Source organism: Bubalus bubalis, chromosome 22, assembly GCF_019923935.1.
Source record: "Bubalus bubalis isolate 160015118507 breed Murrah chromosome 22, NDDB_SH_1, whole genome shotgun sequence".
Taxonomy (NCBI): domain Eukaryota; kingdom Metazoa; phylum Chordata; class Mammalia; order Artiodactyla; family Bovidae; genus Bubalus; species Bubalus bubalis.
In genome coordinates, this window is record NC_059178.1 from 51,731,201 (window position 1) to 51,875,379 (window position 144,179).

The window sequence follows — 144,179 nt, forward strand, 5'->3', positions numbered from 1 at the left end:
AATTGAGCTATTTCAGATCCTAAAAGATGATGCTGTAAAAGTGGTGCACTTAATATGCCAGGAAATTTGGAAAACTCAGCAGTGGCCACAGGACTGGAAAACATGTTTTCATTCTAATCCCAAAGAAAGGCAATGCCAAAGAATGTTCAAACTACCATCTCAAATGCTAGCAAAGTAGTGCTCAAAATTCTCCAAAACATGCTTCAACAGTACATGAGCTGTGAACATCCAGATGTTCAAGCTGGTTTTAGAAAAGGCAGAGAAACCAGAGATCAAATTGCCAATATTTGCTGGATCATCAAAAAAGCAAGAATTCCAGAAAAAAATATGTACTTCTGCTTTATTGATTACACCAAAGCTTTTGTCTTTGTGGATCAGAACAAACTGTGGAAAATTCTTAAAGAGATGGGAATAGTAGACCCCCTGACCTTCCTCCTGAGAAATCTGTATGCAGGTCAAGAAGCAACAGTTAGAAATGGACATGGAACAACAGACTGTTTGCAGATCAGGAAAGGAGTACATCATCTGTATATTGTTATCTGCTTATTTAACTTAAATGCAGAGTACATCATGTGAAATGCCAGGCTGGATAAAACACAAGAGCTGGAAACAAGATTACTGCGAGAAATATCAATAACCTCAGATACGTAGATGACACCACCCTTTTGGCAGAAAGCAAAGAACTAAAGAGCCTCTTGATGAAAGTGAAAGAGGAGAGTGAAAAAGTTGGCTTAAAACTCAACATTCAGAAAACTAAGATCATGGCATCCGGCCCCATCACTTCATGGCAAATAGATGGGGAAATAATAGAAACAGTGACAGACTTAATTATTATTTTTTTTTTGGCGGGGAGTGGGCTCCAAAATCACTGCAGATGGTGACTACAACCCTGAAATTAAAAGATGCTTGGTCCTTGGAAGAAAAGCTATGACCAACCTAGACAGCATGTTAAAAAGCAGAAGCATTACATTACCAACAATGTTCCATTTAGTCAAGCTATGGTTTTTCCAATTGTTGTGTATGGATGTGAGAGTTGGACTATAAAGAAAGCTGATCACTGAAGAATTGATGCTTTTGAACTGTGGTGTTGGAGAAGACTCTTGAGAGTCCCTTAGACAGCAAGGAGATTCAACCAGTCCATCCTAAAGGAAATCAGTCTTGAATATTCATTGGAAGGACTGATGCTGAAACTGAAACTCCAATACTTTGACCACCTGATGCAAAGAACTGACTCATTAGAAAAGATCCTGATACTGGTAAAGATTGAAGGCAGAAGGAGAAGGGGATGACAGAGGATGAGATGGTTAGATGGCATCACTGACTCAATGGAGAAGGGTTTGGGTAAACTCTGGGAGTTGGTGATGGACAGAGAGGCCTGGTGGGCTGAATTCCATGGGGTCACAAAGAATCAGACACGGCTTATTGACTGAATTGAAGAGGCCAGTTAATTTTCATTGTGATAGTCCAGGTGAGAAAGAACAATGGCAAGTAATAGGATAGTGACTTCCAAGGTAGCTCAGTAGTAAAAAAAAAAAAAAATCTGCCAGTGTGGCAAATGCAGGAATGTAGGAACTATACATGTAGGAAACACATGTAGGTAACACAAGAGACATGCATTCTGTCCCTAGGTTAGGAAGATCCACTGGAGGAGGAATTGGCAACCTACTCCAGTATTCTTGTCTAGGAAATCCCATGGACAGAGATGTTGGCATGCTACACAGTCCATAGGGTCATAAAGTCTCAGACACAAGTGAGTTGACTGAGCACACACACAACAGGAGGATAAGGACAAAGGTGGAGATAAGTGAATACATTCGAGATCTGTATAACAAGTAAAATCCACATAACTTGATGAGAGTTTGGATATGAGTGAGTAAGAACTGGGGAAAACTACCTATTTCAACTACTAATCATCACCATCTTCTGGCCCTTGCTGAATTATGGACAGGAAATACTGAGAGCAAATTTGTGGTTGAGGTTTCACCAATGCGAAACTTTGAAAAGGAGGAAAGCAAAGCCAGTTTGGAAGGCAGAACAGAAGCAGAAACCATTTGTGTCTCCTGCAGAGTTTTCAGGTGTAAGCTTGGGCTTTGGAAGACAAGAAGTTACGTAGCTCTCCTAGTGTTTCCTTGAAAATTTTCCTGTCTGCTCTTACAGGCAGGTCCTTTTATTGTCTGAACTTTCCTTGTATTTCTGAAAAAATGATTTTCTAAATTCTAAGAATGAAATTGAAGAGTTAGTAATAATTTTCCAGGCCTTGAGTCCTCCAGCACTTTAACACAATTTTAAGGGTATCATTTCTTGTATTAAACACCTACCTGTACAAAAGGCAGGTTTCTATTTTTCTGTATGATTCTGGCCCAACTGTGCCTGATATGAGAAATGTGCTGAACCTCCCCCCAGTCTGCATTATTTCGGGTTTAAATCTACTGATAAGAAGTAGTTGTGTGAGACCTGAAAATGAAAGAGAAAAATAAAGGCAATTATTCCATTCAGGGTGGGCAGGACCCACAGGTTTCTGAGGAAGTAATATATTGCCAACTCTTCAGGCTTTAATAAATTTTTTCTGCGAATTTCCTGTCCTCTGCTATAGGCATCTATGATCATGGGCATTTTCCTGCTAGTTTGATGACTTTTTCATTTCCTAAAACCTCTCCTAGAAAATGTTCTACTAGACTATTGTAAATCAAATCTTCCAATAATTTTTATATATTTAATTCCTTCAATTACTTTAAACCTTTTGACTTATGTAGAGTGATAAAAATCAAACTTCAGTAGGCACATACTCAGACCTATAAACGATGCTTTGCAAATGCAAGATTAGGACATAAATTCAGGGGAAAAAAAAACACATTTGGATCTTAACAACAAACTTGAAATTCTGTCTTATTATTATTTTACTGATACCTCTGAGTAATGCAGATTTTGTGATAGTTCTTTTCAGAATGTATATATATATATATATGTTAGTGAGGGTATCTCACCAGAATTGGTACCTTAAAGTACAATACTAATAATCTTTTGTAGGTTAACAGTGAAATTTAAGCTCTCAAAACATTGGTTTGAGCCTTCAATTAAAAAACAGGAGACATTGTATCATTTTATCAGATTCAATAAAGCTGAGAGATTCAAAGAACAAATTGGATACTGTTGAAAATTCTCTTTGGCTTGTGATTTTAGTCAGTCTGCTGCTTAAGTTTATTTAGACATTTGTCCAATCCAAATCTTTAACTTATAAGAAGTCACAGGAGCTCTTTCACCTGCTTGGCATTTGTTCCCATGTTTGACATGAGACCATATAAAAATAACATTTATGCAAAGTCATGCAATATAAATGCACAGTGGCATGCAGGGTGCAGCAGTTCATTTAGTTCTTATTAACTTGAAATAGGAAGCTGTTATGACCCCAAAAGAGCAATCATTTCTCTCAGCCCAACTCTAACTATTTCTCTTTTTGGATAAATAAATTTTGTAAAGATAATTTATACCTATCTTAAGAGTCTAATTTATGATTTCATTGATGACCTATTAAGCAGGCAACTCTGTACTATGCTCTGTGATTATTAAAGAGATAACTTTCTGGCATGATAAATTAGGATCAATTCAGAGAGGAGTAACAGATAAGAATTTTAGATTCTAAGCTAACTAGAGATAAAAAGATAAGTGACCACTCCATCTTCCTATGTTCTTTAAAGTGTCGCTATGGGACTTTACAAATGAAGTGACTTACATTTAGTTCGTTTTCTAAACGTGCTTCTCTCTGCACTTACAAGTTTCTCAAAAAGTGACGGTGGATGGAGAGGGTAGTGCTTTAAAACTATTTCAGAATATACTCTGCTGGTATTAATTTTGAAATCAAGAAGGCTGATCCACACTAGACTATGTTTCAAAATAAAATTGCCCATAAAGATATTGTAGTTCCACCCTGACAAATTCATGTTTTAGAGAATTTTCCATAATTCTTAAGCAAAGCATTAAACCTACTTCACTGTTAAATTATATAAGAAAAAATGATCTACAGGCTTCTGTTTTAAAGAAATGACAGGGATGGCCACTACTTAAATAAGATCTGTATCTTATGAGAAGTACTGTATATGATAATCACTTTAGGAAAAGTGTCCATTCAAAGGAATGGCTGCATTGGGAGAGATTATGGATGAATTGTAGAGTTAAATGCTGAAAATCTAGGTTATTTCAAAGTCATACAATCTTCTCTGAAGCATGCAGGTTAAAACAGAGCTGAACGACAAAAGCTATGCTATAAGTATCTCGTTTAACCTAAGCTAAAGCGCCTCCTTTAACAGCAGAGGACAAGGGATAAAAAAGTAATCACTGATCAATTGCTTAATTGATTGGATAGTGTTTCAGTCCACAGGAATATGTCCAGTTGGAAGCTTAAATAATATTTTGTTCAATTACTAGTTCATGTCTGACTCTCTGCGACTCCATGCCCTGTAGCCCTCCAGGCTCTTTGGTGCATGGGCTTCTCCAGGCAAGAATCCTAGAGTAGATTGCCATTTCCTTCTCCAGGGAATCTTCTCAAACCAGGGTTGGAACCCACTTGTCCTGCATCAGGAGGAGGATTCTTTATCACGGAGCCACCAGGGAAGCCCTATAAAATATGTACCTGGCTATAAACAACAAAATATGTTTACTATTTGTGTTTATGCTGCTGCTGCTGTTAAGTCGCTTCAGTCGTGTCTGACTTTGTGCGACCCCATAGACAGCAGCCCACCAGGCTTCCCCGTCCCTGGGATTCTCCAGGCAAGAACACTGGAGTGGGTTGCCATTTCCTTCTCCAATGCATGAAAGTGAAAAGTGAAAGTGAAGTCGCTCAGTCGTGTCCGACTCTTAGCGACCCCATGGACTGCAGCCTACCAGGCTCCTCCATCCACAGGATTTTCCAGGCAAGAGTACTGGAGTGGGGTGCCATTGCCTTTTCTGATTTGTGTTTATAATAACCCTTAAATATCGAGTATCACATCCTGTACTATGTATTTTCAGATACATTTTCTAATTTGATCTTCAAAAATTGACCAAGTGTATAAAGCAGGTGTATTTAATACTCCTACAAAGTATCAAAATAGGCATAGGGAAGGTAGGACAATTTCATTTGTTTTCCTCAACTCTGTCCTCCTTTGTCATAGACATTGCTATATTTGACTTTTTCACATGAATAAGCTGAAGTAGGAAACTATAATTACTTGCCAATATATGATAGAATCTACATAAAAGCTGTTCTTTATGCATAATCCAGGCAAATTCCACACCAGATTGCTTAATTCATAGGACACTGGGAGAAAAATCATTACTTAAAGCACTAAAGTACTAACATAAAGCTGGAATTGGATTGGATTTGCAAATATCTTAAAACAAGGGTTAGAAAACTAGGGCTTGTGGGCTTGCTGCCTGATTTTACAAATAATATTTTTATTGGAACATAGTTGTACCACTAATTTATGTATCATCTGTGACCCTTTTACTCTATAAAAGCAAACATTGAGAAGTTACAATAAACACTATATGTAGAGCAAGGCTAAAATATTTACCCTCTGAGCCTTTAAGAAAGATTTGCTGCCCACTTACTGGAATTCAGAAGGGCCACGAACAATTTCAAATGACAACACAACAGTAGGGAGAACTCAACCCACAATCAAGGGGAAACTCAAAACGGTAGCTTCTCCCAGAGAAGCAAATGGTTCTAACCCCCTACAGGGAGCATCCGACTTACTCAGTGGGTTGAGCACCCATTGAGACACCCGAGAGATGAGCCCCCAAAACACTCAGCTTGAAAAACTAAGACAGCTAGGGACTCGTGATGGCAATACCCAAGAGCGAATTGAGAAACTGCACTTAAAAGGCTCGCCCTTGGACCTGTCTGGTGATCCAGTGGTAAAGAATCCGCTTGCCAATGCAGGGGACAGGGGTTTGGTCCCTGGTCTGGGTAGATCCCTGGAGAAGGCGATAGCACCCCACTCCACTACTCTTGCCTGGAAAATCCCATGGATGGAGGAGCCTGGTAGGCTGCAGTCCATGGGGTCGAGAAGAGTCGGACACGACTGAGTGACTTCACTTTCACTTTTCACTTCCCTACGTTGGTGAAGGAAATGGCAACCCACTCCAGTGTTCTTGCCTGGAGAACCCCAGGAATGGGGGAGCCTGGTGGGCTGCCGTCTATGGGGTCACACAGAGTCGGACACGACGGAAGCGACTTACCAGCAGCAGCAGCGACTAGACAGTAGCCCCCATTCTCAGCAACGAGAGAAAGTCAATGCAGCAACGAAGACCCAGCACAGCCAAAGAAAAAACCTCACCCTGGGGTCCAGCACAAAAGCAGCTCTGTGAAAAGCACCCAAACTTGATATGAAGGAAGTCAAGTTGTTAACCTTAAGGCATTGCTCTGAGGGTCAGAGGTCACTGGGATAAACTCCACAGAGAGACCCTGGCTGTGTCTTTTATTTTTCTTCTTGTCTCCAGACAGTGCCACCTTTGTACTCCTTTCTGCCTTGTCCAGCTCATGGGCTTATCTTCATGCTTTCCCTCTTCCTTGCAAATCTGGGGGAGAGGTTTCTGTTATGAGCAACAGTGGATAAAGAGCTTGGAAGATGTCACCCCCAGTTTGTGCTATGAGTTCACAGCACAAACTGAAACACACTGAAATTCAAACTGAAACTGACTTTCTTAAACCTATCAGAGAATCAATAGTGCAGTTCATTATTGCAGGGCAAAACTGCTACACTGAACTTTGGAAAGACAGGTGAATCCAGTCGGTCTCAGACCCTGGAGTCATTAATTGGTCATTTGAACCAGTTGCTGGGGACGGAGTGTGGACTAGCACGAGAGCAAGAAACTCCTAAAAGCGTCAGTGTTTGGTGGACTCCCCCTCTGGAATTCCAGGAGCTTTTAAGAAAAAGAGCCTCTGCCTATCCCTACAAAAGGAAAGAAAATAGAGAAGAGAGAAAGGAGGGAAGAAGATAAAGAAGAAAGGAAAGAGAAGGTCATCGAGAAGATTCCTTATATTTATAGCAGTAGGAAAAGAAAAATAACCATTGTGAAAATATGTCCAGGATATTCTTGTTGGGCCTATGGAATGCTATCGCTGTGGCCTACCCTCCAAGGAAAAAGACCTCAGAGACACACCTACCTAGAGACAAGGCCATTTTTTATCTGAGTGTAGCTCCCACTCCTCCCTGCCTCACTTCAGGGCTGGAGAGAGCTAAAAAAACTTGTGAAGGTCAAAGCACAGGAACAGAGGGTCAGTAAATGAAATTAACCATAAACTGAGATTTAACCATAATGTTATAGAATGCTTTCCCTCCCTCACAGTATTACCATATCATCAGAGCTCCAGTAAATAAGAGTGGCTTATAAATGAAATTGGAGAAGGAAATGGCAACTCACTCCAGTATTCTTGCCTTGGAAATCCCACCAACAGAGGAACCTGGCAGGCTACAGCCTTTGGGGTGGCAAAGAGTCAAATACAGTTTAGTGAATGAGCACTTAGTGAGTAAGCATTAATGAAATAATCACAAGGCAGGGGCTTCATGTCAGGAGACAAAGAAAAGAACACTAGGGGAATTTGAAGCTATATATATATATATATATATACACATATTTATTTATAAAGTAAGAAAGCATTAGTATTAGACATGTTCAGTTGTGTCTGAATCTTTGCAACCCCATGAACTGTAGCCCTTCAGGCTCCTCTGTCCCTGGAATTCTCCAGGCAAGAAGACTAGAGTGGGTTGCCATTCCCTGATCCAGGGCATCTCTTGGCCACCACCCAGGGATCCCCACCTAGGGATGGATCTCAGATCTCCTGCATTGTAGGCAGATTCATTACCAACTGAATAACCAGGGAATCCCATATATATATATGTAGATATATATATAGATATATATATCGATATCTATATATAGATAAATATATCTATCTATATATATATATAGATATATATATCTATATATATCTATATATATTATAACTTTAAATGTGAATGGTATAATCATTAAAAAAGAGAGACTGGATATAAAAATAACTCAGTATGTGTTGGATATATGGAATCCACTTTTAATGTAAAGATTCAAATAAGTTAAAAGTAAAGGGGTGGGGAAAATGTACTATGCTAATATTAAAAAAAAAAAAACCTTGAGTAAGTATATAAATTTCACAAATAATAGTCTTTAGGAAAGATAAAATGATCATTTATAATGAAGAATATTATGTAGATTATAGACAGAAATAGATAGCGATGTGGTGGTGCTGGTTTAGTTGCTGTCATGTCTGACTCTTTGAGATCCATAGACAGTAGTCTGCCAGGCTCCTCTGTCCATGAATTCTTCAGGCAAGAAAACTGGAGTGGGTTTCCATTTCCGTCTCGAGGGGATCTTCCCAACCCAGGAATGGAACCCTGGTCTCCTGCATTGCAGGTAGATTCTCTATCAACTGAGCTATGAGGGAACCCCAACAGATCGCAGTGGAGAGAGTCAATTCCCTCTGAAAATATAATTGGTGACAGTCCTTATTGTGTTATCTAACGAAAGAGCACCAACACATGAGGCAAAACTTAAAGAACTTAAAGGATAAACAAGTCTGTTCTTTAGTTTGAGACTTCAACACCCTCTCAGTAACTGACAGTTCAAGCAGGCAGAAGATTAGTAATGATATAAGTACCTGACCATCATTGTCATGCAATCAAATGGGCATTCCTAGAATACTCTGTTTAACCACAACAGAACCCATGCATACAAAGTTTCCTCCCGCAGGGGTACTTGTTAACATTTCGCTACTGCTCTAGATCTTTGTTAGAACTGAATACTTAAGTAAATGAATGGCAGTTACTAGAAACCAGGTTTCTCACTGTTGGGTCACAGTTTAGATATAAGCAAGTATAAAAGGCTAACATGATACACTAGCTAATGGATTAATATTGGAAACAAAGATATGAGCTCATATTTTGCTTAATATATGAGTTTGAGCATGCTCCAGAAGGTGATGGAGGACAGGGAAACCTGACGTGCTGCAATCCATGGGCTCGCAAAGAGTCAGACACAACTGAGTGACTGAAGAACAATTTTGCTTAATACAGATGGTTTTATATGGAAATTTTTATGGTATGAATAAGATACATGAATCCACACATGGCCACGCTGCTGCTGCTGCTAAGTCACTTCAGTCGTGTCCGACTCTGTGTGACCCCATAGACGGCAGCTCACCAGGCTCCCCCGTCCCTGGGATTCTCAGGCAAGAACACTGGAGTGGGTTGCCATTTCCTTCTCCAATGCATGAAAGTGTAAAGTGAAAGTGAAGTTGCTCAGTCATGTCTGACCCTTAGCTACCCCATGGACTGCAGCCTACCGGGCTCCTCCGTCCAGGGGATTTTCCAGGCAAGAGGACTGGAGTGGGGTGCCATTGCCTTCTCCGACACATGGCCATAAACACATGTATGTTTCCCTGCTCTTACAGATAAGAGCCTAAAAGGAAAAAAAAAAAAAAAAAAAGAAAAGAAAAATCATTATCTCAGTAGCAATAAACACTCTTACTGCCCAAATCTTCATTTCTAGTATCATTCACCAGAAGAGAGTCACAGAGCTCCCAACCCAGGGATTGAACCTAGGTCTCCCTCATTGTAGGCAAATACTTTACCATCTGAGCCACCAGGAAAGCCCTAAAACATAGGTAATTAATACTCAAAAAATAAAATGTAAATCTAAAAGCAATATAGCAAACATAAATCTAAAATTGTTTAAAAATTAGAGACATTCACAGTGTTCTTGGGAGAGAGACATTTGTGGCCAAAGTTGCCACATGAGCCAAATTCTATTGCAACATTGCTTGCAAATAAATAGCACCTGCAGAGTTATGCAACCATGTTCCTTCTCTACTGCATAGTTAGGCTCTCTACCTAGTGTTTGCATTTGCACCACACTTGGTATTCACTACTTATGTACTAGCTTTGAGGCAGTTCTTATGTACCTGCAAGCTAAAGGGTGTCACCGGAAGTTTCTAACGTCTGAAGAAATTCCACTGTGTTGTAGGTACGTGTGTTCACATGATCTGCAAACATCATATAAACAACCACCTCCTTATCAATCTTTTTCAAGCCCAGTTCAAATATTACCTGCTTAGAGAAAGTTTTCTTACCACATCTCCCTGCCCCATCCCCTCCTGGGGACTGCTTTGAGATTATGAGAACTGGAGCTGCATGGCTCTCTCTTGTTTAGAGTATATTCGGGGTCTTAAGAGACCTTGTGTCATTCTCTCTGATTTTAAAGACACTTAGGCATGTAATCAGTGCTCAATAAATACTTACTGATTAGGATTTAAAAGGGAAAATTGAATAAATATGTTGTCTATATGTAATTAGAAAGAACCAAGGATGAGAACAGCAAACTGGATTCTCACTATCTTATGATGTGACTTCTGCCCCTTACGATGTATGTTACTATGAGTTGCTATAGTTTGTATATGTGTGTGTGTGTGTGTGTACTTTTCATTGCTGGGCTTCCCTAATGGCTCAGTGGTATGCAATCTACCTGCCAATGTAGGAGATGCAGGTTTGATCCCTAGGCTAAGAAGATCCCCTAGAGAAGGAAATGGCAACCTACTCCAGTATTCTTGCCTAGCAAATCCCATGGACAGAGGAGCCTGGTGGGCTACAGAGGCATTGCAAAAGAGTTGGACATGACTTAGTGACTAAACAACAACAATAATTTTTCAGTGCATGACACCAGGTAAACTAGAACCAAATCATCCCCAAAAAAGTAACAATATAGGGATCATGTAACTATCACATTTAATAGTATTATTCAAATGGATCTTTTGAAGAAAATAATTACTAAGTAACAAAATCTTTTAACATATGCATTTTCACATTTTCCTCCTACTTTTAGTAGTGAATGACATTTTTGGGACTTAAGTGTCATTGTGTCTTAAAAGTAGTTTACTAGTGGTTTAACTGTATGAGATTTAACTTTTGAAAAGATTAACAATGTTAACTACATAGTACTTTTCCCTAAAGAATACCTACTAAATACTTGCATATTCCAAGCCAATATTTCTTGATTCTTTTATTACTAATGCAAAGCAGTACAGGTATGTCATTTTAAAATTCATTGTTATACTGATCCTCTTTCACTTGTTCTGATCCTCTCTCACCTGGGGCAATGTCTTAAGTCAAAAGCTAATTGTAAAAGCCACATCTCAGATCAGTTCTGCTTGAATAAAAGGACTGTCTGGAAGAAGAGAGGCACCTTGGGTTGCTTTATAAAGGTTTGATGTTGCTGAGATTCCCAGTCTCTCAGTGGGACTGATGCCATGTTTAACATATTTGATACATTTAAGTATCCTACCTTTCAGAAAAGCAATTAGAGGTCATGATGGAATACTCTGATTAACTTAATGTTGTAGACAGTATGAAAGTCAATGAAAGTGATTAGGGAAGGGAAACTATGAGCTGCAACCTGCCTCAGGGATTAGCATAAATGCCACAAAACGTAACATTTTGCTTTTAGAAGTGTAAGGCATGTGGCAAAAGAAAACTCAGCATGGAAATGAATTGCTCTTCCCCTGCAAGGCTTTTTGAGTTCAAATCCCAAGGTTCCACAAGCTTTGTGCAATCAATTTAATTAGAAAAAAGAATACATTATAAGGCAGCAAATGATTTATAAGGGCGGAAACCCTTCTGCCACCCGAATGTTAAATACACTAAGTTGGCTCACTCATCGAACCCTAAGAAATGACTTCTAGCTCTAGTTATCTATGTGTTTTAATAGCTCTGGTAGTTTTTATTAATGTTGCAAACCAAACATTTTAAAGCTGAAAATCACAAGAAAAATTTAAGATTTTAACGTAATATAAAATTCTGTGTGGGTTGGTGCTACTTACTCATACATATTCAATTATATTCTCTTTCTCTGAGCCAATAATGATAATCTATGCTTTGGCACAAAAATACAGAAGGGCCCATAGTCTTAATTTAATTCTACCCATTCAACCTAAAAAGTGGGTAGAATGCACCTCCTCCCGGGGCAGATTTTATGGATCTCATATCTACTTTGCCTTTGCCAGATCAGTCAAGCTTTATTTCATCAATAGAAACAGGCATTTTAACTATTTGGCAATGATTCAGTAATGATTCAATGTTAATAACTGCCCACCATGCTTTAATATTTACTCTAAAAATATTAAGAAGAAGGATTTTAAGTTACTTTCTTTCCATAAGTAGAGTAGAAAGAGAACATGGAGAACAGTCACTGTAGATAAAATAGAAACTTCTATTTTGTTTTATCCTGAGTGAAGTGGGTGTGTGCTGGAGAAATCAGTCGATGACCTGGTGCCCAGTAGCGACGGTGGCTATTATCTCGGTATTTCAGGTCATCCCTTGGTCAGTTGCTGTCTCCTTTAATCAAGGAGACCTACATTCTTTGATATAATACAGACCATGAACTCTGATATCAGAAGAGGAGAATTAAAAGAACATGTCAGGCTTATTATCTTTCTTTTGTTCCTAGGGCAGAGATCATTTTGCTGAAAAATGCATCAGGGAACCATGTGTGTTTATTTATGAAAGCTTTCTTTGTGCTACCCAAACACATCAGAATAATTCAACAATCCTGTGAGGCTTGGGTTCAGTTCTCTGTCTCTGTGAATCTCAAAAGTCATTGCTTAAAAATAGCTAATCCCTCTCTCTGGTTGAGGATTAAATTATGAAAAAAATCAAATGCATTCTATTATAAGTTTTAAAAGATACAGAAAATGCTCACATAGGGAAAAAAAAAAAAAAAGCAGCCAAGAAAGGAGCAGGGGGATGTAACAACAAGCAATGCAATTGAAAAGTAGTTTCTCTGAATTCCTCAATGTGAATTTAGTGCTTTTTCATATTCTTGCCTAATTTCCTTTCTTCTTTTGCTCATTACATACTTGCTATTCATGACAACATATACACAATTATTTATTTGTATGCCCTTTGTGGATGATCATTAATATGCAGAGGGAAAAATATATCATATTAAGTAAATTAATATACTGCATTTTTATGCCAGTTTAATATAACAATAATTTAAGAATGCATATCCTTAAATAATCAAGGTTCTTTCTGTTCTCACATATGTTTTGAATGTGTCATTTCTATGGTTGATTAGTAGCAATAAGGAATGATATGTAATAATAATAGGAAAAGAAGAGTGTTTGCCATTTAATTTTGATAGAAACTCAGTTTCAGTAATAACAACATAAAAATGGATAAGGATGTTTTGAAAAAAGAATACTAATCAGCTCTTTATTCTACCCATGTGTACTTATAAATATTACCATATCATCTAAAGTAACAAATCATCAGTAACCAAATGAAAAAGCCCCAGATTAATAACCTAAGGAGGTGACGCAGATTTAGGAGCTAATATGGTATGATGGATTAAACCTTGGAATCTAGAACTAACTTGATCTTGTGTATGACTTTAGGCAAATCAGTTTTTCTTTGTCCTGGTTTCCTTATTAGTATGCTAGGAATAATATCAGTACCTTACTTTGCTAATAGAGATTTAAATGAGATAACACTTAAAGCAACCCTTAGAATAACACCTGGAAATGCAACTGCAATTAAAATAAACAAAAAAAGAGTGAGTGAGATTTAAAGGAACAGCTTTGTTTGTCATATCCAGAAACATTTGAAATACAAATCTCATCATGAATACTTTCTTGGTTTTGGCCAGAAGCGTAACTGAATGAAGATCAGTGAGAGGCAGTGGCTCCTTTTTGAAGCACAGAGGGAACTGACTCAGCACCTTATCTCACCTGGGTGCCAGCCTGACACCCAAGTCACAGTCAGCTCAACCTCAACTCAACCTCAGTGCGTTGCTCATCATTATTTTTCAGGTGAGGACACATATATAGCATTTGTTAGGATTCCAATCAGGATTCACTGCTCAGCACTCAACGTGGTGGTGTTCAGTAGATGATACTAGTGGATAAAGTCTTTGATGTTTGCTATTTATTTACAGAAGGTGAATGAACACAAGAGTGAGAAATACATAGGATTTGCACAGTTAACACATTTTCCCAGCATGTTCTTCGGTACAGGTTTCAATTTCAAGTCCTTACTTAAAAAGATAAAGTAATGTGACTGTAGAATACAATGGGGGAGAAATATTTGTTCTTAAACACTGTACTATCTGGACAAATTATTTTAATGATATATGGTGATGGGTGAGTATGAATAAATATAAGATTTATGAACTTCTAATTTTATTTATATAGTCCCTGAAACTTGACATTTTCAAGTGATCAGATGAAATTCTATGTAAATTGAATTTGTCAAGTGCAGGTATGTGTTAAGTTTTAAAGAGAGTTAAACTTAGATAATTAGCTCTGCAAAGGAAGCTTCCAGAATAATGCAGAGGTCTTCTGGGATGAGAAAGAAGTTTCTGAAAACTGAGGTGTCAGTATGAGCCGGATAATTGCCTAGAACTTGTCTGAGCCCTAAGAATAGATAGAAGAGAAAAAGATGACAAAACGTTCTCATCAGAGAATATATGGCAACATGTCATTATTTTATTTTTTAATGAGAAAGGACAGTGGAATACAGAGAGAAGCCAAGGTGCAGCTTTTCATTTTGTATCTTCAGAGGTGATGAGAACAATCTGCTTTGTACTTTAAATTCTTAGTATAAAATTAGAACTCTGGGTATCAGACCTTAGATATTACAAAAGGTATGAAAGCTTTTTCTTGGAGCCCTTAGCCCATTTACTTTGTTTTCCATGTAGTTCCAATATTAACATAACATAGAAATAAGTTCACTTTCCACCAGTTACAAAAGTGAGCAAAATCAACCCTTTCTTTTTTCATAGTTTTTTTTCCTAAAACAAATAAACCTAGAAAAAGTCGCCACCAAGTGTGGTTACTACTTAATTTAGCAGAGCTTGTTCCAAGTAAATGTCACAGAGGAGGGATGTTCAATCAGAACATCTCATACATAATGTATAACTCGAGCAATTAATTTTTCCTTTGGTAGTAACAGCACATTACCATGGAAGGGTCAAAGTGGGCAGGCAGGAAGTAACAGCAAGCTAATTATTGTCCTAAATTAATTCATATTCTTCTCACCTTTTTTTGTATTATTAACTATAGTCAACATACTTTGCATTTCATTCTCAGGACTTATTTTATAAACGAAAGTTTGTAGATAGCTTTCAGCCATCTTCACTCATTTCCACTTCATTTTCTTTTGCCCATAATATTTCTAGAGTAAGATGAGTCCATGAGCATTCCTAAAGATTCACTTCATATAATTATAATAATTATTATTTTTAACAATCACAACAAGTTAAAATGTCATGTTTCCTATACATTAAGCTCAGTTAATTTTATATGTATTATTTCAGTTACTTCCTCTAATAATATTATGAGGTATATATCCTTAATGTTACCACTGTACAGATGGAGCTACCAAAAGACAATGTTTTAAGTAACTTCCAAAGTTTACACAAGAAAGAAACATTAGCAACTGGAAAACAATATGAAATGTACTTCATACACCACTTACTCTCTTTACCATGTAAATGAAGCAATATTACATAAACATGTGATTTCCCTGTATCATCTGTACCCCCTTTTTTAGGGCAAAACATTCTACAGATTTGTACCTCTGTGTCGTCGTGAATATATGGTCATTTCCACGTCCAGCCGTATGTTTGGCTGAGATAAACCACTTAGCACTGCAAAACCCAAAGAACAGATCACAATTTAAATATTAAAATGAATAAGCACAAAGAAATAGGATAAAATAAAGTTGTGCAAACTATTTTAATATGCTTTCAAGTGGCCTAAGAAAACTATCAATTGTATTTACTTTTTGTATTTTCCTAATGCTTCACACTAGCAAGGTGAATTTCAAATTATTCAAACTACATGAAATGCCAAATGGATTTGATACTTTAATGTATCCACTTTACTGATCAGTTTGCAACGTGAAAGAAACATCATGAACATGCTTTATTTTATTCAGTTTTTAAGAGACATTTCCATTGATCTCTGTTATGCCCACCTTGCCAAGATGGCTCCCTCTTCCTCTTCCGCGTATTCTGTGCGTCAGGACCTCTGGTTTCTGGGTGGGGATGGAAAGGTGAAAGACAAAGGACTGGCACTATCAGGTCTTCACAACTTCACAGCCAGGGTCCTGAGTAATGACCGGCGCCTGATGGCTGCCCCTCCGTCCTGGATCTCATGCAGGGGGGATTCGGAGACGTTTAAAGGACCAGAGGTCTCTGTTTTTCCTTAGTCTGTGTCACACAGTCTTTGAATGACTGATTTAAGCTCCCGAAGCTTCTCCCTTCTGTGCAAAATATCTACAGGTGCAATGACTTAATCTTTGGGAAATTACACAGTTTTGCCTTGTCAAAGGGTAGGAACTGCATTTTGCCCAGTTCTTGCCTTCTCTCCCTGCCATTTCATACCAGGCGGCTTCCCATCCTCAGAGCTCTCTAGGAAAAGAAGACAACAACGAGTGCTAACAGGTTCCAAGGATCTAACCTGTGATCGAGATGCTAACCTCAAGTGTAATTGTGAAATTACAATTTCCTGGAGGAGGAGATAGATAATAGTCAGGTGATAGATGATAGATAGATATGTGGTTGGATGGGTATGCAGATATGGAAGACAGACATAATTAGATATATAAAAAACCACATACAATACTGGCCTGGCAGTGCAATGTTTAGGACTCTGGGCTTCCACTGCAAGGGGCGTGGGTTCAATCCTGGTCAGGTTGCTAAAATCCCACATGCTGCTCATTGTGGCCAAAAAATAAAAAAATAAAAAGGGAAAAAAAAAGCCACATAATCCTTTCCTACATTTCTCTCGCTAATGTGTCTCCCAGCTTTTAGTGTCTTTGATATCTAATGCCTATTTATATCATAAAAAAGAATATGAAGCTACCTTGAAGGTTTTGTGTAGCCCTGCGAACTTAACAATACATTTGTTCTCAGATGTTTTCTAACATGTGAAGCAGAATTCCCATGCATCACAAATGTTTTCCTGCACATCACACTTCATGGGACCTTATTCATATGAGAATTTCTACAGCAATCATCAAAGGATGTGTTTCGACCAAACAGGGTAACTGCCATTATCCCTCCCCACAATAGGAAGTGATATAATTAAGTACAAACAAGTTAAAATAACAAACTCTTATAATTTACAAAAAGATTTTGAAAATCTGGGGTATTTTCAAAGTTCTGGGATATTATTTGTATCCCAGAACTACCCAGTGCTGACCTCGTTTGCCAAATACTTTAATTCCATATTAATATTCAACAAAGTTAAGGTTGCTTCTATAATACATGACCAAGAAAAATAGATTGGAATTCATTACTGCATTCATTCAAGAAATATTTATTGGTCACATACTGTTTGCCAGAAGCTATTTCAGACAAGAACAAGTGAAAAAGTCAGACAATTCCTTGCCCAATTAGGGTTTACATTGTAACAAAAGGATAAAGACAATAACAAGTACTGTATGTACAATGAAATACCAAGTAACAGTGATCTGATGGAAAGAAAGCAAAGCAAGCGACCCACATTTAGGGAAGAGTGGCCCAGTAGGTTTTTCTGAGGAAGTCAGCATTGATGATGGACTTGAATGAAGTGAAGGAATGAAAAATAGAAATGTTTGGAGAAAGGTTGTTTCAGGCCTTGAGCATGACATTGGAAGAGTGGAGAGCACACAGGATAAGCAGAACACAGGAGGATACAGGACCTTGTATGTCAGGTCAGAACGTTGACTTATATTTCAAATGTGCTGTGAAGCCCTTGGGATCGTTCAGTGTTTGAAAAGAAAGGGATCTGTGCGTTCCAGCAGAGCCGTGTCGGCTTTGTGATGATGGGCTGTCATTTATTGAGCTCTTGCGTTTTGTCTGGTACTGCACACTCTTCCTGTTTTGCTTATTCTTCACAACAATTGTGTGAAATAGGTAGATTGGACCTCATTTTAGCGATCACAACCTCAGACGTGGAAAGATTATTCCGTTCGACAAAGTTCACACAGTTACCTAAATGAAAGCGAAATAATGCAAACTCAGATCTAACAGGCTCAAGCCTTGGGCTTAGTGAATAAATATGGCTAATATTTTCTGATCCCTATAAAGGCTTTTAACGTCTTCCTGTGTCAGCCACCAGTAGTTTAAGACTTAGGCATCAACCTGTAAGTTAATGAAGAGTGACATTTAAGTCTGTATGTGTTAGTTGCTTAGTCGTGTCTGACTCTTTGCAACCCCATAGACTGTAGCCCATCAAGCCCCTCCATCCATGGGATTCTCCAGGCAAGAACACTGTAGTGCAGGTAATAATGTGAAGCTGTGCTGTTTCAAAAGTATCCACACTGATTTACCTTTATTAAAATTTACAAAAATGAGATCTTAATGTCATGTCTTTCGCTTGGGATACAGCTGTATTCTTGCAACACCTGTGTGACTAGAAAAAAACATTTTAATAGTTTTTGAAATATTACTGAATATAATTTCTAGAAAATTGCAACTTATCTACTAGAATCTGATAGTATTTTTTATATGTAATTTAAAAAGAACACTTTTTCGACTAACATATAGGTATCTATCCCTGAATCTCTTTTCCTATGTACGCTATGAATGACAATCCTATCATTAATTAAACCAGAATTTATGTTAACACATCTGCTTAATGCCACTGGACTCAAACATTAAACCTTATTGATGCAGATATTGCATCAATGTGCATTTTTATAAGGTGTTCGTCCAAGTTGATAAGCTGTTTATAAGGCTTCCATCCATGACAGAACTGACTGTGAGCCCCAAAGATTCTATTTTTTTTCTAGTCTATTTTCCATAGATTGCTTCACCTGCTATTTATCACACTTTCAATTTCTTTAACCAAGATTATAGACACTATTTTCTAAATACAGGGAGCAGTCCTTCATGGCATGATTCATGAAAATTTCCCTAACTATACTTTTTCAATTTTTATGTCAGTATGATAGGAATATAAACGTTCTCTCAACCCATACATTTCTTTTTTACTTCCAAGCTTTTGCTCTTCTGGAAGTTTCTTTTGTTTACTGTTCTTACTTTTCCCTAAGTAACTAATGATATGCATGTACAAGGATTTACTACAGTTTATGTCCTCTCCAACTACTTTTAATATCTTCCAAAATTGTTGTATTTCAAGTCTGATTTTCTCAGGCTTTTGTAAAATTATATCTGTGTTGCTGACACAAAATGATATCGATACCTGATTGATATTGATGAAAAATTATCTTCTATTACATGGTATGGATGTTTATGTCTCAAAATACAGAGAGAGAGATTGTAGGTATTCAACTATTCCAACTTCAGCTCAAAATTATTTGAAATATTTGATTTGAACATATATGATCAAGTTGGTTCAGTTCAGTTTCACACCCTGTTAATAAAAACTGAACGCATATAGCAATTTTGAGCACACAGTATTCACTAGTTTCTGTTCAAACTGTGAATTTCGAATTTCACTTTGATTTGGATAGAATAATAAGAATCATTTTTACAAGGCTGATTAAAATCAAAGTGTTTTATTATCTCACTATCTAATGTTACCTTCAAGCTTTATGTCCAGCAGCTTAGCATATTTCCTCCATAATGTTACAATAAAAGTAACTCTGGCACCTAATTTTATACTGAATAATAAAAAAATGACATGGAAGAATCAGTTACAGTCTAAGCATCGATAAAAAAGGAAATGCTGAGAATTTTATCATGTTTGATTTTATGCACAGTAAGAGCAGCGCAGTTGGTCATAATATTTAGGATGAATACTAATTCCAGTTTGAACCCAGTACTAATTTCACTTACTTCTATCATTTTGGTAGCAATAAAATTAAAAATTAAAATGAAAAAATTTCACACTTTCAATTATTTTTAAAAAGTTTTAATTTAATCTTGAGGAAATATTGATATGTACTTTGTGATTGCATTGTGACATGATAAAGAAGTATTTTGAATACATAAGAAAATAACTTATGAAAATCTCCTAAACATAGTCTATGCCCTTTTTTCTATAAAGCTGTAATATCCAAGAGAATATAAATTTACACTATATCTTTGATTCATAAACAAATACCAAGCATCTGTCTAAATTTGAAATCAGTTTTAAAATGTGGTGTTGAAGACAATTTTAAAATATCAAACTGGAATGAATCATAGACTCTCAGTCATAAGCTTGCATATTCACAGAAAAGAGTTTTGCAAAGTTGTATATAACCACCCACATTCTCCTATATGTTTTTCTCAGTAGAGTATCAGGAAGTTAACACACAGAAACACTTTACTCTTACTTTGCAAGATTTACAAAGTGAATAAATGAAGTAAAAGTAAGACGATCTAGTTCATTGCCCTTTTCACATTAAACAGTCAAAAATTTTGAGAATTTGTATTCGGCATTAAAAAACAAACAAACAAAAAAAAAAAACGTCTGAAAGAGTATTTCAGGGGCCTGCTAGAGGGAGTCTGCAGTTAGCTTCACTTCCCTTATCTGCTGTCACGGACGATATGGGATATTTACTCCAAGAAAATCAGAGAATAGTGTTAAGTTGCGTCTCTTTCTTTTCCCACAGAACTGAAGTAGACAACTTTTCACCAAGCGACTACCAGTTTGCCCAAACATACATTAGCATTTTTAAAAAAAATGTATTAATGAAAAAAAGCCCTAATTCTTTGACTGCATAGCGGAACCAAACATGAACGCTAATCTTTTAAAGCGAGGTCCCAGTTCGTTAAGATAATCATAATTTTCATCGTGATCAGAGACTGCGGAGTCTAAGGAGCTCAGGGATCCAGCTGAGGACCCTGTTCCCTCAAAAGCATATGTCTGGAGGGAGTCGAAAGGTGGGGCGCAGGGGTCAGTGTCAGCCTCTTCCAGCTTTTCTAGAATGAACTTCCGGAACACCGCGCTGTCCGGTCCGACCTGCAGAGACTGCCTGTACAGGCTGCGCATCTCCGCCCTGGCGGGTCTGCGGGGCTTGCGGCCCCGCATTACCGCGCTGCCCCGCAGCTGCGCGATGTCAAAGGCCTCAGTGTCCGCCTCTCCGCCACCTTCATCATCGTATCTGAATATATTCTCTCTGAATTCTTCACTTTTCTCAGGAAACAGAGTTTGTTTCCTCCGTTGTTTCAGACCGAGGTTCAGAAAAATAAACCCTGTTAAACAAAGCGTATCAGAACATTAACGCAAATACAATATTATAAATATTAAGGCTTCATATTACTCCTTAAATATAATGCATGTTTATATTTGTATTACTATATTATAAATAAACAATAATGCCTAATAATGTTATACTAATGTTATATCTATATAATGTTATATATTCATTCTATTTGTACTGAAACACTATCAAATATTGTTACATTTATAATATTAATGCATGCTATAATTAAATATATACTGTTATCTATTTACATTATAAAATATTGTTAAATAGTATGTTATTTATAATAAGGTATACATTCTTGTTTTTGTTACAAGCTCAAGACAAAAGCTTCAGTTTTCTGATTATAAAGCAAAGATATATTTGTCACTGAAAATTTACCAAAGGGACTTGCAGAAAGATAAGGCAGTATAGAAGTCTTAACTGGTTGATGATTTAGAGTGGAAAAACATCAGAGAAATATAGTGAACTTTATATGATGATCAATTTATGACAAAATTTTATTTTTTTTCTTTATTGAAAATAGAACAAAGATGAGAAATAAGATTTTCCAATCTACGTGCCTCTGTCAATCTCAGGAACCAGTGATCCGTGATAGAGGAAGTTAAGCACACTGAGATGGTTTGATTTTTACCACTGAGACACATTCTGTGGCATAATTTCTCTCTAAGTTAGTATTTATTGACCACAAAGTGTATACCAGTCATTTTTCTAAAAGCTCTACATATATTCATTGATTTGCTGTGATACCTATATTTTATTATAGTGCTCTAGTAAAGATGGTGAAAATGAAGTGCTGAGAGATTAAATCACATGCCCAGGAAACAAAAAGCTGGCATTCAAAACCAGAAAGTTGGTTCACAATCTGTGCTTTGCTATACCATATTAATTTCAGAAATTCAAAACTTATCAGGTTTTTGAGTCATAACACTGGTATGTTCACATCAATCAACTGTATTAATATGAAATAGTTTTAACATTGTGTAGAAATAGAACAATTTCAGAATGCTTTTTAAAAAAATTTTGGAGAAAATTGTGTGTGTTTCATGCATAGTCAACCCTTACACAATTTCAGATCTTATGTGTCTGTTCAGAATTTCATCTACAGAAACTGAAACAAACAGGAAGTAATGTTATTAATATTATCAAAAGAGAAATACATTAGGCAACATTTTAGGTAAATCTTACATTTAAATAAATTGAAATAGTGTTCCTGAAATAAGCTCACTGTGCCTGAATCCAGGTACAGTAATTTAATACAGCTGAGATATATGGTTGAAATAGAAAGGGATCTAATAAATAATTTTTCAATCTATGAATTGAAGCACATATTCATGAAACTTTCACAGGAAACTGCTGACTATTGTTGAACCTGACATTCCACGTTTTCAATATGACTCGTGCCCTTGACCGTGAGGTTGCCCTTGGTTCACTTGCAGGGTCTCGGGACTCGGTTTGGGTCTGTACCAGTGAGTAATTTTGTACTTGCAACCTGCAAACATTATACTGTTTCTACTGCTTCTTGCTTCTGATATCTAGTTATATAGCTCTAAATTCAGATTTATGATAAAAGATCATCAAAAATAATTTGAAAAACTGAAGCTAGGTAGAAAAGATGGGTAACTTTGGTAAAAGAGAAATGCCTGGTTTTTAAAGCTTTGAGAGCGATGAGAAGAGTGAAGGTAAAGCAAATCCTGAAACATTTTGTATGTCAGTTTGAGTAGTGAGTTTGGGATTTCATAACCCATGGCTCATACGGTTGCTGTCAACATTCAATACAGTTGTGTTGGCTTTGATGTGAAGTGATGAGGGAAGCAACAGAAGGGTTTAGACTATATGGACTGGTATGTTAAGAAAAGTTGTGCTTGATGCATAATGTGTAGTTTTGAAAGCTTAGCTAAAACATTTGGAACCTCATTTGCCTCATCTGTAAAATGACTGTAACTTATTTCCTTGTGAAAACAACAGCAACAACAATAAAACAGATGAAAACAAGTGGAGCTATTTTACTGAGATTTCTTTTGTGTTTAACACTTTAAGTAAGACTCTCTCTTTTACACGTTTAGAATGAAAACTATGTTTATTTTTAACTACAAAGCTAGCTTAAGCATAATTACCCATCACAAACAAGTGATTTTTTTTTTTTAAAGCAGGAAACTTTCTGTTAGTTCCTCATGATATATGCTGGAAAGTTGGAAACCCTGAGATGCATGTGACCGACAGAACTATGTGCGTCCTGATCAGTTGGAATTTCCTTTTTTTTTTGGAGTAGAGTTGATTTACAATGTTGTGTTAGTTTTAAGTGTACAGCAAAGTGAATCACTCATGCATGTGTACATATCTACTCTTTTTTAGACTTTTTCCCACATAGGCCAGTACAGAGTATTGACACGTTCCCTGAGCTCTACAGTAGATCCTTGTTACTTCTCGTTTACATTTTTTTTCATCCTAACATTTACTCCCCAATGCTCCTAGGCTTCAGTGTGCTGCAGGAAAGAGTTGGATGGAGGTTTGTTATGGTTATGGAACCTCAGCACTTCATTTACTAGCTACAGGACCCTTTGTAAATTAGGTAACTCTTTGACTTTCACTTCTTCATCCGTACAATACGGGCGATAACAGTTGCTACTTCTTGAGGTTATCTTGAGGAGTAAACTGCACAATTTCTGCAAATCACTTAAGACAGTCTCCTGGAGTATAATAAGCATGCAACAGCATTTCACCGTTATTATTACTAATTTTTATATTACTATATATGTTGCAGTGTGTGTGTCAAAACCACTCCTAAAAGGACGTGCATGTGTGTACTCACACACTCATAAAATTCAGGGGTCATCAATTTTCAACTTGAAGTGCATATTCACTGTATTTTTCATTGACCCCACTTGAGTTAAGAATTGTAACACATTCAGAAGGGCAATTAAACACACACAAACAGGCACACACACACACACAAGTCCACATTCTATCATCATAATGGGATTAACTCTTTTCTCTATGTATCACATTGTTGTCAATAAATGAATAAATGCTCAGTTCACATGCCTTACCAAATATTATCATAATGCATATCAGAATAGCAGTTACGACTTCTGCCCTGAATCCCATGGAAAGCAGGAAGTCCTTGTGACTGCAGGCCTGCGTGTTTTCTGCATCACCACAGTCACACACGTGTACGGTAAGGGTGTTTGTACTTGTGAGCGATGGGATTCCATTGTCAGCAATTAGGATGGATATGTAGAAAACAGGCTCTTCTTGAAGGCTAAAGCCAGTTCTATCGGTCAAAATTACAGCTGTGTTATCTAAAACAAAAATCCACAGGCATAATTTTTTTTAATAATGCAAAAGAAATTCATAGCCACTAAGTGTAGAAGAGGCAGAAATGTAGAGATTAAATAAGCTCAAATAAGAAAGAGTACATTTCTGATGAAAAAGAAAATTAAAAGATCAATTCAAAAAGTCATTACTGATTTCGACTTTGCCTAAATCCCAATTACAAAATTAGGTGAATTATATGAATCAGTTCTAAAATCTTTTTTTTTTTTTTTTTTTTTTTTTGGTAAAGATAGGAAACATACATATGGAACACAGAAAAGAAATTGCTTTTTAATTAGCCATTGACAGTATATGGGGGTACTAGAATTAAATGTGGAGAAGGCAATGGCACCCCACTCCAGTACTCTTGCCTGGAAAATCCCATGGACAGAGGAGCCTGGTAGGCTGCAGTCCATGGGGTCGCGAAGAACCAGACACGACTTAGCAACTTCACTTTCACTTTTCACTTTCATGCATTGGAGAAGGAAATGGCAACCCACCCCAGTGTTCTTGCCCGGAGAATCCCAGGGATGGGGGAGCCTGGTGGGCTGCTGTCTATGGGGTCGCACAGAGTTGGACACGACTGAAGTGACTTAGCAGCAGCAGCAGCAGAATTAAATGTATAAAGACACATCAGTTTCATTTGAATTAAGTACTCATGACTCATTTTTCTAATAGAAACTCATTACTTTCACAAATAGTATAAATAACCTGAGATTTTCAAAGTCATCTCTGTGTCACAGTAGTGATCTCAAATAATGTATTTATTAATAAGGCAAAAGAATTAACTTTACTTGAAGTTAAAGTTTCTTTTAGAACATTTTATTTCACCTTGACATCATTAACCTATTTTCTACTTCTATTTCAGAGAATCGTTAAACCTTAATAGTACTGATTAATTCACCTGGCTAGAACACTCAAATAGTTAACAAAAATAAATCATGTATACTTCAACATATTTAATTTTTTTGCTTGAATCCCCCAAAATGCTAAGTGGTCTTTTCCAGTGCACTTTACTGTGTATCAGTCTATGATACACAATATGTTTCCCCCAGACACTTTTTTTTTTTGTATTGGCATTCCTTGAAATATATTCTGTAGCAATCAAACAAATTTTAGAAGACACAAACAAATAAGAGGAGATAGATAAATGGAAGTCTTTGAAATAGATAAATAAAAAATATGGAAGTCTTTTGAAATGTATGCCTACTTATCACTTTACCCAAATCTCCTTTTAAAAACAAACTCTCCCATGCTTTTGAAGTCTATAAACCTTCTGTGATTTTATTCACTAGACAGATCAAACAGGTGAGAAAGTTTATACTTTTTGGTATGTATTTTCTTAAATTACTTATAATCACAAATATTAAACCAATATTAAATTGTTCCTTTTATGTTTCAATATATTTATTTTGTCCCACTAATTTATTTTATATTAATATAAAAAAATCTATAGCATATTTCTTATTTTGATGTGGCTTTTTTTTAAATCTTAAATCTATTTGAGTTTCTTTCACTAGGGAATTTGACAAAGGCAAAGGGGAAAGAATGTGTCTGCATTTATCCTTCCATAAAAGATCTCCCCTTGATGGGAGCTTAAACTCAGGTGTAAGGAAGAACAGCCGTGGGTGTTTGATTATAGATGCCTGAATAATGAATCCTATAGTGCTGCATATCTTTGTGATATGAAGCAAAATTAGAATAGAAACATATATGATGACAAAAAATATTTTACTGAAGGAAAAAAGAACACTGCAGCTATATACAAAGTTAATCTACTTCTGTATGGAAGGAAAAGGAACTCCATCTCTCCATACAAAATCCTTTAGAACATTTTGTTCTTAGGCTGATACAACTATTTTGTTTTGAAGGGAAAAGAACAGCCTTTTCATATATTTATAGCTTCTAATTAATGATTCCAAATATCTTTGAATCAATCAAGTGACTATGAAAAGTGAAAGTGTTAGTTGCTCAGTTGTGTCCAATTCTTTGGGACCCCAAGGACTGCAGTCCTACAGGCTCCTCTGTCCATGAAATTCTCCAGACAAGAGTACTGGAGTGAGTTGCCATTCCCTTTTTCAGGGGATCTTCCCAACCCAGGACTGAACTCGACTCACCCTCATTGCAGGCAGATTCTTTACTGTCTGAGCTACCAGGGAAGTATATATCATTTTCTTCTCCAGATATGAAGACATGAGAGAAACTGCAATTATATTTTCAAGGTCATTCAGAGTTTGCAAGGGCTTATAGCCAATAATTACTTGAAAAAGTGCTTCCAATGTAAAGAAATCCAGTGGGAAATGAAGCTAGTATTCCCAGAACACTACTTTGGATTTTGTTTCCCATTTCCATTGCCACTTCTTGAATAATTTCTCAACCGTATCATATTGCAGGAACAGTATAAAAAGTAATGCTATGAATTTTCTTAAAATTAAACAAGATCTCAAAGAATGAATAGAAAGCTATTATAAGTGAATGGCATTACCTTGATTATCTATGATTGCAAAACTCGAGTTATTTTCTTCCACAGATAGATTGAAATAAAAATGGTGATGTTCTATGGATTCATCTCTATCCACTGCACTGATGGTCTGAATCACCTAGGAAAAAAAATAGGGATAAGTTTTGATCATTCTCTTTATAATATTCTGATTATTATTAGCTTCTGTTAAAATTGTTTTACCAAAATCTTTATGGATATTCCAGAGGATATCTCAAAATTGGTGGAAAATATGAAAATATTTTCTGAGGTTAAAAACATGTTTACTTGCTCCTTTCATAAGAATGTTTTGATATTACATAGAAAGTAAATTCTTGTTAATGGACGAGATGATTTCCATAAGGTAAGTTTGTCAGAAAACATCCTCCGATCCTTCCTGCCTGGATTTCTCCTTTCTGTCCTTTTCTCCTTCTCTCTTTCTTATCTGAATACTAACCATTACGATTTGCTGAAATTAAATAGTTCCTGCATATATTGGAGACATAACTGTAATAAAGTTTATTGTCTTACTTGAGTATTTGTTAAAGTAATGAGGTTATAAATTGATTTTAAGAGTAGTGTATTTAAAGCTTAGGGGTGATGTACATGATTTCCTTTCACCCAGAAGATTAGAGCAAAAGGGCTCCATGTCAAGTAAATTCCTCTCTCTCAGATTATAAAAAAGTGAAATAATGCAACTAGGAACAAATCAGTTCACAGTTAGTCCTTTGCTTTCAAGACGTGAAAGTGTCAGTCGAGTAGTTAATTATTGTCAAAAAAGAGATGTGCTGTCAAGATCAAATAGTGAGACTGTGATTACTTCTGGAAATTAAAGTAAATTGACTATAGAAGTTATTGTTTTGGATTTTCTAGAATTAAATTGCTTTTAACCATGTGTCAAACAAAAATATCCTTAGTTGCAAGATGACAGATATGATTTATAATCTTATATTTCAAAGGATATCTCTACACATGCATGAAGAACCTTGTGAAACTAATACAGTTTGTACATTATTTCTCTACATTGATTTATCTTTTCCCTTACAACACGTTCCTAATTAAATCACAATCATGGAGTGTTAATTAAATAATCTAGTAAAAGAAAACATTTTTATTCAATCCATGCCTACAATAATAAATGTGCAATGTATCAGGATAATGCTTTCGAGTTATTACAAGATTTTGTATAGCCAGGATGAAGGATATGGGCTTGGAAGTCTAATATTCTGAATTCTGTCTTTCCCACTTAATGTTCTAAGTTTAAAATTTGGAGAAACATTTATTTATTGGCCACACTGCACGGCAAGTGGGGTCTTGGTTCCCGGGATGGTGGCACTAACGGTAAAGAACCCACCTGCCATTGCAGAAGACGTAAGAAACACGGGTTTGATCCCTGAGTTGGGATGATCCCCTGGAGGAGGGCATGGCAACCCACTCCAGTATTCTTGCCTGGAGAATCCCATGGACAGAGGAGCCTGGCGCGCTATAGTCCATAGGATCAAAAAGAGTCGGACGTGACTGAAGCGACTTAGCATGCATGCACGCCATGGATCAGATCCGTGCCCTCTGCAATGGAAGCCTAAATTCTTAACCACTGGAGTGCCAACTGGTTCACTTTGCTGTAAACCTAAGACTAACACAACACTGTAAATCAACTATACTCCAATAATTTTTTTAAAATATGGAGATATAAATTTTTAGGATTATTTTTATTTATTTTTAGGATATACGTTTAGTATTCAAAAAGGTTGTGAACATCTGTTCTAAAGGTCAAAGTGCTAATCAAATAATAGAGCTACAAGAAAATTGAGTCTATAGTCTGTTTTCTTTCTTTGTTTAGAATGTTTTTAAGGAAAAAATATTGAGAAGCTCATGATATCGTAACATTTTGATAGTAGACAGAGGCAGAACTACTGTTTAAAAAAAAAGTTTTCACAAAATTTTATTAGATGTATTTAAATTACATTAAATGTAATGTTTTGCAATTAACTTGTATAGATATACATTTATTCTGTTAAAAATGAAATAGTCTTAGATTTTATCTCAATATATATTTTCTCATTTTCCTTTGATAAATTACTTTTGTAATTCTTTATAAAATTCTTTATAAAAGTACAAAGAAAATCATCACATATAAATTTAAACTATGAATGTATATAATGAATATCCCAAGGGTATCCATTTAAGAAATGTTTCATTGGCATTTGGAACACGCCAAGTCATCTCAGGTCTGGGTGTCCCATGGTTGCTGGGGCCAAGAGTGTCTCTATCACCACTGTTTACATTCCAGCAGAATAGAGGTAGAAATTTTCTCTAATTATTTGGACTTACCGCATTAAATATAAGAGAAAGAACTGGCATAAAGATCTAGAAGTCATTTGCATATGACTGTAATTGAGACATTTTTGTGGATAACAGAGTGAGTCTGAAAAAAATAAAAAGTAAGGGACAGGAGGGAGAAAGGAAGATGAAGAGAAAACCAGGAAATTTAGGCAAGAGAAAATTTTTACATGGAGACAATGTAACTGTCTTTACATTAGACAGTGTATTGGTATGAAGGAATCTAAAAATTACTGCTATTCTACTTGACTTCTGGAAAAGATATTTGGTATCAGTCAAGATAATGGGAATCATTAATTTGAAAAATGATAACTATTTACACCAAACAAAAGGCAAATTGCCCTAATGTCAGCTCATTTATTATATTCATATTTTGCAAAACCCTGAAAAGTTTTACTCTTCCTCTCCGCCCCATCCTGGTTATTCGCACATAAAGAACAGAAATAAAACTTCTGCTTAGCCACATAGGTCATTAAGGGAAGGTCTGATTTCCTTCAGAATACAGTGCACTGTTCTGGCATTCTGGTTTCCTACAGGGATTGTATTATCTACCCAAAGCAGATAGATACAGGAGACCTTTTAACACACCATTTTGTCTAGCTGTCTGAGCCTGTGGGACATGAAACAAGAGTGATTTTCATAGTATGAGAAAAATACATAAAATATTTCCCTATATTTTTATTACATGTGAAAATCATCATATTCTGTCAAACAAACATTAAAATTAATTTTATCTCTTTCTCTTCTACATTTTAAAAACTTTGTGGCAAAAGCACTTAACATGAGATCCACCCTCTTAACACATTTTTAACCATAGTGACAATGTCACAGGCTTATTCACCCAGCTTAATGCAAACATTATGCCTGTTGAAGAGCAATCTCCTCTCTCTTTTTTTAATGCTTTCAGAAAAATTAAAATTCTATCTTATTTATTTGTCAGCACTTTACTCACTTGACTAGATAATTTTATGTTCTCAAATATATTTTCTTCTTTTTGGTAACTTTGCTTTGTATGAATTATATGTATTATTGCATGGACCTACGCTTAGGAACACTATGAATTAATAGTATGGAAAGCAGAGATTTTATTCTCATTATTATTTTAAAATATACTACCAAATGTGTTTCAGTATTAAGGGAGATTTTGACTACTAGACTGAGTACCAGTTATATCATTTCATGCTTACTTTCAAATATTTTCTGCCACTCTGTAGATTGTCTTTTTTATTCTTTTAACAGGGACTTTCACTGGCTTAATTTTGATTACATCAAATTAATACATGTTTTCTCTTATGGACTGGTATTTTGGTGTTATATTTAAGAAATCTTTGCCTAGCCATAAAATAATATTTTCTCCTCTGCTTATCTCTAGCTTTAGGTTTATGTTTAAATCTATGATACATTATAAAATAATCTTTGTATAAAGTATGAGGTTTAGATGGAATTTCCATTTCCTCCCTGTTTCCTTCTTATCCATTTGTTACAGCAAAATTTGTTGAAAAGACTGGAGAATTTTAATATATTTATGTATCATCTTCCCAACACTGTTTACATCATTCAGATTTTCAAATTATTAGAACACACAAATATCATATTACAAAATAGGGATTTAATTTTTATAATGTACCCAATTTTTCTTTCTTTTTCTTGATATGCATACTCAAAGGTATCATTTCATTGTCTTTCAAATAATAATTTCAAAATAAAATAATCTGATAAATTAAAAAGTATTAACTTACTTTAAGAAAGAAAAATGAAATTTATTGAGTTATTTTCTTTAAGAAAGAAAAATGAAATTTATTGACTTAAAAAACAACATAATATATTTCAGACCAACCAGAATAAATCAAGAATCTAAGTAAAAAAACCTCCAATAAAAACAAAACCAATACCAGTAATACATTTATATTGGTTTTTGTAACCTTCAATTTTTGTTTTATAGTTTTGTAAGTACTTGATTCTTTTTTTTTTTTTTGATGCTTTCGAATTGTGTTGTTAGAGAAGACTCCTGAGAGTTCTTTGGACAGTCAGGAGATCAAACTAGTCAATCCTAAAGGAAATCAACCCTGAATATTCATTGGAAGAACTGATGCTGAAACTGAAGCTCCAATATTTTGGCCACCTGATATGAAGAGCTGATTCATTGGAAAAGAACTGGATGCTAGGAAAGATTGAGGGCAAGAGGAGAAGTAGAAAACAGGATGAAATGGTTGGATAGCATCACTGACACAGTGGACAGGAGTTTGAGCAAACTCAGGGAGATAGTGAAAGACAGGGAAGCCTGGCGTGCTGCAGTTCATGGAGTTGCAGAGAGGCCGACATGACTTAAAGACTAAACAACAGCAATACTTATTCAGTATTTTAAAAAGTAGGTTTTTTTTGAATGTTTTATAACATTTAATAGGATAACTAAGAATGTATAGTTATTGTGATTGGAACTGAGATACTCAAAGGAGAATCTAATTTAAATTCTACATTTTACAAATGTAAAAAGGTAAGCCCCATATAAGAAAATGTGTGAAAAAACTGTGAAGTAATGATAATGTATTTCAAAAAGAGTATGCTTTCTTAAGTCTTTATATATTTAATAATTCATTTCAAATTGAATTTCATCTGTTGATGTCTGATGTATTTTATATATCATTTTATCCTTATTTGCATGATGGATGGAATAATAAAAATTAATTAAAATTATTTACAGAATCACAAAAAATAATTTCTTTAGAGACAAAGTACAAATGATTTACTATTAAATTCTAGGGGTTAGCAGATTTTTCAAATGTGAGGAATTTGGAAATAGAAAATTTGAAGTTTACATATTTTTTGAAAGAAAGAAATTTAAATTATATGTAACTTACAACATTAAAGCCTATAATTAATATAGCTAAATAAAGGTTATTTTTATTAATATCATTTCAAAGATGGAGGAATACATAGAAAATGCTATTCTGTATAATACAAAGTACTGTTTAGATATTGACAATTTATGATGGATTCTTACCTGACCAGAGACTGCATTTTCACAAACGTAAGTCTCATAGTATTCGGAAAACTCAGGAGCATGATCATTGATATTGAGAACTTGTACATAGACGGGGACTGAAGAAATCTGTGCTATATTGTCTGCAAATTGAGTAAACAGAATGAAAATAAAGAATAGTGCTGTTTTTAGGGGTAACATAGTCATGAAAATTGCATTAGAGGCTATGTGGTATATTTTTATTTCACATGAATAAAAGCCAAGGACAGGATCATTATATATTTCATATACAACAATATAGCCTACAAAAAATGTTCTCAGAACATTCAGCTCAATCAGTATTTATCGAGTGCCTTGTACCTGCCATGGACTGTAGGAAGCTGATGAGGAAAAGCCGTAAAAGTAAAGAAGATAGTCAGGTATATGAACATTTTTTTTTTTTTTAATCCAGGAACTGTCAAACATATTTGTATTATCCCTGGCCTCTACTAACTAAAGGCCAGTAGCATTGTCCACTCTACTTGTGATGATCTAAATTGTCTTCAGATGTGGTCTGAAGGTACTAGGAGGCATAAATGTCCACACTTGTGACCTGTTGAAAGAAAGTGCTAGTCACTCAGTCGTGTCTGACTTTTTGTGACCCCATGGACTGTAGCCTGCCAGGGTCCTCTGTCCACGGGATTCTCCAGGCAAGAATACTGAAGTGGGTTGCCATTCCCTTCTCCAGGGGATTTTCCTGACCTAGGGATGGATCCCGGGTCTCCTGCACTGCTGCTGCTGCTGCTGCTGCTAAGTCGCATCAGTCGTGTCCAACTCTGTGTGACCCCATAGACAGCAGCCCACCAGGCTCCTCTGTTCCTGGGATTCTCCAGGCAAGAACACTGGAGTGGGTTGCCATTTCCTCCTCCAGTGCATGAAAGTGAAAAGTAAAAGTGAAGTTTCTCAAAGTGTCCAACTCTTCACGACCCCATGGACTGTAGCCTACCAGGCTCCTCCGTCCATGGGATTTCCCAGGCAAGAGTACCAGAGTGGGGTGCCATTGCCTTCTCCGCTCCTGCATTGCAGGCAGATTTTTTACCAACTGAGCCATCAGGCAATGGTATTGCATATTTGCATATCATTATTTTAAATATTTCTTTCTTCATTTAAAAAGCCACTGGAAGGTACATACATTCAAGAGTGGGGAGGAGTTTCCTTTGTCTCAGTGTCTTTATAATCTTGCATGCTTTTTTTTTTTTTAATCAAAAAGCATTATATTTGAAATTGTAATGTGTAAAGGCAAAGCACAATTTTTAAAAAAGAGAAAGAATTAGTTCTGTTGAAAATTAGGGAAAAGTCTTTCCTTTCTTCCCCTTCTTAGAGTATTTACTTTAGAAAAGCTTGTAAATTATTTTTCTATCTATCTCTTTGAAATGTATATTAACCTTTTAAAACTGAGACAAATCTCTTGCCAACTTTACAACCCAAGCTTGTCTTTTTTCAATGCTGGGAGCCAATTCTTTGGAATGTAATTAATCATCAAGGAAGATATTAATAGCATATTTTCTCCCATTTTCTGTGGGAGGGTAGGCACCTAACTTCAGCAAAAACCTTGACCAAGATACAGAACTATTTCTTGTCATAAACATATACAAAGTTTAGTTTTCATATGAATAAAGCCAGCTAGCAAACACAAATGGTCACTCCAACTACTTAGTGGACTTAGGATAAATTGTATAACACGTGGTGGTGATAAGTGCTCCTACTTTAATACCAGTAGTTGTTTATCTGGGATTCCTGGTGGCTCAGTGGTAAAGAATCTGCCTGCAAGGCAGGACAACTGAGCTCAATCCCTAGGTCTGGAAGGTCACCTGGAGAAGGGAATGGCTACCCACTCCATTATTTTGAGACATGCCTGCAGCAGATCCTGTTTGGTTGACTATGTAAAAGGCCTGAGGTTTCTTTCTGACTTGGCAGTTTCTTTCCAACTATGATGAACATTAAATTCTGGTTTAATGCTTTTTAATTATAAAACTGTTCATATCTGTTTCACCTTGTGAAGAGATTTTCCAGGTTGGGATGAGATATTGCATGTAATTATTTTAACCAATACATAATCAATCAGTTAAAATTAAAACTTGCAGTTTTTATTGCATATAAAAGAAACCCATGGCCTTTAGGAAATACATAAACCACTAAGAATTATTATTTGGTGACTCAATTGTACTATTTTCAAGATCAAATAGATTGAAAACATTAAAATATGAAAAGATATTTCTAGAAATTTCAAGATGAAATTATTCAAAACTTAAGATTCATATTTTATGGTTTAACTATGCATCACTGTAGAACAACTTTCTGCCTAAGTAAAATGGAAAAAGTATATGTTACAAATAAATTTAAGAAAATTAGTTTTAAAAAATCATTTAAAATCTTTATCATTTTTTTTTCCTGAAAAAGCTATTTAAAATAAAGTCCAGTAATCAGAGAGGATGGATGAAGAGTAAGATGGGGACATCGCCAGCCTTCCCCCAAAATACATAAAAAACTCATCAAGATATGGAACGACTCCTACAAAGCAACCTTTAGGTGACAGAAGAAGACCCCAGGCCTCCCGGAGACAGGCTAAGCTCTCTGAAATGAGGTAGGAGAGAAGAGAGAGACATAGAAAGGGAAAAGACAGGGAATTTCTGGGCAGGAGCTTGTGCCCCAAGGGAAGGAGGGAGCCCTTAAACAGGAGTTCCCGTGCCCTGGGAATCTCCCTCACAGGCGGGCCCAAGGGGGAGCTGTGGAGTATTGCAAAATCAGGCAAAGCAGGGACTTGGAGGGCCGTAAACAGAGAAAGCTGAACTTCTCAGTCCATTAACAGGCCATGGACTGTGACCCCAAACAGACGGGCGCGCTCAGGGGAACCGAGAGTGGTGCAGCAGACAAACCCAGCCAGTGCACACAACCCTTGTAGTACAGAGGACGCAAACACAACCCGCGCAAAGCGCAGGACCGAGGTGCCGACAGAGGGGAGGCATACAAACTTGGGCAGTGCACACAACCCTCCCGGCACAGCCTTAAGAAGAACAAATAACCCCCGGCGACAAAGAGTGCAGGCAGTGAGAGGAAACAAGTGCACATAAACCCCGCGACGTAGAGGGTGGGCACAGTGAGCCGAAACAAGGCCACACTAGCCCAGTGACGCAGAGTGGACGCCCAGGGAGCTGAGACAAGTCTACACAAGCCTCGTGATGCAGAGTGCACGCCCAGGGAGCTGAGACAAGTGCACACAATGCCCGCGATGCATAAAGTGGACCACTGAAACTGAGAGTCAAATGCACACAGCCCTGCGACACAGAGGGTGAGCTCAGGAAGGTGAGGGAAGCCCACACAAATCGCCAGGAAGTAGAAGGATCCGCACAAACACCTACCTAACAGCTTCGGCCAAAAGCACAGGGCGGGACAGGGCAACAGAAGCACCGGCAATGATCCCAGGGACAAGTAGGGGACTGGTGGCACTGCAGTTATGCTGAGAGCCACTTTGAAGCAGCTGTGGAAATAGACGCGCCAGAAGGCAGTGGCCACCCACTCCAGTACTCTTGCCTGGAAAATCCCATGGATGGAGGAGCCTGGTGGGCTGCTGTCTATGGGGTCGCTAAGAGTCGACACGACTGAAGTGACTTAGCAGCAGCAACACCTTGAAAGCTACAACTGCCCAAAGGCATACTGAACCCATACTACTACTACTAAGTCGCTTCAGTCGTGTCTGACTCTGTGCGACCCCGTAGACGGCAACCTACCAGGCGCCGCCCTCCCTGGGATTCTGCAGGCAAGAACACTTGAGTGGGTTGCCATTTCCTTCTCCAATGCATGAAAGTGAAAAGTGAAAGTGAAGTCGCTCAGTCGTGTCCGACTCTTTGCGACCCCATAAAGTGCAGCCTACCAGGCTCCTCTGTCCATTGGATTTTCCAGGCAAGAGTACTGGAGTGGGTTGCCATTGCCTTCTCCGTACTGAACCCATAGACACTCCAAAACCTACTCCTGGACACTGCACTGCCCTTCAGAGAGGTGAGATCCAGTTCCATCCACCAGAACACAGGCACAAGCTCCGCCAACCAGGAAAAACATCACAGGACACTAACCCAACCCCATCCACAGGGGCAGACTCCACAACCAAGAGCTATGATCTTGAAAATCCTTTTTTTTTCTGTTTCATTTTCTTTTTCTTTTTCTTTCTTTCTTTCTTCCTCTTATAAATCACAGTTTATTCCACCAACATATCTCCATCTGACACTAGCATTTATTGGTGCTGTGGAGTTTTCCTCTTTGTTTTTCTTGTTATTAAAAAAAAATCATTTTAAGATTCTTTCTTCTTATAAACCACACTGCTTATTGCCCAACATATTTCCATCATAACATTAGCTTTCTGTGGTGCTGTGGAGTTTTCTTTGTTTTTCTTGTTAAAAAAAATCAATTTAAGAATTTTTTCTCTTTTTTTTTATAAATCACACGGTTTATTCCCCCTACATATTTCCATCTCAATATTAGCCTTTTGCAGTGCTTTGTGTTTCCTGTCAAAAAATGCAAGAAAATCATTCATTTTAGGTTGTTTCTTTTTTCTCCTTCTCACTTTTTTTTCCCCCTTGATGAATTTTTTTTGGATTTTGTTTTGGATGTATTCAACCGCTTTTCCTACTGTGCTTTACCAGGTGTAGCTATTCATGAATATATATAAATCTTTCCCACACACATCTATTTATTTTTGTTTTTCTATTTTTCTCCTTCTTTTTAAATTTTTAAATCCTCTTCTCCACCCCTTCCTTTTCTCTTTTCCCTCCCTTCTCCTCTTTCTTTTATCTCTCTTTTTTTTTATTCTGTCATTTTTCCATCACTCTTTCTTCTTTAACCAAGTAAGTTAAGTTGTTTGAGTTCTGTATGCTATATTCCCCAGTTGGCCTTCTGCTCATACTCAGATTTCCAGATTGAGCATTAGCTAACTCTTCTTTCAGTTGGTGGATATCACCTCTGGTTTCCCTTGCTCACCAAGTCAACCTCCCTCTTTTCTTTAGAATACTTTGATTATAACTGTATGTGTGGAAGTGTGTGTGTATATGTCCCAGTGTTTCTGTAATTACCTGCTTGACCTTCTCCCACTAGAACACAGACACAAGTCACCCCCAACAAGAAATCAACACAAACCACGCAGCCAACATTTCCCTCCAAGGGCAAAACATCAAAAGGAAGAAGTAATACAACCCTAAAGCCTGGGAATGGAGTAATTTAAAAAACAAACAAACAAAAAAAAGATGAAAAGGCAGAGAAATACAACACAAATGAAAGTGTAAGGTTGAAACTCACAAGACCAAGTAAACAAAGAGGAAATAAGTAATCTCCCTGAAAGAGAATTCATAATAATGATAGTAAAGATGCTCCTAAGACTTGAAAATAGAATGGAGAAAATGCAAGAAGCATTTAATACAGTTAATACAATCACCAAGGACATAGAAGAAATAATAAGAAAACAGAGATAAATCACACAATTGTTGAAATTAAAAATATTCTAGAAGGAGCCAACAGCAGAATAACTGAGGCAGTGGAATGGATAAGTGCACTGGAGGATAGAATGGTAGAAATAATTGCTGAAGAGCAGAATAAAGGGAAAGGAATGAAAAGAATTGAGAAAAGCCTCAGAGACCTTTGGGACAATATAAAATGTGCCAATATTTGAATTATAGGGGTCCCAGAGGAAGAAGAAAAAAAGAAAGGCACTGAGAAAAGTTTTGAAGAAAATATAGTTGATAACTTCCCCAACATAGGAAAGGAAATAGTCAATCAAATCCAAAAAGTACAGAGAGTCTCCTACAGGTTAAGCCCAAGGAGAAACTCATCAAGACACATATTCATCAAGCTAACAGAGATTAAACAGACAGAATATTAAAAGCAGCAAGGGAAAAGCAACAAGTAGCATGCAAGGGAAAACCCATATGATTAACAGCAGATCTTTCAGCAGAAACCCAACAGGCCAGATGAGTATGGCAGGATATATTTAAAATACTGAAAGAGAAAAACCTACAACCACAATTACTACACCCAGAAAAGATCTCATTCAAAATTTATGGAGAAATCAAAAGCTTTATGGACAAGCAGAAATTAAGAGAATTCAGCACCATCAAATCAGCCTTACAACAAATACTAAAGGGACTTACATAGCCAGTAAACACAAGAGAAAGGAAAAACCTATAAAAACAAACCCAAAACAATAAAAAAGTACCAATAGGGATATATGTATCAATAATTACATTAAATGTAAATGGATTAAATGCACCAACGAAAAGATACAGACTGACTGAATGGATACAAAAACAAGACCCATATATATGCTGCCTACAGGAGACCCACTTCAGACCTAGAGACACATACAGATTGAAAGTCAAAGAATGAAAAAAGATATTCCATGAAACTGGAAACCAAAAGAAAGCTGGAGTGGCAATCCATAGTAGACTTTATATCATAAGACACAAAGAAGGACACGACATAATGATCAAGGGATCACTCCAAGAAGACGACATAACAATTGTAAATGTCTATGCACCCAACTTAGGAGCACCTCAATACATAAGGCAAACAGTAACAGGCATAAGAAGAGAAATTGACAGCAACACAATAATAGTGGGGGACTTTAACACCCCACTGTCATCAATGGACAGATCATCAAAACATAGAATCAATAAGGAAACACAAGCCTTAAATGAAACATTAGACCAAATGGACCTAATTGATATCTTCACGACTTTCCATCCAAATACAGAAAAATACACTTTCTTCTCAAGTGCACATGAAACATTCTCCAGGATAGGCCATATCTTGGGCCACAAATCAAGCCTCAGTAAATTTAAGAAAATTGAAATTGTGTCAAGTATCTTTTCTCCACAACACTATGAGACTAGATATCAACTACAGGAATGAAACAGCAAAAAACACAAACTCATGGAGATTAAATAATACATTACTAAATAACAAAGAGGTTACTGAAGAAATAAAAAAAGCAATCAAAAGATTCCTAGAAACAAATGACAAAGAAAATACAATGACCCAAAACCTATGGGACTCAGCAAAGCAGTTCTAAGAGCAAGGTTTATAGCGATACAATCATATCTCAAGAAGCAGAAAAAGCATTGAATAGATAGCCCACTCTACATCTAAAGAATCTGGAAAAAGAAGAACACAAAACCCCCAAAGTCAGTAGAAGGAAGGAGATCATAAAAATCAGAGCAGAAATAAATGAAAGAGAAATGAAGGAAACAATGTCAAAGGTTAATAAAACTAAAAGCTGGTTCTTTGAGAAGATTAATAAAATTGACAAACCACTATCTGGATTCATCAAGAAAAAAAGGGAGAAAAATCAAGTCAATAAAATGAAAAAGGAGAGGTTACAACAGACAACACAGAAATATAAAGGATCATAAGAGAATATTATGAATAACTACATGCTAACAAAATGGACAACCTAGAGGAAATATACAGATACTTAGAAAAAAATCAGCCTCCCAAGACTGAACCAGGAAGAAATAGAAATTATGAACAGCCTAATTACAAACATTGAACTTGAAACAGTGATAAAAAAAATCTCCCCTAAAACAAAAGCCCAGAGCCAGTTTGCTTCACAGGGGAATTCTGTCAAACATTCAGAGAAGAGCTAGTGCCTATTTTTCTGAAACTCTTCCAAAAAAATTGCAGAGGAAGGAACACTTCCAAACTCATTCTATGAGGCCACAATCCCTGAAACCAAAACCAGGAAAAGACAACATGAAAAAAGAAAATTACAGGCCACTATCTCTCATGAACATAGATGCAAAATCCTCAGCAAAATTCTAGCAAACAGAATCCAACAACACATTATGTTGATATGTGGCAGAACCAATACAATATTGTAAAGTAATTAGCCTCCAATTAAAATAAATAAATTTAAATTAAAAAAAATTAAAAAATAAATGACCCCCAAGTGTTAAAAATAAAATAAAATAAAATTGAAGCACCAAAAAAAAAAAAAAAAGTTCATGCACCATTTTCAAGTCAGGTTTATTCCAGGGATGCAAGGATTCTTCAATATACACAAATCAATCAACGTGATATACCATAACATCAAATTGAAAGATAAAAACCATATGATCATCTCGATAGCTGCAGAAAAGGCCTTTGATAAAATCCAGCATCAATTTATGATAAAACACTTCAAAAATGGGCACAGAAGGAATCTACTTCAACATAGTAAAGGCCATAATGCAAAGCCCACAGCAAACATTCTCAATGGTGAAGACTAAAAGCTTTCCCTCTAAGATCAGGAACAAGACAAAGGTGTCCACTCTCACCAGTATCATTCAACATAGTTTTGGAAGTCCTAGCTACAGCAATTAGAGAAGAAAAAGAAATGAAAGGAATCCAGATCAGAAAAGAAGAAGTAAAACTCTCACTATTTGCAGATGACAAGATACTAAACATAGAAAACCCAAAAGAAAGTATCAGAAAATTACTAATCAGCGAATTCAGCAAAGTTGCAGGTTACAAGGTCAATACACAGAAATCACTTGCACTCTTATATACTAACAATGAAAAATTATAAAGAGAAATTAAGGAATCAATACTATTCACCATTGCAACAAATAGAATAAAATATCTAGGAATAAACCTATCTAAGGAAACAAAAGACCTGTATACGGAAAACTGTAAGAGACTGATGAAAGAAATAAAAGACAACATAAACAGATGAAGAGATATTCCATGTTTCTAGGTGGGAAGAATCAATACTGTGAAAATGACTGTACTACCAAATGCAATCTACAGATTCAATGCAATCTCTATCAAATTACCAATGGCTTTTTTCACAGAACTAGAACAAAAAATTTCACAATTCATATGGAAACACAAAAGATCCTGGATAAACAAAGCAGTCTTGAGAAAGACGAATGAAGCTGGAGAAATCAAACTTTCTGACTTCAGACTACTACAAAGTTGCAGTCATCAAGACAGTATGGTACTGGCACAAAAGCAGAAATATATAGACCAATGGAACAAGATAGAGAACCCAGAGATAAACCCACTCACTATGGGTACCTTATTTTTGACAAGGAGAAAAGAATATGCAATGGGGCAAAGACAGCCTCTTCAATAAGTGGTGCTGGGAAAACTGGACAACTACATGCAAAAGAATGAAATTAGTTCACTACCAAATGCCATACACAAAGATAAACTCAAAATGGATTAAAGACCTAAATGTAAGACCTGAAACTATGAAACTCTTAGAGGAGAACACTCAATGACATAAATCAAAGCAAGATCTTCCATGATCCACCTCCTAGAGTAATGTAAACAAAAATAAACAAGTGGGACCTAATTAAATTTAAAAGCTTTTGCATAACAAAGGAATCTACAAAATGAAAAGACAACCCTCAGAATGGGAGATAATAATAGCAAAAGAAAACAACCAATAAAGAATTAATTTCCAAAGTATACAAGCAGCTTATACAACTCAGTCCCAGAAAAAACAAACAACCCAATCAAAAAGTGGGAAAAAGACCTAAACAGACATTTCCGCAAAGACATGCAGATAGCTAACAAGCTCATGAAAAGATGATAAATATCACTCATTATCAGAGAAATGCAAATCAAAACTACAATGAAAATACCCCCTCACACCAGTCAGAATGGCCATCATCAAAAAGTCTACAAGCAATAAATGCTGAAGAGGGTGTGGAGAAAAGGGAACACTCCTGCATTGCTGGTGGGAATGTAAACTGATAAAGTCACTATGGAAGACTGTATGGAGACTCCTTAAAAAGCTAGAAATAAAACCACCATATGACCCAGCAATCCCACTCCTAGGCACATACCCTGAGGAAATCAAAACTGAAAAAAACACATGTACCCCAATGTTTACTGCAGCTCTATTTACAATAGGTAGAACATAGAAACAACCTAGATGTCCATCGACAGATGAATGGATAAAGAAGTTGTGGTGTATATATATATATATATATATATATATATATGATTGAATACTACTCAGCCATAAAAAGATCACATTTGGATCTATTTTAATGAGGTGGACAAAACTAGAATCCATTATACAGAGTGATGTAAGTCAGAAAGAGAAATATAAATATCGTATACCAACACATACATATGGAATCTGAAGAGATGGCACTGATTAATTTATTTTCAGGGCGGCAATGGAGAAACAGACATAGAGAACAGACCTATTGTCAAGGTGGGAGGAGAGGAGGGAGAGGGGAGATGTATGGAGAGAGTAACATAGAAATTTATAATACCATGTGTAAAACAGATAGCCAATGGGAAATTGCTGTAAGACTCAGGGAACTCAAACAGGGGCTCTGCAACAGGCTGAAGGGTGGGGTGGAAAGAGAGATGGGAGGGAGGTCTTGGATGGAGGGAACATGGGTATACCTATGGCTGATTCTCGTTGATGTATGACAGAAAACCACATTTTTCTGTAAAGCAATTATTCTTCAATTAGAAAATAAAAAATTAAAATAAAATAAAAATAAAATAAAAAAATTAAGTTCAAATTAAACCTTTGACATGACTATACAAAGCATACCCATATCTTTGCAGCTTGTTTAAAGTAGTTAGTTATATAGTTAGAATAGGAAAAGGAGTCCAGAATGGTAGTGGCTAAAAGGAAAAAGCCCGTGAAAATAAAACAAAGGAAGGTCCAAGGACCAGAGTGAGAACCTCAGGTAAAACAAACAGCCCCCCTGCCTAGCCCAATTTACATAAGGTAGGTTCATTAGGTGGAGAAACTAACATACAAAAAGAGGAGCCAAAATTGAGCCCGGGCGGGGTGGGGGGCCTCTCTTCTCTTCCTGTATTTTACGTGGCACACCCTTACTCCTGGAGGATGTGCTTTCCTTTGCTTGCCAAAATATACTGAGCTGTAACAATAGTCTGTTCATTGCTTCAAATTTCTGCTGCGGTGAGACAGAACTGAGGAAATTACAAACTCCCCCGACAATTCACTTAGCTGTCATGTTGATAAATAGCTTGATGCTTAATTTGGGAAACTTTCCAGGAAAAAGACTAAGCACACAGTGAACTTCATTTGCTGGGAATACACATGTTAATTTGGAGCATGTCTTTCCCATAATCAACATAACTGATATGTCACAACCTTCCAGATACTTAACACATGCAGCAAGTGCTTTATGTAACAATTTTATATGAAGCCCTGCTTTCCACTATCCGAGTGTTTTTGTTTATATTAATATGTCTTAAGTGATTGAAATGGGTCAAAAAGTATGTTTGATATCAATATTACCATAATAAAAAATTGGCACTTGCAATTATTTTCTCCAAAGTTGTTCTAAAGTGAAATTAATAATGTGGATTAAAAATGAATCAAGAGATAGAAGGAAAAATGCTTGCAAATTGGATGCTTGGTGTAATATAAGTTCTTCCTAAGCAATTTCCCTTAAAATCTTAAAATGAAACAGATATTTTACAAAATATATCTTCAAAGATGAGTTTAAATGAGGTTTTTTTTTTTACTCTAAGAAAATGAATTTTATAGCACAAGAAGCAGATCAGCAAGAAATGTGTAATTTCTAAACTTTATAACATTTCTAATCACTTATTTCTGGAACAGTGATTACATTCTCAGTAATAAATTTCACGTAATATAAATATATTGTTTATTTTCAATTTGCCTTTCACAGGCATTATTTCCTCGACCATATTTTTAATCTTTTATTTATAAATTGTTTTATAATTTTTTACAGTATTTGTGTCTTAGAATACACATAATCAATTTTAAAGACACTGGTTTTTAATAACTTAAATTGTTGTGCTTCTAATTTAGCAGAAGTTAATGAAATATTCTTACTTAAGTTCTCCTTATATATAAAATAAAATTATAGTGGATAATTATTTACATAAATTTCATTAAAACATGCTCTTTTAAAAGTTGAAAACTACTTCATGGAGAAACACATTTTTCAAAGATGTTCACTCATCCTTTGAATTGATTTAAATTCTTTCTTCAATTCTTTGGAAACAGCAATAAATTTTTTTCTTGAAAATATCCAGTGAATAAAAGCTTCTTGCTTTTAGGTTAAACATCCTTGTATTTTCTGACAACAAAAGCTTTGGAATTTCTTCTGTGCAGCAGACATTTATTCCCTTGAAACATTTGCTCCCCATCCATTTAGTGTTTAAATAGAAAATTCAAGACTCAGCCCCAATCTTCCTGGGTGCCCAAGAGCCACTCAGTGTATAACAAAAAATATGTAAATGATGCTTCTACTCCAGCATCTCATCAGCAAACTGCTCAATAAGGTGAGGAGTAAGACATGTGTTTAAAGACTTTCAAAGAACAAGCCAAGTAGGTAAACACGATTATTAAAATTCTATGCAAAATCAGTTTGGAAAGGATGCATTCTGATAAATTTCAAATTCACAAACTGAATCTTTTACTGTATTATATGAAATCCATTGACTAAAATAGTGATGATTTTGATAGTCTTTTCCATTCTGTTCTCTCTATTCTTTTGAGCTTGATTGATTTAATAACTGATTAATTGAAATTTTAAAGACACAAACTAACTGGTAAACTGGATAATTTTATCTATGTTTTGAAACCTGCAAATGGAAAAATACCTGGTTACTACTGATTATTGAAGATGTGACCATTAGCACAACTGACATGAGTTTTATTTGAGCAAATTTCACTGGGCAATACTTACATGTCCAATTTGAAAAAAAAAAACTTGCAAAATTTATTTTCAATGTTTAAAAATTGATTTAAAAATGTATTCATGAACAATATTGTAAGAGCATATAATAAATAAAGATTTTAAAATTTCAAGTAATTTGGGTTTATTTCTTATGTTTTTCTGAATTTTTTGATTCATTTCTTATATTAAACATTATATATTGCCATAATAAAATAGAGATATTTTGTGGTAAGTATATAAATAAGCTGTAGTAAGAATGAACAGATGGTTAACTTTTAAATAATAAATGATATACACTTGTATATATAAACACGATATATAAATGATTTACATGATAAATAAATGATATACACTTGATATATAAAATGCCATTTAATTATAATTTCAGCAACACTTTAAGCTACCCTTTGTCCCTATGTTTAGAGATTGTTGAATGGCTAAAAAACATGGTGAACCAATATATGGTTCTCAAATGAATACTTACATTTTTCCGTGGCTGTAACACTTAGGTTGTACCAAGCACTAGTCTCTCGATCAAGTGGGTTAGTTGTGAAGATTGTGCCATTGTCATCAACACTGAACACTTCACTTCTGGTAATAGAATATCTGCACACACAGACACAAATAATTCCTTTAAAGTATTATTTTCTCTGTACAACTTTAAAGTGTATACATTATTCTTGTTAAGCAAAAAGATATCAAATCCACATTCTACAGAGCTAGTATAATGCTGAAAATTTTCAAAAAGATAATTTCTACATTTGCAATTCAACTTGATGGAAATAGAGGATAAAAACCTGAAACAAACTCTAGTTTTCAAATAATGTGTGCTAAATCTGGACATGCCACTCATTCTCATTCGCAAGAGAGACTTTTAACAAAATTCTAAAAAATATCACACTAATTTGTAGGTTGGTGTTGGGGAAAATTAAAATAGAAACTACAGAGAATTAAGCTTTAAGGAAATTCCATTTTAGCACTGCTGCTGTTGCTAAGTCACTTCAGTCATGTCCTGACTCTGTGTGACCCCATAGACGGCAGCCTACCAGGCTCCCTGGTCCCTGGGATTCTCCAGGCAAAAACACTGGAGTGGGTTGCCATCTCCTTCTCCAATGCATGAAAGTGAAAAGTGAAAGTGAAAGTGAAGTCGCTCAGTCCTGTCCGACTCTTAGTGACCTCATGGACCACAGCCTACCAGGCTCCTCCATCCATTGGATTTTCCAGGCAAGAGTAGTGGAGTGGGGTGCCATTGCCTTCTCCGAGTTTAAGCTCTGCTCATTGTTAAATCTTAATAAGCAATTTGCTTACATATCAACAAGTGGTCACATTTCCTACTTAAATATTTTTGACAAAATGAAACAGTTGTTGTTCAGTTGCTTAGTTGTGTTTGACTCTTTGTAACCCCATGGATTTCAGCATGCCAAGCTTCCCTGTCCTTCCCCATTTCCCAGAGCTTGCTCAAACTCATGTTCACTAAATTGGTGATGCCACCCAACCATCTTATCCTCTGTCATGCCCTTTTCCTCCTGCCTTCAATCTTTCCCAGCATCAGGATCTTTCCTAATGAGTCAGCTCTTTGAATCAGGTGGCCAAATTATTGGAGCCTCAGTTTCAGCATCAGTCCTTCCAATGAATACTCAGGGTTGATTTCCTTTAGGATTGACTGGTTGGATCTCCTTGCAGAAGGGACTTTCAACAGTCTTCTCCAACACCACAAAGAATCGGACACAACTGAGCAACTTTCACTTCACTTCACCATTTAAGAAATAAATGTGTAATATATTTTATAAAGAGCATGGACTAAAAAGCCTAAAATGTAAAGTTTAGATGTTCAGATTAATCTCTGGTTTGCTTTGCAATTCCTTTTTAAAGATTCTTCATTCCACTAAAAATGCTGAGTGAATAGAATGTGGTTGTGCGGCGTTTTCTCACTGCTAAGGGTTCCTGACAGAATGATATAAACAAATGATTTCTCCATGCATATATGGATGCCTTTATAGTCTGTTCTTAATCTTCATACACTTCTACAAAAGTACTATTCCTGTCTCCCAGAAGAAGAACCGAGACACATAAAAGCCAAGCCCATAACAAAGGCTAAATCTTCCCAAGTAGGTGCAACTCCACTAGATCTTTCAAGGATGCTTTTAAGTATGCTTTTATGCACAAGTAATAGATGATTTGATTTTTTTTTTAAGTTTCTATTGGGGTATAGCCAATTAACAAAGAATGTTGTGATCATTTCAGGTGAAGAGGGAAACAACTCAGCCATATATATATACATGTACCCTTGCTCCCCCAAACTCCCCTCCCATACAGGCTGTCACATAACATTGAGCAGTGTTCCCTGTGCTATGGGGCTTCCCTGGTGGCTCTAGCAGTAAAGAATCTGCCTCCAATGCAAGAGACCTGGATTCAATCCCTGGGTTGGGAAGATTCCCTGGGAAAAGAAATGGCAACCCACTCCAGAATTCTTGCCTGGAGAATCCCATGGAGAGTGGTGCTATACAGTGGCTCCCTGTTGGTTATCCACTTTAAATATAGCAGTGTGTACATGTCCATCCCAAACTCCCTAACTATCCCTTTCCTCCAACTTTCCCCCTGGGAACTACAAGTCTATTCTCTAAGTCTGTGATTAGGTGAAAGGTGTTTAAAGGCAGCTTCTTCCACTGGTGAAAGAAATCCTTGTCTTGAACGAAACACAAACCTGCTTCCAGCTAGTGGCTAGACTCTTTCCCACAAGTCTGATTACTCAGATTATTTATCTTTTGCTGTGAATGCAGGCAGTTTTTCTCTTTCAAGGAATTGATCTGAATTCATAGACATAGAGTTATTCTTAGTATCTCCTTATAATACTATTTAATGTCTACAGGTTCAATTAAATAATTGCATTTCCTCCTTCATTTCTGATAATGGTAATTTTTGCCTCTTCTTTTTTCCCCTTGGTAGTCTGGTTAGATGGATAACTTCTACTGGTGTTTTGGAAGAACCAGCTATCATTCCATTGTATATCTCTATTTTCAATTTCACAGCTTCTATTCTAAAGTTTTTCATTTTCTTTCTTTTTTTAATAACAGAAAAGATTTTAGTGCCATTCCCATATTTATAAAAATTATAAAATTTGACTCTAGCTTTAGTTAGAAAGGAAATTTTAAAAATGTCCAAGGAATAAATCATCCACAGTAGTGGCAAAAGAATTTATTCCCTCTATCTGTCATCTAAACAATGCAGTAATATAGAGAATGGGGATAAGATGAAAAACTTTGGGAAGATTTCTTGTGCAGTTTCTTATAACTTTATGATGGGGTTTTTATTACAGATAATTTTGAGGTTCTAATTCCTAGCACACTAGACTCCTTAAAACAACTATTAATACATGTTTATGCCACCACCTTCCCTTATTCATCTATTTTCCATATTTATAGTCCAGAGAATTACACAGGCTTCCATATACTAAGATGCTGGGTATTGCTTTGCTCTTTGGAAGGGCTACTGATATAGAAGAAGCATCTTTAAATTTTTAAGACAGACAATGCTCCAGTTTCCCACTGTAATTCCTAATCACAAACTGCTGTCTTCTAACATGTAGATATAGTTCCTATTTATTAGCAGTAAACTTAGTAATGAATATAAGTATATATGTAGTATATGTGTGTGTGTGTGTGCGCGCGTCAGTTGCTCAGTCGTGTCGGACTCTTTGCGACTCCATGGACTGTAGCCCGCCAGACTCCTCCGTCCATGGGATTCTCCAGGCAAGAATACTGGAGTGGGTTGCCATTCCCTTCTCCAGGGGATCTTCCCAACCCAGGGATCCAACCTGGGTCTCCTGTATCGCAGGCAGATTCTTTACTGTCTGAGCCACCAGGGAGACTTCCAATATAAGTGTGTGTGTATATAATCAAAGCACAATACATTGTTTAAATTTTAAATAGCATGTCTATTAACCTACTTGTTTTTCTGACAATAGTAAAGAACACATAACTTAATAAATACTTTCATGATTAAAGTTTTCATCATGCTATCATTTATAATGACAAATTGTAGAAACAATTTAAATATCTAATCTCATTTGTGTAAATAAGGCAATGAATGATGAATGCTTCATGAAAGTCGCTCAGTCCATGTCAAACTCTTTGCGACTCCATGGACTGTAGCCTGCCAGGCTTATCTGTCCAAGGAATTCTCCAGGCAAGAATACTGGAGTGGGTAGCTGTTCCTTCTCCAGGGGGTCTTCCTAACTCAGGGATCGAACTTAGGTCTCCCACATTGAGGGAGGATTCTTTACTGTCTGAAACACCAGGAAAGTTCAAGAATACTAGAGTGGGTAGCCTATCCCTTCTCCAGCAGATCTTCTGACTTAGGAATTGAACCAGGGTCTCCTGCATTGCAGACAGATTCTTAACCAACTGAGCTATCAGAAATAATGATGAGTAAAAACATAGCTGAAAATATGACATTTAAAAAATACAAAAGCATTAAAATTGATGATTATATGCAAAATATTATGTAAGATATATGAGAATAATGTGACCACAGCCAAATATAATAACAGCTTTTGCTTTTATCTTTAATAAGAAATACAAGGAGAATAAAAAATTTTTTTAAAAAAGGCAGAAAATATATTACCCGAATGTAACAGACTAATTTAATGGATGGTAAATATAGTTTAATCGCAACAAAAAAACTTATTTCTAACCGATTGGACTCATTTTTATGCCTTTAATGGTACCTTATAAAAGCTTGGTTAACTTTTGAATATCATCCCCTGGTGGCACAACTGGTAAAGAACAGCTCACAATGTGGAAGACCTGGGTTCAACCTTTGGGCTGGGAAGATCCCCTGGAGAAGGGAACAGCTACCCACTCCAGTATTCTGGCCTGGAGAATTCCATGGACTGTATATAAGTCCATGGGCTCTCAAAGTGTCAGACACGACTGAGTGACTTTTACTTTAACTTAATCAAATAGTATTTGTATGAACCACAATGTCATCAACTTTGTTTCTCCTCTGACTTGGCATAATCAAGGGTTTCTTTTCCCTAACATCCCTATCCCAATTAATAGAGTTGATTGCATCGAGTTTTGGTGCACAGCCTCTCTCTTGTCCATGTTTGCAAGAGCTTACTTCTTTGCATCTTAACCAATAGTGAGGTTTCCTGTTTTGATTTGTTTAAACTTTTGCAAATTTTATAAGTGACCATAGAGAGAAATATAGGTCTGGATATATCCTTGTTCCACTTATAAAAAATTTTATTTTCAAGCTAATCTGTGTTCCCTCATTTATCAATGCAAAGCTGGGCTTCCAGACATACCCAATTGGAGATTTCCTCTGATCAGGATCAGTGGCAGAGACCGTGCCTACAGAGGATCCATGAGGGCATTCTTCAAAGATTTCAAAGATGTAATATGGGAGGAGGAAAACAGGAGGCTCATCAACATCTTCCACCTGGATCTTGATGACAGTGGTGGAAGCTTCAGTGTGGTATTCCCTGAGTTGCTCATCAACTTGGGGGTTTTTAACTTTTGCTCTAATACGATAGTGGTTCTGGTCCTCAAAGTTCACTTTCTGCAAAGTAATACAGTGTACACAGAAAACCCAAGGAATTACTTAGGGGGAAAAAAAAAAAGGTTTTGTTGATAAATTAAGTCTCAGGTGCTTTCCAGTTAGGTTTTTACTATTTATGTTCTTGGATCCCTATGAGATTGTCATTAAATATAGTAGTTGTGAAGAAAATCCCTATGTTATGTGTATTTTGTTATTTACAACTATTACAAAATGTTTTTGGTTAATAACTAGTTTTTTTAGGATTAAAACTCTACTTTTCTGAGTATAAATATCTTAGGGATTTGAGAATTAATTTCCTGTTATTTAAGATATTTTTGAAAAGTTTGTCCTCTGTTTTAAAATCTTTTTCAAAAACTCTCCTACAGTGTAATTCAAGGAGCTCTCTAATAACTCTCTCATCAGCTATATCTGAAATATATAGATAGAAATATAAAAAACTGAACTTTTTCTTAATTGTTTCAGAAGTATCTTGCACAAAACTGATAATTAGCTATTTTAAAATTGTGCTTTGTAATTTATGCTAAAATGTAGGCAATATATGTTAATATTCTAAAAAATTAAACATCTTAGAATTTTTTTAAAAGCACACATATCTTTCCTTTTTTCTGTAAACTATAAATCACAAGATCTTAATTTAATTACTTAATTGAAACAAACACTAAGTGGTTACACAAAATAATTATATGTATTTCTGATTTGATTTTGCATTATTATGCAAAGCAAAAAAAATAATGCATCTACCTTTTTTAGTATAATTATTCCTTCTTGGGTCTCATTATTGGTAATGACGTCAAATGTTCTTGAATCGTCTTCAATGCTGTAGTCCATTTCTGCATTCTCTCCTATATCTCTATCATATGCCATGATTTTTCCTATAGATGTCCCAACAGGTGCAGATTCAGAGACAGTCAAGCGGTATAAACCTTCAAAAACAAAATTCAGGATATTTTGCACAGATAATTAACATAAAGAACTTCCAAATATAGCACCCTCCTTTTATTTAATACGCTGTCAGAAAAAAACATACCCACTCTCACTAATTGCTTATTCTAAATACACCTCTCTCTCTCTCCCTTTATATTTTGCAGTCTAAACATTTCCCTCATACCTTTTTTAATATCTATTATTTTCTCTTTAAATATATCTTAGAAAGTTCTTTCACCACTACATATAATTTCCAAATTTCTATACACATTTGTGTGTGTGTGTGTGTGTGTGTGCACAGTGTGTGTGTGTTAGCTACTCAATCATGTCCAACTCTTTTTGACCCCATGGGCTATAGCCTGCCAGGCTCCTCTGTCTATGGGATTCTCCAGGGAAATTGATAGACATTTCCTTCTCCAGGGGATCTTCCTGACCTAAGGATGAAACCCTGGTATCTTGCATTGCAGGCAGCTTCTTTATTGTCTGAGCTAACAGGGAAGCCCATTCATACTCATACCTTTTCACTATTCATGGATTTAGTTTCTGTTGTATCTTTCAACAGTGCCAAATTATATTTGATACAAAGGTTTTCAATATTACTCAGGCATTCTCTGATACCTAAAATTACCAATAAATATAAGTATGAATTAAAGAAAGTAGCATCTGAAGGAAATGGCAACCCACTCCAGTATTCTTGCCTGGAGAATCCCAGGGACAGGGAAGCCTGGTGGGCTGCCGTCTATGGGGTCGCACAGAGTCGGACATGACTGAAGCGACTTAGCAGCAGCAGCAGCAGCAGCATCTAAAAGCAAATATTTGAGTTCTAAGTGTAGCAGTTTGATTTAAGAGAATATGAACTTGGATTGCATTAACCATAGTTGAAATGAAACAGAAAGATGTGAAGTATGCAGCCATAAAAAAGAATGAAATAAGAACATTTGCAGCAACATCGATGGACATATAGATCATTATACTAAGTTAAGTATGTTGGAAAGAGAAAGACAGATACCATATGCTATAACTTATATGTGGAATCTAAAATATGACACAAATGAACTTATCTACAAAACAAAAACAGACTTACTGATATGGAGAACAGACTTGTGGTTGCTGAGAGGGATGGGGAGTGGGGGAAAGGATGGATTAGAAGTTCAGAACTAACAGGTGAAAACTATTATACAGACAATGGATAAACAAGTTCTACTGTAGAGCACAGGGAACTATATCCAATACCCTGTGATAAATAATAAAGGAAAAGAATATGAAAAAGAATGTATATATGTACATAACTGAATCACTTCGCTGTATAGTAGATATTAACACAACATTGTAAATCAGTTATGAAAGTGAAAGTCACTAAGTCATGTCCAACTCTTTGCAACCCCATGACTGTAACCCACCAGGCTCCTCTGTCCATGTAATTCTCTAGGCCAGAATACTGGAGTGGGTAGCCATTCCCTTCTCCAGGGGATTTTCCTAACTCAGGGATTGATTTCAGGTCTCCTGCATTGCAAGCGGATTCTCTACTATCTGAGCCACCAGGGAAGCCCAAAATATACATCAATAAAATAATTTTAAAAGAAACAAATGATGGAGCTGCAATAGTTGGTTGGTTGTGAAAAACCATGCTGGCATCAGATGACTCTATTCTTTTTATATAATGGCAGTTATATTTGAAATACATTGACACAAATAAAAATAAATAAGCTTCCTTTCTTTACTTTTCAGAAGTAACTTGCATAAAACTTATTAAAATTAGTCACTCATATATCATTTGTAATTTATGTTGAAATGTAAAAAAATCATCAGGAATGATAACATCCTAAAGAATAAATCTTAAAATTTAAAAAAGGAGCACATTCAATATAATTTTTCTTTAAAGGGATTCTTGATTTCCTTAGAAGCACATAGCAAGTCACTACATAGACTGCCTTGTGAGATCTTTCTCTATTTTTAAGTGGGAGAAATGTCACTTTAAAATTGGTAATATTTTGCTGTTTTCAGGAAGTAAGACTTTAAGTGTGCTACCATGTATCTGTCATTGTGGGGAAGTTAAAAGAATCATTTATTCGATTGCACAAATTAAAAATTGCCAACAAATTACTCTTGAGGAGAGAGTGACACTATCCTAAATCTGAAAGCAGATGCTTTAATACATTGCCAAATCAAGACTTAGTCTGTGCTGTTTCCCATACTTTCAAAAATCATTTGTTAGGGTACTTCTTACTTACTGTCTTTAAATATGGGTTTATTGTCATTGACATCAGAAAGTTTGATTAATACACTTGTTGTTCCAGACAGTGCTCCAGGCAGACCAATCATGTCTTTGGCTTGAATAATCACCCAGTACTCATCTTGCAGTTCTCTATCCATTTTAGAAGATATTCTTATTTTTCCTTTAAAAATGTAACAAAATACAATTATTATTTCATGATTAACCATGGCTTCTCCCTAGTTAATTTCTTAAGAATTTGAACATAAGATCATTTGTTTGACACATTTTGAATCATTATAACGTGCCAGATGCTGCCCCGGAGATTAAAATATGAAAATAAACTATTTACCAACTCTGCCTAGAGTTTAGTCATCACAATACTAATAGTAGTATATCCTTAATAAAACACTATGTTAAGATAAACCACAGGGAGAGAAAAAGAAAGTCTTATTTTTCTGCTTTCTTTTCTCACCTGATACTAGGGTGCTACAATTATCTGTTCCCCTAAACTTGGAAGGAGTTGATTTACTATAGATACATGTGTAAATTAAAATGCTAAATTTATGCAAAAAATACTGTGCACCTGTGATATTAAAATCTATTTTGAGTCATAACATGTGAAGAAGGGCTGATTTTTGATTACCAGTTACTCATAATCCACCAACAGAGATATTCAAACCCACACTTGACCATGAAATTGTTGTGTTAAGTGTTCACTTTCTATAAAATTATTCAATAAAAAGTTATTCATCATTGAGGAAACCTAGGAGAAACTTAAGATGGTGCATAGGAGGGTGAAATGCAATCCTAAAGATTGGGGAACACATAATACAAATATAAGAAAGGGAATCAACAATATCTGGGCAAAGGTATTTATTAAAAACTGTGATACCTGAACAAAAATAAAAGAAGGATAAATTGGACCACACTCATGATATTTTAACTGTGGACCGGTGTTTCACAATTATATTCTAGTATATGGATAGGGAGGCCTGGCGTGCTGCGATTCATGGGGTCGCAAAGAGTCGGACACGACTAAGCGACTGATCTGATCTGATACGTAATCAATATGGAAACCATAGAATATATGAAACAGATGCTCCTACCGTCTTCCCTAGATGTGACTCAACAAAGAATTGTGTTTGCTATTAGCAAAGGTGAATAGTATTAGACCTTCTGAATTATATATCCAAAGGTGTAGAGACTGAGAGGAACACAAAGACCTTCACTTCCCATGTGTGGAGGCTTCAACTAACCCTGCCTACTTCCTTTTCTTTTCTTCTCACCTTCAAAATGAACAAATTTAAATATATTCCTAGATCCTCTTACACACTCCAAAACTTACCTCTTCTGTGTTTTGGCTTTCACTTGCCTTGCTGCTCACTCTAGTGCTCCTCCGCTAATGAAATTAATTGCTTTAGCAGATTTGTTCAATATATAATATTTAGGAAGCCAGAGAGGAGTAGGAGGGAAAAAGACAAGGCTCGAAATGGCCAAGAAGATCGAGTGCCACCCGGCACACGTTTCCTTCACAGAAAACCCACGTTCTGCTTTCCTCCTCTTCTGTTTTCTCACCCTGGAGCCTGGGTAGTCTAAGAGCTTCAACAGTTCCCCTTCTCAGGGATTTCCTGTACATTCTTCCTATAACCTGGAATGCCTTCCTCTCCTCACTTTGATTGCAGGCTCAGCTCAGCATCCTGTTTTCAGTGCATTCTGCCTTGCCAGACAATATGAAATAGTGCTTAGTTTCTTCTATTGAACCTTGTTTATTTTACTTCATGATATACACAAACTGAATGCATGTATTTATCAATATGCCAATGTTTAAAATTTATATTTAAATTCCAAGAGATAAGAATTCCTGTTGCTTCCTTTTTGTTATTGTTTTTTTTTTTTAAATATGGCCATGTTGTACTGCTGTAAACACAGTATGTTGTAAACACAACAGCTGTTACATATTCGACCCTTCTCAACCAAGATCATGTAAGAGAATGAAAACCTAATGTCTTAAGGCATCTATTCATTGCATGTATTAAAATAACTTTAACTTGTACATTCAGGATAATAAAAACTAGGTATTATTCTGGGAGAATTAAGAATATAGTCACTCAAATCATACTTTTCAAAATCTGATTCTCACAAGAGACCTGATTGATAAAAGCTGAGACATTTAGTATTTGCTAAATGAATGAATCAATAAAAAATGCTTAAAGACTCAACACAAGCTTTAATTGCTTAAAGCTTTTCATGTCATCGAGATGGATATAATACTTGTCTCATTAACAACCATAGAATTTTACTCCTTTTGGCACTTGCCATATTTTTGGGTGGTTAGTTAGGTATTTCTTTTTTTCATCTTTAGAGACTATAAGCTTCTTTATGTGTATTTAATCTTTGCAGGGACCAAAGAAATCATACTTGTTAAATGACCAATGTTATTTAATTCTTATATGTTCAATAGATATAGAGAAATTTTTGTTTTATTTATTTTATAAAGTATTCAATTGATTAACAGAAATTGAAGAAGCAAGGGTAGAAAAATCAAATGCTATATTCATGTAAATCAAAAGTACATAAAATACAGAGTTATTATTTTTAAGTTCCCACACCCAGCCATAAAGTCAGAATTAACCTAACTCTGGCTGGGTGTACAGGTGGAACTCTGTGATTTTAATTTACATTTCCATGATGACTAGTAATCTTGCACAATTTTAATATGCTTGCAGGCTATCTTTGTACCAACTTTTTTGTCAATTGTTTGTAAATGTCTCTTTCCCATATTTTTAAAATATGGGAAATAAATACCTAATAATCCTTAGGTATGCTTTATAGCCCATACACAAATCATTTGTGGTATGGATGTTAAAAATCTAATCTCCCAACCTTAGAAAAATCAGCTAAAAATTAAAAATAATTAAATGCTTAAGATTACATTACAACTTCCTTGTTTATGGAAACATTTGGTCCACTTTACAACACATTTGTAGGCAGGGAATTTTTGCTCTGATGTTTGCCAACTTAGAATCATGTTGAATTGCACGTTATTTCATCCAGGAATACCTGTTGTTGGTTCAATGGAGAAATATGGTTGGCCTTGTAGTAAGCTGTACACAAGACGAGCATTATTGCCACTTGAAGGGTCATCAGCATCACTTGCTGTCACCTGGATTACTAATGTTCCTGAAGAGAACATAAATAGTTACAAGAAATTAAGGCTCTGGTCTTTTTGAGAAATGGATCCTAGTTCTCTAAGATTCTTTCTTTAGCAAGAAAGACCTGCCCTCCTTTTCCTGAATTATGAAACAAATATACTTTTGTTTAGACAAGAAAATATAACCTTATAAAAAATAGCCCTTATTCCCAAATACGATATAGAATTTTAAATGTGTAGATCTAATGCAACCTACATATTAAATAACCTAATAAAATATATAATTAAGGATTATTCAAATAATACTCCATTAGTGGAGTAATCAAAGGGAGATTTAAAAGCAGTTTTTCTTCAAAAACCATGTTGTAACCAGTTCTTCAAAAAATTATAGAATTAAAAATATTAATAAATGTTATTAAAATAATTTTGACATAGTATCAAGCTGAAAATAAGCAGATTTGGCTAACATCATTCCCTTTAACAAAATGCCTACTTTAATGAATTTTCTTTTAAAGTGCAATGTAAAAATCTACCAGCTTGATAAGGTAACCATTCTTAATCTAATTTAGTAACAATCAATAAAATTCATGGGAAATAAATACTTGTATGTTTAAAATCAATGGTGAAATTAAATATCTTTATTTAATTGTGCTTTCTAAGGATTTTTATGTAAATATGGAATCTAGCATTATGAGTCTTGTTGAAAACACATATTTTTGTAGCTCTATGTTCTGTGTTTTTACCATGAAAATAATAAATGTAAAATAAATTAAGATGATTCAAATTTGAGGCAGAACTTCTAAAATAAATTTCATAAAGTCTTGCTTTACTCTTACTCATAATTTGTAAATATCAGCTATAAAACTTAGAAGGACTTTAGGAATGGTCAATGCTAACATCACTTTAATTATCTGATTTTATTTTCTTCAGTTTCTGTCTTTCTTTTTTCCTGTTTCAGTTTTATTGACATAACATTTCATTAAATACAGATTAATTAACTTTAAACCTTTAAATATTTTCTAAATTTTTTTCTAAAAAAGTCAGTGAAGAGAAGTAAGCCTGTATACGTTCTTAATCAGTAATTTAAAAACTGTAGAAATCTTCAAAAATAGTAAAGTAACATAAATAGTAATATTAAATAAGCACTGAAGAAATTGCTGCTGCTGCTGCTGCTAAGTCGCTTCATTCAAGTCCGATCTGTGCGACCCGATAGACAGCAGCCTACCAGGCTCCGCCGTCTCTGGGATTCTCCAGGCAAGAACATTGGAGTGGGTTGCCATTTCCTTCTCCAATGCATGAAAGTGAAAAGTGAAAGCGAAGTCGCTCAGTTGTGTCCGACTCTTAGTGACCCCATGGACTGCAGCCTACCAGGCTCCTCTGTCCATGGAATTCTCCAGGCAAAAGTACTGGAGTGGGGTGCCATTGCTTTCCCCCACTGAAGCAATTAAGAAATACAAATCATTTGATAATATTTTGTACATTTATATTTTCTGTGAGGAATTGTCATGTATAAGAGAAATTGTACATTGACTCAAAGTTCAGTTCAGTCGCTCAGTTGTGTCCGACTCTTGAGACCCAATGGACTGCACCTCGCCAGGCTTTCCTGTCCATCACCAACTCCTGGAGCCTACTCAAACTTATGCCCATCATGTCGATGATGCCATCCAACCGTCTCATCCTCTGTCGTCCCCTTCTCCTCCTGCCCTCAATCTTCCCCAGCATCAGGGTCTTTTCCAATGAGTTCATACTTCGCATCAGGTGCCGAAAGTACTGGAGCATCAGCTTCAGCATCAGTCCTTCCAATGAATATTCAAGACTGATTTCCTTTAGAATTGGCTGGTTGGATCTCCTTGCTGTCCAAGGGACTCTCAAGACTCTTCTCCAACATCACAGTTCAAAAGTATCAATTCTTCGGCACTCAGCTTTCTTTACAGTCCAACTTGTACATCCATACATGACTGCTGGAAGAACCATAGCTTTGACTTGACAGATCTTTGTTGGCAAAGTGATGTCTCTGCTTTTTAATATGCTCTCTAGGTTGGTCATAACTTTCCTTCCAAGGAGCAAGAGTCTTTTAATTTCATGGCTGCAATCACCATCTGCAGTGATTTTCAGTTCGTTTCAGTTGCTCAGTCATGTCCGACTCTTGCAACCCCATGAATCGCAGCACGCCAGGCCTCCCTGTCCATCACCAACTCCCAGGAGTTCACTCAGACTCACGTCTATCGAGTCAGTGATGCCATCCAGCCATCTCATCCTCTGTTGTACCCTTCTCCTCCTGCCCCCAACCCCTCCCAGCATCAGAGTCTTTTCCAATGAGTCAACTCTTCGCATGAGGTGGCCAAACTACTGGAGTTTCAGCTTTAGCATCATTACTTCCAAAGAATACCGAGGGCTGATCTCCTTCAGAATGGACTGGTTGGATCTCCTTGCAGTCCAAGGGACTCTCAGGAGTCTTCTCCAACACCACAGTTCAAAAGCATCAATTCTTCGGCACTCTGCTTTCTTCACAGTTCAACTCTCACATCCATACATGACCACTGGAAAAACCATAGCCTTGACTAGACGGACCTTTGTTGGCAAAGTAATGTCTCTGTTTTTCAATATGCTACCTAGGTTGGTCATAACTTTCCTTCCAAGGAGTAAGCGTCTTTTAATTTCATGGCTGCAGTCACCATCTGCAGTGATTTTGGAGCCAAAAAAAAATAAAGTCTGACACTGTTTCCACAGTTTCCCCATCTATTTCCCATGAAGTGATGGGACCAGATGCCATGATCTTCATTTTCTGAATGTTGAGCTTTAAGCCAACTTTTTCACTCTCCACTTTCACTTTCATTAAGAGGTTTTTTAACAGAAGCAGAAGCAGAAGATATTAAGAAGAGGTGGCAAGAATACACAGAAGAATTGTACAAAAAAGATCTTCATGACCAAGATAATCACGATGGTGCGATCACTCACCTAGAGCCAGACATCCTGGAATGTGAAGTCAAGTGGGCCTTAGAAAGCATCACTACGAACAAAGCTAGTGGATGTGATGGAATTCCAGTTGAGCTATTTCAAATCCTGAAAGATGATGCTGTGAAAGTGCTGCACTCAATATGCCAGCAAATTTGGAAAACTCAGCAGTGGCCACAGGACTGGAAAAGGTCAGTTTTCATTCCAGTCCCACAGAAAGGCAATGCCAAAGAATGCTCCAGCTACTGCACAATTGCACTCATCTCACATACTAGTAAAGTAATGCTCAAAATTCTCCAAGCCAGGCTTCAGCAATACATGAACTGTGAACTTCCAGATGTTCAAGCTGGTTTTAGAAAAGGCAGAGGAACCAGAGATCAAATTGCCAACATCCACTGGATCATGGAAAAAGCAAGAGAGTTCCAGAAAAATATCTATTTCTGCTTTATTGATTATGCCAAAGCCTTTGACTGTGTGGATCACAACAAACTGTGGAAAATTCTGAAAGAGATGGGAATACCAGACCACCTGATCTGCCTCTTGAGAAATTTGTATGCAGGTCAGGAAGCAACAGTTAGAACTGGACATGGAACAATAGACTGGCACCAAATCGGAAAAGGAGTTCATCAAGGCTGTATATTGTCATCCTGCAGTGATTTTGGAGCCCCCCCAAAATACAGTTTGTTACTGTTTGCATTGTTTCCCCATCTATTAGTCATGAAGTGATGGGACTGCATGCCATGATCTTAGTTTTCTGAATGTTAAGTTTTAAGCCAACTTTTCACTCTCCTCTTTCACTTTCAGCAAGAGGCTCTTTAGTTCTTCTTCGCTTTCTGCCATAAGGGTGGTATCATCTGCATATATGAGGTTATTGGTATTTCTCCTGGCAATCCTGATTCTAGCTTGTGCTTCATCCAGCCCAGCATTTTGCATGATGTACTCTGCATATAATTTAAATAAGCAGGGGAAAAATATACAGCTTTGACGTACTCCTTTCCCTATTTGGAACCAGTCTATTGTTCCATGTCCAGTTTTAACTGTTGCTTCTTGACCTGCATACAGATTTCTCAGGAGGCAGGTCAGGTGGTCTGGCATTCCCATCTCCTGAAGAATTTTCCACAGTTTGTTGTGATTCACACAGTCAAATGTTTTGCTGTAGTCAATAAAGCAAAAGTAGATGTTTTTCTGGAACTCTCTTGCTTTTTTGATGATCCAGCAGATTTGGCAATTTGATCTCTGGTTCCACTGCCTTTTCTAAATCCATCTTGAACATCTGGAAGCTCATGGCTCACATTCTGTTGTATCCTGGCTTGGAGAATTTTGAGTATTACTTTGCTAGCGAATGAGATGAGTGCAATTGTGTAGTGGTTTGAACATTCTTTGGCATTACCTTTCTTTGGGATTGGAGTGAAAACTGACATTTTCCAGTCCTGTGGCCACTGGTACATTTTCCAAATTTGCTGGCCTATTGAGTGCAGTGCTTTCATAGCATCATCTTTTAGGTTTTGAAATAGCTCAACTGGAATTCCATCACCTCCACTAGCTTTGTTCCTAGTGATGCTTCCTAAGGCCCACTTGACTTTGTATGCCAGGATGTCTGGCTCTAGTTGAGTGATCACACCATCATGGTTATCTGGGTCATGAAGAGCTTGCAGTTAGGAATGTTATACAGTACATAGAATGTTGACAAAATCATCACGAGGCCAATGATGTGTCTTTCATGGAAACAATCAATGATTGTTTCAAGAGTCCCTTTCCTTATAATACCAGTAAAGATAGATAACAGACACTTGGTGGTTGAGTATCATCTTTAATTTGTATTAGTCAATCAGTGTATGAAGCGTGGTATATGTCATATATATAATGTAACCTGTTTAGCCTCTATTTATTCTATTGATCATTTTAATGTACTCTCACTAAAACTGATAAGGTTGACTCTACAACATGAATAGGTCAAAAATTAAATTCTCTCTAAATTATATTAGAAATAAATATATTTCTAAAGGATAAATGACCTATATGTACATTAATGAAAGATATCTTATGGAGACTATTTTAACCTGAAGTGTATCATCAGGATATCCTTTGTCCACATTTGCATCCTTTGATCAGTTTCTCAGATTAATTGTGTTTTATCCTATAGCCCCCATTCAGATTTAATCATGTCTTAAAAAGAACTGCATTCACTGCCCATATGTCTCACACATTATGAAAGAAACTGGAAGTAAAACAATAGATGTCTACAAAATTCACTCTGGCTTATTGTAATACAAGAATTAATATTTTTTAAAAAATTAAAAATCAATGACAAATGCTTCTAGCACAAGTTGCAAATATATATATAGGTTTGGGTAGGACGGTCCTTGGTAGAACTGGAGAGCTGGTTACCCTGCTTAGAACCACTATGACAATGCAGAATGATCATGAAAATTTTGTGCTAAGGGAAGGAGCAATAACCCAAAAACCTGTATATGTGTACACTGAATTCTCTCACCCTTAGTTCCTATTATTCCATCTTATGACACCATCCTGTAATTAGAACTGGGTAATTTATGGCAACTCTTAAAAAATTAAATTGAATAACTTCTTAAAGTTCAATTAGCAAGGAATGTATACCAGAGAGAGGGAAAGCCTTCACCTGGTGAATGATAGAGCTAAAGGTCACTGAATTTCTGTCACCACAGCTTGGTCACAGATGACCAAACTATTTGTAAATGCAAAGAGCCAATGATTGGACTCTTGAAGTCTAAAGAACTCTTAAATTGATTTTTATCTATCCTGTTATGCGAAGAAAGCATAATTACAAAAAATCATTTTCTTAGATTTTAATAAGAGCAATTTCTCAGTTTACTTCTTCCTTTAATAAACTTACAACGTAGCATGTAATATAATAACCTGTGTCTCTTATGTCTCCAGCATTGGCAGGAAGGTTCTTTACCACTATGCCACCTGGGAAGCACAGTTTATAACAATAAATTATGTAATATAGTAAGTCTGCATTCTATCCATTACATTGATAGTTGATGTTGTTTTCCTATATTATCCTTTAGAGATTTTCTCAAATATGGAAAATTTAAATCAACTTTGTTGTTCTGAATAGCCTCTTAATCTTAAAGGTTGTTTTTGCAAAGGACTTTATGAAAATAAAATTTAAGATGATATTTGACTTTGCCCACTTTATCAGACATATCGTCTTGCAAAAACTTATTTTGTGTATGTAAACTTACATGTAAACTTGTTCAAATGCTTGAAAAAAAATCACTCTTCTCTGTTGATTTTATTCAACCTCACAGCAGCTTCCATGCAGTTGGAGGATCTCTTCTTTTGCAACATCGCTTCTCATGTCTTTCTTTTCTTACATGACTGTCTAATTCCACTGATTCTCCTTCACCAGTCAACTCCTTTATATCTAGCAGTTCAGTCACCCTGTATCTTTTCCTTTTCCCTACCTACATTCTTCACCAAGGAGATCTTATCCATTGCCATGCCCTCTGCAGCTCTCCTCACTGTGCCATGGGAATATTTTTCCCAGAACATGGCATGGCTGGCCTCTTTGGATCATTTTCTTTAAATATTACCTCCTAAATGACCCCACTTTGTCCAGTCAATTAGCCATCATTGTATTTTGCTCATACTTAACAGTTTAATAGCATATAAGGTCAAATATTACCTGGCTTCTTTAAAATAGTTGCTTACAGTTTGTACGCTATAATTAAAATATAAGCTCTGTTAACTAGCAATTACTTCATATGTTTCCTTTACAACCAAATCCCTAGTCTCACAAAAAATTCCTAGAACATGTTAGATCTATAACATATGTTTGCTGAAGAAGGAAAAGAAAAGAGCTAGGAGGAAAAGGAGGAGGAGGATGAGAAGGCTGGAAGGAAAAAAGAAATATATCACTGCCTAGTGATCAGACAGGACAATATTAATTCATCATTTATATCTAAGGATAATTGGCCTTGATATATATTACACAGCTAAATTAGTTTATGCTGGTGTTAAAAATCTATGTTCTGAATACATGTAGAAATGGGTCTTTAAATTGCTAGTTGTTAAAGGGTGAAGAATCAGGAAAGTATATTATGGAATTTACATTTTTAGACAAGCTGGATAATGAATCAAATGTTCAGATAAGGCAGTTTTAAAGCACCTTAGCATAATTTAAAAATCATCATTATTGAATCACACATAAATTCAAGTTTATCACAATTAAATACATTTTATGAAGTAAAATTTATATACTATTGGTTGTTTTGTTACAATTTTATGACAAAGAAAGATTGGATATATTTTGTATGATTGTATGATAATTTTCCCCGTATTGGAAACAAGTCTGATTTCCAAGGCAGTCAATTATTATATCTCATGGAAAGCATTTTCCTTTACAAGTATTTATACTTAAAGTATTTATTAAAGTGATATTGGGTTTGAAAAAGAAATTAAAAATGAATGAGGCTACACAGAGATCTTCAACTGTTTTGTTTTTAGTTTTCATGATCCCTTGTTTGGATGAATATAGATTTTTTGTCTTATAAAATGGTTTCTCCTGTTTTTAAATGGAGATGATCTTATATGTTTTTTTGAAATTCAAAAGTATAGTTTATTTTGGAAAGTAAATTCTTATATTGAAGAAAGTAATAAGTGAACAAGTTAAAGAATTTCATGTATCACTGAAACATGTTTAACCATTTTTTATTGAAGACTGAAATTATATTTTAACAAGACAAATTACCTAATAGTAAATAGTATCATTGCTTATAAAATTTTACTGTATAGTCAAATTTTTCAAATATTTTACTTAACAGATTTGCAGAAGGAAGTACCCAGGTAGAACTTTAAATAATTCATGTTCAAAACATATGCTTGAAATTTTAAATCTGTTTTCATTGTTAACAGGTACATCTTTGATGTAAATTAATATGCAATACCTTCTGGAGACATCTCTGGTACAATGGCCTCATAAGGTTCATCTAGGAATTTTGGTTCATTGTCATTGATATCCGACACTCTGATGACAAACTCAGACTCAGGTTCCACAGCCCTTCCAGTAGTGGTGTCGATTACCTGGGCTCTGAGAGTGTAGAGGGACCGTTCCTCTCTATCAAGCTTCTGTACAGCATAAATGTCACCTGTTCTTTCATCAATAACAAAAAGACTTTCAGCTCCAACTCCCAAAAGCTTGTACTGGAAAGAGTTGTTTCCATTGTCTAAATCAGATCTTAGCTGCAAGTGCAAAGAGAGATAATTTACTATCTACATATGTTAAAATAGATATATTTTAACTGTTTCATTTTCATGTTTGTTAATTATTCTCCAAACTAATAACTTCATATAATTCCCATATTGTATTAAATGAGGTGAAATGTTAAATTTAAGATTAAAATCTATCACCAGGAAGATGACTCTGAAATTTCACTGTAAAGCAATATACAAATTTTATTACTCTAAATAGATGATTCCAATTAGAAACTATAATGATTGAAAAACAAAGTCTCTTTTATACATTATGCACAACACAGTCGGTTCATGTTTACTCAGATGATTACATTTTTAGTCATTAAAATCATACTCTCAAATATTTATATTAGATCGGGATCTAGAGACAGTTAAAGAGATAATGACTTACATAAATTTAAATAGTGATGTTCTATCTCTAGGCTAAAAACACATAGAAGACATGGAAATATTAGTAAGAGAATTAGGGAGCATGTTGAGACTATGATAATAATCTCAATCATCCATAAAATCTGAAAATTGCTTTATATTAGTTTTTTCAATTAATCCTCATACTAATATTGTGAAATACATATTGTTGATTTAATAAATGCTTTGAATAGAGAAGAGAAGTGAGATTTAAAAATATAAAAACTTTCACAGAGTTGTATGGTTTGGGGGTCGAATTATGATTTGGACCAAAGCCCTGTTTGACCCCAGACCCTCGCCTACACAGCCCCTCCCCTCTTACAAATCACTATGTAACATGGTCTTTTAGTCCTCAAATTTAAGCCAAATTAGATCTAATTCTTTCTTTCCAATATAGTCCACTTAATTCTCAAATATACTTATTTTTTGGCTCTCACTAAATAGCTTATTCATCATAATGTTAATGGAATTTTGAATTTTATATATTAAAAAGGGTTATGATATAGATAATACTACATGATTTTTTCATATCTAACTTATTTTACATAAAGAGAAGAAGCACTAGACAGGAACCTCCTAATTATTGTGAATCCATGGTTTTCTTGATTCCTTATTCATATTCCAATTTATGAATATGTGTGTGTGCTCAGTCATGTATGACTCCTTGTGACCTCATGGAATATAGCCCAGCAGGTTCCTCTGTCCATCTTATTCCAGGCAAGAATACTGGTGCGTGCATGTTCTCCTCTGTACATGGAATTTTCCAGGCAAGTATACTGGTGTGGTTTGCTATTTCCTCCTCCAGGGGATCTTCCTGACCCAGGGATCGAACTCACATCTACTGCATTGTCAGGTGGATTCTTTACCACTGTGCCAGCTGGGGAGCACTATTTATGAATATGCCCTTCTTCAAAATAAGAGCTTCTCTGAAAATTTATACAGTTAACCAATAGACACAAGCTTAATTTCATAATTTTTCTGACAGCTCAAGGTACAATGTGTCATTATTTTTACATTTTTCTATGTGGGGAGAATATCTCAAGATATCAAAATCAACAATTTAATATTATAATGCTGTCTTGAATCATTGTTTTACAATAAAAGAAACAAATTGGAAATAATGAAAAAACAATTACAGCTTTTAAATTTTGAAAGTCCTTAATTATTCATAAAAATGAAGTCCACATGCCCTGATGATAAGAAATTAAGGAAAACAAGTGTATTTTCTAAAATAAGTATTAGAAGTGAGAAGAATCACAGCCCCTGGTTTCCAATATCATTTCAATATACTTTGAATATCAGGATGAAGGAAAGTCAGAGTTAGTTATGAATAAATGTATTTCTAGTATATTCAGTTTAATTGTCATAGATCAGTGAGCTTCATCTTTTTAGGATTCAGATTTAATTTAAAAAACCATAATTTCAACATCTTCCTATTTATGTCACAAAATGCATGTTAAACACATTTCATTTTCATGAGTATACATTTTCTATATTTCCATTCAAAACCATTTTTTCAATTATGTATTTACTATCAATTTGGCAAATCAATATGACGAAATCTTTACATAATTGTGCTTCCAAATTTTAACTGCTTTTAACAAATTGATCAAAAACAAAGTGATTTTGGACATATCAGCTACATTGTCTTTTTACCAGCTCTGTCACTACAAACCTGTAAATATTCACTATTACTCTCTTTTAAACAGTTACCTGTATGCTGTTTAAGCCCAATGAGGTTGTTTAGAGGAAAGATATCTGTTAGAATATTTTCATAAATATTTTTACAGAATGAAAAACAAAGCTAAATGCTATATGAAAGGAGGAAATAATTATCTGTAGTGAGCAGAAGCTAAAAAAGAAACAAGAAAGTGTGAATTAATCACATCACTAGTCCTCATTCTGATTGCACTGTAGCACTTCCCTTAGAGCCTTACCACTAAAAGTCAAAAAAGGCATGAGAAATATTCCTTATACCAGATACACACACACACACCCCAATGACTGAAACTGGCCTAAAATCCTAACCGAGGTCATTGGTTGAATGTACTCATATATTTGGCTGATGGGCTAGATGAACTCATGCGGAATCCAGACAACACACTAACACAGAAGTTCTCCTGAAAGGGCTAGAAGGAGGGAGTTAATGAATTTTGAGTGCTTCACCCTTTGGGCCCAATTAAATTTTAGTGCTAGTTAATTAGCGGTTAAACTTATTTGAGTTCATTCATCCAGAGAAAGAGCCTTACAGAGAAGAAGGACATGATATTATAATTACCTCTGTTTAAAGAAAATCAAATAAGAATAAAAACTGAAAACATGAATAGGAAATGTTTTGTGTCATTAAGGGCATTTTCTTAAAATGTTTTTATAGAGAGAAGGAAATAATTATTCATTTTACTTCACCTTCACTAATCAAATGAAGTGTGTAGGTTCTTGAAGCTACATGACTGTAAAAGGATTTGGTATTAATCTATTTCATTAAAAATTAATGAGCGGTAAATCAACACCCACTTAGCATAATGGAAAATTCAGCTAAATACTGTTGGTAAACATTACTGTTGCTTTGATCCATTACCAAAAATAACACCATCAGATTTCCAGATGTTGATAAATGCTGCATTTTCACATGAGAGACTAAAGTGAAATTTGAAAAGCAGAGCTTTCCTTCTTCTTCAAGTTTTGAGAATATTTCAGGTGTTTGCAAATATGAAACAATCAGTTATGCTGTTGTTTGAGCCTTTCTAATAGTTCCACTGAGAAAATGAAAAATTCATCAAATACTGAAGCCTCCTCAACTCATTCGATTAGATTTACAAGGTTATTTCCAGTAGCACTTTCAGAAAATCAGTACCTGGCCAATGTGATGTCTGGTCTTATTCATTTCCTCTGGTACAAAAAACTGGTTCCACATCCAGCCACGCCTGATTCTCAAATGAGATCCCGCTGGGTGCCTCACCTCCTCTGTTTTAGAGTTTTCTGCTGCTATAATGCAAGGCCATAGGAGAGGAATTCCCAACATAAAAGGCAGCAATAACCAACAATTCATTTTGCTCTGGATTCCAACTGGTACTCTTCAGGGGAACTAGTGTGCTGCAAACAAAACTCTTAAGCTCTCTTGTAATATTTTCAACTCTTTCGTATCTTCCATATTCCTAGAGAACAGAATAAAACAATATTTTGACATTTAAAAAATAACACTTTGACTCTGTGGGAGAAAGTGAGGGTGGGATGATATGAGAGAATAGCTTTGAAGCATGTATATTATCATATGTGAAATGGATTGCCAGTCCAGCCAGGCTCAATGCATGAGGCAGGGCTCTCAGGGCTGGTGCACTGGGATGACCCTGAGAGATTTGGGAGGGGGGTTCAGGATGGGGAACATGTGTACACCCATGGCTGATTCATATCAATGTAGGGCAAAAACTATTACAATATTGTAAAGTAATTAGCCTCCAATTAAAATAAGTAAATAAATAAATAAATTCTCCTGAATCACCTAAAAACAAAACAAACACTTTCTCACAGAATTATTGAAGGCAGGATAAAACTTTTGCATCTGTAAAAATGGGACAAAATATGCATTTATTTTCCGGGTAAGCTAGTTAATCATATTTTGTAGAAATAATTTGAAAGGAACAATTACAAATTTCTGCTTAGTTATTGTCATAAATCTGCCTGAAGGTGGAAAAGTTGCCCTACCAATCTCCTTGACGGATAACCGGCACTGATAAATTTTTAAAAGTTTAACTCGCTTACTTTTTTCTATTTCAGTAAAACTCAAACTCTATTACATCAACTATCAAACCAGGTGAAATGTGACATTTCTCTTTTTCAATAGAAATGTTTTCTCATTCAATTTCTCAAATTATAATACTTTACATAGCTAATTAAATAGAAAAAAAAGAGAAAATTCAGCTTAAGACCTGGGGGACTTAAAATTTTATACTGATTCATAATATTGATGTTATGAAATACTTTGTGAATAGAAACTCTAAGATATTTTTATATTGCAAATATATACCAAAGAAATGTTTTTCATCTTAACAAAGAAACAAAACCATTTATAGAAAATAAAATAAAAATTACAGTGCTTGGGTAACATGGCTGAATGTTTATAATAAGTAAAATGGAGATGAAAGCTATTTTTCAGTATTTAAATAGAAGGTGAGGGTGGGATGATTTGAGAGAATAGCATTGAAACATGTATATTATCATATGTGAAACAGATCACCAGTCCAGGTTCGATGCATGAGACAGGGTGCTCAGGGCGGGGTGCATTGGGATGATGCAGAGGGATGGGATGGGGAGGGAGGTAGGAGGAGGTTCAGGATGGGGAACACGTGTACACCCATGGCTGATTCACGTAACTATATGGCAAAAACCAATAAATATTGTAAAGTAATTAGCCTCCAACTAAAATAAATAAATTTTAAAAAATGAATAAAATAATTTAAGACACACACACACAAACAAGCTAGAGACTTTTCCATTAAGAACTTTCCATTTACCTGATACTGTTCATACCAACTCTCCATGACATGATTGGTAATTCTCACCTTTAAATGAAACAGAATAACTTTGCATTTCCCATATTTAAATAGTCTCCATATAACCAAATTGGATTTGTTTGGGATTCAGTTCAGTTCAGTTCAGTTCAGTCACTCAGTCATGTCCGACTCTTTGCGACCCCATGAATCGCAGCACACCAGGCCTCCCTGTCCATCACCAGCTCCCGGAGTTCACTCAAACTTATGTCCATCGAGTCAGTGATGCCATCCAGCCATCTCATCCTCTATCGTCCCCTTTTCCTCCTGCCCCCAATCCCTCCCAGCATCAGGGTCTTTTCCAATGAGTCAACTCTTCACATAAGGTGGCCAGAGTACTAGAGTTTCAGCTTTAGCATCATTCCTTCCAAAGAAATCCAGGGCTGATCTCCTTCAGAATGGACTGGTTGGATCTCCTTGCAGTCCAAGGGACTTTCAAGAATTTTCTCCAGCACAACAGTTCAAAAGCATCAATTCTTTGGCGCTCAGCTTTCTTCACAGTCCAACTCTAACATCCATACATGACCACTGGATCCACATACAAGACCATACAAGATCCATCCATACAAGACCACATAGCCTTGACTAGATGGACCTTTGTTGGCAAAGTAGTGTCTCTGCTTTTGAATATGCTATCTAGGTTGGTCATAACTTTGCTTCCAAGGAGTAAGCATCTTTTAATTTCCTGGCTGCAGTCACCATCTGCAGTGATTTTGGAGCCCAAAAAAATAAAGTCTGACACTGTTTCCACAGTTTCCCCATCTATTTCCCATGAAGTGATGGGACCAGATGCCATGATCTTCGTTTTCTGAATGTTGAGTTTTAAGCCAACCTTTTCACTCTCCTCTTTCACTTTCATCAAGAGGCTTTTTGGTTCCTCTTCACTTTCTGACATAAGGATGGTGTCATCTGCATATTTGAGGTTATTGATATTTCTTCCAGCAATCTTGATTCCAGCTTGTGCTTCTTCCAGCCCAGCATTTCTCATGATGTACTCTACATAGAAGCTAAATAACCAGGGTGACAGTATACAGCCTTGACCTACTCCTTTTCCTATTTGGAACCAGTCTGTTGTTTGGGATTAAGGAAGAAAAATCCCTGGAGAAGGAAATGGCAACCCACTCCCATGGAGAAAGGAGCCTGGTAGGCTACAGTCCACGGGCTCACACAAATCTGGACATGACTGAGCGACTTCACTTTCACTTTCAAGAAAAAAAAAACAGTTTTGTCAGATTTAACAATGCCCTAATCAACAGAAAAGTCATAAAATCTTTTTCAGTTAGGAGTTTTTCATATGACCTTGTTTGAATTTTCTCCACATATCTGTGATTGTTCCTGACAGATTTCTTAGGTCTTTGACTCCTGTTAGTAAGAGTTGTTAAAAAAGGCTAATTAACAAACAGCATACTGTTGTTAATGGGAATTCCATGGTTCCTCTCTAATTCCTTTAAGAAGATATATTCTTTGTTATGTTTATTTAATGAAAATCAAGAAAAAATTCACCTGAGGTAAAAATTAAAGATTAATTTTACCTTTATGTTCAATATTTGAAATTTTAATTATGTCTGTTGCTTAGAAATTGATAAAATGCATATTTCTGATAGCAATGAAAAATGAAAACATTTGGAACAAGTACAGTTTTCTTTATGAAAAGATATTTTGAATAAATTTGGAAAACTATCACTAGCAGGGATATGTATTACAATGAGGTGGATGAAACTGGAGCCTATTATACAGAGTGAAGTAAGCCAGAAAGAAAAACACCAATACAGTATAGTAACGCATATATATGGAATTTAGAAAGATGGTAACGACAACCCTGTAGGCGAGACAGCAAAAGAGACACAGATGTATAGAACAGTCTTTTGGACTCTGTGGGAGAGGGGAGGGGGGTGATTTGGGAGAATGGCATTAAAACATGTATAATATCATATAAGAAACGAATCGCCAGTCCAGGTTGGAGGCAGGATACAGGAAGCTTGGGGCTGGTGTACTTGGATGACCCAGAGGGATGGTATGGGGAGGGAGGAGGGAGTGGGGTTCAGGATGGGGAACACGTGTACACCCGTGGCGGATGCATGTTGATGTATGGCAAAACCAATACAATATTGTAAAGTAAAAAAAAATAATAAAAAAATTAAAAAAATAAAATGTCAGGTAAATACCATCAAAGTTAACTTTATATTATGATATCTTCATACATTTAAGCATAGAATAGTATAACGAACACCATCATTTAGGTTCAAAATTATCAAGACATGATCAGTCTTGCTTAATCTGTATACACACCTATTTCCTGGATGCTTGGGGCTAGTGCACTGGGACGACCCAGAGGGATGGTATGGGGAGGGAGGAGGGAGGAGGGTTCAGGATAGGGAACACATGTATACCTTTGGTGGATTCATTTTGATATTTGGCAAAACTAATACAATCTTGTAAATTTTAAAAATAAAATAAAATTAAAAAAAAAAGAAAGAAAAAAAATTTGAAATGTCCTATCATTTTAATGATTCATTACACACACAAGCAAACTTGGACACACATGGCATATATATATATATGTGTGTGTGTGTGTATGTATGTACCCTTTTTAAAAATCAAAGTTGACTACTAAAAATTAAGAATGTCTTCAATACAATCAAATATTCAAACAATACTCAAAGTAAAATTATTTAAGCATCTTTGAGTCAAGATTCAGCTATTTCCACACCATGTAGTTTGTTGAGACATTTGTTACATCTCAGTTAATCCACAAGTCTCATCACTCTAAATTTAACTTTTCTTTCCATTTATGTGTTGAGAAAAGTTATTGATCTTATGGATTTTCGCACATTATGGATTTTTCTGACTGCATCCCCACAGTGTGGTTTAATGTGTTTCTTAATTTACTTTAAATTAGTATAATCTTGATTAGATGCAATTTTACATATTTGTCAACAATACTCATAACTGATACTCTACATTTCATATTGCTTCATATCTTAAGGCAAACATTTCTTACTTTTGTCACATTTTATTTCCAGTCTTGATGTGTTCTTGTTCCTGAGTTTCATTATTAGCTTCATGTACTGGCACTTGAATCATTTATTATGAATTTCCTCATCACTCTTCCTTTTAAAGTTTTGCCAGTTATTGATGATAACTGTCTAAATCAAATATTTTAGTGATCACATAATGAAACACAACAAAGAAAGAAAAAAGAAGAAACTCCTAGAACTGAATGATATAATATTTAAAACCAAAATGGTTATATCAAAAGATCAAACATTATAGAAGAAAATACCATTGATTTTAAAGATTATTTTTTAAATTATTCAAATTAGAGAGATAATAGCAGCAGCAGAAAAAATTATTTTTAACAATAAAGAGAATTTCAATAACTATGGGACAATTTCAAGTAGTATAACATCTATATAATTGGAGTCCAAAAGAGAAAGGAGAGAAAATAATAATAACCAATGGTTTTTTAAATGTGCAGAACAATATCACATTTAAAAAGACACTCAACAAACAAGTAAGAGAAAAATCATGTTATTGTAAAATTATTAAAAATTAAAATTTAGAATAAAAAGGGAAACAATGAGAATGTCCATTAAATGCTCATCAGAAATAACTGATGAAAAGAGAGTGACACATATAAAGTTCTGAGAGAAAACCTTTCAACCTATGATTATATATCCTTCAAAATCAAGGTAAATAAAACACATTAGAATTAACCAACAGCACAACTGCACTGTAAAACTATTAACTGGAAACTCTTCAGAATGAAGGACATGTGGACCAACATAAAATAACGAGTTAGAAGGAAATATTAAATATGTATAGTAAATATAAAAGGCTATTTTGTATTTTTATTAATACTTTAAAAAATATCTATTTAGAAATTAATAACAATATTACAGGGTATATAACATGTAGAATAAAATCAATGCTGATAATGATGAAAATAAAGGGATGTGGGAAATTACACTATCTATTATTCAACTTCTTACATTATAGATAAAGTGATGTAGCAATTGCTCAAGTAGGCTGCTGTGAGAAATGATGGATGCACACCAAATTCACCAGAGCAATTACTAAAAATAAACAAAATGCTGTATCATGTGACCAAGAAAGGGAAAAGTAAGATTCTAGAAATTTTTTATTAGTGCAAGAATAAACAGGAGAATGCAGGAGAAGAAGTAAACTCAAGATTGTATAGCAAATTCAACCAAATAAGTCACTGCAGTAAAATGAGATTAATAAAACACTACAAATAACATGCAGTGTTTGTCAGTTTGGAATTTAAAAACTTAACCCAACAATGTACTAAACAAATCATGTAATTATAAATACACAGATAGGTTGTAAGGACAAGGAGGAGAAAAATGTACCATAAAATAATAATCATGTTAGCTGAAATGATGTATCAGTATCTCAGAAACAAGACCTCAAGATAAGAGGTATATCATCTGACATAACAAGAGCATTTATAAAGATTATAAAAGGAAATTTATCAAATAGGCCTAACATTCCCGAACATAAGTGAATTTAATATCAGAGCTTTGGAATACATGAAGCAAATATCAATAGAACTAAGGAGAAGTAAATAGTTATAATTGTGGAGTAGTTAACACTGGTCTCCTCTATTGAAATGCAAATTGAACAATAAAAATCCCTGAAAATTAAAAAAAAAATTAAAAGCACAGTCAATCAACATAAAATAATTAATACTATAGATTGCAGTACCAAATGGGATATAGTTTTCATGCACTGCTGGTGAGAATGGAAGCTGACGCAACCGGTGTAGAAAACAGGTTTTTAAGTTAAAACTTAAATATACACCAGCCATATGACCCAGCAATTCTATTCTCAGGTATTTGCCCCAGATGAATAAAATTACACATCCATGCAAAGATATTTATCAGAATGTTTAAAGCAGCTTTATTTAAAATAGCCCAACTGACTACAAATCAAATGCCTAGCAACAGTTCAATGTATTAAGTGTGGTACATCCATGGGGTGTAATCGTGCTCAGTAGTAAAAATAAATGAACTATTGATGCACAAAGTAACATCCCCAATAGTTATGCTGAATGAAAGAAGCTTGACAAAAGATAATTCAGATTGCATGTTTCCATCTGTATATAATTCTAGAAAATTCAAACCTATTACAATGACAGAAAACAGATAAGTTCTTGAGAGATCATGGAGCTGGAGGAGAAGAAGGAGGGAATACCAAGAGTCTTAAGAGAAAATCCGGAGAAGGCAATGGCACCCCACTCCAGTACTTTTGCCTGGAGAATCTCACGGATGGAGGAGCCTGGTGGGCTGCAGTCCATGGGGTCGCTAAGAGTGGGACACGACTGAGCGACTTCGCTTTCACTTTTCACTTTCATGCATTAGAGAAGGAAATGGCAACCCACTCCAGTGTTCTTGCCTGGAGAATCCCAGGGACGGGGGAGCCTGATGGCTGCCGTCTATGGGGTCACACAGAGTCGGACACGACTGAAGTGACTTAGCATAGCGTAAGAGAAAATCAAGAGGTGATGGCTTTGTTTATTATCTTGACTGTGATGATGGTCTCACAGAGTATAAATATGCCAAAGAAACCCACATCAATTTGAATATGTGTGGTTTGTTCTGTCAGTTATCCCTCATTGAAAGTGAAAGTGAAAGTGAAGCCGCTCAGTCGTGTCCGACTCTTTGCGACCCCCTGGACGGTAGCCTACCAGGCTCCGCGGTCCATGGGATTTTCCAGGCAAGAATACTGGAGTGGGCTGCCATTTCCTTCTCCAGGGGATCTTATTACTGCTGCTAAAAAAATATGATTTCATTGCTACTCTCTCAAATCTTCCTACGTTTTCCTCCCGACCACTGCATCCAAAAGTCTGTTCTTTTGCACTCAAACATATGCATTAGGCTTCCCGGAGAAGGCAATGGCACCCCACTCCAGTACTCTTGCCTGGAAAATCCCATGGATGGAGGAGCCTGGTAGGCTGCAGTTCATGGGGTCGCTAAGAGTCGGACACGACTGAGCGACTTCACTTTTCTCTTTTCACTTTCATGCATTGGAGAAGGAAATGGCAACCCACTCCGGTGTTCTTGCCTGGAGAATCCCAGGGACAGCGGGAGCCTGGTGGGCTGCCATCTATGGGGTCACACAGAGTCGGACACGACTGAAGCGACGTAGAAGCAGCAGCTGGCTCAGACAGTAAAGAATAAACAAGCAATGCAGGAGACCCAGGTTCAATCCCTGGTTGGGGAAGATCCCCACTCTCCCCTTCCCCCACTGTGTCCAAAAGTCTGTCCTTTTGCATTGAAATATATGCATTACCACATGTAAAGTGCCAGTGGGAATTTGTTATATGATGCAGGGAACCCAAAGCCTGTGTGCTCTGTGACAATGTAGAGGGATGGGACTGGGGAGGCTTCAACATGTTAGTAGTTTGACAAAAAAAGTGTGGGGTTTTAAAGAAGATATTGTGCTAGATTAAAAGATACAAGAACAAGTGTAAAGTGAGGACATTGTGTAGACCTTGATTTGTATAAACACATTCTTATCCTTACATTTTTATGAATCTGTAATATTTAATATGAATTGGTTACTAGGTGATAAAAGCATTGCTAATTTTGCTAGTCATCGTTTTTCTGGTCAACTGATAATTTTTGGTCCTCCTGATAATTAATATTCTTGAAATTGGTTAATGAGTATTTGCACTGCATTTTCAACTGTATTTAAAACATATTTTCAATACTAAAAATAACAATGATTTATTTTATATTTGTGAAATCAATATGATGCACAGAAAGTATTAAATATTTTAGTACCAGCAGTTGATGAAAATATACAAAAAACAGAACTCCATAATAAGTTAATGAAATTAAAAATTTGGGCAACCACTAAATGGGCATACCAGATGGCTCAAAGGTAAAGAATTCACCTGCAGTGCAGGAGACACAAAAGACTCTGCTTTGATCTCTTCATTGGGAAGATTTCCTAGAGAAGGAAATGGCAACCTTCTCCAATATTCTTGCCTGGAAAATTCCATGGACAGAGGACCCTGGTAGACTACAGTCCCCAGGGTCACGAAGAATTGGACACAACTGAGCACATACATGGACATGGTGGTGATAATTTGTCCAAATTTAGTATATATTTAAAAGCTAGTTTAATCTATAAACTAACAGCTATTTTCTTTACCACTTTATATCTCAAAAAAATTTTAAATTTGTCCACTTAGAGGTAAATATAAACTGAATTATGTAGGAAAAAATGTATAAAAAATTGAAGTTCAAATTAAGGGACCATATGCTACCAAATGTTTCAAAATTATAAGATGATACATTATAAATTATTCTCATAAATTGGCTTTCTAAACTAAGTCTAGGAAAAGAAAAATAATACACAGAATTTATTATGATAGTTAAGATGATAGGAGAAAGAGAAACCGGTTTAAGTTGAAGTTTAGAAATATCTGTGGCATTTTTCTCCTCTGATACAACCTAAAGCTATCAAAGCATAATATCTATTAAACTTGAATGACTGTTCTACCTTATGTTATTTTTTCAGCTTAAGCATATGACAGAAATATTTAAAAGTTAAGTTATCACTATTTCATGCATCTGTATCATAACAAAACAGATAGGAATACAATACCCTGTCGTTTGAAACTCAGTATAAAAATAGAATGAAATGGTGGCAGTAAGCATATTTGAATGATGAACTATTGTGGCTTTGTTTGCTATCTTCCATATTCCAAATTTTCTATAGTGGTCATACATTTCAGGAGAAGGGAAAAATTGTTGCAAATAATGGTCCTTTTTTGATTGAAGAGTGTTGGCAGCTGTCAGAGGTGTCAGAAGAGAGATACCCAGAGCTGAGTTCAGGCTAATAAGGAAAACTGTTATCAATTAATATGTCTGAAATGGGCCCTAGAGAAATAACCAGTGACATTTCTGACCTACGTCGGCAATCCTGGTTTTATTTTCCAATCAGGTGAATACAGGGATATGAATCTGTATAATATTTCTATCTTTGTTAAATTTTTATTTCTGATTGGAGGATAACTGCTTTATAGTGTTGTGTTGTTAATGTATCAGCTATAAGTATACATATACTTACATCTATCCCCCTTTATATACAGTATATACATACACTATATTATATGTATATAATTATTATTATATTTATATAATAATTATATATTAGTATAATTATACTATATACAGTATAAATACTGTATATATTATACACTATATACATATACTTATATTATCCCCCATGCATAATATGTCAACATAGAGAAAAACATGCCATTACTCTGAATCATGTTAGCTTGTTTGGATTTAATATCAGTGCCAGTATCTAGATATATGTATAAATATTAAATAAAATGTAGAGTATAGTATAGTATTTTTCAAAATATATAATATATTAAAATAAGGTGGCATTGCCATTAACACAATATTATCTAATAAAGTTATTAATATATTTGAATAACATTATAAGCATCAATATAATATATCCAAGTAGAATCACATGATTTTAATATAGAAAAGTATATTTCATATAATATATTATATTCACATATGAAGGGATGTCTATTGAGAAATTTTAAGTGATCTACATAATAGCAAATAGAGGTAGGATTGTATATCTAATTTTAAGGTCATAGAGTCTACAATATACTTTGCGTTTTCCTGAATAGAAGAAAGGAAATGCATAGCTTTCTAACATTGTGTATGACATCTGTCTTGGGTAGTTCATGTTATTAAAGCTGAATAAAGTTCTCTAAATTGCATTTTAACTTTTGGACCAGTCTTGAAACTAGACATAATAAAATGTTTTCTATTATCTCCTTTTAGACCAACATTTTCCCTCTAACTCTAAAGATTCTTGAGGTCACAAAGCAAAGAAAGAATAAGTCAGAATGATGGATTTGGTGGCTGTGTGGGGGAAGATAAAAGTTGGAGCTGGGGAAGTGTGGATCAGATAAATATAGAAACTTAATCCTATTTGTGATCTCTTAAAAATCAAGGGAAACTTGGCAGTCTCTTAGAGTGACATTATAAATAAAGGCTTTTAAATGGCTTTCTCAGAACTGCTAATAGGAATATAATAAGAAATGAGTGGATATAGCTTGCAGATATAAGTGAGAAGGAAGACAATTTTTGAACCAAAAATTATAATTAAGCACGTGTTAACTCTTTCTTAAGAGAGTTAGATGTAAAAGACCTTTTTCTTTGGTCTGTTTATGAATTCTCATTAGACTTATATTTTACTCATTTACTGTGGAATTGAGAGTGTATGCTACAGATGAAGCAATGTTGTGGCTGAAATCGCCTAAGCCCTCTTGACATTATAGCCTTCTCCAACACTACTTGTGCGGTATCCTAAAATGTAGAGTCAATTAATTCCTGGGCTGGCTGTTGTGAGCTCTGTTTTGGAGCAGCAGGGAGGGGAGTCCATGGGGTCACAAAGAGTCAGACACAGCTGAGCGACTTTCACTCACTTTCAGGGAGGGCTGTGGATTAGTGAGCCCCATGTGAAGGCTGTACATTGATAAGATTGAAAATGCCCATGCAAAATATTCCACAATGGGCAGATACATACAGATTTCAGTTGATGAAATACACATTGGCAAAATCTCATTTAAAAAAATCTGGTATCCCACCTTTTCTTTCCCTTCCACAAGCTTCCAAAATGGGATTCATTCTTATAACTTCAAGGCTAAATCTTTGTATAACTCTCTACTGAAGGTTCACCTGAACTCCTTTTGGACTATATTCCTCACTACATGTTGCCAATGCAATTAATATGTACAAAACTTAACTATGTCTTTATGAATTTTGTAATCTAATTTTAATTTAGCCATTGCAGGTCCACTGGCTACTTCTCATATGTATTTTCGTGTGTGACTACTGTCAAAAAACTTTATTTTCTGAAACATTTTTTTTCATATAACATTCTCATGAAAACATGTAATATAGATGAATAAAACAGTGTTCTATTTCTAATACCTAAAAAGATATTCTAATACAGTATTTTGGAAGATAAACTCATATATTTTTCTCTATATTTTTCTATCATTGTGTAATTTCAAAACACTGGAAAAATCCCTGAATACCTTGTATCTAATTATTTGGAGAAGATATAAAAAATTTCTCTCATAGATGACAAAGAAACAAGTGAATAAAAAATAAGTTTCAAAATTCATGTTGGTGGTGGTTTAGTTGCTAAGTTGTGTCTAACTCTTGTGAGGTCATGCCAGGCTCCTCTGTCCATGGGATTCTCCAGGCAAGAACACTGGAGTGGGTTGCCATTCCCTTCTCCAGGGGATCTTCCCAACCCAGGAATCAAACCCGGGTCTCCTGCATTTCAGGCAGATTCTTTACCAACTGAGCTACCAGGGAAGCCTGAAATTCATGTTAATATAATGCTATTCAGCTACTAAATCTTATGCTGTAAAGGCACTTAATGAAATGAAAATATGGTGCAACACTTTGCTAGGTGAAAGAAAGAAATTACTTAGAAAATGATTCCATTAATTTGACCATAAATGTAGACAAATTCAGAGAAGAAAGCCTGGAAGACTATGCACTCAAATGCAAATAGAAATCATCTCTGAATTGAGGAATTATAAATGGAGTAAAAGAATATGCATTTCTATTTTTTAGTATTAATATTTATTTAGTTTATACAGATATACACATAGTTTTATAATGAATTATGAAGCTATTTTACATAAAGTAAGGTTATGTAGTACCATAATGAAGATCAAGAGTTTACTATTTCCTAAGTGTGGTGATTCTCCTAAATATGTTGAAATGTGATGTTCTAAGTCCGCTCAATGGGGTTAAGAGCGTCACCTGTGGAGCAAAGATGTCTATGACAAGATCAGCCCCACCACCCACTGCTGTGTGGCTGGGCAATACCTGCTCTGCTATTCTTGCCTGGGAAATCCCATGGGCAGAGGAACCTGGGGACCTTCAGTCCATGGGATCACAAAGAGTCGCACACGACTGAGCGACTAACACTACATACCTCAGTTTTGTCATATGAAAAATGACAATGAAAATAAGGCATATCACTTGGGGTTGTTATCTTGATTAAATGAGTCAATGTACACAGAATACTGTCTGATGCACACTATATGTTATGTAAGTATTTTAAAGTAATTCTATAAAAATAGCAACCTATACCTGGGTAGTAAACACCTAATGATTTCTTTATTTCTAAACTTTGAAGTAGTCAACTACTATTATTTCTGCAAACTTCATGCACATATAAAATCTTTATAAATGACTATTGCAAACATAGTGTAGGATACATTGTCCTAATGTATGTGTTCTACAAGTATTTTCAAAGGATTTGAATATCATTATTTTTTTCCAAGAATGCTAAGTGACTTGACAGATAAACATTGTCATGCTTGAAGCAATGTGTGATATTGGATGGGCATATATGGGCTGAAAATGATCCCACTGTGACTCAGAACAATTACTTTTTCAAAGAAGACTAATTATGACTTAAGGGATGAAAAATATGATAATCTATGCACTTATACAGTTTGTTACTGAATATAATTACAAATTGTCTTTTCTATGACCTCTTCCTGGTTATATAAAGATAATTATTCCATCTGTGAAAACTTATAAAATATAATGTATTCTGAAAGGCTTGTGTAAAGCTAAAACTAAGCTCAACTTAGCCAGCTCCTCAAAGAGACAAGCAGATGGCAGTTAATACAATGTCTCTGTCTTCAGAAAATCACTGAGGAGTTTTGGCCAAAATAGCATACCAAAAGACACACTTTGCAATGGTTAGGAAGTTCCAAAGCTTAAAAAAATAAACTCTTAAAGTCCTAGTTTCTAACATGCTACTTAAAAATAAAATAACATATTTCCCTTTATTAATTTAAAGAAGCATGTCTAATGTTTCATATTAGGATCTAAAGATGTGAAGCGAGCAAATTCTATAAAATCTTAGGCTGGACAGGCAGTAAAATGAGGCTCTGGGGGATGTGAGTGGTAATATTATCACAGAGGAAGTAGTTTGAAATCCTTTTCCTTTTTCTTTTTTAATTTGACAGATCTTTTTATAAAAGAAAAACAAGGAATGCCTCTTAACAACCCCCCTTATTCCATAAGCAACTTTATCATTCCTTATAGGATGGTTGGGAGAAGGTTGCTGAACTGTGCCTTGAAGTTCATTTTTTCCAAGGTTGTGGAACTGCCTCAATATACATTTCAGAAGATACTCTGCATTTGTGTGAATCTATTTAAAAGCTTCTCTACTTAATTAAATGGGCTTCCCTGGTGGCTCAGTCATTAAAGAATCTCCCTGCAATGCAGGAGACTGGGGTTTGATCCCTGGGTCGGAAGATCCCCTGGAGAAGGAAATGACAACCCACTCCAGTATTCTTGCCAGGAAAATCCCATGGACAGAGAACTCTGGAGGGTTTCAGTCCATGGGGTCACAATAGAAATTAAACCACAACCACTACTTACTTAAATGCAGAATCAAAGATATTAATAATATAAAAGTGTTAAGTTCTTGAACTATTTCAGTTGAAGTATCTTGGGGACTCTATTATTACCTATTGTATTGTTTCCCAGCTCAATGTCTTCCTTCATATTTATATTTATTTATTTTAACCATTAGTAATATGAGGTCAGTTTTCAAGAAATAATGTTAATTCTCTAAGAGTGCTGAAAGGCATCTGCAATTCCAGGACTTTGAAATGGTTGTTCTGTTTCTCCCATCCACCATGACAGTTTGTTGCCCAATTGAAGGCTTCAGTGCATTCCAACAGTCAGGTCAATCACAGTTCCCAGAAATAGATAATATGAATGAGGACCACAATGAATAATATGGAAACAGGATTAACAAAACTTGATGTCTAACTGGAATTCAAAAGAGATTAGTCGGTTTGGAAATACTGAGGTTGAGATTTCTGCAAAAATTATAGGCAAAGGTTCTGAGTAGCATGAGGTGATTCCAGTCTCAGAGACCATTGTAATTGTCCACAAGGTATCTTCCCTTTCATCCTATTTCTAAGAAAAGCCTACCTTTAGTTCTGTAGGATTTCCTTAACCATCTCTAACATCTAAATAATTAGTAAGCAGAAATGGCTGTGACTGGCATGTGAAATAAGAGAGTAAAAAAGGAACTAAAATCTTTTGATTGCTATGGTAGACATTATCATAGCTTACCAATATCCCTACCACAATTGGAGAAGCTCTATACAATCAGCAAAAACAAGACCGGGAGCTGACTGTGGCTCAGATCATGAACTCCTTATTGCCAAATTCAGACTGAAATTGAAGAAAGTAGGGAAAACCACTAGATCATTCAGGTATGACCTAAACCAAATCCTTTATGATTATACAGGGGAAGTGAGAAATAGATTTAAGGGACTAGATCTGATAGACAGAGTGCCTGATGAACTATGGACAGAGGTTCGTAACACTGTATAGGAGACAGGGATCAAGACCATCCCTATGGAAAAGAAATGCAAGAAAGCAAGGTCTGAGGAGGCCTTACAAATAGCTGTGAAAAGAAGAGAAGTGAAAAGCAAAGGAGAAAAGGAAAGATATAAGCATCTGAATACAGAGTTCCAAAGAATAGCAAGGAGAGATAAGAAAGCCTTCCTCAACAATCAATGCAAAGAAATAGAAGAAAACAACAGAATGGGAAAGACTAGGGATCTCTTCAAGAAAATCAGAGACACCAAGGGAACATTTCATGCACAGATGGGCTTGATAAAGGACAGAAATGGTATGGATCTAACAGAAGTAGAATATTGAGAAGAGGTAGCAAGAATACACAGAAAAAAGGTACAAAAAAGATCTTCACAACTCAGATAATCACAATGGTGTGATCACTGACCTAGAGCCAGACATCCTGGAGTATGAAGTCAAGCGGGCCTTAGAAAGCTTCGCTATGAATAAAGCTAGTGGAGCTGATATTATTTCAGTTGAGCTATCCTGAAAGATGATGCTGTGAAAGTGCTGCACTCAATACGCCAGCACATTTGGAAAACTCAGCAGTGGCCACAGGACTGGAAAAGGTCAGTTTTCATTCCAATCCCAAAGAAAGGCAATGCCAAAGAATGCTCACACTACCACACAATTGCACTCATCTCACACACTAGTACAGTAATGCTCAAAATTCTCCAAGTCAGGTTTCAGCAATACGTGAACCATGAACTTCCAGGTGTTCAAGCTGGTTTTAGAAAAGGCAGAGGAACCAGAGATCAAATTGCCAACATCCACTGGATCATCAAAAAAGCAAGAGTTCCAGAAAAACATCTATTTCTGCTTTATTGACTATGCCAAAGACTTTGACTGTGTGAATCACAATAAATTGTGGGAAATTCTGAAAAAGATGGGAATACCAGACCACCTGACCTGCCTCTTGAGAAATCTGTATGCAGGTCAGGAAGCAACAGTTAGAACTGGACATGGAACAACAGACTGGTTCCAAATAGGAAAAGGAGTACATCAAGGCTGTGTATTGTCACCCTGCTTATTTAACTTATATGTAGAGTACATCATGAAAAATGCTGGGCTGGAAGAAGCACAAGCTGGAATCAAGATTGCCGGGAGAAATATCAATCACCTCAGATATGCAGATGACACCACCCTTATGGCAGAAAGTGAAGAACTAAAAAGCCTCTTGATGAAAGTGAAAGAGGAGAGTGAAAAGGTTGGCTTAAAGCTCAACATTCAGAAAACGAAGATCATGGCATCCCGTCCCATCACTTCATGGGAAATTGATGGGGAAACAGTGGAAACAGTGTCAGACTTTATTTTTTTGGACTTCAAAATCACTTCAGATGGTGATTACAACCATGAAATTAAAAGACGTTTGCTCATTGGAAGGAAAGTTATGACCAACCTAGATAGCATATTCAAAAGCAGAGACATTACTTTGCCAACAAAGGTCCGTGTAGTCAAGGCTATTGTTTTTCCAGTGGCCATGTATGGATGTGAGAGTTAGACTGTGAAGAAAGCTGAGTGCCGAAGAATTGATGCTTTTGAACTGTGGTGTTGGAGAAGACTCTTGAGAGTCCCCTGGAGTGCAAGGATATCCAACCAGTCCATCCTAAAGGAGATCAGTCCTGGGTGTTCTTTGGAAGGACTGATGCTGAGGCTGAAACTCCAGTACTTTGGCCACCTCATGCGAAGAGACCCTGATGCTGGGAGGGATTGGGGGCAGGAGGAGAAGGGGACCACAGAAGATGAGATGGCTGGATGGGATCACCAACTCCATGTACATGAGTTTGAGTGAACTCCAGGAGTTGGTGATGGACAGGGAGGCCTGGCGTGGTGCGATTCATGGGGTCACAAAGAGTCGGACACGACTGAACTGAACTGAACTGATTCATTTTATTTTGTTAATGAAATATAAGTAGAAACCATACATCTATGTTTCAGAACAGAAGCAGTAAAAGACATTTGAATAGTTCTCTTGTCTTTATCTTTCCTTTCTTAGGCAACCAGATGCTGTAGTATGAGAGGATGGAGTTTCAATCAAGCTTGAGACAATGAGTGACTGTACCGCCCACTGACTCAAGCATTTGTGGTATGAGATTGCTGAGAACTTGGTTACCTAGTTTAGCACCCCAATAAAATCACCAACTAGATTCTTAACACCATAGGAAGTACTCCCTGTATTTTCCAGTTAATATTCCTTTAATTCAATGAGATACTAATTATTATCTCCCATTAAAAAGAGAAGAAAGATGAAAGGAGCTTATAGAAAGTAATGAGAGAAAGGAGGTCACAGAGGCCAGCTATAGATAATAGCTGGAATAAAGACTTGTCAGAGTAACAGAAGAGATAAAAATGCCTAAGCTAAAAGGATACAAGAAATTGAATAGGGTCAGAGATGGAGAGAAATATGATGTGCCCAGGGACAAGTGTATTTGCATATTAATTTCAAAAACATTATTTCAAATGGCTGCCCAAGTTAAGTAATTTCCAAGTTAAGATATTAAGCGTAGTCAAACGGGCCACAAATCTCCATAGCCTGTATAATTCAGTTAACTTCTTCTGCATTATATCAAATCTTCGTTTCTCTAGTTCAGTTCAGTCCGCATTTTTCTGGGATATTTTCTCCACAATATTAGGTCCTGAATTAATTCCTCTGCCATTTCTTCAGTATTTTTAAAGCATATGCTTAAAATATTTTATACTGAGTATGTTTTTCTTTGGGATTTCCTCATCTATCTGGTGCATTCTGATTTGGGTACAACTCTCAAACACATAACCAGGATATTTTACATGCATGGCTGCAATCTATGAAATACTAAAATCAACTTGGGGTATTCCATTAAAAACAAAAACTTGAAAGGAAACTTCATTTCATCAAAGTTATAATGAATGACTTTTAAACTTAAGGTTAGCTAGGATAATGAATTTCCTGGAAAATAACAGATTTTAGTCTTCCCCCCACCCTCTTTCCACCCCCGGGGAGTGTATAATATATATCTTTACTTTCTGACATAATTTAAATAAGGTAATAATTTTTTTGTTTGGAGCTATATTTGATATAGATAGATAGACTGATGTTCCCTCTGGTACCATTCCTATGATTCGAGGTGGCAAACAGAAAATATTTCTTTGTTGTCTGTTTATATTCTATGATATTAATTAACATTTAAAACAGGAAAAGTAGACATAAAATTTTACCATAAAGAATTAAATATTTTACTATTGTTTTTACTTTATGTATGATTACAAAGATAAAAGGTAGTTGAGAGCAGCATATATAAAAAGAAATATATAAGTAAAGATAAATCTACATTCATACATTCATAAAATAGTGGCGGGTCTAAAATTTTCAAAAAGAAAGTGTACCTATCCATGAACTATTCTCAATTATACATTGTATATCAAATCCCAAGATGCAAACACACACAATAACTTGTTACACACACAAAAATTTGTTACACACACACAAAACACACACACTCACACATATTAAAGCAATATGTGTATAATATATTTATAATATGTATTATATTCTCATGTAATTAAAATATGTATACATAATTATACTACATATCTATACATACACACATGTAAACATATTAAAAACAATTGGAATTCCATCTAAAATTTGGCAATTACTTATTAGTCTACTTTGATAAGTATTTTTTTCTTTGAGCAAAATGAGTGTTATAAAACTTTTGAAGTATTAACTTTTGTATTTCAATGTTAATATTTACATAATGAAATATTATGAATCTTCCTCCTTTTCCACCAAAAAGATAACTATTATCTTGAATATAAAGAGATTTTTTTCTATAGATAAAACAATCTACTCTATGGATGTTTATAAATAACATATATTCAGCATTTAAAAATCTTCATGAATGAGATATCATGTAAAGCCTATCTCAAATTGAATATTTAATCTATGAGTTAGACTCATCTGTATTGATGTATGTAGACCCAGTCCATTCATTGCCACTGATTAGGATTATACTGACATATGAAGAAATCTCAATTATATACTCATTGCCTATTGAGGGAGCTTTGAGTTGTTTTCTCTTTATTTATTTACCGTCAATGTTTAATGAAAAGCTTTGTGCCCATAAATTAAAGAGTTGGGAATTCCACAATCATAGAACCATGCAAATGAGGCATTTTTCGCCTAAAACATTGTTTTGTGTGATTATATGACATTATTGGCTAATTATTTTCATTACATAAATACCACCTGTTGATTTGAACTTATATATCTCTACAAAGACAAGATAAAGTAAAAAATATTTTCTTTCTTATCAACAATATATTTTAGTCTCTCAAGAATTTATTGCAACATTTATTATTTAGTCCTCAATTTCCATTGTAAATATATTATTTTGTCTTCCACTTATTGGAAATCTTTTTAGCCACTTCTTACTATAGTAAATAAAGACATAGTTGTACTCTGACAATTTTTGCTGATGTTGTATTAGTAGCTACATAAAGCCTAGTCAAATATATCAACCAAATGTTCTTTTCTTCAATTATCAATTTTTTCAGTACATCTTCTTTATAACTATAATATCTATAAATTTATTCTACCATCAAAAGCAATACTTAGTAAGCACCACTGCCAAATGGTGTGGAAAATATGATTTTGTTATTGAAAAAGGCATAATATAAACATGGATTTTTTAAAGACCCAAAACTTAGTGAATGAAAAGAAAGTTTAAAGTCATAGACTCTGCTCTTTTGCTTGTGTGTGTGTGTCTATGTGTGTATGTGTATCTGTGTGTGTAGAATCAAAGCAAAATTTTAAAATTCATAAAATAGTTTCATAGAACCATATAGTATTGGACTCAGGTGAACTGGGTGAAATATTAAAAGCATTTAAGCAAAAATACTTTTTTGAAAATGGTAGTAATGGTTTTTACACTAAACTGTGAACTTATGTGACAATTCTTTTATTATTTTAGGTTGGACCTGATTACATGTTATCTAGTTGAAAAATTTTTACTTTGCATGAAGATAATGCCCTAATCTTTTTGTGTGTAAAGTACACAGTAACTTGCTTGGTTCATTCCCTCTGGCTGAGGGAAATGATTTACACACTTATTCTACATTAGTTTGAAATGAAAACTGTTTTAAAATGTGAATTTTCCACTCCACAGTTTCCGAATCCGTGAGGTATTTTTAACAGTCTCTAAAGGTGATTCTAAGGCAAGTAGACTGAGGACAGTACCACCACCATCATCACCTTCATCATTATTATCATCATGTTATCTAACTAATATTGAATGCATAATCCATGCTTATAACTATACAAATACTATGCCCTTTTTAAATGACTTGTCTTACAACATTTCTACGGTATGCATTCTATGTGCTATGTTATGAATGAAGAAAATGTGCACATGTAGGTTAACAACTTTGCTTAGCCATGTGGGGTGGGGTTGGAGTTAAACTCAGGGCACTTGCTTCCTTCTGAGTGGGTACCTTTAACCAATGTGCTTGAAGGATTTTGGAATATGGATAATATTTTGGAAAAGAAATATGTGTGTAGATATGGGCCAGGGTTTATTTTTAGAGCAGTGGTTTCCCAACTTTCATGTTTTACACTCTTATCAGGAAAAGAAAAACACTTCAGGTGGACTCCAGCGTTTGCCATGCATGTGTATACTAATCATTTACTTCTACAACTTCTATGACTATACAGATATTTCACAAGACACACGGAAAAATGAAATGCAAAAGAAGGAGATAAAGCATCAACAAAAATAGAAATTCTTATATTTTCCCACAGCTGGATTGATAGTCTTGTGTATGCCCTGTGTTATCTAAGCACCTGTCTGGAGACCGTTCTTAGGATAGAGGTACACTACGTGGTCGGGTGGATGTTCCAAGCAGACATTTCCCACCTTATCCTGCTTCCTCTCTCTTCAAGAGAACGATTTGCTCTAGTTCTCAGCTTGACTTTTACTGTATGGCTCTGATCATGTAGCAGTAACCTTCTGGTTGCCAAATTATATCTAGAATGGATAGTTATTATGAATAACTGAGAACGTGTAATAGTAGACAAAGGTATGACATGAAGTAAATAATTAAATCAACTGTGTAATTTTCAACTGATTCTTTTTCTTAATTATATTATTTATTTAAATTCTCATTTAGTAACATTAAATTAATGCTATTAAGAAGAATCTAAATAAAATGTAAAGACTTGTACATCTATAGATAATAGTTGCATGGTACTAACTAAGGTATGGCTTCCAAACCGGCTCTAGTTGTAAAGAACCTGCCTGCCAATGCAGGAGATGTAAGAGACACTGGTTGGATCCCTGGGTCAGGAAGATTCCCTGGAGAAGGGAATGGCAAACCACTCCAGTATTCTAATCTAGAGAATCCCATGGACAGAGGAGCCTGGCAGGCTACAGTCCCTGGGGTCACAAAGAGTCGGCCATGACTGAAGCAACTCAGCATGCATGCATTAACTAAGGTACTTAAACACTCTCAGGTTGAGTTTCTCCAACTGCAAAATGAGATAATATACCTGACTTCTGTATATGTTGTGATAAGTCAGGTAAAAAGAATTGGGACTGCACCTGGAACACGCCAAATGCAAAACAAAGGTAGTATTAGGCCACAAAACAAGCCATTAAACGTTTATAATCCCAGATTTCTTCAGAACCCTCTAATTAATCCATCCTTAGAGTGTATAAGAGAATCAGTAGTAAATCCCCATTACCACAGGAATAAAGAATCAAAGGAGTTAACTGTCAATATGAATGCTGCTTAAATCGTAGAGAAAAGAACTCCTTCCAAGACAGAACAAGAATAATAGGAAGTATTTGCTGCAGACTGCATACAAATGACAGAGGAGTTTGGTGGGCTACAGTCCAAATGGTCGCAAAGAGTCAGACACAACTGAGTCACTAAGCACACACAGCAGGTTTATACACCCAAGGCTAATGTACACAGTTTCTATTATGTGAAAAGTCAGGTTTTGGAGTAGAAACTTACTGTCCATAGGATTTGCCAGGCAAAAATACTGGAGTGAGTTGTCATGTCTTTCTCTAGGGGATTTTTCTGACCCAGGGATCGAACTGCATGTCTTACATTGGCAGGAGGATTTTTACCACCAAGCCACCAGGGAAGCCCAGAATGATATTTGGGGAGGTCTAAATCAATCACCTTAGTCATTGCCAGAAAAAAAAAAAAAAAACCATCTAATGAAGTTGAATCTAGTGACTAGTTTTTAAAAGCTGGGGGGAGGGGTGGTTAAATGATAAATATGAGAAAATCTCTTAGGTACTAGAATACTGATGCATAGATATATAAAATTGGATAGAAAAGATCAGGAAATTAGAACACTAATTCAAAAGGCACAACATCCAAAAGTAAATATTAAAGCAAATGGAGGGGAAATATGACAGAATAAATGTCCATTCACTGTCTTCACGTTCTCTCATTCAGTCTACAGAAAAAGGGATTTTCCATTATATTTTAACAAAATCTAAAAACCACTTTTATTTATTACTGTAAGATTAACTTAACAGTGGTATAACATATTGTTGCCTTCACAATAACCACATTCCTTTTAAAAATGCTCCCTTTTTTGGTTTGCAAATCTCCGTACACATTTGTGTTTCTCTTTTGCCTGTAGAATCTCCATCTAATTTTCTTGCCCTAAATTCTGAAGGTCCATTCTTAAAAAATTTTTTGCTCATTCAGTACATGTTTATCTCTTGGTTTTCCAGCTTCAGTTAGTATTTATATACTGAAGCATCACAAAGCAATCTCCTGAATAGTCTGTACGTATCTATTTCCTAATCTACAAACCTATTTTCCAAGAGGCACCTCAATAATCATCTTTTATTCTTCATTCCATATCATTGCTTGCATGTGTGCTCAGTCACTTCAGTTGTGTCTGACTCTTTTGGCCCTGGGGACAGTAGCCCACCAGGCTCCTCTGTCCATGAGATTTTTCTGGCAAGAATACTGGAGTGGGCCCTCCACATCATGATTATGTTGTTTCTTTCACCAAATAAAACCAGCCTCCACTCAGAAACTCTCAGTTGAATAAAAATTCCCTGTTTAATGTTTTCCTCCTTTACCTCTCATGCATATTCAAGTTTCATCTATGGTCAATTCTACCTCATAAATCTTTCAAAGATATGCACTAATCTCCTGTGACCTCTAAATTCCTAATCCATAGCTTCTTGTTATTAGTTGTTATTCATACCAGCAAAATAATTTGGAATGATATTTTGAAATTAGAAAATATCTTCCAAGAATGTTAAGAATTTCAGACTGTTTAATCTACTAAACTCAGGTCCAAAACTCTATCCTACAGAAATAAACTGACATTTAGAAATGCAATGCATTATTGTGATGCATTGTTTACTGTGTAAAAACTTTGGAGATCTTTTTTATTTTATTTTATTTTTTAACTTTACAATATTGTATTGGTTCTGCCATATATCAACATGAATCCACCACAGTTATACACATGCTCCCCATCCTGAACCCTCCTCCCTCCTCCCTCCCCGTACCATCCCTCTGGGTTGTCCCAGTGCACCAGCCCTAAGCATCCAGTATCGTGCATTGAACCTGGACTGGCGACTCGTTTCATATATGATATTATACATGTTTCAGTGCCATTCTCCCAAATCATCCCACCCTCTCCCTCTCCCACAGAGTCCAAAAGACAGTTCTAATTGTTGAAGCTAGTTGAACAATTTTTGACATATACAACCAGTCAATGTTTAAAGAGGTTTTGGACAGAGAAGGGGACGACTGAGGATGAGATGGCTGGATGGCATCACTGACTCGATGGATGTGAGTCTGGGTGAACTCCGGGAGTTGGTGATGGACAGGGAGGCCTGGCGTGCTGCGATTCATGGGGTTGCAAAGAGTTGGACACGACTGAGCGACTGAACTGAACTGATGACAGTGATAGTTACATAGTTTCTTGGTAGAGAAACTATATGCTATCCAGAAAGTAGAGTTTGATAGTGAGTTATATTTAATAAGAAAAATCAGTATTACAAATGAACATGAAAAATAGATATCTTCTTTAACTCATCACCAGAGGAGTCCATAACAAGTGCTAATGTGTACCTGAAGTGTCCAGATTTGGCTTCTTTGCATTAATTAAAAAAAAAAAAACAAAGGCTGGTGCCTCGTGATGAATAGCTCAAGAATTTTATAAGTGCTTCTCAAGAATTAGAAAAGAGTGAATTGAAGAGTGACTAAAGGTCGAGATGAGTTCCAATGGTAGATGTGTCTCTCGAAGTAGTTGAAAATGACAGGAAAGCAGATATGTGTCTCTGCCCATTTGGAATTAATAAACAATTTTTAACATAGAAATTACAGTGAGAGCTCATTTGTAGGGCAATTAAATGAGTGATATGTAATGATGCTTCAAAAAATACAATAAAAAATAAAAGATAACACAAATGAACTTATCTATGAAACAGAAGCAGACTCAGAGATATGAGAGAGGAAACTTGTGACTGCCAGGTGAGGATGGTGAGGGAAGGCTGATTGGGGGTTTGGGATTAGCAGATGTGAACTATCATGCAGAGAATGGGTGAACAACAAAGTCCTCCTGTATAATATAGGAAACTGTATTCAATATCCTTTGATAAACCATTAAGGGGAAATAATATGAAAAAGAGGGCTTTCCTGGTGGTTCAGACAATAAAGAATTCACCTGCAATACAGAATGGGTCAGGAAGATCTTCTGGAGAAGCGAATAGAGAAGGGAATGTGTGTGAATCACTTTTTGTACAATAGAAATTAACACAACATTGTAAATCAACTAACTTCAAAACAAACAAACAAAAAAAGAGGTAATGAGAATTCTCTAGGGGTCCAGTGGTTAGGACTCTGTGCTTTTACTGCTCAGAGCCTGGGTTCAGCAAACCTAACAATCCACGAGCCTCGTGACCAAAACCAAACCAAAACAAAAAAAAAAACCTCTTAAAAAAGGAGGGCACTGATGCTCCACTAGAGATTTTTAAGAATAAAATAGATGGCAAACTCTTGAAAACAATTCAGTTATAATTCAACTTGAAGGCAGAAAAACGGTGGCATTTTCCTTTCCCATGATTTATGTACAATTTCCTCATTTTCACAGGAATGACATTTCTAAATTTTGCACTTAGAGAAAATTACCTAGGTTATTTTTAGCCATAACTGATGTGCCAAGAGTACTCCCACTTTAATATACTATCCTGCTAAGTTACGAAATTCATTTATCATGTAAGTTCTTAGAAGGAAGGAGCAGAAAAAAATGTAAATGTACTGATCTTGTATATTGATAAGTCACTGTTCTATGATAACATTTCAAACTTGATTTCAGATGCCAAAGCAGAGTCTCTGAAAAATTATATGCTTTCCTTTAACTGTAAGACATTTTTTGATGATCCTGAATGTCTTTTCCTGAGTACTAATTAATGAGACAAACTTCTGACAAAAATATTTCTACTTTACTAATTCTAGAGCCACTTTTTTTTATTTTTAATGTGAAACAAGAATTGTCTGACTGGATCACTTCTGAATAGTCATGCATTATTTCAAAAGGGCATGCATTGTCTCAAAAAGAAACTGGTTTTCTAGAAGTTGTGAAAAGGTAGATTTTTAGAGCTTTTGAGCTGAATTCTTTTAACTGAGTGGTGGCAACAAAACTCTAACACTGTGAGCCTTTAAAAGAAAGGTCAAACATCTTTCTGGTCAGTATGGCAAAAGTAACTCATTCATTTCTCAAATTATGAGTTGTTATCAGCACTGTGAGAAAGAAAGGATTCATATGGGTTATGAAGTTCTGTATTTGTGTTTTATCCTTAATCTGTTACACCAAAACAAAGATACAGGTATTAGATGATCATAGTTTTTAAGGAAAGTCATCATGACAACAAAATATAAAAGTTCCAGTTCCTCATGTTCATCAGCATAGTCCTCAAATATTATGGTCAGTATCAATAAATCCTAATCTAAAGAAAGGGATATGAAAATTAATATCTTCTTTTAAACTGTGTAATGCATATATTCTTATTGCATTACTACTCAATAACTTGTCAAATACTATACTGTAACACTTGACATATAAAATAATATTAAGAGCATGACTGACAAAAAGTTCATAATTAGTTATTGATTATTATTTATCAAATTACATGTGGTATATTATGATAAATTTCTAGCAATAGATTTCTTATGAATGCATGGGAAGAATTTGTACACGTCAGTTTAAAGAAACTTCAATTTATGATAATTTAATTGAATAATTTTAAAAAATTTTCTGGAGATAAGTACCTTAGAAATATTTCAAAAGAGAAAACAAAATAAAACAAAATGTGTAAGTAGATAATCTATGCTTTAAGATTTCTAAAAATTGTGTGAAAGTGTATGTGTTTAACCAAAAAAGGAAACAAATAAAAAACATGCTAAATTGAAACTGTAAAAATTTTATATAATTTACCTAATGATCTGATTCATTTCAGTCATCGGTAAAAGTGTTGCAAAAGAAAACACATATAAAGAAGATGAGAGCAAATGATTTCTAGATTTCATAAACTCATTATTTAAAAATTTAAGCAATTCTAGACCTATCAATTTGTACGTTTATTCTTATTGGAAATATTTTAAAATATTTTGTTAAAAATATTTGGTAAACAAAAATATTCAGATTATATTTAAATCTAAATATTTTCAAATTTAAAATGATAAATATTTATTTGCATATTAGTGATATTTAGACATTTAAAGTACTTTGAATTTGAAATAAATATTATATGAAAGTATACTATTTTATTACTTTATTTGATATTGCAAATAGATCTAATATATAGATATATCTTAATTATAATTCTAAATTAGCAAATATTTTATGCAAATAAAAAGTCTTCTCTCCAGATATAGTAATTAAAAAAATAAACTGATTGATAGACCTGAACTATAAATTTACATAATCTGAGAAAAACTTTGACATTCTACTTATACATTTTGTTAACTTTTTAATATGTTATTTCATATGCTAGTTATAGATTTACTAAATGCTTTGGCAAATTTACATTGAAATATTTTATTAAAATTAATAACCCAATTAAAATTGCTTGCAACAAATCAGAATTGAGACAATAATAAATCCCTTTCACAATTTGCATTTTCTTAATTTTTAGTTTTGTGTATTTCATATTTGATGAATTAACCTTCATGTAATGGATATAATAGATTGAAAGCTAATATGTGTACATGTTTGAATATGTATGTATTTATATTCATAATGTGCTCAAAAATTTGCTTTTATTATTATTATTTTTGTAACATTCTTAATTACTTAAGCTTTTTCACTTTAAGAATTTTTGAAAGTCAATGAAAAATTGGATAACCAAAAAAACCTGACGAAAAGAAAGAAAATAAAATAAGTATATGTCAACTTTAATAAGAAATTATCCTCCAAAGAAACATATAATTTTATTCAAATATGTGGAAATCTCCACAATGAATATCATTTACTAAGAAATAATTTATTATTTAAAATATTTATTCTATAAATAAATATTTCCACATATCTTTAAGGTTTATAACTTTAAACCTTGACATGGCATCTGATAGTTGAGTGGTAAATATTTTTAAAAAAATTAAGAAACAAAATCCTGGAGAAAGATGCTACATTCCTCCCAAGAAACTTGTTTTAAATTTTCTAGATATAAAGAACTTTTATTTTCCTGAATCTGAATGGCAGAGATGCTAAATTGATCTTTGTTTTAGAGAATGTTCAATGTACACGCCAAGTTTGGAGATTTTTAGAAATTTTTTCCTTATGAAGTGGAAATTAGTTTTTCAATTACTTTTTTGCTCTATTTTCTTTGAGTTAGCTTATATAATTAATACTTGCCTGCTGATCACATTCTTACCTGTATATCTTCAATAAGGTCTGAAGAGACTGAAATTCAAAATTCACGTGAAGCACATAAAGAATAGTAGGAGAGTTTGCCCCGATTTTGCTTCACAGGCTTCTCCTCGAGCCTTACATGTGCCACATTGCTCCGAGTTACAGGCACTTGTGCTTGTAGTACCAAGCCCTCAGTATGTCACTGCTTACTGAATGCTATTTTGGGTTCTCTGAGTAGAGCCATGAACACTGAGCCTTTGTGCAAAATATCATAAGGGCACTCTGATGTCCGTTCATAGTCTGGGATTAAAATGCAGACAGCTCCAGCAAATAGCTATGATTTTTTTCCCCCTCTTTTTCCTAACAACAAACAAAAAAGAAAATAAAGTGCTTATTGGCTTGAGGTGATAAGGAGGGAATTCAACTTATGTAAGAGAATTCTGCAAGTGGAAAGGACATGCCCTCTACTTGAGGATTAGCTGATGAAACAAATGATCAATTTAAAGCAGGCACAAACGTTGCTAAAAAGAGAAGAGCTTTTAAACTCTGTCTCTATGACTTCTGGCTGCTCCTAAATTCAGGAATGAAGTAAAATACAGAAAGAGAGGGCAATGTCTAAATTATAATCCTCTTCTTTCCCTTGGTAAATGAACTACCTAAATTTATTTATTTTATCAAATTTATAGTTAGGTTTTGTTATAAATAGTTACTGTTGTTTATAGTGAACTATATAATATTACACTCTATACTGTTTACACTCTATACTGTTACTCAAGCTATTTTTAATTAAAAATCACTTTTGAACCAAATCAGAGAAAGGTTAAAGAATATGAACAGTGTTTAACACCATGATCGATGTCTATAAATTTTAACACTTTTATGGTTTACATATGCAAGCATTGCAGGAAACAGCCTCAAATTGAGAAATAGACAAATCCTGCACTATCTGGAGGATATGCATGTTCATTCTTTTTACCATAACAATGGAAGCAGAGGGGGAAAGGGATTACAACCAATGCTAATGAGAACGATATAGATTATGTGATATAGGTTATCTGATTCATGCTTAATTCATTTTTGAGTTCATATAAAACAATTCTGGTTACCATTTACTAAAGAAATGTAAAGGCCTGTGTAACATGCAGCAAAACCAAACAAAAAATGTTTTTTTTCCCTGTTAGCTTTTTTTTTTTTTAATTGTGGTAAGAACACTTAACATGGGAGCTACCCTCTTGACAACTTCTTTAAAGTGCGTGGTACAGGACTGTAAACTAGTGTCATGATGTTGGACAGCAGATCTCTAGAAATCGCTCCTCTTGTTTAACTGAAATGTTACACCTGTTGAACAATAGCTCCCCATTTCCACCTGTCCCTGGCCCTGTCAACTGACATTCTACCCCCTGCTTCTGAGTTTGACGACTTTAGACACCTCATGTGTGTGGACTCAGGCAGCATATCCTTCTGTGAATGCCTTATTTCACTTGCGTAATGAACTCCCAATTCATCTATATTCCAGTTTTGGACTACGAATCTAATATTTTATGGGGTATAGTTTCCTGCATTGATACAGTCTCCAGCTCCACTCTGAACTGAAATTATACTTTTTCAACCAATAGCCCTATTCAACAAGATGTCCCGAGGGCTTATCTTCAGGCAAAAGAGAGCAAGTGTGGGTCAGCGTTTTATACACTGATTGTTATAAAACCACTAAAGGGGCAATCAGGACTGTAGAAAATCTGCTGAGACAGGAACAAACTTTCTAAATAGTGAACAGTTTGAAACTATGTGTTTTATGTAGAATACCATTAATGGCAATTTTTTATTTCGTTAACTAAAGATCTGTTAAAAAACACCTATGCAAAGTGACCAACTAGACTTGTTTTTAATCTAGGCAAAAAGTGCTCCAAATGTCTAAGAGTTTATAGTCCCTAGAAGAAGAAAGTTTCTTAATACCACATTGGGGAATCCAGCAAGTCTGTATATCACAACCAAGAATGTAGACTTGACGGGACTGATGGGACTGGCCATCAAAAAAGCTTACGGATTACCTCTACCACATTTTCCTTACATCTAGGAGTGGGAGAGTAAAGAAATAGGGCGTGGAACATGACTGTTACACAGAAGGAAGAGCTCAGAATTAAGTACAGCACTATCCATAGGAGAGACAGAGCCACCGGTACACTACGGGTTACTGGAGGTCTCCACATCATAGAACAAACGTAGGGAGGGTGGGCCATTCCCGAGACACAGATACTGCTTCATAAGTACACAGAGACATTCTAGCAAACAATCATCAGCTTTCACATGCAGTCCGGGAGCACTCTACAAATGTCATCTGACAGCAGGCTGTTGAAAAGAGTGTGTAGTTTCAGAAGAATTCAAACTAGGTTTGAATTGAGTTAATCTAAGATTTAAATGAACATATTACAATTCATTAATGCTCTGAAGAGCCACCAATTTCTTTTTTAAAAAAATATAATTAAGAAATGTAAATCTAATGACTAGCTGCAGAATGGGGCAGCTAATGAAGTTCAGACCTAACAGCAGGCAGAGGACAAATTCAAATGTTATTCAGGCTCAATCCCTGGAGATAAAACTTCAGTCAGAAAGTTTAGCTGTACATATATCTCAGCATAGATGATCCAGATGACTTAAATAAGATGTTAAGGCTTCAATCAGCTGTGGTCTGGTCGACAGAATTAAAGCTCTACCTCCTGATCACCGCAGTCATGGAGAACACTATTATGTATAATAACATATTGCTATTATAATATAAAAAATAATATTCATGAATGGTTTTAGAAAAACTCATATATATATTGATATAAATATTTTAAAATATATTAACTGTCAATCATTGTGTCAATTAGGATTCTTTTTGGCTGCCATAGAGACAACAATACAAAATAAAGTTAAGAGAAGGGAATAAACCTCGGAGAAATGTGGAACATACATAAAAAGATGAAGTTGGCTTAGGGTTAGTTGGAGCCAGTGGTTTCGCCCTGCAATCAGTTATTCAAGTTCATTTGCTCTCATCTTGTGCTTAAGAGTAATTTATCACCCCAAGAGTGTCCCCAAAACTTCATTTTTGTCTTATTGACTAATATAATCTTTTGTCCATATCTGAAAAACTTACGCCAAAGAGAAAAGATTAGAACCATTAAAGCCATTACTGCATGTGGGAGGAAGAACTACGTGGTAGAGAAATGGATTAATGCAAACAACTAAAATTTAGATTGTTGAATCAGGTTTGACAATCAACAGTGTTTACAATAGACAAATATGTAAAATAGCCTTTCAAAAAGCTGAAAATAAAAGTAATTTCTTTCCTAGAGTGAACTTTAGATGTTATTCTTTTCTAATAGTCCAGTTTGATGTATTTTATCTTTTTTCAAAAAAAAAAATCATGATCATATATCACAACGATAAATAAGAGAAGATAAAATAAACACTAAAACACTAGCTAATCCATATATTTCAAAAAACATCAATCCTTTTGTGTTAAAGCCTCTTGAGAAATTTGTATACAGGTCAGGAAGCAACAGTTAGAACTGGACATGGAACAACAGACTGGTTCCAAATAGGGAAAGGGGTACGTCAAGGCTGTATATTGTCACCCTGCTTATTTAACTTATATGCAGAGTACATCATGAGAAACGCTGGACCGGAAGTATACAAGTTGGAATCAAGATTGCCGGGAGAAATATCAATAACCTCAGATATGCAGATGACACCACCCTTATGTCAGAAAGTGAAGAGGAACTCAAAAGCCTCTTGATGAAAGTGAAAGAGGAGAGTGAATAAGTTGGCTTAAAGCTCAACATTCAGAAAACGAAGATCATGGCCTCCGGTCCCACCACTTCATGGGACAGAGGATGAGATGGCTGGATGGCATCACTGACTCGATGGACGTGAGTCTGGGTGAACTCTGGGAGTTGGAGATGGACTGGGATGCCTGGCGTGCTGTGATTCATGGGGTCGCAAAGAGTTGGACACGACTGAGCGACTGAACTGAACTGAACTGAACAGAAAACTTGGCTGCTAATAAAGAAACATTCTATTGAATATGGCAACATTTTGCATAGTCTTAGAAGATTTATCTTTTAAATTCTAGTTGCAGTAGCCATAGGTTTGGTACAATTAAAATGTGTTCTTTTTAAAGCAACTATACTCCAATAAAAATTAATTAAATAAAAAAGAAAACCAACAAATAAATAAAATGTATCTGTTCATATATACCCACATTTTATTATTTTATTTTCTGTTTTGTTACTTTTTTCTTTTTTTGTGGGAAGACCTTGCTTTGGAGGTTTGTATCTAAGGAATAATTCTGTCTGGTTAAACTACAACATAAACTCCAAGACAGAGAAAAATGATTGAATAATGCATAAATAAAAATATATATATTTAGTAGTTGGTAATACATAAACAATTTAAAAAACAGAATTCAGAAATACAACCCCCAAAATGTAACATTAGCACCCTTGAACCCTGGCTCTTGAACTATCTATTTATCTATCTATCAGTCATCCATATCTTTCATTTTGCAAGACATCTCATTAGAGGTTACAGTTATACAAAGACAAATAACACTCTGACCAACCATCTCTTGAAAATAAAAAGCACACATCATTTTTAAGCATCAAACAAGATGTTTAACCAAATGAAATATAACAAAATGAAAGTCCAATAAAATCACTTTGCAAAAGAGGAATGATAACTTCGAGACTCTGGGATGATATGTGAGATATATGTATTTAATCAAGAGCTGATTAGGAAAGAATTTTAGAACAAAAAAAACTTCTTTGCAGACTGAGCCACACCATAGGAGATGGCCTATTGTTTGTGCTCAGTCACTCAGTCCCGGCCGACTCTTTGCGACTCCATGGACTGTAGCCCACCAGACTCCTCTGTCCATAGGATTTTCCAGGCAAGAATACTGGAGTGAGTTGCCATTTCCTTTAAGTTCCCTCAAGTATAAATTGAGGGACATTTAATGAAAGATTTTTCATATATTTTTATAAAGAAAGGGGCTTCGCAGGTAGCTCAGTGGGAAAGAATCTGCCTACAGATTCTTTCTGTAGAAAGACGTGGGTTCGATTCCTCGGTCCGAAAGATCCCCTGGAGGAGGAAATGGCAACCCACTCCAGTATTCTTGCCTGGAAAAGCTCATGAACAGAAGAGCCTGGTGGGCTACAGTCCATGGGGTCACAAAGAATCAGACAAAAGTGAATGACTGAGTGAGTGACTGAGGACAGAGCATACAAAGAAAGACTCTTCTTAAATGGCATGTATTTAAATTAATAAAAACTAGTCATTGAAAATTAGTAGTGCTTAAATATTAATTCAATGATGTTTTATCCACATATGTAAAATAAGACATTTAACATGTCAAATAATCCAGCTTTCTGTTTAAAAAAAAATCAATTTCATTGGAACACAACTATACTAACTTGTTTACATATTGTCCAAATTGCGGATGTTTTCAAGTTCTTAAGGCAGACTGAGTAATTGCAAGAGACTCGACCTGCAAAATAAAAACTATTTCCTACCTTGTCATTTACAGGAAAAGTTTACAATTATCTGCTTTATATTCATGTGGTGTAGTGTTTTTAATTAATATGCATAGGACATTTTACTTAAAAATTAAATTACATGTATTTGATCAATAGATGAATAAACACACACAAATATACAAAAATCTACACAGCAGCAGTCATCTTACACTACATTATCTTGCTTATCTGTGGGTCATAAATTGCTATGGCTGACTAAAATGTTAGTTTTTTTATCAAAAGACAGCTTAAATTTTTTTTTTAATTACTTATTTATTTGGCTACACCAGTTCTTTGTTGCAGTGTGTGAATTGTTGGTTGTGGTATGTAGGATCTAGTTCCCTGACCAGGAGTCGAACTTGGACCCCCTGCATTGGGAGCACAGAGTCTTAACCACTGGACAACAAGGAAGTCTCAAGAGAATTTAAATACTTTTTATTTACTTAAAATATATGTTGTTGTTGCTGCTGCTAAGTTGCTTCAGTCGTGTCCAACTCTGTGCAACCCCATAGACGGCAGCCCACCAGGCTCCCCCATCCCCGGGATTCTCCAGGCAAGAACACTGGAGTGGGTGGCCATTTCCTTCTCCAATGCATGAAAGTGAAAAGTGAAAGTGAAGTCGCTCAGTCGTGTCCAACTCTTCGCGACCCCATGGACTGCAGCCTACAAGGCTCTTCCATCCATAGGATTTTCTAGGCAAGAATACTGGAGTGGGTTGCCATTGCCTTCTCCGAAAATATATGTTAGGTTGGCATAAAAAGTTCATTTGGATTTTCTCCTAATATCTTATGAAAACATCTGAATGAACTTTTAGCTAAACTGCAAGGAGATCCAACCAGTCCATTCTAAAGCAGATCAGCCCTCGGTGTTCTTTGGAAGGAATGATGCTCAAGCTGAAACTCCAGTACTTTGGCCACCTCATGCAAAGAGTTGACTCATTGGAAAAGACTCTGATGCTGGGAGGGATTGGGGCAGGAGAAAAAGGGGATGACAGAGGATGAGATGGCTGGATGGCATCACCGACTTGATGGACGGGAGTTTGAGTGAACTCCGGGAGTTGGTGATGGACAGGGAAGCCTGGTGTGCTGCGATTCATGGCTTCACAAAGAGTCGGACACGACTGAGTGACTGAACTGAACTGAAGTAAACTGAATGTCTTACGGAAAATCTGAAGGAATGTTTTGACCAACTGCCAATACATTCATGTTAATTTTATACATATATTTTCCCCTAGAGTATTAAGGATTTTTTTTGCTATATTATCCTCAGAATGGATCTCTGCATCTCTATAAAACATGCTAATCAAGTAGCTATGTTTCCTAGTTTGCTTTTGAAGAATAAAGAAGGAATTTAAACAAACTTGTGAAGACATATAGTCTAATAGACATATAGTATCTGGTATATAGTGTATTGTGTAATAAACATATAGTGTAGTTTTCAGGAGATGTTTTAAGTTTGCAGTGAAATTGAATAGAAAATGCACCTAGTTCCCATATTCTCCTCACCGCCCCCCCCGACCCCCACACACAGAGCCTCTTCTGCTGTAAACGTCCCCCATCAGAGTAGAACATTTGTTATAATTGATGAACCTACAGGGATATGTAAATATCACCCAAAGTTCATAGTTTACATTAGGATTTACCCTTGGGTGCTTTACACGCTGTTGACTTGGACAAATGTTTGGACGTGTACCCATCATTAGAGTATCATGTAGAGTAGTTTCATGCCCTAAAAATCCTCTGTGCTCTGCCTATTCATCCCACCTTTCCCCTTAATTCCTGGCAACTACTGATCTTTTTATTCTTTCTCTAGTTTTACCTACAGATCTAGAAAATGGCATATAGTTGGTAGCGTTTTCATATTGGCTTCTTTTCCTTATGATATGGATTTAAGATTCCTCTATAAACACAAGCTGGAATCAAGATTGCCGGGAGAAATATCAGTAACCTCAGATATGCAGATGACACCACCCTTATGGCAGAAAGTGAAGAGGAAATAAAAAGCCTCTTGATGAAAGTGAAAGTGGAGAGTGAAAAAATTGGCTTAAAGCTCAACATTCAGAAAATGAAGATCATGGCCTCCGGTCCCACCACTTCATGGGAAATAGATGGGGAAACAGTGGAAACAGTGTCAGACTTTATTTTTCTGGGCTCCAAAATCACTGCAGATAGTGACTGCAGCCATGAAATTAAAAGACGCTTACTCCTTGGAAGGGAAGTTATGACCAACCTAGATAGCATATTCAAAAGCAGAGACATTCCTTTGCCAACAAAGGTTCGTCTAGTCAAGGCTATGGTTTTTCCTGTGGTCATGTATGGATGTGAGAGTTGGACTGTGAAGAAGGCTGAGCGCCAAAGAATTGATGCTTTTGAACTGTGGTGTTGGAGAAGACTCTTGCGAGTCCCTTGGACTGCAAGGAGATCCAACCAGTCCATTCTGAAGGAGATCAGCCCTGGGATTTCTTTGGAAGGAATGATGCTCAAGCTGAAACTCCAGTACTTTGGCCACCTCATGCGAAGAGTTGACTCATTGGAAAAGACTCTGATGCTGGGAGGGATTGGGGGCAGGAGGAGAAGGGGATGACAGAGGATGAGATGGCTGGATGGCATCACTGACTCAATGGACGTGAGTCTGAGTGAACTCCGGGAGTTGGTGATGGACAGGGAGGCCTGGTGTGCTGCGATTCATGGGGTCACAAAGAGTTGGACACGAATGAGCGACTAATCTAATCTGATCTGATTTTTTTATGACTTGATAGCTTACTTGTTTAATTCATGAATAATATTCCACACTTTACCCTTTCACCCACTGAAGGACATCTTGGTTGATTCCAAGTTTTAGCAACCATGAATAAAGTGCCATAAACATCCATGTACAGATTTTCATGTGGACATAAATTTTTCCTACTTGCTTTCTATAATTTTTCATATCTATTTTTAAAAATGCCTTTATTCATACCCTTCAACAGCTTTTTAAACACCTGATCTTTTTAACAGATGATCTTTTCTGGAATATGTATCTTAGATTTAATAGAAAAATCATGGTTTCTATTTTTTAGACACATTTAATTTGTTATATTCTGTAAATACATGTTTTTAATAATTAGAAAACCTGGCATAAATAGTTTTGCAAACAAACAAAGCTGGCTTTTTGTAATAATATATTTTCATGGTTGAAAGGAACATGTGCTCATATGTTAGAGAGTATTATGGCAGTTTCAGAGGGTTCTGTTTTGCAGAAGAAATGGAAAGCTGCAGTTATTTCATTTTATAGCACACATAACATGGCTGTGCTATGATAGAAGCTATTTAATACCTACCACACTTCTGCAGGTAGTCATCAGCTCCCTTTACATTTGAGTGAACATGAGACAAATAGCAAAGCAAGGTCTTGAATAGTCAGAGGACTTTTTTTATGACAGAGTCTATATTGTACTCACTACAACACACTCCCTCTTTACTGAAGAAAACTTACAATTTTTAAAAGAAACTTTTAAAAACTATGATCAGCAATTTTAGTAGTGTTATAGTAAGCATCATTTGTAAAGCAATAAAACTAACCATATAAGGGCTTAAACTAGGGCCCTTTCTTCCTTTATTTATCCCTTTTTTGTCCTTGAATTTTTTGAGTATATACTATTTCTTAGGAACCTGTCTTAGTGCTGGAGGTACAATTAGGAATGATCCAGGAAAAGAAGCTTCTATCTGGATGACGTTCATGTTCTAGTAACGGGTCATAGTGAATAGACAAGGTAAATTAGTAGAATATAGAGTATACTAGCGGAGAAGGCAATGGTACCCAACTCCAGTACTCTTGCCTGGAAAATCCCATGGACAGAGGAGCCTGATAGGCTGCAGTCCATGGGATCGCTAAGAGTCGGACATGACTGAGCGACTTCACTTTGACTTTTCACTTTCATGCATTGGAGAAGGAAATGGCAACCCACTCCAGTGTTCTTGCCTGGAGAATCCCAGGGACGGGGGAGCCTCGTGGGCTGCCGTCTATGAGGTCGCACAGAGTTGGACACGACTGAAGCGACTTAGCAGCAGCAGCAGAGTATACTAGATAAACAAAAGGGCTAAATAGAAATAAAAGAAGGTATGGGGGGGAGGGTAGTTCAGCGATACATGAACCGTGAACTTCCAGATGTTCAAGCTGGTTTTAGAAAAGGCAGAGGAACCAAAGATCAAATTGGCAACATCTGCTGGATCATCGAAAAAGCAAGAGAGTTCCAGAAAAAACATATTTCTGCTTTATTGACTATGCCAAAGCCTTTGACTGTGTGGATCACAATAAACTGTGGAAAATTCTTCAAGAGATGGGAATACCAGAGCAGACTACCTGACTTGCCTCTTGAGAAACCTATATGCAGGTCAGGAAGCAACAGTTAGAACTGGACATTCAACAACCGACTGGTTCCAAATAGGAAAAGGAGTACGTCAAGGCTGTGTATTGTCACACGGTTATTTAACTTATATGCAGAGTACATCATGAGAAATGCTGGGCTGGAAGAAGCACAGTCTGGAATCAAGATTGCTGGGAGAAATATCAGTAACCTCAGATATGCAGATGACACCACCTTTATGGCAGAAAGTGAAGAGGAACTAAAAAGCCTCTTGATGAAAGTGAAATAGAGTGAAAAAAGTTGGCTTAAAGCTCAACATTCAGAAAACTAAGATCATGACATCTGGTCCCATCACTTCATGGTAAATAGATGGGGAAATAGTGTCAGACTTTATATTTTTGGTCTCCAAAATCACTGTAGATGGTGACTGCAGCCATGAAATTAAAAGACGCTTACTCCTTGGAAGGAAAGTTATGACCAACCAAGACAGCATATTAAAAAGCAGAGACATTACTTTGTCAACAAAGGTCCATCTAGTTAAGGCTATGGTTTTTCCAGTGGTCATGTATGGATGTGAGAGTTGGACTATAAAGAAAACTGAGCACTGAAGAATTGATGCTTTTGAACTTTGTTTGTTGGAGAAGACTCTAGAGAGTCCCTTGGACTGCAAGGAGATGCAACCAGTCCATCTGAAAGATCAGTCCTGGGTGTTCATTGGCAGGACTGATGCTGAAGCTGAAACTCCAATACTTTGGCCACCTGATGCGAAGAGCTGACTCATTGGAAATTGGGATTGTGGTGGGAGGGATTGTGGGCAGGAGGAGAAGGGGACGACAGAGGATGAGATGGCTGGATGGCATCACTGACTCGATGGACATGAGTTTGAGTGAACTCCAGGAGTAGGTGATGGACAGGGAGGCCTGGTGTGCTGCGATTCATGGGGTCACAAAGAGTCGGACACGACTGAGCGACTGAACTGAACTAAACTGAACTGAATGGGGAGTAGTTAGTATTGTCATGGGGCAGGAAGTAGAAAATTTTATACAGAATGTTCAGAAAAAGTCCAACTGAGGAGATAGTGGGGAAATATATCACTAAGATGAGGGAGTGAGCCCTGAAGTTATCAAACCAAAGAAAAGCTTAGGTCAAACAAAACTGTTAGCTGGAAATGCTCAAGGGACAGCAAGGCATCCTTCGTGGCTGCAGTGCAGAGAGGTGGAAAGCAGGAGAAGGAGGGGAAGGGGGAGGTGGGAAGGCAGAGGAGCGCGAGGGGAGAAGGAGAAGGAAAAGGATATGGTGATTATGATGACAAAGATCGCAAGTGGCCTGTGTGTTTACTTGTACACGTGGCGGCAGAGTATAAAAGATCTTGCTGGCAGTTTCAGGTTATTTGGCTTTTACAAGGATGAAACGGGAAGTATTGGACAGTTTTAATGAGAAACAATGTGACTTTACTTACATTTTAAAGACTTGATCTAGTTTGTGTGCTGAGATTAGAATGCCAGGGGTGATGACTGGAAAAAGGGAGACATATTAATATCTATTGTAAAACTCAGTGTCCTCTGGATTATAGCAAATTTACGAAGCAGGTAGTGATTGCTCAGGCAATTTGGGTTGTAAGGAAAAGTGATTCATTGTAGTTATGTTAAATGGACTTTTATGGAAATAAGGGAAGAAGAGCCGTGGCAGGGTTATAATAGATCTGGTGATGGCAGTGATGGGAGTTCATAGGTCTCCAGAAATGACCTGGCTACTTTCTCTTTCTTTGTACCTTTTCCAATTAATATTAGATTATGTCATTAACCTCCTGTCTCTGTGTATTGGTTTCTTTCACTCAGAATTTCTGCTTATTTATAATTTATCTTGTTTATGGCTGATTGTTAACACCTATAAACTCTTAGTGACAGATTTTCAACTTCCACTGAGTAAAGGCCTATTCTTATTTTCCTGTTGAAACTTCTAAGGGGTCAAAGTATTCTATGTACATCAGCAATGATTCCATAGCCTCTTATTTTTTGGATTCACATCTCTTGCCTAATATCATTGGCAAAGGGAGTAGATGGTGTTGTGTGTGACAAATGGTAATTTCTCAGGGCAGGCCTTCCAGTGGCAGTAAGGTGAGGGATGCTGTGACTCTTAGGTGATACACAATTGTCAGGCATCATAATATATGTTGGTTGGTATTATCTTCATCCTCATATAAGACATGAGAAAACTAAAGCTCTGAAAATGTCATGCAACTAGAACATTTTGCAGCCAAATCTCAAGTTTCTATCTGATGCCAAAAATGATGCAGATTCTTCCACTTGGTCACACTGCCTTATATTTAGGAATGCAAGTGGATACACAGCTTTCATTCATTCAAAGAATTTATTGAGTACTACTGTGTGTGATGCACTAGGCTAGAAATAGATGAAAACAACAACAAAACCAAAACAAAACAAAACAAAAAAACCCTACTGCCTTTTCCTGCAAGAATCATGGCATCTATTAAAGAACCTTGCATTTCTTATACCTTAATAAATCCTGTGATATTTTTATAACAGCAGACCACAGGAGGATGTGGCTTACTCTGCTGACATTTTACAGATGAAAGTGTGGAGGCAGTTGGGAAAACTTTTCCAAAAGGCATGGTGCTCATGTTGAGCTCGATGAGAAATTAGGTCTACTTACATCAAGGAGGTATCCGTATGTGCAAGAAGAGAAGAAAGAATGTCATCTTAATGGAATGCATAGAAAATTGGCATGCTGCTGCTGCTGCTAAGTCGCTTCAGTCATGTCCGACTCTGTGCAACTCCATAGACGGCAGCCCACCAGGCTCCCCCGTCCCTGGGATTCTCCAGGCAAGAACACTGGAGTGGGTTGCCATTTCCTTCTCCAATGCATGAAAGGGAAAAGTGAAAGTGAAGTTGCTCAGTCGTGTCCGACTCTTCGTGACCCCATGGTCTGCAGCCTACCAGGCTCCTCCATCCATGGGATTTTCCAGGCAAGAGTACTGGAGTGGGGCACCATTGCCTTCTCCAGAAAATTGGCATACTTGGATCTTAAGGTGGATGTTGAGAAATGTTAAGAGTTAAGCATAAAAATACAGGCAGAACAAGAATGTGGAGGTATTTGACTTAGTTCTGAATGCATTAAAGTCATTGAGGAAAGGATAATTTGACTAGATCCCTCTCTCTCATTATAAATAAAGTTTTATCAATTTCACTACTTAAAAGTAGCTTTGTTTCTATTGATTTACTTATTATTTCTATTTATTGCTTTTTCATCTTTCTTATTTACTATTCTTTGCTTCCATTTATTTGGTTTGCTATTTTTAGGAGGGGGCCTTCTAAAGTAAGACACTTACATTATTAATTTTAGACCTTCAACCTTTTTCAGTGTAAACATTTAAAGCATATACACACACATACACACTTGCATATTTTAATATCTTATGTGCAAGCAATAAAAAAATTGGAAACATACTTATAGCTTTATATTCTAGTTTTAGAATTTATAATTGCTATTTGCAAGAGATTTTGCCCAACCATATTACTTTGCCAACAAAGGTCCATCTAGTCAAAGCTATGGCTTTTCCAGCAGTCATGTATGGATGTGAGAGTTGGATTATAAAGAAAGCTGAGTGCCAAAGAATTGACGCTTTTGAACTGTGGTGTTGGAGAAGACTCTTGAGAGTTCCTTGGACTGCAAGGAGATCCAACCAGCCAATCCTAAAGGAAATCAGTCCTGAATATTTATTGGAAGAGCTGATGTTGAAGCTAAAGCTCCAATACTTTGGTCACCTGTGGCAAAGAATTGACTCACTGGAAAAGACCCTGATTCTGGGAAAGATTGAAGGTAGGAGGAGAATAGGACAAAGGATGAGATGGTTGGATGGCATCACTGACTCGATGGACATGAGTTTGAGCAAGCTCCAGAATTTGGTGATGGACGGGGAAGCCTGGTGTGCTAGAGTCCATGGGATTTCAAAGAGTCGGACATGACTGAGCAACTGAACTGACTGAATTTCTGGATTAAATTACTGGAAGCCTAACACTTTAAATTTCCCTATATTTATATACTACATGATATAAGCCTACAGATAAGGAAGATACATTTATTCATTAATACCTCAACTACTCTTATATATTCCTCCCATAATTATTTTAATTAATCTTCATAACAACCCCAGTAAGTAGACAGTTTTCCCATGTTAGGATTGAGTAGACTATAGGTTAGAGAGCTCAAGTAACTTCCTGAAAATTATACACAGAGTAAATGATAGAATTATAATTCAAGCTTATGAAGCACAATAACAGTCCCTGTCATCTTCACTATTACCTTTGGGGACTGTTGAGAGGGTGATTTGAGAGGGTTATTAAAGAGTGTGAAATGAGCTTGAGTTGGCAAGAGTGAGTGGCAGACACAAGTGATTTGTTTTCGAAAGGTTTCTCTTTACTAGGTTATCAGATAGACAATAAATCTGTATACAGATGTTAATAATATATGTGACTAATACACTGTGCAATAACAACAGAAGGGTAATAAATAATGATTAACAGGATGATAAGAAATAACAGAATAATGATAATAAATAGGCATACTTATGTACTTAGATCTGAAACCAGTCTTATTGCTTTACACACAGTTTCCCTCTATTATGTCTATGGTTAATGCTAAGCACCACATACAGTTTCTTACATTGTGTAATAAATACTTTGGGGGCACTTTTACATTAATATTCTTTGAATAGACCCCACCAGCTTTGTATGGAACTCTGCCATCAAATGCTAATGCTAGCCCTTATCATAAATGCCAAAGCATGGAATTATTTTTTAAACACTTTCCTCTAAAAAACACATCATTCATGATTATTTTGATAGATTATATTATGTGCAAAATCAATATCAGAAAAGAAATAAAAGCAATTGAAGACAATACAATTTTAGCAGGTAAAATAGTTCGAAAGACCCTCGAAACAACAATCCTTTTTTAGGCCTAGAGATTAAAAGGTCTGGACAGGTGGCTGAGACGGGTACTATGAGAGAGGGTCACAGCAGTGATAGCTCTTCAACTCCAAGAATTCTCATTTTCTTTCTTAAAAAAGGTGATTTTGTTAAAATGATGAAATAGCGGTGGTCACTGTTTGCAACCGTCCATTTATTGCCCTCTACTCTGTCTCAACCAAACTTCAGTCAGACTCCTCTGCTACCTACAGGTCGCTGACTCTGGAGCACACCCCCTTACCAGCTTTTCCTTAAGTGGGGTGGAGCACACTCCCTTTCCAGCTTTTTCTAAAGATCCACTGACCACAGTAAGATGTGTTTCCCATCGGACTCCACAGGTCATTACCAAGTGGCTGTCCAACTTTTCCTGAAAAATATCTGTCAATTTTTGCTTATCCCTTCTTGTTCAACTTTGTCTTTTAAAAGCGTTTATCGGTTTGATTTTGAGACGGGGGCATATTTCTGAAGTTGGAGCATGCTCCCTACAATAGACCAGCGGCACTGCAGAAAATCACTGGGAGGGAAGATTCCCTGGAGAAGGAAATGGCAACCCACGGCAGTGTTCTTGCCTGGGGAATCCTATGGACAGCGGAGGCTGGTGGGCTACAGTTCATGGGGCCTCAAGTGTCAGACCCAACTGAATGACTAACCAACCAACCTTAGGACAAAAGTCATACTTCTGGATGCAGTCTTCCCTAATCTAAGTTTGGATTTGTTTTTAACTGGACAATCTAAATCCAAGTTCTACCCTATCCGGCATAAGAATACAAGCTTCGTGTCTATCCCAAGCCTTGACTTATTAGCAGATGCCATTGCTTTGCTTTCTAACTTCCTTTCTGAGCATTTCTTGGATTTTAATATATCTCTCTCATCCAGCTCGTCAGTGTTTTGTATAGTATATTTTTTCCTCAAAGAGAACAAAATATTCTTTTTCCTTAAAGGAGAAACTCATTCACTTTAAAAAAAAATTAATCCTCTCAGGAAGATTTGTATTTTTACAGAAGACTGTAATAAGACACTAGAAATGGAAAGGAAACATTAAGCTAAGAATGTGTCCTCACTTCTTCCAAATATGGCAGAAGATAATATACTGCTATAATTAATTGCAAATATTGATAAAAACAGTGAGCAAACAGTGTCCTAAAATTTTAAAAAATAAAATAGTGGAGGAGGAACTAAAAGCAATGTGTTTTTTTGTTTCCTTAATTAACTTTCACAGTAAAATAATTTATACCCTATAAATACAAAAGGACTAAAAACTTTAAGGAAGAAATAGTCCTGTGTTTAATAATTTCTTCTAATTCACCCTAAGAAGGTAAACAAGTTTTCTAAAATAGTCCCTATGATAGTATTGCATAATGAGAGGCATATGTCATTCATTATACATCTGTCCAAACTCAGAATGTGCAACACTGAGGCTGGGTGCTGCTGTAAGCCATGGACTTTGGGTGATAAGGACGTGGCAGTGTTGGGTCATTGATTGGGACGCGTGTGCCCCTCTCAGGATGCTGATAATGGAGGTTGCATATCTGGGGGAGTACCTGAAATTGCTTAAAAAGAGTCTGAAAGAATAAAACAAAGTAACAAAAGACTCAATATCAGTGACAGAAGAAAAATACTATGCTGCCCACTTGGTGAAATAAAGGTGCCCCCTCAGAGGCTGTTGGAGAATATACCCACCTGCATGAGTAGAATCTCTTCTGTATGTAAGCAGACTTGTCACACTCGAAGCTAAAGCACTGAAATGACTACTGTATTATCTATTATGGCAAATTTATCAAGTTGCATCTAGAAATCTTGCAAGATGTGGGAAATCATGTCAGTTATTGTTCCTTGGATCCAATTCTAATAAAATGCAAAGCTTACTTTTACATTGTATTAGATGTTTATTTTTACATGTCATAAACTTTTGTGTTGGGGGAAAAAAATCATGAGAATTATTCTGTCCTTCCCTTTCTTTTTTTTTTCCTCTGATTTCTCCCATGATACTATCAAAGAATGAGATTATATTAGTGATTGACACAGAATGAAAGATGTCATGATGAGCAAACAAAAAGTATTGTAAGTATATTTTGAATTAAAATGTAAAAAGAAGGGACCATATGCTAATGTAAGACTTTTCAATATGGCTATAGCAAATATTAATATTTATAATGTTTTTGTCTGCCCAAAGCATGCTTCCTCTAAACTGATTTTGTTCATTTAAAAATTTATATGATCAATCTTATATTTGTTTTTATGATTGAATGAAGACATATGGAAGAGCTATATGTTTATTTTACCTCAAGCTATATTTGTAAAGTTATTGCATTATTAATACTAACTACAATTTGGCAAGATTAATACAGAAAATAATGAATTAAATGCTTTCTTGTAAAGCCCAAAAGAAACTCTTAAAGATATGTGTGTTAATGTCTCAATACTTTGTTTTCTTAGTGATGGTGGATTTTGTCTGTTAGGATGACTAGCCCCACAGATTCATCCTTATTGGGATAATAATGGAAGCTTTTATCCAAAATATAAGAGGGTTATCTTTAGGAACTTGTAGTGTTGTAGAATGCTTGTAAATGCTATAGAATTTCCATTTACTAGAACACAGTTGAGACACTCATGGGAAACAGTAGTGAAATGGATTTCAGTAATCAATCAACTAAGTAATTCAATGTGAAACCCAAATACATTGAAGCTGCAGGTTCTATTTTATTCCTGCAGAATATTTTTTTTTCTTCTTTTTTCCCTCTTACTAAAGCCATGGTTTTTATTCCCACTGTACAGATACTATATATACATGGATCAGACATTTTCATTTTGCACCAGCACTTTTCATGTTTAGACACTGCCCTTTATACTGATGGTCGTATCTTCCATTCACAGTGACTATAAAAACTTCTTACTGAAAACACTGTCCTCTCTCTGAGGACTGTGGGTGGTGTCTATCTAACGCATTACCCCTAGTTGCAACTCCACCCAAACACATCATATTCTTTTTCCCATCCACTACAGACAAGGCTTCATGAGCAATGGCCCTTTCTTAGAAGGACCCTGCACTCGATGCAAGGGGTTTCCCTGGTGGTTCAGTCATAAAGAATCAACCTGCTCAACATCACTCATTATCAGAGAAATGCAAATCAAAACCCCAGTGAAGTACCATTTCACACCAGTCAGAATGGCTGCAATCCAAAAGTCTACAAGTAATAAATGCTGGAGAGGGTGTGGAGAAAAGGGAACCCTCTTACACTGTTGGTGGGAATGCAAACTAGTACAGCCACTATGGAGAACAGTGTGGAGATTCCTTAAAAAACTGGAAATAGACCTGCCTTATGATCCAGCAATCCCACTGCTGGGCATACACACTGAGAAAACCAGAAGGGAAAGAGACACGAGTACCCCAGTGTTCATCGCAGCACTGTTTATAATAGCCAGGACATGGAAGCAACCTAGATGTCCATCAGCAGATGAATGGATAAGAAAGCTGTGGTACATATACACAATGGAGTATTATTCAGCCATTAAAAAGAATACATTTGAATCAGTTCTAATGAGGTGGATGAAACTGGAGCCTATTATACAGAGTGAAGTAAGCCAGAAAGAAAAACACCAATACAGTATACTAACGCATATATATGGAATTTAGAAAGATGGTAACAATAACCCTGTGTACGAGACAGCAAAAGAGACACTGATGTATAGAACAGTCTTATGGACTCTGTGGGAGAGGGAGAGGGTGGGAAGATTTGGGAGAATGGCATTGAAACATGTAAAATATCATGTATGAAATGAGTTGCCAGTCCAGGTTCGATGCACGATACTGGATGCTTGGGGCTGGTGCACTGGGACGACCCAGAGGGATGGAATGGAGAGGGAGGAGGGAAGAGGGTTCAGGATGGGGAACACATGTATACCTGTGGCGGATTCATTTTGATATTTGGCAAATCTAATACAGTTATGTAAAGTTTAAAAATAAAATAAAATTAAAAAAAAAAAAAAAAAGAATCAACCTGCAACGCAAGAGACTCAGGTCTGATGCCTGGGTCAGGAGGGTCCCCTGGAGGAGAAAATGGCAACCCACTCCAGTATTCTTGCTTGGAAAATCCCATGAACAGAGGAGCCTGGGGGGCTACAGTCCATAGGGTCACAGAATGGACACAACTGAGTGACTAAGCAATATTTTGATGCAATACTCTGCTCTAGCCATCTTTAAATTGTTAACAATGTTTGAACAAAAGGCCCAATAGTTTCATTTTTACTGGGTCTCACAAAGTAAAAAAAAAATCATTCTGAGGGTATTAGACTATTTTGACTAATGAAAATTCTATCCTCACTATTTTTCTCAAAAATTCTCCATGCAAAAATTCATGTTTAGAAAATGCTAAACAAAAATACTCTCCAGAATTCTATACTACATTTTCAACTTCTATGTGTATATCCTTGCAATTGCCTAATTGGGCTCCTAGAAACTTCAATATAAGGCCTCATGTATTCCAACATAATGTTTTAATTCATAGTGTTATCAGTCTGCAATGCTTCTTAACCTATTTCTGTGTCCAAGTCTGTCAAATACAATCCTAAATGACACCTTCTTAATGTACCTATATCTGATTCCCATGCTGAAGGTCTGTCTCCTTGATCCCAATTTTCTAGCAACAGGAATCATTGCATATCAATTTTATCATTGCATTACAATATCTATTAGTGATTGCATTTTACACTAGGTTTTTCTAAATATGGGAGGCCTTATTTCTTGCTTTTGCACAGCTTAGCTCACCTCCAAGCATAGATGAAGAATCCAGGTTGCTTCTGTCTTGCATCTCTGCTTTCTGGAAAACCTCACTGACTTAAGTTTGTGGCAGAAAGAAAATGAATGTTTTCAGAATATTTTTTAAGTCAAGGCTTGGAAGTAGCTTATATCACTTTCACTCAAAACTTACTGGTCAGTGTTGGGTCATTTGGTTCTCAATATGATTGAAGAAGAAGACTTCCTATATTCCTAGGAAGAGGAAATGATGTGGTTAATTCAGGCCACATTCACCTCTCCCAAACTTGAACTGGGAGAATATGTATAATTCACTGTTCATTCTTCCATAGTATCTAGGCCAAATTTTAGGATTGGAGGACTTGCTATTTGTTGACTGGATGATTCAGTGTATCTACAATGCTCAGTTTCTGTTCAGTTCTGTGGATCCAGTCATAACAGACTCTTTGTGACCCCATGGGCTGCAGCATGCCGGGCTTCCCTGTCCATTACCAACTCCCAGAGTGAATCAAACTCATGTCCATTGAGTTGGTGATGCAATACAACCATCTAGTCTCTGCTGTCTGCTTTTCCTACCACTTCAGTCGTTACCAGCATCAGAGTCTTTTCAAATAAGTCAGCTCGTCGCATCAGGTGGCCAAAGTACTGGAGTTTCAGCTTCAACATCAGTCCTTCCAATGAATATTCAGGACTGATTTCTTTTAGGATGGACTGGTTGGATACCCTTGTGTGCAAGGGACTCTCAAGAGTCTTCTCCAATACCACAGTTCAAAAGCATCAATTCTTTGGCACTCAGCTGTCTTTATGATCCAACTCTAAGATCCATACATGACTGCTGGAAAAAACCATAGCTTTGACTAGGTGGACATTTGTTGAAAAGTAATGTTTCTGCATTTTAATATTCTATCTAGGTTGGCCATTGCTTTTCTTACAAGGAAAAAGCATCTTTTAATTTCATGTGGATGTTGACCATCTACAGTGATTTTGGAGCCAAAAACAAATAAATAAAGTCTGTCATTGTTTCCATTGTTTCCCAATCTATTTGCCATGAAGTTATGGGACTGGATGCCATGATCTTAGTTTTCTGAAAGTTGAGTTTTAAGACAACTACTTCACTCTCCTCTTTCACTTTCATCAAGATACCCAAGAACTAAAGTTACAAGATACATAAAGAACTAAAGTTACTCAAGATACATCAAGTTACTCAAGATACATCAAGAACTAAAGTTCTTCTTCACTTTCTGCCTTAAGGGTGGTGTCAACTCCATCAGATCAGATCAGTCGCTCAGTTGTGTCTGACTCTTTGCGACCCCATGAATCGCAGCATGCCAGGCCTCCCTGTCCATCACCAACTCCTGGAGTTCACTCAGACTCACGTCCGTCGAGTCAGTGATGACATCCAGCCATCTCATCCTCTGTCATCCCCTTCTCCACCCGCCCCCAATCCCTCCCAGCATCAGAGTCTTTTCCAATGAGTCAACTCTTCGCATGAGGTGGCCAAAGTACTGGAGTTTCAGCTTGAGCATCATTCCTTCCAAAGAAATCCCAGGGCTGATCTCCTTCAGAATGGACTGGTTGGGTCTCCTTGCAGTCCAAGGGACTCTCAAGAGTCTTCTCCAACACCACAGTTCAAAAGCATCAATTCTTTGGCGCTCAGCCTTCTTCACAGTCCAACTCTCACATCCATACATGACCACAGGAAAAACCATAGCCTTGATTAGACAGACCTTTGTTGGCAAAGTAATGTCTCTGCTTTTGAATATGCTATCTACTCCATAGCTGAGGTTATTGATATTTCTCCTGGCATCTTGATTCCAGCTTGTTCTTCATCCAGCCCAGCATTTTTCATGATGTACTCTTCATATAAGTTAAATAAGCAGGATGACAATGTACAGCCTTGATGTACTCCTTTCCGAATCTGGAACCAGTCTGTTGTTCCATGTCCAGTTCTAACTGTTGCATCTTGACCTGCATACAGATTTCTCAGGAGGCAGGTAAGGCAATTGGGTATTCCCATCTCTTGAAGAATTTCCCACAGTTTGCTGTGATTCACACAGTCAGAGGCTTTAGCATAGTCAGTAAAGCAGAAGTAATGTTTTTCTGGAATTCTTCTGCTTTTTCTATGATCTAATGGATGTTGGCAATTTGATCTCTGGTTCCTCTGCCTTTTCTAAATATCTAACTTGAACATCTGGAATTTCACTGTTCATGTACTGTTGAATTCTGGCTTGGAGAATTTTGAGCATTACTTTGCTAGCGTGTGAGATGAGTGCATGAGATGAGTGCAATTGTTCAGTAGTTTGAGCATTCTTTGGCATTGCCATTCTTTGGGATTGGAATGAAAATTGACCTTTTCCAGTCCTGTGGCCACCTCTGAGTTTTCCAAATTTTCTGGCATATTGAGTGCAGCACTTTCACAGCATCATCTTTTTGGATTTGAAATAGCTCAACTGGAATTATATCATCTCCACTAGTTTTGTTTGTAGTGATGCTTTCTAAGACCCACTTTACTTTGCATTCCAGGATGTCTGGCTCTAGGTGAGTGATCACACCATCATGGTTATCTGGGTCATGAAGATCTTTTTTGTACAGCTCCTCTGTGTATTCTTGCCACCTCTTTTTAATATCTTCTGCTTCTGTTAGGTCCATAGCATTTCTGTCCTTTATCAAGCCCATCTTTGCATGAAATGTTCCCTTGGTATCTTTACTTTTCTTGAAGAGATCTCTAGTCTTTCCCACTCTATTGTTTTCCTCTATTTCTTTGCATTGATCACTGAAGAAGGCTTTCTTATCTCTCCCTGCTGTTCTTTGGAACTCTACATTCAAATGGGCATATTTTTCCTTTTCTCCTTAGCCTTTCATCTCTTTTCTTTTCTCAGCTATTTGTAAGGTCTCCTTGGACAACCATTTTGCCTTTTGCATTTCTTTTTCTTGGGGATAGTCTTGGTCCCTGTCTCCAGTACAATGTCAAGAATCTCTGTCCATAATTCTTCAGGCACTGTCTATCAGATCTAATCCCTTAAATCTATTTCTCACTTCCACTGTATAATCATAAGGGATTTGATTTAGGTCATATCTGAATGGTCTAGTGGTTTTCCCCACTTTCTTCAATTTAAGTCTGAATTTGGCAATATTGAATTCATGTTCTGAGCCATAGTCAGCTCCTGATGTTGTTTTTTCTGACTGTTTAGAGCTTCTCCATCTTCAGCCACAAAGAATATAATCAATCTGATTTCAGTACTGACGATCTGGTGATGTTCATGTGTAGAGTATTTTCTTAAGTGTTGGAAGAGGGTGTTTGCTATGACCAGTGCATTCTCTTGGCAAAACTCTGTTAGCCTTGGCCCTGCTTCATTTTGTACTCTAAGGCCAAATTTTCCTATTCATCCAGGTAGCTCTTGACTTCCTACTTTTGCATTCCAGTCCCCTATAAGGAAAAGGACATCTTTTTTGGATGTTTGTTCTAGAAGGTCTTGTAGGTCTTCAGAGAACCATTCAACTTTAGCTTCTTCATTACTGGTCAGGACATAGACTTGGATTACTGTGATATGGGATGGTTTGCCTTGGAAACAAACAGAGAACATTCTGTCATTTTTGAGCTTGCATCCAAGTACTGCATTTTTGGACTCTTTTGTTGACTATGATGGCTACTCCATTTCTTCTAAGGGGTTCTTGCCCACAATAGGAGATATAATGGTTATCTGAATTAAATCACCCATTTCAATCCATTTTAGTTTCAGTTTAGTTCAGTCGCTCAGTCGTGTCTGACTCTTTGCAACCCCATGAATCGCAGCACACCAGGCCTCCCTGTCCATCACCAACTCCCAGAGTTCACTCAGACTCACGTCCGTCGAGTCAGTGATGCCATCCAGCCATCTCATCCTCTATCATCCCTTCTCCTCCTGCCCCCAGTCCCTCCCAGCATCAGAGTCTTTTCCAATGAGTCAACTCTTCGCATGAGGTGGCCAAACTACTGGACTTTCAGCTTTAGCATCATTCCTTCCAAAGAAATCCCAGGGCTGATCTCCTTCAGAATGGACTGGTTGGATCTCCTTGCAGTCCAAGGGACTCGCAAGAGTCTTCTCCAACACCACAGTTCAAAAGCATCAATTCTTCGGCCCTCAGCCTTCTTCACAGTCCAACTCTCACATCCATACATGACCACTGGAAAAACAATAGCCTTGACTAGACGGACCTTTGTTGGCAAAGTAATGTCTCTGCTTTTCAATACGCTATCTAGATTGGTCATAACTTTCCTTCCAAGGAGTAAGCGTCTTTTAATTTCATTGCTGCAGTCACCATCTGTAATGATTTTGGAGCCCAAAAAAATAAAGTCTGACACCATTTCCGCTGTTTCCCCATCTATTTCCCATGAAGTGATGGGACCGGATGCCATGATCTTCGTTTTCTGAATGTTGAGCTTTAAGCCAACTTTTTCACTCTCCTCTTTCACTTTCATCAAGAGGCTTTTGAGTTCCTCTTGACTTTCTGCCATAAGGGTGGTGTCATCTGCATATCTGAGGTTATTGATATTTCTTCCGGCAATCTTGATTCCAGCTTGTGTTTCTTCCAGTCCAGCGTTTCTCATGATGTATTCTGCATGTAAGTTAAATAAGCAGGGTGACAGTATACAGCCTTGACGTACTCCTTTTCCTATTTGGAACCAGTCTGTTGTTCTTTACTGATTCCTAAAATGTCAATGCTCACTCTTACATCTCCTGTTTGGCCACTTAGTCCTGACAAAATGTGGTCCACTGTCAAGAGAATGGCAAACCACTTCAGTTTCTTGCCTTGAGAATTTCATGAAGAATATGAAAAGGCAAAAGATAGGACACTGCAAGATGAATTCCCCACATTGGTAGGTGCCCGATATGCTACTGAAGATCAGTGGAGAAATAACTCCAGAAAGAATGAAGATAAGGACCCAAAGCAAAAACAGTGCTAAGGGTCCTGAAATGTTCATCATTTATATTTACTTTGCCAAACTCACTGCCTGAAATATATTAACAGCACTTCAAAACAATTATTCCTATTGCTCCTAAATGTAAAAAGTGTAATAAAAGAAATAGAAAAAGAGTTGAAAGATAAAAGGAAGCATCACCCTTGGAATTATATTTTGTTTGTATCTGAGAAATTATGCAATTTGGATTTAAAATGCACTTACTGTTTTCTGTGGCAATATTAATTTCTTTAGAAGAGAAGAAAATTAGTAAAAAGGGTAGATGGACCTAACTAAAGCAAGCAAGTATCTTATGAGTTACTGGAATAATTTATACAGGATGTAAGATAAGATGAAGTAGTAACTATTGAGACCTGGTCCACTAGATAAAGTAAGTAAAATATGAATTTGTGCTGAGCATAGATACAGTGAGAATAAAAAACTAATAAAGTATATTGTATTGATTATACACTAAGTATATCTGAAACACCACAGCCTCAGTATTCATCATGTACTCACTATATATGAGGAACATGAGATACTCCTAATACTTGATGTTTAAAATCATTCCCCAGGTGGCATCTATTTTTTTCCTGAAGTGTCTTTTATTCAAGATACACAAACAAAATACCTGCTAAATGGCCCATTACATTAAATGCATGTGTGTGTGTGTCCCTGCCTGTCTCTGATAAATACAGTATATGTGTTAGTCCCAGGTACCTTCCATCATTTGAGCCTCCTTACTCCATGCTCAAATTCAACTCTTATCACCACATTGCCAGGAGGAAAGCTGGCATATGAAACAGAAGGAGAGAAAAAGTAGATGACCTGTGGATAGTGTGCAAAGCATGATTCATCTAGTGCGGTCCTTCACTCTATTTTCAAGCTATGACGACCTTACCCATTTCTTTAATTTTGGATGTATTTTCTTATATTAAAGAAGAAAAGAGACCCTGGGAATTTGGAGCTCTCCAACAAGGCCATTTAGAAATACTGTGAGAACTAGAAAAATATTGAGAAAAAGTGTCCAGTGAGTTTTAAGAAGTTAATAAAGAGCCGGGTCTTGAGTGTCAAATGAAAAACAAAACAATATATCAAATGCTGTTGATAGACTGCATAGGTCAAAAGCGTTTCTGAGGAGGTCAACAGATATCTCCATGGTATGGTGATGCTAACAAACTGACTGAAGCAAAAAGAATGAGAGTAAATATAAATGTGTCTTTTGAGGAATTTTGCATATAAAGTGGAGGAATTGGGTGGTAGCTTGAAGGGAACAGGAAGCAGAAGGAAGGTGGTCATCAACTGATATTAGTAAAATAATAGAATAGCCTGGGCTAAGGATGAGAGCTCCTCGTAATTTTTACATCAGTACAATACTTAAAATGGAAATGTTTGAGATCAACTGCTATATGTAAATTACTGCCTGCCACTTACTGAGAGATTAAGAAGGACATCTGCTATATTGAGGGCCTTCTTTTAAAAAGCTACTTTGTATCTTTGATTATGGCTTCTGAGCTGAAGAGAAACATCCACTGAGGCTCATTTTTTTTTTCCCCATAACTGTCACTTAATGTAGTCCTGACTTAGCAGGTCTGAGTTTTATCAGCTACAGAATAGGCAGATTCAAGACCCTTAGAACTTTAAGTCTCTTTTCTAACAAGATCACAGCTTCAATCATGAACTTCCCTTGCAGGGCAGTCACATGGAAGTTGCTTAATAATACATAGTGCATTAGAGGGTGAGATCTCTCCCCACTAGATGGATGGTCATGGAGGATGCAGTCGAGCTGTCTCTAGAATAAGCCAACTCTCTGGTCTTCTTCTCTTATAATTTCAAAATGTCATTATGTGTGAGAAACCATATAAAATAAAACTCCAATACTTTGGCCACCTCATGCAAAGAGCTGACTCATTTGAAAAGACCCATTATAATGCTGGGAAAGATTGAGGGCAGGAGGAGAAGGGGACGATAGAGCATGAGATGGTTGGATGGCATCACTGACTCGATGGACATGGGTTTGGGTGAACTCCGGGAGTTGGTGATGGACAGGGAGGCCTGGCGTGCCGCACTTCATGGGGTCGCAAAGATTCAGACACGACTGAGCGACTGAACTGAACTGTCAGATGTTCAGGTGTCACATACCTTCAACCCTCTCAAGACTCTGAGAGATAATATGTTGTTCTTAAGCAAAAATGGCTCTTCCTTGTGGTTGCATCTGATATCTGACAGACTAGTTTGAATGCTGGAACCCACATTTCAAACTTCACATGAAATCAGTCAAGATATGTGTTCTGATATCTCATTGTGTTTGGTGCCTTGTCACTCAATCAGTTCAGTTCAGTTCAGTTCAGTTGCTCAGTCGTGTCCAACTCTTTGAAATCCCATGGACTGAAGCACGCCAGTCTTCCCTGTCCATCACCAACTCCAAGAGCTTGCTCAAACTTAACGTCCATCAAGTGAGTGATGCCATCCAACCATCTCAGCCTCTGTTGTCCCCTTCTCCTCCTGCCTTCAGTCTTTCCCAGAATCAGTCTTTTCCAATGAGTCAGGTGGAAAAAGTACTGGAGTTTTAGTTTCAGCATCAGTCCTTCCAATGAATATTCAGGAACAATTTCCTTTAGGATGACTGATTTGATCTCTTTGCTGTCCATGGGATTCTCAAGAGTCCTCTCCAACACCAGAGTTCAGAAGCATCATTTCTTCGGTGCTCAGCTGTCTTTATGATCCAACTCTCACACCGCATATGACTACTGGAAAAACCACAGCTTTGACTAGGTGGACCTTTTTTGGCAAAGTAATATCTCTGCTTTTTAATATATAGTCTAGGTTGGTCATAGCTTGTCTTTCAAGGAGCAAGTGTCTTTTAATTTCATAGCTGCAGTCACCATCTGCAGTGATTTTGGAGCCCCCCAAAATAAAGTCTGTAACAGTTTCCATTGTTTCCCCATATATTTGCCGTGAAGTGATGGGACCAGATGCCATGATCTTAGTTTTTTGAAAGTTTAGTTTTAAGCCAGGTTTTTCATTCTCCTCTTTCTCTTTCATCAAGGGGCTCTTCAGTTTCTCTTCGCTTTCTGCCATAAGGGTGGTATCATCTGTATATCTGAGGTTATTGATATTTCTCGCTGCAATCTTGATTCTACTTTGTGTTTCATCCAGTCTGGCATTTTGTATGATGTAATCTGCATATAAGTTAAATAAGCAGGGTGACAATATACATCCCTGACATACTCCTTTCTCCATCTGGAACCAGTCAGTTGTTCCATGTCTGGTTCTAACACTTGCATCTTGACCTGCATACAGATTTCTCAGGAGGCAGGTAAGGTGTTCTGGTATTCCCATCTCTTTAAGAATTTCCCACAGTTTGTTGTGATCCACACAGTCAAAGGCTTTGGCACAGTCAATAAAGTAGAAGTAGACGTTTTACTGGAATTCTCTTGCTTTCTCTATGATCCAATGGATGTTGGCAATCTGATCTCTGGTTGCTCTGCCTTTTCTAAATCCAGCTTGAACATCTGGAAGTTCATGGTTCATGCACTGTTGAAACCTGGCTTGAAACATTTTGAGCATTACCTTGATAGTGTGTGAGATGAGGGCAAATCTTTGGCATCACTTTTCTGTGGGATTGGAATGAAAACTGACCTTTTCTGGTCCTGTGGCCACTGCTGAGTTTTCCAAATTTACTGGCATATTGACTCCAGCACTTTAACAGCATCAGCTTTTAGGATTTGAAATAGCTCAACTGGAATTACATAATCTCCACTAGCTATGTTCGTAGTGATGTTTCTGGACCCATTTGACTTGGCATTCCAGGATGTCTGGCTCTAGGTGAGTGATCACACTATCATGGTTATTTGGGTCATGAAGATCTTTTCTGTATAGTTCTTCTGCGTATTCTTGCCACCTCTTCTGAATATCTTCTCCTTCTGTTAAGTTCATACAATTTCTGTCCTTTATTGTGCCCATCTTTGCATGAAATATTCCCTTAGTATCTCTAATTTTCTTGACGAGATCTCTAGTCTTTCTCATTCTGTTGTTTTCCTCTGTTTTTTTGCATTGATCACTTAGGAAGGCTTTCTTATCTCTTCTTCATATTCTTTCGAACTTTGCATTCAGATGGACATATCTTTCCTTTTCTCCTTTGCCTTTCACTTCTTTTTTTTTTTTTCCCCCTCAGCTATTTGTAAGGCCTCCTCTGACTAAGTACCCAATATAATGCCAAAATGAAATAAGTAATAGAGAAAAACATGTATTCACCAGAGTAAGAACCACCCCTGTGTCACCCAAGTAAAATGACTCAAAAAATTAACTTTAGTACATGGCATCAGCTGCATTTATACCACTTATAGACATATTATGGTCACACTGCTACTAAATCATATATGATAGACCTGTGAAAAAATACATTTCTTAGTTTACTTTAAATGTACTCAAATTCCAATATTACTCAGACCTAGTGTTCACCTAATAAATGCTGTTGATCCTATATATTAATTTTATTCTAAATATTTATGACTATATTTTTAATGTAAATTATTTCCCATCCAGAAGGCAATTTGTCTTTGGAGTCTTCCTTTATGGCCAAGTTGTAGACCATGGTTAGTGGAGGTGGTGAGAAGCCAGCCAGTAGCAAAGTTGGTTTTTGAGGCAAGATTATGCTTTAAAAGTAGTTTTTAATTTGAAAATCTCCCTGTGCTTTTAAAACAATGTTAAGGAAAAAAAAAAATTATTTGACATGAAATAGGCTCTAGGTTCAAGAGGAAAATGTTGCTGAGGGCAACAAAGGTAACTTTAATTTAGATATTTAAGTTTAGTTTTAAAAGTTAAAATTCAGAACTTTCACACGATAATGTGTAATGTAAACCTTCAAAGGGATCCACCCAAGGTAACTTAATGAAGAATATTTCTGTCTTCTGGACACTGATTAGCTGATGACAGAGCAGTGGCTTCTGCAACAAATATTTCATGGAAATAATTTTTGGCAGTTCTGTGAAACTTGGTAACACATTAAAATATTACAAGGAATCTCATTATGACCTCATAATTTTCTCCTTTTAATAGTTCTCTCTAGGATTATCTTCTTTAAAAAAAATGACTTTATATTCTTGATTAAAGGGACCATAGATATTAAGAAATGCATCAAGAAGTAAAATAAATATTCCAAATTGAAAAAAGGAAGCATTTATCACTGCCGTATTTGTGAAGAAAGAAGGTCAGTAATAGTTTTCACATATAGCTTCAGTTCAGTTCAGTCTAGTCGCTCAGTCCTATCTGACTCTTTGCGACCCCATGAATTGTAGCACTCCAGGCCTCCCTGTCCATCACCATCTCCCAGAGTTTACTTAAACTCACATCCATCAAGTCAGTGATGCCATTCAGCCATCTCATTCTCTGTCATCCCCTTTTCCTCCTGCCCCCAATCCAGCTTACCAAGTAGTTAAAAGACCTCCAGAATATTTTCATTTTTCATGCATTTTTTTGATGACTGATATCATGAAACCAACTTTCTGTCTATTTAAAAACTAAGACAATATGTAGAACCACAGCTGAAGAATTGACTGCTTGCTCCTTGGAAGAAAAGCTATGACAAACCTAGCCAATGTGTTAAAAAGCAGAGACATTACTTTGCCAACAAAGGTTTGTATCGTTAAAGCTTTGGTTTTCCCAGTAGTTATGTTTGGATGTGAGAGTTAGAGAGTTGGACCATAAAGAAGGATGAGCACTGAAGAATTGATGTTTTTGAACTGTGGTGTTGGAGAAGACTCTTGAGAGTTCCTTGGACTGCGAGGAAATCCAACCAGTCCATCCTAAAGGAAATCAGACCTGAATATTCATTGAAAGGACTGATGCTGAAGCTGAAACTCTAATACTTTGGCCACCTGATGTGAAGAACTGACTCATTGGAAAAGACCCTGATGCTGGGAAAGATTGAAGGTGGGAGGAGAAGGGGACGACAGAGAATGAGATATTTGGATGGCATCACCGACTCAATGGAAATGAGTTTGAGCAAGCTCTGGGAGATGGTGAAGGGTCGGACAGGACTGAGCACCTGAACAGCAAGGATGATCAGTCTCTGAAATGCAGTATGAGAGAGAGGAAAAGCACTGAAGTAAGCTGCGACTAGATTTCAACTGTGTCTCTTCCACACTGAAGAAGTGTAATTAAGAACAACTCATTGCCTTTGTTATCTACAAAACAGACATGGTTGCCACAAATATTCAACTATGTAAATAAAGTTTTTATAGGCACATTGTTCATGTTTGCAAACTGTCACTTTTTCCTTTACTAAAAGCAAATATTTTGCCTGCCAATACTATAAAAGATTGGATATGCTGCTAATTGATTCAAACCAATTTGCTTTAAAACACTGAGAGGTTATTACTTATAAATATCCACCACTGAGGGGAAAAGTGGTGAGGCAGGCTCTGTGGCTAAAACCACTCCCACCTTTGACTCTGTGCCTCCAATCACAGGACTGAAGAGAAGCCCATCATGCTCTGCGTGAAAGCCCTTCCCTTCATCATCCACCACAGCACTGCAGGGGAGCCTGGAAGGACCTCTACCTCTCCATTTCCCTTCCACCTCACTAACAGCCTCAGCACCACTATCTGCCTGGGGGCATCAGGTCTAATCCTGATTGCTAAACAACCTCTTTATGACCACTTGACCCCAGCATGGTGGTGGATCTGGAGGTCAGTGGGATATTAGTGGGGCCTGTCGTTCAACAATGTTCCCCATAGCAGAGCACATGTGCAATACCCATGGCTATTGCAATTGCTATACTAAAATGGTTTGCAAAGAGACATTTTTATCCCTATTCAAAATATACAAAGAATACATTTTAAATATCAAATATTATTTTCGGTAGATGGTTATAAAATCAAATCATTCACTTCCTCACCATTTGGCTAATAGCAGCATGGACTAAACTAGGGTTATCAGAATGTATTCTCAGCATTGTCTATTTTATATGTGTCTTAATCTGAAAGCTCCTCCAGGAGAGTGAACTGCCCACCATTCTTGTCTTAACTCTGCTGCTACTGATCATCACTTTCCATCCAAAACTCTACTGTGTCAACTGGATTGACACTCTTTTTCTGCTGAAATATGAAAGAAACAGGCAGGAAAGGCCATTTCCTCATAAGCCTGCTTTAGCACTAAGATAAAAGATATATAAGCTACAAGCATGTCTTAAAGGAAAATTTTACTAAGGAATTAAAATTTTGAATGATAAAGAATCTAAAAAGCTTGGACTTTTCCTTGAAAGATAATTAATCCTTCCTAAATAAGCCATCTTATGCTTTTTTATGTCTGATCCAGCTCCAATCTTTTCAAGTTTTTGCCTGTGCTGTGATTCATTTATTGTCATTTTGTTTGGAGAACTGTCAAAAGCATCTCTCTACCGTCAATGGTACTTTTTATCAACCTAACTTGCATTTCATAGCACTTCAGAAACATGTACACACCAAAGTTCCCACCTATAAGAATAAGTGTCTTAAGTCATTAGTTGAGATGTTTGTACCTGAACTATACAAGTAAATAAGAAGCACTTGACTTAGTTGGAATGAAATGGCTCTCCTGGCATTTAGGATATTCAATAGCGAATAAAAAGTATGAAAGCTGATGAGACATGATAAAGGCAGCTCTGTGTAACAAGTTATGATGCTGCTCTTTATAAGTCTGGCATAGGACACTGTGCACATTTTCACTGGGAAATATTACAGGGTAATCCAACATAATATACTCTCAAGCTCTCTAACATTTGGGGTTGATGTTCTTGTATTTCCATATTAACATGAAAGGGAATGTAAATATTCAAAATCAAATATAAAATCACTCTCTAAAAATTTATGGGCTACCCTAGTGGCTCAGACAGTAAAGAATCTGCCTGCAATGCAAGAGACCTGGGTTTGATCCCTGGATCTGGAAGATCCTCTGGAGAAGGGAATGGCAACCCACTCCAGTATTCTTGAGCTTCCCAGGTGGCTTAGTGGTAAAGAATCTACCTGCCAAGCAGAAGACACAAGAGACATGGGTTTGATCCCTGGAGAAAGAAATGGCAACCTACTTAAGTATTTTTGCCTGAGAAATCCATGAGCAGAAGGAGCCTGGAGGGCTACAGTCCATTGAGCCATAAAGATTTGGACACAACTTCATAACTACACAGCAACAATAACACAAAAATTAATTCAAGGGTGTGGAGAAGAAAATAAATACTGTGGCACATTTTTCATTCATATTTGAATAAAACTGATGGTTAATTTATATAAACATTGAAATTTGAGATATAATTATATATATATGATGAATTTATGCAATGTTACTGGATCTCAACCTCATTCACACGGAACTGCTTTTCAAATATACTAAATCAAAGGGCATCTGAAGAGCTTTTAATGTTAACTATCTGGTCAGTTCAAACATCCTTTGGCATATGATATTATTGGAGAAACATATAAAATCATTTTAATTAAAAAACTGGCAGTCTCTTGATAAACTAAGCTTCACTGCTCAAAACAATTTTAATCTGTCTTAGTAAATTTTTACTTTCACTATACATCATAAATAATACATTCAGTTCCTAAGAAGCAACTTACTTTCAGAGATTAATTTATGTCCAAACACTGACTTTTTTCCATTTCAACATATTTTTTTTTTCTAGACAAATCCCAAGGAGAGCATTTTCATGTTAAGGAAATCTGTAACAAAAGTATTTCTAACCTAAGCCAATGAAAAGAGGTTGTTTTCTTCACCAACAAAATTGATGGCTACGGTGCAAGCTATGTTTTCTCTTCTGTACTCTCTTGGTAGGTATTTTTGCAACAAGATAGCAATTGCTTCACTGATTGCTTCTCACTGGGAAGCACACTTAAATGGGAAATGCACTATCTAGGTAGTTTCTGTGAGTAAAAGCAACATTGTCACTGGAGGAAAGAAGTGTGCAAGATGGATTACTTCAACATGTTTTTCGAAGTTGTACTGGCCTGCAGAGGACCAGGGATGCATGCTTGTTCTCAGGTCCACAGTGTATTACACTTTGCCTCTTTACATAACAAAACTTTTCCCTTACTATGACTATATGATGAGATGGTTAGCCAGCATCACAGACTCAATGGACATGAATCTGAGCAAACTCCAGGAGATAATGAAGGACAGGGAGGCCTGGCGTGTTCCATTCGTGGGGTTGCAAAGAGTTAGACATGACTTAGCAACTGAATGACAATAAGAACAACGACTATATTTTCCTTAACACGAACTACAAAAAATATGGGTCCTATGTTAACAGTTACTGCTGCTGCTGCTAAGTCGCTTCAGTCGTGTCCGACTCCATGCGACCCCAGAGATGGCAGCCCACCAGGCTCTCCCGTCCCTGGGATTCTCCAGGAAAGAACACTGGAGTGGGTTGCCATTTCCTTCTCCAATGCATGAAAGTGAAAAGTGAAAGTGAAGTCGCTCAGTCGTGTCCGACTCTTTGCGACCCCATGGACTGCAGCCTACCAGGCTCCTTCACCCATGGGATTTTCCAGGCAAGAGTACTGGAGTCGGGTGCCATTACAGGTATATTCTGGATTAAAAAAAATCATTATTAGACTATGACTAAAGCCTATATCCCAGGTGGATCAGTGGTAAAGAATCAGCCTGCCAATGCAGGTGACTTAAGAGATGCAGGTTCAATCTGTGGGTCAAGAAGATTCCCATGAAGAAGAAAATGGCAACCCACTCCAGCATTCTTGCCTGGAGAATCCCATGGGCAGAGGGGCTTGGCGGGCTACAGTCTGTGGGTTGCAAAAGAGTTGGACATGAGACATGACTGAGCAGCTAACAACAATAATGCCTAAATTAATTAACATGGAAATCATGTTGGATAAAAATATGCACTCTTCTCCTGTGTTGAGTGAATACTTTTCAGCAAATGGTTGTATCTATCAGGATAGGCTAACTCAGGCTATGTTTTAAAACAATCGTAAAATCTTAGTGGTTTAAAATTAAATGATTCTTTCTCTGAAACCTACATTTTATAGGAGATAGTCGGGATGCTGCTTTGTGTATGTTTGCTCCAGAACTCAAGTTACTGGGGCAGACACTGCATTGAATTGATGCCTGCTGTCAGGATCTGGTAACAGAAGAGTGATGGGTTGTCCATTGGTTCTTTCAATTTCCACCTGGACCTGACAAATGTCACTTCTGCTCATGTTCTATGGGCCTTCAATGGAGCAGAGCAGTGAAATCATAATAGAAGGAGAGACAGCAATATTAGACTGACAGCACTAATGACCACTGCAGGGCAAATACTTTTCCAAATATTGGGTTCCTCTCCTTGTCTCATGCAGACACACTCACTCAGTCCTCTAGGGAACCATGCAGAAATTCCATCCAGTTATTTATGTTCCAACCCAACTTCCAAAAATTCTGAGTGGTATTTGAATTTTTATCATGTTCAAATGTGATTCTTCTTGGTCTAGAGACGTACGTGTTAGAAAAACAAATTTTCTCAAAACTCAAATAATGTGCAATTGATAGCATAGGTGTCAACTACAAATTGGCACCTGCCATGGGTATTTTCCATCTGCCTCTACAAGGATTAAATCATGTACTGCTGCAGCTGCTGACCTTCAACTACCCTTGAAAACAGTAGAAGGTGGAGAGCAGAAATGAAGCACTCTGTGCTCTGAAAAAATCTGACAGGACAAGTCTTCAGATAGATATTTTCAGGAGCTGATTTTATGAGCCCAACTCCTCGTATGTGGCAAAGCACTAAAATTCTTCATGGTGATGGCTGTTCCTCATGATTAGCAAAAGCTTCACAAGACTAGGAGACACCTTTTGGAAAAATATGTGCTTGATTGCACATATTCCCCCTTCACCAAAATCACATACGTGCTGAACTTTCCTCCCTGCCTCTTTGAAGAAGTTTCTCAGAGCTAGCTGAGGTGCAGTCTCCCAGGCTGCAGTCTTCATTTTTTCCTCAAATAAAACTTAACTTGCAACTCTCACATTGTGCTTTTTTTTTAAGTTGACATTTTTGGAGTTGGAAGAATACTGGGCACACAGAGCAGTGACTGATGCGTGGCAGTTCTGAACTCTCCCACGAAAGCAGAGCAGGAGCCCTTACCCAGCATGGGAAATGCTCCAGGCTTAGGTCTTCATTCTGCACCCTAGGAAGCAATAGCCAATTTTTCTCTGTGAATGTTGACATCACATTCTGGCAGTTTCTTTTTCAAAAATCTTTCCTGATTAAGCGCCACTGCTCCCGGCTGAAGGATGGGATGTAATAGCTCCCGCATGACATAGTCTATGCATTATTTCTTAATTAGAAAAGAAATTGTATCATTATTCCATTGAATCCAACTTATTAAATAAACAAAAAAGTTCAATATAAAGGCTAATTTATCTTTCAAGTACTCTGTTTATGAAATGATTTATATTGTAGATTTAAGTGGCTTTGAATTTACAAATTTTACAAAAGGAATTACATTCGTGTATCATTCTTTCTGGTGGCTCAGATGGTAAAGAAGCTGCCTGCAATGCGGGAGACCCAGGTTCATTCCCTGGATTAGAAAGATTCCCTTCTCCTAGGAAAACGGAATAGCAACCCACTCCATGCCTCTTGCTTGGGAAATCCCATGGACAGGGGAGCCTAGAGGGCTACAGTCCATGGGGTCACAAAGAGTCACACACAACTGGGCAACTAACACTTTCACTTTCATCATGCTAGGGATAAAATGGGAGGGATAAAATTCTAGGGATAAAATTAGGAGTTAAATATGGAACAATTAGCACTATTCTCTTTGTCCTTAGGTTGAACTTTAAACACGCATGCCTGTGCAATATTTTAGTAGACTATTTTCAAGTATAAGATGGACTGTTTATTGGAAGATAAATAATTGCGGAGTATAATTAAGAAATAAAATACAAGATACTAAGAATAATATAGGAAAGTTAACTCTAATTTTATGCAACTAAAACAAAGACGTGAGTTTACCAAGTGGATTCATTCATATGCAAATTGATACAGACATATGAGTGTGACTATGGAATTAAAGATTCATATAAACAGCATATAATATAAAATAGTGGACACTGTTTATTGATATTTCATGTTATAAACAGATAAAAGGTTTATAAATGTATAGTTCTGGGCTATCTCTTGTTGCTTTATTTACCACTTTAATTTACATGCATGAATCATTTATATTTAAATTTTAAATGTATATATTGTGTGTAATACAAATAAAATATCATTATTTTTATCTTCTTAAAATAATATTGTTTAAAAATTAAAGGTATTAGTCATATATTTCAGAAAGAAAATAACAAATTAATCTAAAATGAAAATGAAAGAATGAGAAAGATAAATACACATTGAAATGGGGTTTCCCTAATGGCTCAGTGGGTAAAGAATGTGCCTTCAATGCAGGAGACACAGGAGACTAGGATTTGATCCCTGTGTTGAGTAGATCCCCTGCAGAAGGAAACGGCAACCCAGTCTAATATTCTTGCCCAAAAAATCCCATGGACAGAGGAGCCTGGTAGGCCACAGTCCAATGGATCACAAAGAGCTGAACACAACTGAGTGACCAAGCACACACATACTTTGAAAGGCAAGTTTCAAGGATAAATTACTTTCTGAATAATACTTTCTGTTTCTTATCCAAAGGAATGAAGTGTCCGGCTCTTGGATAGATTTGCTGCAGTTTTGTGACTGGAGGGTCTCATATATCTTTAGTTAAGGACCAAGGAGAGAATATGTGAGTGGAAACTACCCGATGTGGCAGAAATAGCCAACCACAGGGGTCACAGCTCTCACATGGGCCAGGAATGTATTGTGTCCCCAGCAGTTATAGTGGAAAACTTGTAATTCACGGGACATGAGTTTAGTACCCAAAATGGTATTATTTCATTATGACTATCTAGCCCTTCACTAAAATCTTCTTTGGTCTCATCTCAAAAACATAAACATCAATCATGTCCAACTCTTTGCAGCCCCATGGACTGTAAACAGCCAGGTTCCTCTGTCCACAGAATTCTCCAGGCAAGAATACTGGAGTGGGCTGCCACTCCCTTCTCCAGGTGATGTTTCCAATCCAAGGATCAAACCCGGATCTCCTGCATTGCAGGCAGATTATTTACTTTTGGAGCCACCAGGGAGGCCCTAAAAAACATAAAGCCAGCACCAATTTGCTTTAATCATGAGCTCCAGAGCTTGATCCTCCATTCTGACCAACAACTCAAAACTAGGACCTAGAGTCTAGCCCCTAGGACCTTCTGAGATATGCTGTATTTCTTACCTGTGTCACTCTATTTTCTGCCAACAGCCAGCATCATTCAGTTGATTCTTTTTCTCTGCCCAGTCCTTGTTGGCTTATGTGGTTCAGCTGACACTTTCCTTCACTCAGCCATCATCGTGGAGCTCTCCTTGGTGCTCAAAGAGGCATCAGCACAAAAGTCTCTCTCTGTAAACAGTAAACTTCCCTTGGGTGAGTGCCAAAAGAAATGCTGAAGCTGAGACAGCTCAACCTGAGTAAAACACTAAAACTGGACGGTCACAACAGAGGAGCCCAAAGATTGTGAATGTCCACAGCATCCATAATCCAGCAGTCACCTTAGCATCCTCAAAAATAGTTATCCATATAAACTATATGGGCTAATGGCAGAGAAGTGCTGAATTGATTTAACTATCTGCTTTCTCTTATTACAGAACACATAGGAATGAAAATAACAAGTGAAAACCTACGATATCAAAAGGAACATCAGGCACCACTATCAACACAATGACACTGACTTTATCACAGCAGAGGCACCGAGAGGTAAATCTATAAGCAATGTCATTCATACCTGAAATGGATCTCCTGCTGCCATTCATTCATTGCCACTTTTGGGAAGTCCTTGAAGTCTGAAGTTGAGTTAGGAAGGGTTACCCTTCGGGGCCAAGACTGGAATTTCTGATGGAGAAATAGTGTAATTTCAAGGTCGCACACCTCAATCTTGACTGGGAAATCTAAGCAAGGATTTTGCTATTTAATAGCTAGGGGAACCAGACCATCAGTGAGAACTACATTGACCCATGCTGTTGGGACATCTGAATGTAAACATTCCATTACAAACTCTCTTTACTGGGCTTAGAGGAGACCCATGTTTAAGCTAAAAAAGACCTCCTAAATTTCTGAGTTGCAATATAGTAGGGATTCCCAATGCATGTGCTATTTAAAAGCTGACCAGCAGAGAAATTTAGCAGTCCTACAGAACAGCAAGGAAACCTGTTATTGTCAGAATTGAAAGTTGATGAGACAAATGGTCACTTTATCTTACCAAAATATAGAGATATTCTAACATAGAAAACTTTATTAGCCAATGTTCCTTGTTCCCTGTTCTTTCTCCTACTTTTTTTTAATTTTCAAAATTTAATAAAACTTCATTTTATGAAGTTCTCATGTAAGTGCAAATGAATTGTGATGAGTTACAGAAGACATAAATATTCTCATAATGACAGTACACTTGCAGTTTTGCTCTGTATCCTTCTCTATTAGAGTAGCTTAGTGGTGATGGCTTATTTTCAATAGTGTAAAATGGATGAATTCAATGTGACCTTGCCTACACCATGTGTTCAGAAAATATGATATGCTCTGGGGAATTAATGACATATCATCACCATTACCCTAGCAAACACATCACTGCAGTAATTTGTACAAACCATAAACTGGTGTGGGAAGGAAACTGAAATTAAATTGACATTGGATGGAAGTTAAAATTGCGGCCCCCCTCACATATGCATTATCTGCCTTCCTTCATTTTAATAAGGCATTACAAAGAAGTTTTCTGATTTATGGGTGTTTTGTATTTATGATCATCTAAGATGGACAAAAGGTGCAGAAACTTAATGAAAATGGTCTCACTAACTTTTCATAACTTATATGGATGCACATGCAGAAATTTTTGTGTTGGTGAACACAACTGCCAGTCGGTCAACTCACTGCATACCATTTCATTATACACTTTGTTGGGGATGATATAAACAAGGCTTCATATATGTTCTTTGTGTGTTTACATGCAAATGTTATTTATGTCTACAGATTGTATTTAGTTACTATTATTGATTTTTTAATTTCCACTTAATTATGTTTCAAAATGCAATTAAAGGATAGGAATTTTACTAATACCTCTCATTTAAAAGGGCTTCCTTTGTGGCTCAGAGGTTAAAGCACCTGCCTCCAACGTGGGAGACCCTGCTTCGATCCCTGGGTCAGGAAGATCCCCTGGAGAAGGAAATGGTAAACCACTCCAGTATTCTTGCCTGGAGAATCCCATGGACGGAGAAGCCTGGTAGGCTACAGTCCACCGGGTCCCAGAGAGTCGGACACGACTGAGCAACTTCACCTTCACCTTCACCTCATTAAAAACACAGGCAATGATTACTTTAGTCTAATGTAGCATGGATTGTGATGGGAGGAGCTCTTCTGATAGTCTCTGTAGAACTTTGATAAAAACATTAAATAAAAACAAACATGATGGAAGCCATCTAGGACTTAGGGATCAAGATTCTGGAGAAAAGGTAAGCTGACTGAAGTGAGCCCACAGAATTTTTTATTCCTCTTCCACCCAGGGCATTTCTTACTTCTTGGTATAAAGGGAAAGTATCCAAAAAGCCAGCCGGGTGGTGATTTCCAGGGGAAGAGAAACTAGCAGAGCTTTCAGCTATCCCACGATCTACAGTGACTAACACCAGAGGTGATGGACTCTAAGACAGTAGGGCTTGAAAGGCCAAGAACATGGAGAGGAGAGAGATATCATTGACATCTTTGAGGCATTTGAGATGCTTAAGTTGTATAAGGAGGGAAGATAAGAAGTCAAGCAGAAAAGCTGCTGAAAATCATCAGGGCATTGTTAACTTGGTTACGGTTGAAAAAAAGAAAATTTGAATCCGTAACTTTATACGGAAGGTTCAGTTCAGTTCAGTCGCTCAGTCGTATCCAACTCTTTGCAACCCCATGAATCGCAGCACGCCAGGCCTCCCTGTCCAGCACTAATTCCTGGAGTTCGCTCAAACTCACATCCATTGAGTAGGTGATGCCATCCGGCCATCTCATCCTCTGTTGTCCCCTTCTCCTCCTGCCCCCAATCCCTCCCAGCATCAGAGTCAGCATATGGAAGGTAGACACTGATAAGTATCCGATATTCTCACTTGATACTCTGTAAAGGTCCTCACTTGAGAGTGATATGACTCATAGGTATGGTTATAAATACAAAGACTGCATATAAAGTTGGAATAAATTAAATCTTTGAGTAAATTGACAAGATTTGTTCCCTATTAGGTTTCTGGAGCCAATTTCAATATGTTTTGGGGGTTCTCCTCACTCCAACAAGTAATTCTCTGGACTCCAGCTGGGTATTCTACAAGTCAACTCAATACTGACACTTTCTATGTGGAAATAACATCTGAATCCACAGGTTAAAGGTTCAGTCCCCCGAGAATAATAGTAAAGTCCAAAGGCCTGAGAACCAAGGGAGCCATTGGTACAGTTTATATTCCAAAAGCAAGAGAGGACCAATGTCCTAGCTCTAAAGCCAGGAAAAAGAAAAAGAGGTGAACTATTCCTTTCTCTGTCTTTTATTTCGTTTTGGACCTCAGTGAGTTGAATGATGTCCACCATTATTGGGGAGCACCATCTATTGAGTCCACAGATTCAAATACTAATCTCATTCAGAAACACCTAGAAACAATATTTAAATATTTAATAATAATTAAATAATTATTTAAATATTTGGCATTCTATGGCACAGTCATTTAGACACACAGAATTAACCTATCAATAGTGCTTTGCTTTTTTGTGAGAATTTAAAACAACTTTTTAAACAACAAGTCCTACTATATAGCACAGAGAACAATATTCAATATCCTATGATAAACCATAATGGAAAATAATATTAAAAAAGAATGTATTTGTATGTATAAATGTATCACTTTTCTGTACAGTAGGAATTAACATTGAAAATCAACTACATGTCAGTAAAAAGTAAAATAATTTCTTAATTGTGAGGCTACTAAACTTTATGCTGCTACTGCTAAGTCGCTTCAGTCGTGTCCAACTCTGTGTGACCCCATAGACGTCAGCCCACCAGGCTCCCCCTTCCCTGGGATTCTCCAGGCAAGAACACTTGAGTGGGTTGCCATTTCCTTCTCCAATGCATGAAAGTGAAAAGTGAAAGTGAAGTCGCTCAGTCGTCTCCGACTCTTAGCGACCCCATGGACTGCAGACCACCAGGGTCCTCCGTCCATGGGATTTTCCAGGCAAGAGTACTGGAGTGGGGTGCTACTGCCTTCTCCGAAACTTCCTATATATACTCAACTCAAATATTTTCATGTCACTGTTTCCTTTTTAGTACGCTATCCAATTATTTATGGCATTAATAATTATATATGATAGTAAATGATACATTTACATGCTCAGGGTACAAGAAAAAAATTCCCTTGAAGGGGTTCAGGACAAGTCTCCCCAAAATGTGCCACTTAAGCATGTGGGTTATTTTAAGCTGAAGATAATCAAGGCTCAAAAGAATCGGAAAAAAATTCTTATTTCCCCTTAACTATCTGAAATAATTTAGAAAGGGGCTTGGCTCAGAGAGAGACTAAGGATAACTTTTGATCTGAATGACCTGTCTGTATGACCCAGCAAAGGTCCAGCTATGAAACATTTGCTCTTCTACTGTCTTGTAAACTCTCCTTCTCCCAACTGAAGCCCCAGGCCCCTATTTCAATCCTTATCAGAATACAAAATTCACCTGCAAAACTTGAATTTTGGGTATCAAATCTTTGCGACTCTCGTGCATTCATAATTATATCTGTTTTTCTCCTATTGGTGTCTTATATCAATATGATTATTGAATCAGTCAAAGAACCAGGAAGTATGGAGAGGAAATTTTTCTTCCGCTGCACCCTCTATTCGTCTAGCTTCTGGACTGAGACAAGACCCCTGTAATTAGAAGACTGATTAACAGGAGAAAAACAAACGTTTTATAACATATATACTTCCCATAGTGCTGCACTCAATATGCCAGCAAATTTGGAAAACTCAGCAGTGGCCACAGGACTGGAAAAGGTCAGTTTTCATTCCAATCCCAAAGAAAGGCAATGCCGAAGAATGCTCAAACTAGAGCACTGCTGCTGCTGCTGCTAAGTCGCTTCAGTCGTGTCCAACTCTGTGCGACCCCATAGACGGCAGCCCACCAGGCTCCCCCGTCCCTGGGATTCTCCAGGCAAGAACACTGGAGTGGGTTGCCATTTTCTTCTCCAATGCATGAAAGTGAAAAGTGAAAGTGAAGTCGTTCAGTCCTGTCTGACTCTTAGAGACCCCACGGACTGCAGCCTACCAGGCTCCTCCACCCATGGGATTTTCCAGTCAAGAGGACTGGAGTGGGGTGCCATTGCCTTCTCCGAAACTACTGCACAATTGCACTCATCTTACACGCTAGTAAAGTAATGCTCAAAATTCTCCAAGTCAGGCTTTAGCAGTATGTGAACCATGAACTTCCTGATGTTCAAGCTGGTTTTAGAAAAGGTAGAGGAACCAGAGATCAAATTGCCAACATCCGCTGGATCATGGAAAAAGCAAGAGAGTTCCAGAAAAACATCTATTTCAGCTTTATTGACTATGCCAAAGCCTTTGACTGTGTGGATCACAATAAATTGTGGAAAATTTGGAAAGAGATGGGAATACCAGACCACCTGACCTGCCTCTTGATAAACCTGTATGCAGGTCAGAAAGCAACAGTTAGAACTGGATATGGAACAACAGACTGGTTCCAAATAGGAAAAGGAGTATGTCAAAGGCTGTATATTGTCACCCTGCTTATTTAACTTATATACAGAGTACATCATGAGAAAACGCTGGACTGGAAGAAGCACAAGCTGGAATCAAGATTGCCGGGAGAAATATCAATAACCTCAGATATGCAGATGACACCACCCTTATGTCAGAAAGTGAAGAGGAACTCAAAAGCCTCTTGATGAAAGTGAAAGAGGAGAGTGAAAAAGTTGGCTTAAAGCTCAACATTCAGAAAATGAAGATCATGGCATGTGGTCCCATCACTTCATGGAAAGTAGATGGGGAAACAGTGGAAATAGTGTCAGACTTTATTTTTTGGGGCTCCAAAATCACTGCAGATGGTGATTGCAGCCATGAAATTAAAAGATGCTTACTTGGAAGGAAACTTATGACCAACTTAGATAGCATATTGAAAATCAGAGACATTACTTTGCCAACAAAGGTCCATCTAGTCAAAGCTATTGTTTTTCCAGTGGTCATGTATGGATGTGAGAGTTGGACTGTGAAGAAAGCTGAGCACTGAAGAATTGATGCTTTTGAGCTGAGGTGTTGGAGAAGACTCTTGAGAATCCCTTGGACTGCAAAGAGATCCAACCAGTTCATTCTAAAGGAGATCAGCCATGGGATTTCTTTGGAAAAACTGATGCTAAAGCTGAAGCTCCAGTACTTTGGCCACCTCATGAGAAGAGTTGACTCATTGGAAAAGACTCTGATGCTGGGAGGGATTGGGGGCAGGAGGAGAAGGGGACGACAGAGGATGAGATAGCTGGATGGCATCACTGACTCGATGGACGTGAGTCTGGGTGAACTCCGGGAGTTGGTGATGGACAGGGAGGCCTGTTGCTGCGATTCATGGGGTCACAAGGAGTTGGACACGACTGAGCGACTGAACTGAACTGAACTGAATATACATGAAAGATAGACAGGGAAGCTGAGTAACTCTCTGAGATGACCCAGGTTGAGACAAGAAGGAGGCAAGATACAACCCTTAAAAGAATGACAGAGTCTGAGAATATGACATAAACTGATTAGAACCAAACAGATCCAAGATTGGGGACAAGCCAACTGCTACTAAACCTTGAACCTCAGTAGAACACATCAGCGAGCTAAATGACCCACCCACAGGCACCAAAACACAATTCCAAGGCCAACCATAAAGGTCAAAAAGTGGACAATGACCCAATCCTGGAAATCCCCACCTTCCCCCAAATACTTCAAATAGTCCTCCCACTTACTAGCTGTGAAATTACCCACCCCTATAAAACCCTACACCCTGGTGCCTGGTGCCTTCCAAGACGGCCCTCACTCTTTGGAGTGTGTCTTCCTGAATAAGCCTTCTTTAATTTTATTACGTATTGTTCTTGAATTCTTTCCTGCTAAGAACCTATACTCAGCAGCCATTCCAGGGACTCTCCTGAGAACTGGGATGTGACCATCCTCTTGCACCCCACTTTCTTTCGTGCAACTAGGCTACCACCTTAAATATCATCATCCTCTGAAGACAAAAGAAAGGTGTTGGGGTCAGGGAGCCACTTAAGGGAGGTTAACAAGAAAGCACAGTAAACAGGATATGGTTTTTACAAAGATTTAAATCATTATCATCTGCATTGATGACTTTCTAGAAATTTTGTCATCCCTCTCTGGTATGGTTAAGGGAGATACCTGTACAAAAGGAGATTCCCCTTGTCCGGGTAACTATCTCTTACAAAAGGTAACTTCTACTTAGATTTCAGAGCTTCTCCTGTGTCTGTTGCTTTTATTTTTTTTTTAATAATTGACTCAAATAATCATTATGACAAGGAGGCATATTATGGAGTGACAAATTCTACTCCTCTTCATCTGTGAGATGCATTGAAATTCCATTCGTATCAGAAATTCATTATAAGATGATATTTCGCAAAATACTTATGCGTGAAAGTGAAAGCCACCCAGTCATGTCCGACTCTTTGCAACCCCATGGACTATACAGCCCATGGAATTCTCCAGGCCAGAATACTGGAGAGGGTAGCCTTTCCCTTCTCCAAGGGATCTTCCCAACCCAGGGATTGAACCCAGATCTCCTGCATTGCAGGCAAATTCCTCACCAGCTGAGCCACCAGGGAAGCCCAAGAATACTGGAGTGGGTAGTCTCTCCCTTCTCCAGTGGATCTTCCTGACCCAGGAATCAAACCAGGGTCTCCTCCACTGAAGGTGGATTCTTTACCAAGCATATAAGGAAAATATTTGTTAGGTTTCTGTAACCATGACAACCGTGTATCTATATTTGTTAAAAAGGAAGAGAGTTGTTTTCTGTATCCAATCTTGTTTTCTTTATTCAATAATGCTTTCCTGATATCTAAATTTAGCAAGAAACATTTACCTTGATGTAATTACATTTCCAATATCATATAAATTAAAAAATACTGTTTACCCAAACTTAAGCCTATTTAAAGAAATGAAATTAAAAATCTTATACTAGAGTTTATGTTCTTACTAATTTAGTAAAAAAAAAAATTGCATGATAAAATTTGTAGAAACATAAAACTTTAAAATAAGACTAGATAGGTGTAGGGGAACAAAATTTGCCACCACAAAATATGCCTCTTTGGCATGGATTATTGTGGATTATAATACACATTATTAAAAATATGCGGATTATTTTTAAGAAGAAGATGACACAGGAAGTCTTTCTTTTTGCCTTCCCTTTTGTCTACATAAAACAATTTAGATAAAGGGCCAGTTCAGGAGGGTCATTATTATTAGAGATATCTGCAAAGAATATGGGCTGGTCTTTTTGGGGGGAAGCTCAGCAGGGCCTGGAGACCAGAGTCCACACTGCGTCCCATTGCCTCGGCATGGCACAGCAAACATTTGTGCACCAAACTTTGCTTTCCCAGCCTCATGTGATTGCCTCCTTCCCTTTTGAATTCCCAAACCCCTATGCTTTCTAACTTTACCAGATTTAATATATTCTTTTTTTTTTTTTTAAATTTTATTTTATTTTTAAACTTTACATAACTGTATTAGATTTGCCAAATATCAAAATGAATCCGCCACAGGTATACATGTGTTCCCCATCCTGAACCCTCTTCCCTCCTCCCTCCCCATTCCATCCCTCTGGGTCGTCCCAGTGCACCAGCCCCAAGCATCCAGTATCGTGCATCGAACCTGGACTGGCAACTCATTTCATACATGATATTTTACAGAACTAAAAGCAAAGCTAGCATCTCCTCCTCATCCCTAACCTTTCCGACCACACCCACTTCATTAGAGGTTAGTCTCCAACACGTCCATCATATTTCCATAAGTTTCCTTAGTAAGAATTAAGAATTCCTTAATTCTTTTCATTTCACAGCAATATTATGTTTAACTACCTTAACCTAGAATGTTTGTTTCTTATATCTGCACCTTTCTTACCTTTTGTTGTTGCTGTTTAGTTGCCAAATTTGTCTGATTTCCAGATCTGAGAGCATCTGGAGTGTTGAATATATTTTCTTAATTTGTGTGGTAAACTAATTAATTTTGATTTTATTATTGTTCTCAGAAATTATTTTTTTAAATGGTATGAGTTCTGTCAAGTGTGTCAAATATTCTCTTTCAAACATTAAAGAAAAATATCTGTAATAGTTTGCATCACTTTATGTTACCTCCATACAAATTAAACAAAGTGCATTATTACACACATGTTTAAAAAAGAAAAAATAATCTGAAAATATATAACTAATTTATTAAGAGTTCACGTTTTCTGGGTGAATGGTAGGTTACCTGGAGTTGACAAAGTTTTTTTTATCAAGTTGTACTTGTTTTTAATAATAAAGAAAAAAAATCTTTCGATGCCCCAAGTGGTGCTAGTGGTAAAGAACTCGCCTGCCAATGCAGGAGACATAAGAGATGAGGGTTCCATCCCTGGATCCAGGAGATACCCTGGAGGAGAAACAGCAACCCACTCCAGTCAATATTCTTGCCTGGAGAATCCCTTGGAGAGAGGAGCCTGGTGGATTACAGTTCATATGGTCACAGAGAGTCAGACATGACTGAAGCGACTTAGCATGCATGCATGCAAAGAAATCTTTGAAACATGAAGAAATAATGTGAACTTAAAAAGTAAGATATGGAAGCAAAATTCTGAAAAGACTCTTGATAACCTCAGAAAAAAATACTGCATGGTGCTAGACCCTTAGATCCATGATGAGAATTCAAAGTGGACCCTCAGGTCTCCACAGGGTTCCTACTACATGCAGGGTAAACTCCAAAGTCCTTTTCAAGCCCTGCCAAGACCTTAGAGATCTGATGCTTGCCTCTTTTACAACCTCTGCTCCCACCAAGCTCCCTCCCAACTCACCAATCAGTCTAGTCCCACTCCTTGCCCCCTTGCTGTTACTCAGCCTCAGAGCAGGTAGTC

General features: G+C 36.6%; 1 protein-coding gene across 3 annotated transcripts; it reads right to left on the reverse strand.

Moving 5' to 3' along the window:
• Positions 1-17,367: 17,367 nt before the first annotated feature.
• On the reverse strand, positions 17,368-96,694 carry CDH19 (cadherin 19). 3 transcript variants are annotated; one of them, XM_006057573.4, is made up of 12 exons: positions 96,420-96,694; positions 68,344-68,644; positions 64,775-65,069; positions 56,798-56,917; positions 53,754-53,918; positions 51,340-51,521; positions 50,345-50,598; positions 45,521-45,642; positions 32,345-32,466; positions 27,010-27,124; positions 24,260-24,511; positions 17,374-21,198 (listed from the first exon to the last, which is right to left on the reverse strand). In XM_006057573.4, exons 2-12 carry the CDS (start codon positions 68,536-68,538, stop codon positions 20,708-20,710), a joined length of 2,313 nt encoding a protein of 770 aa, XP_006057635.2. In that variant the 5' UTR covers positions 68,539-68,644; positions 96,420-96,694; the 3' UTR covers positions 17,374-20,707. The 3 variants fall into 3 exon arrangements, with proteins under 3 accessions (XP_044790467.1, XP_044790468.1, XP_006057635.2); XM_044934532.2 differs by lacking the exon at positions 53,754-53,918 and having other exon boundaries at positions 17,368-21,198; XM_044934533.2 differs by lacking the exon at positions 24,260-24,511 and having other exon boundaries at positions 17,370-21,198.
• Positions 96,695-144,179: the final 47,485 nt, after the last annotated feature.

Bases quoted from the DNA above. Each gene is read 5' to 3' on its own strand.
- CDH19 (XM_006057573.4), bottom strand. From the start codon at position 68,538: ATGAATTGTTGGTTATTGCTGCCTTTTATGTTGGGAATTCCTCTCCTA. The intron at 50,599-51,339 runs GTAGATGCATTA...ATTACTTTGCAG, and splicing joins GAATAATTATACTAAAAAAG to AAAGTGAACTTTGAGGACCA. The intron at 32,467-45,520 runs GTAAGTATTCAT...CTCAATTTGCAG, and splicing joins TGTTACAGCCACGGAAAAAT to ACAATATAGCACAGATTTCT.